The sequence below is a fragment of the Hoplias malabaricus genome, chromosome 3 (genome assembly GCF_029633855.1).
Source record: "Hoplias malabaricus isolate fHopMal1 chromosome 3, fHopMal1.hap1, whole genome shotgun sequence".
Classification (NCBI taxonomy): Eukaryota; Metazoa; Chordata; class Actinopteri; order Characiformes; family Erythrinidae; genus Hoplias; species Hoplias malabaricus.
The window spans coordinates 56,702,776-56,846,954 of NC_089802.1; the positions used below are offsets into that span (position 1 = coordinate 56,702,776).

The following is a 144,179-nucleotide window of genomic DNA, read 5'->3' on the forward strand; positions in this document are numbered from 1 at the left end:
CCAGATTTTAATGGTCAGGAGCACCTCCAAAATGGTGGTCATGTGAGTTGTTCCCAAAATATAGTGGTTAGTGTCTACCAAAAGTGGTTTAAGGAATAAGGAATAAACGGTGAACCTGCAAGAGGACCATTGGTGCTGAAGGCTAATTGATGAGCATGAGTAGCAAAGACTAGCATGTCTGGTCTAATTCCACAGAAGAAATGTGGGAGCACTAACTGCTGGGAAATTTGTGATGTTAGAACAAAAAATGCCTCACAGCTTGCTGCATTTGTGAACCTGTCACTGTTTTCTCTAGCAGTCTTTCCTTGAACGACTCATGTACTCATGAAGTCATGTAGGCTTGCCCATTTTTTACTGCTTCCAAGACATCACATTCAAAAAATGACAATTCACTTGCTGCCTAATATATTCCCCACCCTGGTAGGTGCTTCTGTAATAATACAAGGTTTTCACACTTAATCACTTTTAATATTGTGGCTGATCAGTGAAACCTGGTTCCAATCCCTACCTCTATAAAAATGTATTTTTTAAAACTTGCTGAAAGATTTTAAATGTTTCTTGATTTCTAAAATCTGTGGAATTCATGGTAATACATCAAATGCATTTTCTTCATGGTTCACTACCTCAATCAGCACTTCTCTCAAAAATGCAAACACAGTCAGCTATGAATGGAGCCAAATGGGAATCTCATTTACATAATAATAATTTGCCTAAACCAGCTTTCATTCATTCATTTACTCTGTCCTTGGTTAGTGGTGTAATCAAAAGATGGAGAAATGCACACAGTGCAATATAGCTAGGAGAAAATCAAAGAGGATTTAAAATCACCTGCTGTTGTTTTTGTTACTGCTTTTTGTACAATTCAACATCCTGCAATGTGTTGAGAGGTCATTCAACCCACTCTGTCTGTTTGTTTTTTACAACCAAAAGTATATGTTTAGGGAGAGGAAGACAACGAGAGAGGGAACGAGAGAGAGAGAGAGAGAGAGAGAGAGAGAGAGAGAGAGAGAGAGAGAGAAAACATTACATTAGACAAAATTATATAAGATTGAACATTTACAGAAAGCAAGAAAAATACTGAAGACATTAGCAAAACTTTATTTTTAGCCCAGTTCTGCTATGTTTTTAACTTATTACATTTCCAAGACTTTGTTCTCTATTCACTTCTATAGTATAAATTTTGTTGGGTGTGCATCAATAAATATGTATTTATTTAATAGTAATAAGTTAAGTAAAAATGTTGGACTATTAAGAGGATGTTTTTTACTGTCCTTACAACTTACATGTTTATTTTTCTATAGAACAAATGCTTTGTTTTCTATCTTAACCCTTATTTATTTATTTATTTATTTTTATTTTTATTTTTTTTGCATAAGACTGACACAGCAACTAGCATCTGAAGCCAGATAATGCTTCTTCTTCTTACTGCTGCTAGGGTAACCTCCTTGAATGACTCAAAATGTTTAAAGGAGTACACATAGTTCCCAGTTCTATTTCATTAGAGTACACACTCCCATGTTGGCATTATGTTGAATGATGGGTGAGGGAAATACCAGTTATGTTTTTATGAACTCTCAGCCTTGGATGACTGAGTTTTAAAAAGGTCTGAAGTATAAATCAAATTTATGTGAGGTCATCAAAGTGCTGTCCAGGGTGCTGCATAACTTTATTCTCTATGATTAAGGGGCATCAAGAAGAACCGCATACAGATCTCAAATTTAAACTATGTAAATTGGACAATAGTCTTTAACGTGTAATATCTTATCTGCGTCCAGCTGAGAGAATGTGTGTGAGGTTAATATTAGTGTGGGCTGGATAGGGCACAGCTGCTGGGAAACTGGACACACTCCAGTGTGAGTCTAAGAGTGTGTGTGTGTGTGTGTGTGTGTGTGTGTGTGTGAGGGGGAGTTCATCAAAATGCACAGTGCATACCGGTCAACATTGTGAGTCTGCGCAGACAACCACAAGGCACAAACAGGACAGAATATAGAGAGATCTCATCATGACTTACTAGTACTGTTCATTTCCTTTATTTTCTCTTCTTGCATCTGTTCATTTACCTGCAGGTTTCTGAGTGTGTACTGCTCCTTAAGAGTCCACCGATTAAAGCTTACAGCTGAAGAGAAAAGAATATTAGAGGGCGGCGAGTGACACAGGAAAAGAGTGAGAGGTACATATTGAAGGAGAGAGAAAGAGAGGAGAACTGATACGAGAGAAATATAACAAAACAGGGACCTATGTAAATACAGAGAGATTAAGAACTATTTACGAAATACGAAATTGAGAGTTAGGTCGAGAGACAGAAATCAAAGACAAGCATAGAGAGGAGCGAAGGGAAAGGCAAGCACACACACACACACACACACAAACACACACAGAGAGAGAGAGAGAGAGACTGCGTGTCCTACTGGAGTCTGAAGTGATTCACTGTTTCTCGTGTGTCGGTTCGGTGCGGAGTGGACTGCGGTTCGGCTTTGCCATTATTTTCGTCCGGGCATTTTTTTTTCACAGCTTCTGTTCTCTAACCGCCATGGTAAGAATCCCGATCACTTTCATTTTATTCATACTGAAACGCGAGTGTGTGTGTGTGTGTGTGGACAGAGAGCGTGTGTTCTGGCTGCAGTTGTGTGCAGTCCTATAGCGGACGTGCCTGTGATCAGAACTCATTGTGAGCGAGCGCTGTCTCTGACTCAATGGCGGGAAGAGGAATGTGCGAGCAGCAGTAGAACCTCGCGCTCCAGGGACTGCTCCGGGTTCGCCGCGCTCTGCGTGGCAAAGCTTATGGTTCAAATGGCCATGTGTGAGTTTACCCTGGTTTGCATGGACAGGGTATGACTGCAGCTTAAATAAAACGATACACGGGGTAAAATAGCTATGCACACCAGCAAACACGTCTTTAACCGTGCGAAACACTGAGAGCCAGTGCATAAAACTTGGTGTTTGCAATGTCTTGTTCTTTTGGTATTAGCACAGCACTGTAGACCTGGCTTTGGAAAAATCTGGCATCTCAAAGTTGACCTTTCAATCCGTGATTATCTTTTTATATCATCTATGGAAAACACCGTATTGAATTGCTACATTCCTTATTGCATTTTGTATTGAGAACCACGGGGAAAAATCTAAAGGCATTTGCTTGCAGTAAGAACCCTGGCGTTTCTTTATTCAGTAAAATGAATTGTGGTTGCGGAGGGTTGAGCCCCATCACTAAAACCCCACCCACCCCCACACACTGCGAACACACAAGTGCAACAAAACCCTGAGGCAAAAATCCCAGCTTCCCCCCTGAAGCGAGATATGTGTGCAGTCCTGGTGAAACTACCCATCCTCACAAGCAGCACTATAGCCCCATTAGACTGTCCTTCAAAGTGTAATTCCATGATTCCATTTGCCCATACTAGCCCACTATTTCCACACTTTACCTTCAGAGCCACACAGGCAAATATATGAAAAAATTATTTTTGCTTTCATGTGTCTATCCACTGATCATATGTTGGACCATTCTTCGTTTCACCCCATTTTATCTGATGAAAAAGGTACTGAAGGTTAAAAAAACAAACAAACAAAACTTTATTCTCTCAGCACATTTCATTTCTGTGAAATTTTGTAAATATTACACAAGTCCAAATAAGGACAGAACAATCTGTGTACATTTTTATTTATAACCAACATCATGATTGTGAATTAAAGTGAAATTATTTCCAACTAATTCATGTCTAGGCCTGTTTTATAACTAAACTACCTAGAAGATCTGGCTTTAATGTTTTTGAATTGAATTGAATTGAAGTTGTATAATCTCGGATGAAACTTATGACAGTGTTTTGATAGTGTATGATATAATTAAAATAGCAGGCTTTGTGATTTAAAAATAAGTTTTTAAAAATGCAATTTTGATATGGTGAGTGTGTGAGTGCATGTGTGAGTGTGTGTCAACCTGCGAAGATATGGTGCCCCCTCCAGGGTGTGTTCCCGCCTTGTGCCCAGTGATTTCTAAACTAGAAAAGCGGTTTCAGACAATGAATGAATGAAATTAATTTTGATATGAAGAATATTCATTTTTCTGCTGTAGCCCATATGTTCTGAAGCTCATAAAGATAAGAAAAGGATTTTCAAGTTTAACTTTGTTAACCCATCTACAGATTGAAAATTAATAATAATAACAGAGTGTTCCATTTGAATGTTCCTAATGACCTAGTTAAACATGTTTTCTGTTTTTGCTAACTCTACAGTACCACTTAAACCCTGTGACACTTTAAGACTGTGAGTAAAGAGACCTTGTTAAACTGTTGAATTTGAATAGTTAAATTAAATTGTTAAATACTAAAAAGTTCTAGATGGAACACAAATTGTGGAATCACTCCTAGGTCTTTGCTAGTACTGAGCAGAACGTACTCCTATTTTGCAGAACAGCCTTCACTAAAACTGCTTTGAATTGGATTTAAATGTACAAATGAATAAAATAATTCCGTTTATTTCTTTTGGCAAGAAAATTGTTGATGTAACACATTTGTGTGCAGCCTGACATTTTGGAATCGCAGCCTATAAATTATCCTTTTCAGTGTGGTTGACAAGGTTGTCAGTAGAATGTTTGTCATTTTAGATCTAATGCATTGCCCCTGGGAGAGTATTCTACCCTTGCTTTGTGACTTGTATTTAAGGTGGAAAATTTGGTTGAATAAACTGCTTAGTTTTAGATGGCAGTGATTTGTGACTGGGAATGAAAGAAAGCGAGAGTTGGGGGAAAATGTTACTTTTGACCTTGTGATCTGTCATGGTGTCTGTGAATAAGAGATGAGACACCGTCCCCTATTCACCTCCCATGGATGTGATGAGAAATGCTTAGGAGACTATTATAGAGTTTACATCACATGGGTGCATAATATTATTGTGGATTTATGCCTAATTCTGCCTTCTGGAGATTGTAACATGGGTAGCAATAACTGGAACATAAATTATTAGTTAGACATCACTCTGACTAAAGAATATATAAAAATACATCTGAATAGACAGAGAGGAAAAATGCTGTTATTTCTAATATTAGTCTGAGACTCATGTCTGACACATACGTTAATGACTCTATTAGCAGACAATGATTGAGTTTAACAATATATCAATGCTGATCCTTGACCTAATTATAAAGGACATTCTACAGATTTTATTATATACAAATACTATTTGGCCTAATGAATTGTGTTAAGGTTTTAACTATTTCTTTAAATAGGTAAACAGTTAATAGATAGCATGGTGGCGCAGCAGGTAGTGTCGTAGTCACACAGCTCCAGGGACCTGTGGGTTCAATCCTGCTCCGGGTGACTGTCTGTGAGGAGTTTGGTGTGTTCTCCCTGTGTCTGTGTGGATTTCCTCCGGGTGCTCTGGTTTCCTCCCACAGTCCAAAAACACACATTGGTAGGTGGATTGGCGACTCAAAAAAGTGTCCATAGTTGTGTGTGTGTGTGTGTGTGTGTGTGTTTCCCTGTAAAGGACTGGCGCCACCTCCAGGTTGTGATCCTGCCTTGCGCCTAATGATTCTGGGTAGGCTCCGGACCCACCTGAACTGGATAAGCGGTTACAGACAATGAATGAATTAATAATTATAGAGATTTTTAAAGTGATTTATTTATTTATTAATCCATCTTCTGTAATCATCATCCTGATCAAGGTTGTGATGGGTATGAAACCTACCTGGTATCATCGGGTACAAGGCATGAACACACCCTGGACACACACACACTCACACACATACTATGTCAGCGTCACTGCAGCTCTGAGAATGATCCACTACCTAAATATAAGTACAATAACTTTAGATTGGTCTGGGAAAATTCTTGCACAGACAACAAATGCCAATATACAGAGCAAACACAGAGACTATGAGTGCGCGTGTGTGTGTGTGAACTTTAAACCATTCTGATGGCTATATCTGTGTCCTTTGCTGTAAAAGAAATTGTTGACAGAATAATACAACCAACAATCAATAAATCAATCAAGTGTGGGACAATTAATCAATTCTTAGATTTATCATGATTCTCTCAAAAGATTCTTAATTGATTCACCAAATAAATAAATAAATAAATAATCCCAAAAAAACCCCACCATAATAATTTATTAGGTTCTGTGTTTCCTGTACTTGTGCACATTGAGGGGCAGTGTCTAGCACTTTAAAATGTCTCCAGCAGGGGACATTCACAAGAGACATGTCATTATGAGTATCAAAGGTCATTTAAAGAGAAGAATCTGCCAAAGATTCTGTTATTTGCCAGAACACCTTTCAAAACTAGAGAAATGTGAAATGTTTAAAAGCATCTATAGCATATATTCTAATATAAAAATCCTAATACTGGCTGTAGAAATAATAGGGAATAATGATGTGTCAAGCATCACATTCACTGAGAATTATTGTATAATCCAATTGTGAAATCATGCTCAGATACTCCCACCCCTATACAATCATAATGACAAAGTTTTCCTTTCCTTTTATCTCAGCTTTTTTCAGCCAAGACATGTTTGTTAGTTTTGCACTGAAGCTAGGAAACTATGGAGTAAAAAATAAATTAATGGAAACTTTACCACACGAAATCTTTATCAGTAACATTTGCTTGGTTCTGTTTGGAGCTATTTGGAATGTATTATTTATTTATTTATTTTAGTGGTCCTTTTTATTCATCCCACTATAATACGTTGGACTGATGAGGTTTTATCAGATATATTTAATACAGTACATTATTAATTGTCATTGCTACGTGAAGAATGTTATTTAATGATTGTGTCCTGAAATTAATCACATGGCTATGAATGCATGTGTCATATACACACACATATACACAAATACTCTGGTTCTGTTTCTGAACACTGTGAGGTTTAGTACTATTCAGCAGTTTTTGTCATAAAGCATACACTTTCTGTGAAGATTTTGCAGGTGTCCCTTCAGTGCAGTAAGGCAATATGGCTGCTTCCCATTGCTGACAGCCAGGGCAAATGATTTGTGCATGTGTCAAGTACCCACAGTGGAGCACAATGGCCCACTTTAATAACAACTCTCTATTTTATTCATTTGAGTGACTTGTGTTACAGTCAATGAAGTCACCCCATGCATTTCCTTATGATTTATACTGGAGAGAGAGAGAGAGAGAGAGAGAGAGAGAGAGAGAGAGAGAGAGAGAGAGAGAGAGAGAAAGGGCGAGAGAGAGAGAGAGAGAGAGAGAGAGAGAGAGAAAAAGAATATCCAAAGTTTCTATAAATGCTTTGCTGATCAAGTTTAAAAATACAAATGAAAAAAAGACTAAGCTTCAGTGATATTTAAGTAGCATTATTGATGCAAATAAACACTAGAAGAGCCATAAAAAAACAAGTAGGCAATCAAACATGGGATGTCAGGGTATAAAAAAAACATTGAATTAATAATTGACAATAATTAAACAGCTCAGGTATTTGAACCTACAGTCTACTGTTTAAGGACTCAATTCACATTTCCTACAGACTGACTAACAACAACAGAGTAACCTGCCTCAATATTATTTATGATAAGATAAGAGATAGTTCATAGTCACCTAAACCTAAAGAAATACTCTGACCTTTCCTCAGCTCACTCAGAATTTATTTATTTTTCTCCCTTAATTTTGAATAGACTTGTTGATGTTCTGCAGGACACAGTAAGACTTTTGTACTTAACTAATTAAACAAAATCTCATAATTCAGATGATGCCTACTGTCATCACCATATTTTTTTATTTCAGTTCTGGTGTATGTACATTCATTATTATGCAGCCTTATGAGAAAATAGATTTATTATTTCTTTTGTTTCAACTTACAATAAAAGTTCATCTTTACTTGTGAATTTGAAACCTATATTTATAAATATACATCGAAATTCTAATTGCAAACTAAAATAAATGTTTAACAGTGACCTTCAAGAACACATGCACGCTTGCAACACTGTTAATTAACTGTTGAGTAAAGTTACTCAAAAAAGACATGAAATCCAATTTCCAGTTCTGCATTGTGTAATCACTGATAGTTAATCTGTTATGGAGTTTCTCAGCTCCAGTTATGTGCACTGCACAGTGTCAGTTCTGACTGTTCCAGCTCATGAGTGCATGGGGAAATGATGCTAGATATAGGAAGTACAACATCCTCGGAAACATTATGGATTTAACATCTGCTTTAGACCATACAGTTTTTACAGTCATGTTTATGTTTCCCAGGTGCAGTGTTGCATTTTTAATATTTTATGTATTTGGTAGACTCTAGATTCTGATTTTCCTTAATTATTCAAAATATTGTATATTGATACTTTGACCGCATTAACATACATTTTTAAAAAAATATTTGCACTATATGACCAAAGGTTTGTAGACAGCTCAGGCCACTGTGAAGATTTGCTAAAAGTCCCTATTGGGAGCATTAATTAATTCAGGTCCTGATGATTTTTCTTTAGTTCTACATTACAAAATCCACTTTAGCTCATGCCAGAAGTAGTGAATGGTGCTTCATCATTCCAGAAAATGTAGTTCCACTGCTCCAGGCCAGCGCTGAGGGCTTTATGCTTCCCTAGCCCAAACCTTTGGGCATTGGCCATGATTATCAGATGTTTAAAAATTAGGTTTAAACATGTCTGTGCAGTTTAAAGTGAAAAGAGGAAATGATACATTTGAAGAAGAAATCTAGTGTGTTGGATTGGAGAGTGGAGACTTGGCAACTGTCCCCTGCTTCCACTCTCTGCTTCACTGAGCATGTGAATGACAGAATATGCTAATATTAATCTCCCTCTGTCTCTCTCCTATAAATAAGCATTGTCAGCATAAAAATAGCTGCAAAGAATTCATTGCTATAGAGCGGGATTGGCTGGCCATGTCTGGCATTAACAAACTCTAAAGTGATTTAGGAGGAATATGAAGAAGTGAGGGCAGAAATCCATGTTATGACTTCTCTTGTGACAGATCTTCTTCATCCACGTGGATGAAGACATACATCCGCTGTGTATGCCCTTGCTCTGTTTGACTAAACCACAGTATCCCAGATTTAATCATGATATAAATGCTTGTCAAGGCATAGCTTTTCTGCAGCTAATTACTATATATTTTTGTGTACAGTTAAGTTAACAAGACAGCTGTAGTGACCTGCATCATACTGATTGATAGGAAAGAGAGTAGGCCATTCTGCAGATCTAGACAGAGCAGGTCTTGTTGAGTTCTCTGGGACTCCCAGGCTCAATAACTGTAGTATCCCTGGGGATCAAGCTTGTAATCTTTCATTGATAGGGCCAAAATTCAGACAGTAGTGCCACTCTAGAGCACTATGTATTTATATAAAGTTTAAAGCACTGAAAATATATTAAAGTATGTTCTATTCATATTTTGACTAAACATAACAGTTCATTTAATTTTAACAGAGACTGGTTTAGCATAATATAACATATAAGTATTTTAAAGGGCACAGGAGTAATTCAGATGTCTGTTAGGTATCTATAGGCTGTGTTGTCTCTGGGGCCTTTTATAGCTGTTACTGGGCAGTGAAAAAGTGGCCTGTTGGCAGGTTGGATGGCCATGCCTCATTACCTCTGCAAAGTCATTTGGAGTGTGGCACTACCCTCAGGAGTGTTAAGATGGCCTGCTTGATTTAGCCTTGTTTACTGTGGTGTAGTCGTTTATTTTACACTATGTTTTAGATGGAGGGTCCTTGTGGATTACCAAACTATTTTGGAGTGTGTGAAGCAGTTTCAGGCAATTAAAACAGGGAAATATCACACTCAACTCGTATGTCATGCTAATGTGACCAAATCTTTTAAGTCAGAGAATTAAACACAATTACAATGGGAAATTCTGGCATTGTTTGGAGTGTAAATGTTGAATGTACCAATGTTTAGTTTCTGGAGTGTGTGTGTGGCATGCTGTCTCAGTGTTGCTGTGACAGCTGGAGAGCCACACACACTGGCGCCCACATACACATGTACATGTTTAAACTTAAACACACCATATACTAAACAGCTGCATGTGTATGACATGTGTTATGTGAGTGGAATATTACTCTCTCTCTCTCTCTCTCTCTCTCTCTCTCTCTCTCTCTCTCTCTCTCTCACACACACACACACACACACACACAGTGCTCCCATTTCACAGGAGCACCATTTGTATTCGTAATGTTTTGACAGTTAATGAATTGTTATTGATCCTCTACGTACTTAAGTGTCTGCTGCTATAAAAACTAGGAACTTTTAGGAATTAGGAATGAGGAATGCCTTATTTCAAACCTATGTCTCAGTGTAAAACTTATTTATCAGTGTGTATGAGTGAGGGAGAGGAGATAAGTGCCAAAAACTGTGGAATATTTCTCTCTCTCTCTCTCTCTCTCTCTCTCTCTCTCTCTCTTTCTCTCTCTCTCACACACACACACACACACACACACATACCCACGCATACACATTGTGTCCTCCAGGGTGTTTTGATGTGTTCTAAAGGCCTACCAGGGGTTTTGTCAGGAAGTTAGTTACATTACACCCAACAATTACACCAGTGTGTCCTCTGTAGTGGCAGCACTATGGAGAGAGATTAGTATGGCTTCAAAATAGGTTCTAAACTTCTGAGAACTAAACAACAGAATCCATAACCAATAAATGACATTTTGTCTTTAATATTGAGAATTATAAAAACAGGTTTGTATCTAATCGTCTATTTTGAGTTGATATTCTTGAAGAATGTGTTTTCGCTTTCATTCCACCTTTCCTCATGCGCTTCTCTCAGTCTCGTTGTTGCCTCCAGGAGCTTCTCGTTTTTTACGTTTGACAGGGGCAGGATCTAGACAGTCATTGGCTGCTGAAGTTAAGCCCTGCCCACCTATTCTGCACACTCTAGATCAACCAGTCAGTAGTCTGACTCTAAGTTTCTATTATGAACTGTGCATTACTAAAAGACATAATCATTAAAAAACAGTTGATATGGCTTACCTGTGTTTGCCATTCGGTCATTTTCCAATCAGGGTAAGACTGGCGCGCTCTCACTGTCATAGCGGGGTGTACATAATGGCCTGGCTGGGCGGTGCTTAACTTCAGCAGCCAATGACTGTCTAGATCCCGCCCTGTCTGTCTCCACCTCCCCACCCCCTTCGTCAAAAGTCAAAAGCGAGAAGCTTCTGTATTTGGATCGGGTGAAATGCGAAAGGAAAGTCTCAAAATCCAAAAACCGCGAAAGGAAATGAACAAATGCACGTCACGAAAAACACAAGTGATCTTGATCCTCAAAGGTTCAACAATTTACAAATACATTTTAAATTCTAGACTTTGACTTTACAAATATATGCAATGTAAATTTAAACAAAGGGATTTATTTTCGCATAAAATTGTGATATATCTATGAAAACCAAAAACGTGTATTTATGAATGTAACTGTATTTGTACAAACTGCAGACCATGAGACACAGATTGGGATGTATTCATTTTTGAATAATGAAACATATTTTGTTACTTGTGTATAATTTGTGGATTAATATTTACACATTTGTAAAGTATTTTGAGACTAATCTCTCTCCATATAGCAGCTCTTTTTAAATGCTCCATTCATCCATCCATCCATCCATACATTTGTCAATTAGTGAGCAACACACCAATGGATTGATCTGAGTAAGCCAATAATAATTCTACTCTTCAGATTATATTATATTATATGTGGTATATCTCTGTTGATCCATTCACAGAAAAAAATATAATTAGCCTTTTTTTTAAACAGAAGACTGCTTATCACCACATCACCTTTGTTTATGAAACAATATATCTTCACCCTCCTTACTTGTGTGTGTGTGTTTTTGTAAAATAAAGCTGAATCCATTCTTATAATTACCTCTTATCCTTGAGCAGCCACCATGCAGCCATCTGAGCTGTGTCAATGCAGCTGTGCTCCACCAAGCAGCACTGAGTCGTTTTCAAATCCTATCCTATCTCAGTCATGCCTGCATGGTGTGAATTAGTCAAAGATATTTCAGTACTGATAGGGGGATTCTTGTCATTGTGTTGTGTAGGCGTGTGTTTTGTGGCACCATTGCCAGAATAACCAAACATTCGGTGTTTAGCTTGATTGCCATGAGATCATTCCTGCACTCCCACCACCACCTGACATCTCTGCTGCTTGATCATTTTATGATAGAAATGGAGCCCACACACCCATACCCATGATGACAACATGCATATGCAAGAGATCCGGGAGTTAATATTGGTGAGGGTTTTAAAATGGGATCTATGAACATCCCTTCAAGGCCTTTATCAACTGATTATTAAGTGGATAGATCAGCTTGTGAACCAGGTGCATTAAGAAGATAAGTGCAGAAGCTTTAAAGGGTCAGGAGAAAAACAATATTAATGTGTTGAATGTTGAACAGAGATTAATTATATAAATGCAGTATTTCTGTAAACATGGGAATAATGGTCATAGCACAGGGGTCTTTCATATAGCGAGAATATACTGTGTGTGACATGAAAGAGAAGTAGGAGACAAGAGAAAGGGGAAACACATTAAATAATAGTTTCCAGGGGACGAGTGTCTAATATTGAGGTGCTTAGCGATCCAAGATTAGGTCGTATTTGGTAAATAAGACATGGACTCAGAGCTTTGTTTTCAGAGAAGCTGGTTAATGACTTATGGTCTGTACTCTGTATTTAAAAATGTATTTGATATTTGATATAAGGTGTAGACACACCTTATAAATACTGTATTCAAATCCTATATGGTGCACATATGGGGACACAGATGTTCAGCTGAAAGGAAATGGGATGCTCTAATGCAGCGATTCTCAAACCTTTTTAATATTGGGCCCCCTTTGTGGATGGTAAGTGCCACTGCAAACTTTGGAGTTTGCATGGCTATAGTGCCTCATTACATGAAATCCTCAAACATAAAATGCACTGTGGCCTGCCTTCAGTATGTTCCATGAAACCCTATTTTATATAGGTCTTGTCAAATTTTCAGATTGTGCCTTTTTTTTCTTTGCACTAGGATCTTCTTCAACACTACTTTCAACTAATGGTTGAAAACCAGGTTCTTGTCAAACCAGAACCTTGTCCATTTTGCTGGATATCTCCACAAAAATTGCAGACTTGCCTAAGCTTCTAGCAATGTGGTGTTTTTCTAAGGATAGACAATCTGTCAAGTTACCGCGGACGACTGTGAATTGTGATAGGCTGGCAGATATATATTTATTTATGTAATATGTACATTTTTTATGTTAATATGTAAGTTTTTTTTAAATTGTTATTATTTTTTAAATCATGGATCATATTAACAAACACATTTGAGAATTGCTGCTCTAATGGTCACAATGCTCAATACCAAAGCAACCCAATGTGTTGATTCATGCAATTTGGTAGATTGAATCTTGTTTAAATAATATGAATCAGCTTTTCCCACATCAAAATAATTGAGTCCAAATATTGATCCACCCTCACTGAAGACTACTTGGAAGCTCACTTGAGAACTAGTCCAAACGGAAGTACAACCCTCTACATCCTTTTCTCAACAATTTTAAAGGTAGACCATGATAGCTTTTCCTCTGGATAAAGTAGACCTTAAGCCCAAAAATGTGTGGGCATCCCTGCTCAGTACAAAGCATTAACTAAAGTGACCCCAGTATTAGACTGAAGAGCAGTGGACTGTTCCCTGGAGTGATGGAGCTATCATCTAATATCAGGACCTGATCTCAGTATATTTCTATTGTCTAAATACAATCAAATCCTTTCAGAAATGTTCCAACATTTGGTGTAAATATTTCCCAGAAGAGTATAAGCTGTTGATTTTTGTCTTTTTGTTCATGTCATAAATTACGCTATGTTTTGAATGGCGAATTTTGGTAATGGTAGTACATTAACTTATTTTGTTGTGTTTCAGATTCCAAGATGACTTGAAGTATCAAAGATACATTCTTGTAAGCCTGTTAACCACCCAGCTGGTCATCAGTGTGGTAGAGAAGAGGAAGACACAAGGCCGATTTTGTTAAGATAAAATGGCTGACGTAATGAAAATATGGCAACACCTGCTCTTAGCACTGAGTCTAATTCCTCTGGTAAGTACCAAGTATATTCAGTGCATCACAAAAATACATGGAGTCAGGATGCTGTGAAAGAAGGATCCCACCAATGAACTTGGACTGACGAACATGCCCTGTTTACATTGAAAATGCAGTTTCTAACAGGATTGCAAAAGCATTTCAGTGTTGATCCTGATGATGTTTAAATTTTTCAGCATTTCAGTACATTGTATACTCTCAGAAATAAGGTACGGTGGAGGTACATTACAGGTCACTAAAATTACAAACAGTGTAAATGTACAACAGTGGTTCATTAATTCATTGTCTGTAACCATGAATGGTGGGTCCAGAGCCTACCCAGAATCATTGGGTGCAAGGCAGGAACACACCCTGGAGGGGGCACCAGTCCGGCACAGGGCAAGTCACACATTCACTCACACCTATGGACAGTTTTGAGTCGCCAGTCCACCTAACAACGTGTGTTAAATAGAAGAACATAATATAAATACTGGAGATGAAATTGGGCATATGCAATCAACACAAGTAAAAATTGAATTAGGTACAGTTATGTCCCCTAATTATAGGTACTGACAATGTACACTTAACAGCAAAAGGTATCATTATAGTGACCATTTTTCTAACAGTGTATGTGAAAACGTATATAAATATATATGTTTTATATATATTCATTCATTATCTGTAACCACTTATCCAGTTCAGGGTAGTGGTGGGTCCAGAGCCTACCTGGAATCATTGGGCACAAGGCAGGAATACACCGTGGAGGGGGCACCAGTCCTTCACAGGGCAACACACACAAGTCACCAATCCACCTGCCAACGTGTGTTTTTGGACTGTGGGAGGAAACCGGAGCAAACCCACATGGACACAGGGAGAACACACCAAACTCCTCGCAGACAGTCACCCGGAGCAGGAATCGATCCCACAACCTCCATGCCCCTGGAGCTGTGTGACTGCGACACTACCTGCTGCGCCACCGTGCCACCCTTGATATGTATATATATCAAGCAATTTAAAGCAGGTTACTAGAGAAACTAATTTGTCCTAAAAGGCAGCAAACCTTTTAAAATATTCACATTATCAGAGTCTTATTGACCCAGTATGAGCATTGTTCACTCTGCTGTTTTTCTGTTGTGACATTGGAAATTGTATTCAACAAAAAGGGGTGGCCTGTTCCAGTAAAGACAGAATCAAGAAACTCACATAATTAATTTTAGCTCAGCTTTTGTTCAGTTTATACTTAATTAACCAGAATGTGGTTTTGGTCCAGCTATTATGTGAAGCACTTCAGAGCCCATGTTGTTTGCCTCATTTTAGTATGCTTATTCCAGTCTAGCTAGAGACAGGGCACCAGTCCATCACAGGGCATCACACACTCACAACTTGGACTCTTTTTAGCACACCTAATCCACCTACCAGCATGTGTTTTTGGACTGTGGAATGAAACCTGAGCACCTGGAGGAAATCCACACAGGCACAGGGAGAACACACCAAACCCTCACAGTCAGTGACAAGGATTGATTCATAACTTTATATATAGCCAACTGCATTTTATTGTATGATGTGTCATTTAAATCCTAGATAACCTCAACTTACTATACACACAAACCGGCTCTGTCTCCTCTTGCCCTGTGTTGGGCACCACAAGCAGCAGAGAAGCACAGGTCTGTGGACTTATTTACGTCACTCACAGCCTGGCACCAAACAAGGATCTGGCATCAGACGAGCCAAATGTAAACTGAGCAGGAGCCAACACAGTTCTGCTCCACTGAGTGCTCCAGGCCATCAGGGACACGCCATTCTCTCCCATAGCTACAAGCTAGCCATCTCTCTCTGATCTCTCTGCATCATTTTAATGCTCAGTTGTCATGGGATTTGAAGACAGTTAGAGATTCTAGTGGGGCTTTTACTTTATGTATGTGCTTCTTCTGAGACATTATTTGTGCTTCTTCTGAGTGGGCCTCTTTTTCGGTATGTAGATAATCCAGAGGCCTACTTTAGCCATAGTGAAATGTGATTCTAAAAGGAGTTTGTCCAACCTATAAACCTACATTTTCAATGCCTTTTGGAAATGTAGCTTCATGATTTCTCTTTGGAACTTCAGTCATTCTCAGACTTAAATCATTTACTATTAAATATTTTAACCAACATATACATATTAAAAGCATTGGAGATTTATGATGGTGCAGTTGTGAATGTAAAGCTATGTGTCATTTCTCATGATTTGTGGTTGAGTATGAAGATCAATGAAATCTATGTTTTGTGAATGCTTGAAATTTTTAAAGCACATGGGAGTTTTCTATAAATAACTAGCTGTAGTTTTAAAAATCCAGTAGAGAGATGTCATATTATAGCAAGATTGACATCTGTTATTAGGCCTTTACTTTTCTGACTGTAAAGGCATGCCTGGATCCAGAAATTAGTATATTTTTAAAAAGAATGCCTAAATAATCACCTAATTTCTTCTCCTACCAGGCCTGTGCACTGACATATACTGTTTGTCATTTAGCATACAGTAAATATGCAAGAAGATGAATGAAAGGAGAGATGCAAGGAGAGACAAAAGTGATATCATAGCTTGATGCATTATATCAGGAAACCTGAGTTAGAGTCTTCTTGTTGTGAGCCACAAAACATTATGCCGTTCTCATGAGAATTCTCTGGCCCATGGTGTACAAGTTGCATAGCCAAGTTTTTAGGGGACCAGTTTGGCACACCAGTAAGAGAGGCACTATTTTCCCCATTGCATGTCAGAGGAGCATTACAATCATTTTGATTGCTGTAAGTCTGAAGCAACATATTTTGATGCTCTCAGTTTAAAACAGTCATTGGAGCATTTATTCAGTTTAGAGAGCAGTATTTTTCAATGTATATGTATGCTCATGCTGAAAAACGATTTGCCTCCACTGCTAAACGCTATATTACAACACCAGAAATGGCTTATATAGTTTTTTTTTTTCAATTCAAGGGCTCACTTGCATAGTCTGAGGTCAAAAGGGCAGGGATTTAATCTGCCTCTGGGGTCTATCTGTCTGTGCATATGCCTGAATATGATGCTTCATCTGAGTTATGCCAGCTATGTATTGTACATTACTTTTATTTTTTTAAACTTAGTTTTATGCCTTACAGTGATGCTATGTACTAGGGGTGTGGGACTGGGGAGGAATAAAAATATCATTATGGATTAGCTGATTTCAATAGGTCAGTTGTTGCGAAACACACTGTGTTTATGATGGATATCAGTTTTGTGATGCTGTCAGGTTGAGGACAGCCACAGACAATGATCTTATAAATATGCATGAGACAGTCATGTTTATTAAACACAACTCATGTTACTAGTGCCATACATACGCACTGAGAGCAAACAGCTATCATAATACAGCAAGCTGTTTTAACAAAAAACTGTGTGACTGGATTTACATTACAGATAGCTGCAATTAATTTATGAGTAGACATAATTGTAAATTAAGATATCTCTAATTATATTTTGACTAGGTGAAATATAAATTTGAGATATCATTTAATTACATTTTTGACTAGTGTAAATAACATCAATTACCACTGAGTTAAATGGAAGCTCCAGTTCAAGATATCTGAAATACATTTTTAACTATCTTAAACTTAAATTTCAGATATCTGCAATTAATTTAAGACTAGTCAGAAAGTAAATTAGAGATATCTTGCCTTTGTTCTGATTAGTCATAATTCCAGATAAAGATATCTTAAATTTCCTTCTCATTAAAGATATTTTAAATATAATAAAAAAAAAAATGACATCTGAAACTAAATTGTGGATATCTTGAATGAAAATAATGACTAATCAAAACTTGTATATTACCAAAACCCAAAATTGTATATTTGAAAAGTCAAAATTAATTTTAAGATATCTTCAAATAAATTATATATATATCTCCAACTCATTTCTGATATCTTAAATGATACTTCTGAAGCCTACTTGGAATTCACTGGGCGCAAGGCAGGATCAAACCCTGGAAGGGGCGCCACTCATTTGCAGGGTGACACACACTCACACATTTAAACCTATGGACACTTTTGAGTTGACAATCTACCTACCAACGTGTGTTTTTGGACTGTGGGAGGAAACCGGGGAAAAAGCAACCTGCAAGTAATATTTGTAAGTGACTTTACAGGAAATTAAACCCAAAGTCAGTTAAAATTAACACACCTGGCAACTGTGGCAGCACATGGGGTGACTAATGCAGGCAATGACTAGAATTCAGATATCTGAAAATGTTGTTTTGACTAGTCGAATTTGAATTTGAGATATTTTTAATACTAATTCAGGATTTATGACTCATCAGATGGCAAATTTGCTGGCATCATTAGAGATAACTTAAAAGACGTATTGACTAGTGAAAATATAATTGTAGATATATTAAATTAATGTTCCTACAAATCACACTTTAAATACAGATATCTAAAATTGTCGTTCTGATTAATCAAAATGTAATTGTAACTAGTCAAACCTCATTTATTTAAAATAGTCAGACAAAAGCTATTTAATTTTAAAATGGCTTGCCATATATTAGCACAAACAAAAAACCAGGGAGAAATCTTCAGCCACAGTCAGTTTCCAGTATTATCAATTTTCATTATCATTTCAAGGTAAATACAGGGAATTGTGTAAAGGACAAATCATATAAACCGTAATCAAAAGAAAATCATAATTAAGATAAACTGCAGTTAAGCATCTGATCATTCATTCGTTCGTTCATGCTAAATTTGTTTCAACCAGGAGCATCATAAAGTATTATCATATTAGCTGTTTATTTGTTTCTAAACCAATTAAAACCTTTTATTTAATTAAAAAAAATCCACAAATTTGATATGTCACTGATAAACCAAAATTTATTTGAGATTTGAAAAATGGACACTGGACAGAAGCATACAGAAAGAAATATAAACTGATGTGGGAAGACGCAAACCCTCACAAACACATACAAGACCAGACAAAAGAACACTAAATCCAAATGACTATATATACACTGGACCATAGACAAGGAACACCTGGGAACATAACAAGAGGGCTGGACCACAAAGGAAGCATAGGTGGGAACATTAATGACAAGGGGGGACAAAGACAGGATTAAGGCGGAGACAGTTGAGGAGACAAAAACAACAGAGCCATGTGTTAAAGGAGCACATGACAGACACTCAGAAAAGACACAAAGCCAGAACAGGAAAGTCACAAAACAAAACAAAAGCTTGACAAATAGTAGCAGCCATCTTGCGGTCTTTATTTAACCATATATTTGTTCAATTTGTTTGATAAAAGTATGTCAAACAGTGCAGGAACTTTCTAAAGATGCACAAACTCCACCCCAAAAAAATTGGAATGCTGTGCAAAATGTAAAAAAAAAAATGCAATAATAGGCAAATAATTAAAATTAATTTTAAAATAGTACAAAGACAACATTTTAATGTGAAACTATTATAGTATTTCAGATTCTCAACAGCTTGAGAAAAAAAGCTTTTGTTTCATAATTCAGCAGTTGTTTTTCAGTGAGTGACAGGTCTGGAATAGTTTAGCTCTGCACTCTCTGCATGTTTTTGTATTCCATGAGGAATGTGAACTGGCCTAGCCTTTCTGAAATAAACAAGGCCTTATCAGAAAAAGACGTTGTCTGGATGGGAGCTGGAAAATTTGTATTGGTCCATTCATCATGGCATGTTCACACAATGTAAAGATCTGGAGTCTCTGTAGAAGCTAGAGTTTTCAAATTATGCTTGTAACTGGTGTTCTTTCTAATAAGAACAACATGAAAAAGAAGTGAATAAGAGTCACCAAAGGCAGCTGACTGTGGTAGGTTCTCAGGTGTTCTGGTTTATGGGAATGTATAACGTGGACATTTATGAGGGCACAGTACTGCAATAGATATGTCTTAGAGCATTTATATTAGACTTTTATGGTGAGCTTTTGGTGTCAGGTTTCTGTGTAGGCTATCACTTATTGATATTCCTGCAAAAGATGCTTTCCATCAGTTTACTGGAATATGGGAACTACTGCTACTGGATTTCAAGGACCATAAAAGGACCATAGAGTATTCTTTTATCTATATTTATCTACAACAGTGTAATTGTGGGGTAAACTTTCATTTTAGCTCACATATTTATCCTGAGGTAAAAAGCCTTGGGCATGCTTATCTCCTTGAATTTTAGTAAATGTCTCAGTAAAGTCAAACATTATGTTTAGATTTGGCAACCCACTTCTCTTCTTTATTCTTCCTCCTTTTTGTACCATGCTTTCTCTCCTAATTAATTTTAGGACAACCACTGCTTTGTCTCCTGGGAAAAATGTACCAAATTATACATTTACTCTTAAGAGTGCAGCTTTCAGTATAATTTTGGTTATTTTGCTGTGTGGGTTTTAGGACTGAAGACTTCTTGCATCTTGTTGAGTGAGTGTGAGAGAGAGACAGAAAGAAAGAAGGTTATAGCGCTTGCCTGCCTCTTGTAATGATGTGTAGACATTAATCTGAGATAAGCTGTGATTCAGGGGAAATATACCCCACTGCAACGCCCTCTCATTCTCTGTCTCTACAAAACTACCTGCTGCTTAGCAACATGAATGCTAATTACTAGAATTTGTTTGTGACTCTGAGTGAGTGTGTGTGTGTGTGTGTGTGTGCCTGCGTGTGTGTGTGTGTGTTTGTGTGTGTGTGCACGTGCATTTGTGCATATTTGTGTCTGTTTGCTATCTCTGTCTCTAAATACCATAGTTTTTTTTTTTATATACCATTTTCTCCAGACCTCCAGACATTTGCTATATCAAACTCTTTCTCTCTCTCTCTCTCTCTCTCTCTCTCTCTCTCTCTCTCTCTCTGTTTGTATTGTTTAAAATTGTTAAAATGTATTTACAATATCTAATTTGAACAGTTAATGAAATATGTAATGAAATATTTATTCAGATTGTCTAAATATTCAAAATGAAAGCAATCAATGGAATTTGTGGTTTTATGATGTAATGAATAGTCACCTACATGGTTGTAATTGAATTAATATGAGCTCAGAGGTTTATTATGTATACTTGTAAGTATTGCTGTGTTTTTTTGTGTAATGTATAATTGTAATTCTTTCTATGTCCATGTCAGTCATTCTATGGTAACTGTTGCATAGTAGAATTTTATTAAATTTTATTAAATAAAAACAACTGAAAATTAAATAGAAAAGTAGAAAATGGCAAGCAAGAAGAATTTATTTATCACTACATTTGTTATTAGTTATATCAAAGAAAAAGTGCTGCAAAAGCATGTGCATCTATTAGTTCTGTTCTTGGGGATAATATTGTGTCCAAACGTATGTGTAAGTTTTGGTTTATAAAACTTAAAGATGGTGATTTTGATGTTAGCCATTGTGGACATAGCATGTTTTTATGGTTATTGATGATAATTGCCATTTTAACGTTATTATATGAGGATAAAAAGCTGCAGAATGTTAGAATTTTAATTTTAATTTTGTGCTTAAAACATATTTGTACACCTAATACATCTGTACTCAATAAGTGTGTCCACATTAACTTCATTATATGTTATAAATGTTGCTTCTCCTAGTAAATTACCATTTTGGAGATATGAGGTTTTAGTTGGCATATGATGATATTCATACAGAGTGATCCCAACTGACAATACTATGGTATGACTATGTCACTCCACCATAGAGGGTGTCCAAAACCAAATGGAAAGGACCACAAAAGGATTAGACAGTTCAGAGAGCTTGTAAGTGCTGCCTCTTATGTAACTAACAAATACGTATTCAGCATCTCAGCAGGTTCTTGATGCCATTGTCAAGGCAACTGCAGTGCTGTGGCCATTTCTAGCTTTGTGTGTGCATCAGATTAATGAAAGGAGGTGAAGGTTCATTCAGAGCTGGTGTAGACCCTAGTGTCAGAGGCACTGGCAACAAATACTACACAGCCTGGGTGCCACACAAAAGCTTATTTGACATGAATATCAAGAAATTTCTTCTTCTTTTTTTGCCAGCATAGTTTTTATTAGTTTCAACATTTAATAAACAAAATAAACTTACTAAAAAAAGCCTCCAAATCTTCCATCACTTTGGTTAAGTCTGTACACTCAAATACAATGAATGCGAAAACATTTCTTTTAAAATATAATTTAAATAGAAAGGGTTGATTAGGGTTGTGTACTTCTCTGATAATGACCATAACATTCTGTGTATCTTTCAGGTATTGTGCATGAACCCAGACTGTGTCATTCAAATAGAGAAAGAGAAATGCATGGAGAGGATGGAACTGGATGGCCGTGGCCCAGAATACGGTAAAATATGTGTGTGCTGTTGTGTGTGGGGGCGGGGTGTTGGGGTATGGAGAGGAGAATGACTGCTAAAGTCTGATCACTTTTGCTGTGTATTATATTTTGCTCTCCAGTGGGGTACAAAGATACAATTAAAGTGTATTTTTTTTTATATAGGACTAATTTACACTTAGAAAAATTGTGAAAATATTGTTCATCCATAGTGGTCCAAATCTTTGCATAAATTGTTACAATTTGTATTATATACTAATATCTACATTCTCCGTCTCTGAGGATGCAAGCCACTAAATAGCTGCAGTTCTTCAGAATTTGACTTTTAGAAGTTTCTTCCAGAAACGAGGCTTTAAAATAAATACCTTACCTTTACCCCTGCCCCTTGATTTCGAGTGTGATCTTGACTCTTGGAACTGAGTTATAAGGCGTAGTCTTTAAAATCATCCCCTATCAAATGGGACGACCCATCAAGGGCGCAATACATCATCAGAACACAAAAAGCAGTCCTTCAGTTGCACACTGCAGCCAGTCTGCAGATATATCAGAGCTGGGACTTAACCTATTTAAATTAAAGGCATCATATACTTTCAAAAGCATTCTACAAGAATATATTATAACCCACTCCTAATGCTGCATTTGAGTGATGCCATAAACTGGGAAATGGGTGTGTTAATTATAAATCACTTTTGTGGGACATTTTTGTATTTATTTGGTGTCTTCAGTTCCACATTAAATTTTGCAGTAGACACAGTCGCTAGAATGTAATTGCTTTTCCATTTAAGGTGAAACCGGAAATTCTGAGACATCGGCAAAATATTAGCTGTGTTTAATGCTTGGTATAATGAAAAGGGACATAATACATTGAAACTACTTTAAATTAAGATAATACAATGGTTATCATAGTTTTTAAAGGAGAAAATACTGACATATGTGGCTTTCTTTGGTCACTAGCGCTATCACCTTGCCGCTGGTTCAAATGGTATTCGTATCGCTTTGTTTGTCCATGTGTGTGTCCATGTGTGTTTCAAGTGATATATAGCCCCCTTTGCCCTATCCCTCTTTCCAAACAAGAATTGAAACACCTATACCCCTAGGCAGAACAGAGGGGTAGGGCTGAGGGATGAAATGGGATTCACCCTTAGTGTGAGACTTGGAAATAATGACCTAGTCAAGACTACTGCTGATAATAAACCACTGATGATCGGAAAAATATCCCCTCAAAGAGATTGGTTTGTATAATAATAGTTGGATGGCATTGCTCTCAGAGTGAACATGACTACTGTATGATTGCATAAGAGTTTTCCCAACCGAAGTGAATTACACAATTTGGTCAGTCATTATCTCAGAAAATAATGCAAGATAGCTGCATTCAGAGTGCAATCAGTTGAAATAAAAGGCATCTCTGGGAGATTCTGGAAATTCAAAGAAGTACAATTGGGCTTTGTGGCTCTTAGAACATCTGTGTCTTATCTACACGAATAATTAACACAGATTTCCAGAGAGAAGGCAGGATTTGTGAAATCCTAATCAAAGATAATATCATTTGGGACTCACTAAATGTTCCAATGGTTTCTGGGAAGAGCATGTCACTCAAATGTCCTCATGTCCACCATGGGACTCAGCTGTCATATGGACAGCACATTTTCTGCCTTGCTTTGTTGTCTCTATTTATAAAATGGTTTTCTTGGCTTTGTTGTGTCTATTTATAAAACGGGTCCTTTACCATCTGGGCCTTTTCCCTCAGCATAAAGGTAGTGAAGCTGTTACTACATGAACATTTGGTCAGAAACATAGATTGTTTCCCAGATGGCATAAAGCAGCAAACCTTACACAGAATGCCTGGCAGTGATATGGCAAGGTGGTGTGCAACCTTTTACTTAGCTTTGCAGAGGTGAAATTTCAGTTGTATGATGAAACAAGGAATATAAATATATAGAAGATTATTAGAGGTTAAACATTTATTATAATTTAAATAAAAAATGCCCTTATAGATGCATGTCTCAAAAATATTTATGTAGTGAAAAATGTTATTTTTGTTCATTCAAAATATGAACTGTCATGTGTTTTATGTTAGACATGAAGTGACATATTTAAAACCTTTTTTTGTTTTACTTTTGATCAGTATGTCTTATGGTTCATTAAAATGAGAAATCCAGTAGACCACAGCTTTGAGGGGATTGTCAAGGGAAGTCAATTCAAGAACTTAGGACAGTTTAACATGCAATGGCCTGAGGCTGGTGTCAGTGCATCAGGAGCCACCTGTCCAAGAAAGGGGCTACAACTGTGTGTGCAGTCCAAATATCAAGCCTCAGAGATGTCAGAAGCTCTTACCTGGGACAAGGAGAACAGAAAGGTTGCTCAGTGGTCAAAAGTCCTGTTTTCATCTGGAAATAATATTTGCATTTCATTTGGAGAGTGGAGAGGCACAGAATCCAAAGTGTCTGAAGTCCAGAGTGACAGCCGTCTACCAGATTTTAGAGCACTTCATGCTTCCATCTACTGACAAGCTTTATAGATATGCTGAGTTGCTTTTCCAGCAGAATACATCACCTGCCTACAGTGCCCAAACAAATATCAAGTTGCTTTCTGACCACGATATTACTGTGCTTGATTGGGCAGCCAAATCTTCAGGAATGAACGCCATAGAGAAGCAAAGGATTGTTATTAAGCAGAAGATGAGAATCAAACGACTCAGCAATGCAGGCAACCTGAAGGCCACTGCCAAGCAACCTGGGTTTCAGTATCACCTCAGCAGTGCCACAAGCCGATTGCCTTCATGCCACACCACACTGATGCAGTAAATTGTGGTAAAGATGCTCCAACCTAGTACTAAGTGTGTAAATGAACATACTTGTTAAAAGGTTATTTCTGTGTTTTCTTTGTTTTTATTTTTATGAAATATTCTAATAATTTAAAATACTGCATTTGTAATTTTCATAAGCTATAAGACATACTGATTAAACATAGCACAAAAAATGCTTTAAATATGTTGCATCAAATGAAATAAATATAAAATATATGACAGTTAACCATTTTGAATTAAATTTTGAGCAAATAATATTTGTTTAGAAAATGGAATCTGATATTCTGGATCAACCGCACATGAGTCTAAGGTCATCAAGCTCAATATGAAGCGTGGGCTAGAGTAGTGTAAAGTTGCCCAGCACAGACAAAATATGTTTTCTGGAGTGATGGGATTTGCATTGTGTATCATTACACTCTTTGTCCCTATGGAAGAAATGAAAATGTTGGTTAAGTGACAAACAGTGTAAGAGTGTCTGACAGTTCCCTGACACTGTTAAATGTGTTTCCGTATATGAAAAGCAGTTATGACAGCTCTAGATTGACATGTTTCATTGTCAGTTAAGTTCTAGTGCACTGGATGTTGAATGGGCAGTTCTGCAAACCATTAATAGCTTTGTCTAAATAGCACATTAATCTGATATTAAAACAGCATTTCTAAGAGCCAGCTTGCTGCTGGATGCAGTACATGTCAAGAATGCTTCTAGGGAAACTGTAGGAAGCTGGTGGTTTAAAATAGATGTTCATGCGATGAATAGTCGGTGAGCTGCGAGGGGAACAGAAAGCAGTGGATGTGTGGTGAAGTATGAGTGGGTAATATATAGAAGATAAAATCACTGATAATATATGATGCTTTTCAGACATGGACCACCATGGGGTGAATGCCTGGTTGACGTTGTTTTATGTTGGATTGTTTCTTGAAGCGTGTGTGAGTGTAGATACTTATGATGATTTATGAGTTTATATTAAGCAGTAAACTGTTCTGGATAAAATGCTTGTGTGTGTGTGTGTGTGTGTTTTGTGTTGATTTTAATCATTTTAAATATTACAGCAAAGATCTAACCTGTCTACAAACTGTTGACGGTTTAGATATTTGCTTTGATATTATAAAAATTTAAAATAACTACTACTCTGAGAACATAAATAAACGTAGTACCTTAAAAAAAGATGTGATGAGCTCACTGAGCTTGAACTCTAACAGTGAATAATGCATTTTTTATCTGACATGTACTCTGTGTAGGCTTTTTTTACTATGTGCTAATGAGCATTTACAAAAAGAAATTTTTCATATAGGATTAAGTAGACTCAGTAAATGAAAAGTGGGCTGTGACCTACTCCCACATGAAGTGATATTTAATCCTTGTTTGACTGTGTGTCTCAGCTGAGAGTGAGTGCTGAGGAATTTTTAAATATCTCATCAATTACACTGAGATCTTTTTTTTGCAGGAGCTTTCTGCAGGTAAAATAAAAGGCTGCTAATATTGTCATGTGCTCTGTCAGAAGCCTAAATATGTTTTAAACACAGATCATGAACCCATTATAAAGACTTTTTTCAAAAGACTACCAGATGGAGGACTATTTCTGTAGCTTGTCACTTACCCACATTTCTTCTATAAAGTAAAGAAAGTCTGTCAAGCCGTGCCACTAAATATAACTCAAACTGGGTTATTCAACTCTCAGGTGTCATAAATACCCATTTTAACTGGTTTAGAAAGGTGTGTGTGCAGCTATGAACTGCTATAGGTTCAGACAATGTTTTATAAATGACACAATAGAACAAATAGAGGTCTAAATTATCAGAACATCTTTCTTTTGAATTCCTTCAGTTCAATGTGTCAGAAGTCACATTTAGATGTATTTAGGAGTGATGTTATGTTTTATTTTTATCTGTTTTAACAGTGTGTCCTTGGATGTGGGATAATCTAACTTGTTGGCAGCCAGCAAAAATAGGTGATGAGGTGTGGATGCCCTGCCCAGAAATGTTTGAGTTCATGAGTGAGGAATTTGATGGTGAGTGATAGCTGCCAATCTTTTTTTTTTTTTCAGATTTAAAAAAATTTGACTCACTATTTATCCCACTACAATCCTGAAATTCACACAGTAATCCATGGTTGTACCAGCTGAACTTAAGTTTAACTATATTTAGTTATAACATTTTACTGGTGGTTTAAAACTTTGGCCCTTCAAATAATAAAAGTATTAAAGAAGGAAATCTACGAATAAAAAAATTACACTGGTATTTCAATGAAAAATACTGCCTTTAGGGACACATTTCAGCAAAAATTAAAAAAAAATTGTCCTACCAGCTTCTGGTGTGTTTGCCTTGGTTGAAACTGTGCCAGATGAGATAACTGGCTGTGTATTTTTCAGACTTTGCAAAGGTGAGTCGAAACTGCACTGAGGAGGGCTGGTCCGAGATATTCCCCCATTATGTGGACGTTTGTCCATTTGACGACAGCCGGAACAGTTCGGTAAGTATTACAGTATTAAGTGTCCTTCATAGTATCCATGGCATACATACATATATATACTTACATATTACATTTATATACTTACATATATATTACTTACATACATATATATACTTGTATCCAACGTGCATCCAACAATATATGCAGCATTATGTTTGCAGCATGTTATCTTTTGTATAGTGATAGAAAGCACAAGAATACACTGAAAGCTCAAGCTCCAAATTCTGATGTGTACATGGTTCAGTGTGACGTGAAATTCATGGACGTGTACATGGCTCAGCTTTCTAAAAATTGTAAATTCCTCTATTAAAAACTTTCTTTAACTGACAAAAGCACAAAAACATGACTTTAAATGTTTTCACTGACCCAGATTGCTTATTTGATTTAAGTTACATCATTTTGAAACATTCCACATATCATGATAGGTTGTAAAACTGGTGTCTCAAACAGGCTATGCCTTTGCAAGCAAAGATAGGTTGTAGTTCAACAATTTATCAGAAACAGCATGTGGGAGTTGTCAAACTGTTTAAATAAAATATTTTGCAGGGCAGTATTGCCAAGGATTTGAGTGTTTCACCAACTATAGCACATAACATGATTAAAAATTTCAGGAAATCCTGTCCATATGGTGCAAGGCTGTAAACTACTTCTGAATATGCAACAAACTCTAGTCCCTCATATGACAAATCATGAGGAACTGTCATACTGTTGTGATTAAAAATAGTTACATGGGCTTGGGAGCGTGTTGGGAAACATGTCAATTAACATGGTGTGCTGCTATTTGAGGACATGATATTACACCATGTGAAAGCCACATATCAATTGTATGCAGAAATGCTTTCAAGCTTTCTGGGCCCAAGCTCATCACAAATGCATCAAAAGGCATAGGAAGCACATGCTTTGTTTAGATAAATTAGTTTTTGAGTCAAAAGTCAATTGCCAGAGATGAATAGGATCATGCAATCATTACGTATTAGAGAGACATATTCCTGGGAAACCCATGGTTATTTCAGCATAATGTTTCTGGGCATCAATAGTGTGGCTTATAGACAAGGATTGTGTGCTTGACTTGTACTTTGTACTTTTGTCAGGTGAATAAATGTTCAAGAGAATTACCTGTTTTATTGCATTTTACAAAATTTCCCTGCATTTCCTGAAATTGTATTTTTAGAACTAATTATATATTTGCAATATAATCTGAAAAAGTTCTTTGATATATCACAATGATGTTGAAATATAAAAAAAAAACTTTGTGACATATTCATTCCATCCATTTCTAAGCGAATACATTACAATATGTACAGATTTTTAAACTGATGCCATAAATTTGTATGGCTTTCATTTTTTAAAAACATAAGAAATTAGAAAAATTATTTATTTATTTTTTTTTTTTACAATTTTAAGAAAATTATTGTCTATTTTTATGCACCTAAGGTCAAAGTCATGTGTTTGTATCCTCTGCTCTTCAGGGCATATATTTTGATTCGGTGAAGGCTCTGTACACAGTGGGCTACAGCACCTCTCTGGTGTCTCTGACCACTGCCATGGTCATTCTCTGCTGGTTCAGGTGAGAAATCAGTACAGTGTCCTTAGAGTTTCTTGATGCTAGAAACCTCTGTAAGCTTACTCTGCATACGCTTGTTAAAAAACCAAACAACCCCCTAAAATGTATAAAATTAACAAAATTGAATTGATCTCAGTGTTTAGATCTGTTCAGCATTTCCTCAATTTATCCCCCTCTTTTTATCTCTCCACAGGAAGCTCCACTGCACCAGGAACTTCATCCATATGAATCTGTTTGTGTCTTTTATCCTGAGGGCTATCTCTGTCTTCATCAAAGATGGAGTTCTGTATGCAGAGGAGGACAGCAGCCACTGCTTTAAACACATTGTGAGTCTCTCTCTCTCTCTCGTTATTTGTGGTATGAGCAGTAGAAATTATTATTTGGGTTGCCCCTCATGAAAAATGGTCTATTCTGCCATTGACTCGTTTGGTGGATAGGATGACCGAAGTTCAAAAAACAAGACATATTGGTAATTTAACAATTTATTCACTTAACACACAGGAGCCTCAGTAGCATGTGGAATAACCATACGCAGCCACAACAGCCTGGCATCTCCTCCTCATGCTGGTCACCAGCCTGGTCACTCACTGCTGTGAGATGGCATCCCATTCTTCAGCCAGCATTTGTTGCAAGTCAGCCAACATGGTTGTGTTGGTCACGTGGGCATGAACAGCACGCCCAGGCTGATCCAACAAGTGTTCAATGGGGTTGAGGTCAGGGCTGCTGGAGGGTTGTTTCATCCTCTCCACTCCCAAATTCTGGAGGTAGTCTCTGACAAGCATTGTCGTCTTGGAGGATAGAGTTCGGTCTCAGATTGTGGAGATATGGGATTGCCACTGGTTGCAGAATTTATCTCTCTGCATTTAGATTGCCTCCAATGATGACAAGCCTTGTTTTTCCAGTGAGGGAGATGCCACCCCACACCATCACACAAAATAAGCTGTTTAGCATTGACAGAGAAGATGTGGCAAATTTTTCATGGGCACAACCCACATACTCAGCTCTACTGCTCATCCCACCAATGTATGTTCCTTACAAATTAATTAACAGGCTTTCCAACCGTATACCATTTTTTGCCAAGAAACATTGTTACAACATAGAAATAATCACCAAACACAAATTTCCTTACTTTTTGTGCTATGTTTATAGCTCATTAATAAAAATGTGTGTTAAAATGAAATCCAAATGTTAAACATCAAATCCAACATGGGCAAATATTTAAAAAAAACACAAGAAAATAAATCAATTTAAACATTTAAAATGATGTCTTTCTACTATTTTCATTTAAATATAGGGCTTAGATGATTTCCACATCATTGCATTTTTAGTTTAGACAGTATCACTTAGTTGTTGAGATTTTTTGCCCTGAAGATGTGTTCTGCAAAAATTCAGATAATACATACTTGAAAACTATAATTTCAGGATTGTAACTTACTTATTTAGGTTAAAATCCTCTCTGTAAACGCTTATCCAGTTCAGGATAGCTCTGATTTTGAAATGCTCTAAGATACCACTGCTCTTCCTCTTTTACAATTCAGATTCTAACTTTCTATATATAAAAGTTGAGAAACTCTGTGTGTTCTAGTATTTGTTTTGTTGCTGCAGGTGGAGTGTAAGGCAGTGATGGTATTTTTTCACTACTGTGTTCTGTCCAACTACTTCTGGCTATTCATTGAGGGCCTGTATCTTTTCACCCTGTTGGTGGAGACATTTTTCCCTGAGAGGAGATATTTCTACTGGTACACCATCATCGGCTGGGGTGAGACACACTCGCAGCAGGCTCATGATACAATACGATAAATCTTTGTCATAAATGACATCATGTGATTCTGAGCATTTATTGATTCCTGTTAGTACTGAACAACTGTATGTAACACAAAAATCACAAATTTAGACAGTTTCAGAAAGTGATTGGATGTGAGCTGCTGCCATTTTATCAGTATCTTATTGTCACCCATATCAAATAAAGCTACACTTCTTTTATTAACTGAAGTATGTAATATTCAAAATGTGTAAAAGCACTGTTCATTCCCTGGCCTATACACTCTCTGTTTGTAAACACAGTTGTAAAAATGTTTTTTGTAATGTCACACTGCCCCAGTGTATTTACATATATCCACCAAATCAGCCTAGCCCAGTTTAGCTCTACCCAATCATACTGAGTGTATCAGTTCCTAATTTGTTTTTGTATTAAGCACAATACAGGCCAGCCAATAAGAACAGTGCTCTTTTACATATATCATTCTTAAAGACACAGTAACAAAAACAGCTAAATGCAGCATAAATTAATATTTTTATTAGTTCAAAAATTTTTCATATTTTGTTATTTGAGATAAAAACAGTATTAATGACTGGTGGATTTTATCTAGTTAAAATTATTTGCAAACCACAGAAAAAATAAACATAATAAATATTACTAATTTTTCATTCAGGAACCCCTACAGTGTGTGTGACAGCATGGGCTGTTCTTCGAGTCAATTTTGATAACATTGGGTAAGGTCATACAAAGGTTGATATGGTAGAATTTGTAAAAAATAAATTTTGTTGCAGTCAGAACAAAACCATTTTTTAATTGGTAACTTTACAGAAGACAAAATGTGTAAATGACAATGTTCAGCAATGAAAATATTACTATTACCTAGTAACAGCAGCTCTTTATTTTGCCATTGTGCAAATGTAGTGTTTGTGTTAATAAACTGTTACAGATGTTGGGACATTAATGACAATGCTGCCATCTGGTGGGTGATAAAGGGACCTGTCCTAGCTTCTATTATGGTATGTTGAGACAGTTTATTTTTTCAATTTAGTTTCATAACAGAATTAAAATTTATTATATATTCCATTTCTCTATTTTTCTGATTTCAGATCAACTTTGTTCTCTTCATTGGCATCATTATAATCCTTGTCCAGAAGCTGCAGTCTCCAGATATCGGAGGAAACGAGTCCAGCATTTACCTGTATGATATGGATTTTCATACTTGCTTGTACATGTACTTAGAACATTTACAGTCAGTAGTGTAGATTGTGAAGAATGTCTCATTAATTCAACCTAAAAAAAAACCCCTTTAAATCATTTTGGATATGCAGGCTTTTTGTGTTTCTTTAACACAAATCTTTTGAATGAGCCAATACAAAGCCAAACTTTTAGTTTATAAATCAAAATCAACATTTTACATCCATTCAAACCTGAAAAACATTATATCAGCTTTGCCCTATTTAATGTTTTACGGTATAATACTGTGTGATATTTTTTAATTGACAGGCGCCTGGCTCGCTCCACGCTTCTGCTCATCCCTCTGTTTGGAATCCACTACACTGTGTTTGCCTTCACCCCAGAGGACGTCAGTAAGAGAGAGAGGCTCGTGTTTGAACTGGGTCTGGGCTCTTTCCAGGTATTTAACCTCCACCTGCTATGTTTGGGTAGACCTAAGCCAAATTGCTTGCTTAGTGATTCAGAAACATTTGTGTAATGAACCCTAAATCTATTTTCTAAAGCTTGTATCATATTCCAATAGCTTTGCAAATAATTTATAAGATTGTTGATGGCTAATAACGGTGATGTGGTAAGATATCTGTATTTCTTAGGAATGCAAAAACAATTGTTTTCTAAGTAGTGTTTTGTCTTGTCAGGGCTTTGTGGTTGCTGTTCTTTACTGCTTTCTAAATGGAGAGGTAAGTACATCCCCAGTTCCAATTCACAAAAACATTTATGTTGTTGCATTTTAAACATTTTACAGTAAAGCTTATTTGATACTTTCAAAATATATACAGTACACATTTACACACACATCTTAACTACATTTATTTAAGTAACATTTTTACAATTTGTTCACTTGAAATTTTAAAAAGCTGATACCTTATAATCTCTCACAAGTACATCTGTAGGAATTTGGTGTGTTCTCCCCTCGTCCGCACGGGTTTCCTCACACAGTCCAAAATAACACACGTTTGTAGGTGGATTGGCAAATCAAAAGTGTCCATAGGTGTGTGTGGGAGTGAATTTATGAGTGTGTGTCACCCTTCGAAGGCCTGCTGTCCCTTCCAGGGTGTGTTTCCACGTTGCGCCCAGTGATTCTGGGTAAGCTCTGGAACCACCGTGACCCTGAACTAGATAAGCAATTAAAGACAATGAATGAATGAATAAATGAAAAGTACATCTGTGAGGCAAAAATGTGCTTCTACATTGTTAAATTCATCAACATTCCTCCCATTGCATTATATGGCGGTCTTAAATAAGCATCGTCCTATGTTTGTCCTAAAGGTAGGAACACAGATGATTGTTTCCCAAGACCATGAGCAGCACTACTTGAACTTAAAAAAGGGAAAAGCTAAATGAATCTTGCAATCCTAAATTAAATAAGTTATATAATCTTAACATGGTGGTGCAGCAGGTAGTGTCGCAGTCACACAGCTCCAGGGACCTGGAGGTTGTGGGTTCAAGTCCCGCTCCAGGTGACTGTCTGTGAGGAGTTTGGTGTGTTTTCCCCGTGTCCGCGTGCGTTTACTCCAAGTGCTCCGGTTTTCTCCCATGGTCCAAAAACACATGTTGGTAGGTGGATTGGTGACTCAAAAGTGTCCTTAGGTGTGAGTGTGTGTTGCCCTGTGAAGGACCGGCACCCCCTTCAGGGTGTGTTCCTGCCTTGTGCCCAGTGATAAAGTCTAAGCCACTCAGTGCTGTAATAGACAGTTATAGTCTAATCCCCACAGTGTAGACCAGCTTCAGACAGGCTTTATGTTGCAATTGTGTTCGAATTTTACAATCCCCCATATAATCTGTATGCTTTCCTTCACTCAAATGAATAAAGTGTTACTTAAAATCAACACAAGCCTTCCAGAAACTGCAACCTTTAAGTTCAGTGAGGCCAAGCACACCAGCAAACAATAAAGGAAGCTAACAAATGATACTTATGGGAACCTGATAATATTCCGTGTTAATACAATAAAAATAATACCTGAAATGCATTTTGTTGATATTTTTGTGTTAGAAGGAGCATTTTAAAACTTTTGATGTAGTGTTTGTGTACCCCATCAGGCCATAATTCTGCAGCTCTATTCTGATTCTTAATATGACCTTATGAAGCTATATGAGTAGACCTTTCACTAGACAGCAATTCAGCAATAAAAAGAAATAAGTCCATTGCTTCTTTAATTTCCATGATTAGACCTAATGAGTAACATTGTTGAGTTTCTCCCTGAAGGTTCAATCTGAGATTAAGAGAAAATGGCGAAGCTGGACGGTGAACCGCTACTTCGCAGTGGACCTGAAACACAGACACCCATCCTTGGCCAGTAGCGGCATCAACGGAGGCACACAGCTGTCCATTCTGAGCAAGAGCAGCTCCCAGATCCGCATGTCAAGTCTGCAGGCTGAGACTCCAGCCACATGAGCGCCTGGCATACTCATACTGGTTCTCTCTCTCTCTCTCTCTCTCTCTCTCTCTCACACACACACACACACACACACACAGACACACACACACAGGAGTATCCTCTTCAGACCTACTACTATGATAGTCCAACTCCACATCAAAGTCATTTTCATCCTTGTACAACTCGGATTGTGTATGGCCCAATCTGCCCTGGACGCCTTTCATCAGTCCATTCTGCACCTCAAGTGCTTTTAACCACAGCAATGTTGACCACATGTTCCTGGAGCTTGCACATCCCTCTGTCTTTCAGCACAGGAAATCGAATGAACACGGCTTGAGTATCACATCATATTGAATCTGTACAGCCAATAAAATCTAATAGTCATGTTCAGCAATTCTACATTTTAAAGGTGAACAGTCCACTCCATTCATTATGAATGCTTTTGTCCACCAAAGTGAGGGCTATGAACAGGGATAAAATCACTGACGTTTCCTTGTATATACCATCACCATTCAGTACTAAGAGGCAGGAGTATTCCAAGTGAAATGGATCTAGGCCCTCATCTGACTCCGTATAAATATATGGGGTTAAATAGAGAGACTAAAGGCCAATATGTTGTCCCTGTCTTTCTCCATACACCAGAAGTTGGAATGGTCTTTCATTTATGAATTCCATGCTATTCTGATAAGTAGTACATGAAAGTTAGACTTGATCTCTGTTTTCCCCACCCACATCATGTTGCTCAGTATCAGTGATAGATATCAGACAGGAATAAGCGTAAAAATGCAAAAACCTTATGCCTGGGAGATTTCACAAAACACGTACCTTTTGTTGGTACTGATGCAGTTTAGGCACTGTGTTTTAAATTATTTTTAAAGCAGACAGTGGACACTGCCAAGAGCTTCATCTTTTAGGGAAAAGCACCTTGAAAACTTTTAGTCTTTAAAGTGAAGTTTGACCTTTTTATTGAACTGTGAATGTGTATGATTTGATGAATACATCAGAAAGTATGGGACCTCTGATGTTCTCTGAACAAACTAAGTGAAACTATGACCTCATATCCTGAGGGATGAAGAAAAAAACAAGCTACCATTTGCAAATGACGACCATATTTGAATACCTTAAGATAGTTGCTTTTTTTTTGGGAGTGGATGACTTGTGGTGTTTTTCTAAGTGACTGAGTGTCTAGTTTTTTAAACAGCCGTTAGTACAGATAATGTCACTAAATCAATTAACAAGCAAAATGAGTCATGGCTCTGTATTATGAGTTTAACTTAGTATTATTGTCTGCATGAATTGTTCTCAGTTTGTCAATTACTTCAATTCGATTAACTTTTCAGTGCTTTGGAGTAATTTTTGTAGATCTCATTTTATGGTTTACAAATCATATTTTAATCTCAATTGCTTTGAGTAGAATCATGATACATTTAGAATCCTTTTGAAAATTGTCTATATTTATACATGTAATTCTGAGTGCCATATTAAAAAAACTTAATTTGATAGCCATTTGTTGTAAAATTTGGTTTGCCTGATAATTTTATAATCATATCACAGTAATATATTCATGAAATATTTACATAAACTATTTATTGATAAAATACATAACAAACAGCTTACTTTTACTATTTCAAAGATGGATATTTGATTATTTCACCCTACACTACTGGCATTGCCATACTGCTGTGCAAATATATGATGTATATATTTCAGATATCATCTAATGTGGGTCCTTAAAAGTTTATGGTATATTTAAAGTGCCTTTTTGCACAAGATGAAGATAACAAAAACTGTAAAGTAAACTGCAAATGCATGAAAGCCCCTCGCTCTGTGGAAGTGCTTTGATTGGCCGTCACTATATCCATATTTTTGAGCCAAGAGGCCTTCACAGAATTCACACAATTTTTTTTAAGCCTTCAATTAGACCCTCAGCCTCTTTAGAGATTTCCTTTGCAAATGTATAAAATGTGCATGCACTTGCTTGTACATGGCTTTGATATGAATATTTCCAAATAAGAATGCTACATTTTTGGAATGTGATGTTGAATATTAAACATTAATTTAGCATGAGTAGTTTTTAATTTTCTAGATTTAAAAGCACTCACTCATATTCATTCCTTTATTTTCCATGGCTGCATAACCTTTAATATTTCTGCTTAAAGGATTACAGATTTTTTTAAACATCCCTGGTTATTGCCTTGTTTTACAAAGAGAACTTGCAAAATGAAAGTAAAAAATTAGGTTTGATAATTAAAGGGTACTATTAATTCAATATGAAATAATGAAGATTGTGTTTTTGATATGGTTACTATTTATTTTTATGTAAATTAACGTACTGTATACAAGTCTTGTTTTAGTATATTGCTTATTGTTCCCTCTGAATAACTTACATTTTAGTATCCTCCTGTCGCAGTACAAAATTCAAAATAATAGTCATAAAATATATACATTTTTTGTTCTACATTGATTATATTGAAAATTATCCATAAAGATCCAATCTATAGGGATTTATTGTGTTGTGCTTTAAGGCCTGATTTTATTAATTGAGATATTCATTGCACTAGTGAAAGCTTGTGTTGTACAGGATTGGAACACCTCTAGACTCTGTTGAGACAACTCGTTTATTTATTTACATGTAGCTATATTTTACGAGCCATTATAATTTACTGATGTACAAATTTTGACAGCTATTTTGTAATTCAGCACTTTGACTACATTTTCACCTTTGCTAACAATGGGATATCTGTTGTCATGGAAATCTCACTAGCTGTGGCTCTGACATTCTGTTTGATGCAAAACTGTGTCATGAGTAACTGTATCTTCTTAATGTCAATATAACAATATTGTTCAACTGATACATAGAAAGAACTTGATGTTCTAGGGAATTAGTTATAGCGTAAATGTATAAAAAAGTGTTGTGGCCCATTTAATAGTTATGAATTGTGCTGATGTTGCATCTATTAAGTGCAATACTAAGTTTTACACTACTGCAGCATTATCTCTTATTTGTTTAACGTGGGTACTTATTTGAATATTTTCTGATCTTCTTGGTGGTAGTGTTGTTAAATATGTACAGACTGCAGTAGTGATGCCTATAATCTTCTTAAAGCTGATGCATGTGTATTCTGTAGTTTGGTGGTTTCCACTGCAAACTGAACATATAGCTAGCTACCCATGATAATGTTATGAAATGTGTGTCTGCTGAAAACACAGCTGTCACAATACAATCCAACACGGAAAGAACGATCAGACATTCTATGAAGTCACTCAGACATCAGTGCACTTTTTCATAATAAAGGTTCTTAAATGCTGCTTCTAAGCATTGATTTATAACCTTAGAAAAATTACACTGAAAGTTGCATTATAAAGTTGAAATGCCCTTCACACCTGCCAAATTCAAATACCTATAAGAAAAGTTTTGAAAGTTATTTGTTGAAATCTAGTGAAATGTTCCTTAAAGGGAACGTCTTTTAACTCAAGTTGTTTAGTTTTGTAGCACTTTTGGTAAAGCTATGTTAGCCTTCTCACAAATTTGGAGACATTACCACCTTAAGTGATCCAAAACAGCAAAAATTAGTCACTATTACTCACCTATGAGGCAGGAATAGAGCTTTTCAATGTCTGGAGTTCTCTCCATTGTCTAAAAAATCCCCAGATGCCTCTGCCATGAGCAGAGAGAGAGAGAGAGAGGAACGAGTCTTTATTTATTTACATTGTTTAATCATTTACAAACACTGGGGCTTCATAAACACATTAAACTGAGTTCCAGCATACAAACAGACTGCAGAGCTAGGAAAGAAGGAATTTTATATCCGAATTTTATAAGAAGTGTTTTTGATTACAACTGTGAACGTCCCCATAAGGGTATTAATTTGTTCTCATAATGTTTAGCTCTAAAAACCTACTTTTGTGTGACTGATATATTTAATGTTCCCAAATATCACTGTCTTTTATGTCCCCAAAATTACTAAAAGGAACCTTCAGTTCTTCTAATATTTCTGCATAAATCAATTAATGAGATGTCAACATTTTTGCAGGGTTTGAGGTGCTTTGTAGAGAAAGTTTACTCAGTTATCTTTACAGGTGTTGAAAGGAATTGTAGTTTTACAGCTAATTATGAGCACTAAACTCTTTGGATATTTTGTTCCTATCACCACTCCTGTGAATAATTTTGACCCAGTGAGGACAAAAGTGGAGCATCATGTCATATCAGTCAGAATTACCTTTTTTTTTATTGTCACCATTTTATTTTTCTGAAAATCTGAAAAATTTGGAATTTCCCTTTAATTTAGAGCTCACTTAAATAGTTAACCCTAAAGTAAGCAGTAGCCTGTGGTGTTTGTCTTCAGGGTGTCTCTGCACCCAGACTTCTTTAACACTTAGTAAGGGTGCATTAATGATTCAAGGTTTACTTAGCTCAGCTCAAATTCATCAATAACTGATCCATCATATGTATTGTATGGGATCATTTTAGACGAATTATCAAATGTCATATTACCTCAGTGAAGGGAGATGGGAATCACATTAAACCATTTTCTGTAGTTGTCAGTGGAAACCTGAAAAAGAGATGAAAATGATCAGAATAGTACAACATTGTACAGTGGCAAAATGATAACAGGTCATTTTTGTCTGTTTTAAGTGAACACGAGGACAGCATTGGTAAAAAAAATTTAAAAAAAAGTGTAAAATGTGCAAATGTTCCACTCTTGAACTTGGGATGAAAGAGCCTGAATAAGCTAGGACATTAATTTTGAAGCTGGACAATTTTTATTTTTGAATGCAAATATTTCTGAATGTGTCAACATGAGGAAAGCCCACTGCTAATCTTTTTCATGCTGCTCTTTGGACAACATTACTTTTTTCTCTTTTATCTTCACTGCTGTTATAAAGTGTCTTTTTGTTTAGCTGTATGGACATTTTTGTATATTACAAAGTATTACCTTTGAACTGCATTAAATGTCTCTGAAATCAATATAAGTACCATAGATGTTTTGTTTGAAAACAAAAGACCATTGAAAAATAACCAAATCACACATAATTGGATGAAAAGACCCTAGGAGATTAAAATGATTTGATTTACAATTCATTATTAAGTCACTTTGTTGCTAATATATATAACAGTTTATAATACCAACATAAGTACAGAAGAGAGCATGTGTGTCAACACACCACACTGTTAGATGAAGATCAAGACTAGAACACCAATGCATCACTGCATTTGGCACTTATCCCTCTTTATAATAATCTGCAGGAATACATCTGTATTGATAAGTACACAATACGGCCATGTATTTTACACATTAATAAAGATAACACAAGAAGGAACAGGAAACCCTTGGTTATGCATTACATTAAGGCAGGTTGGTGATAAAAGTACTAAGCTCAGCATTACAACATAAGTCATTTGAAAATATTTTGACAACCTGTGAAGTTCCCAGTACTTTATATACAAAGCAAACAGGACAAATATGGCTGAATTTGCAAAAGTCAGAGACCACACTTCCTTTATTTAATTTCTAATTAAAATGTCCATTATAAGTAGCATTAAGACCGTATTAACTACACTGGTTGTAAAGTGTAATGTTTACTATTATTATTAATATTTATGTATTTATTTTGACACTGGCATTTATTAAAAAGCTACAAAGATATTTATCCAAACCTCAGACTTAGAAGCTGCTTGGTTTTTCAGCTTCTCACATCCCATTAGTTCCAACCCTATTCTAAGATCTTGAGGTCTGGACACTGGGGTTGCCCATCAATTGTTCTAATAAAAACATCCATTTCTTTGTTTGATTTGACATTTTCCTTTTCTCAGAAACAGTGACACACCTGCGACCTGTCTGTCTTCTTACTGTGGAAGAATGGACAGAAATGTGTGGATTTGTTTTCAGGGTGCTTTATTATCTCCTGCCTCTCAAATGTGAAAGCAAGTTCTGTGATTTTTGACATGATCTTTTTGACTGAGAATTAAATAAAGGAAGGGTGATTTCTGAAATTTGCACACTAATTTATATGATAATTTTATAGTTTTTTATTCATGGCATAAAACCACATTTTTGTTATTTCACATCACTTGTTCATTATAAGCTGTTTACAAAAATATATAACACCTTAAGTTAAAACAAAGGCATAAAAAAAAAAACTAAAAGTGTTAGGCTAATATTACATGAAAACATGGAATTCATATATGCAAACACTAACTCCTAATGTGTGTCGATTAGAGCACAAAAATTGCTGACTTATATTGTTGATCACTAATTCCATAAACCACACACCCACTGGCATTAAAAACCCTAACTGATAGATCAATGCTAAGTCAATCACAGATGAACACAAAGTAAAAATATAGACATGGCCACAATACCAATCTATACTTACAATTAAAACACAGTCTTATTTACAAATGCATTTTCAACAATATTTTGAAAGCAAAAAGCTATATTCTATTAAACAAATGTCTTTACAGTCTAGTGCTCCAGATACGTACACTGAAAAGCATTCTTGAGTAAGACATTTTCAAAGCAGAAATATTCATTCCAAAGTGACAAACATTTTCTTTTTTTTTTTCAACTTTTATTTAAACAGATCGATAAATGTGTCTCTTTACTGAATATTAGAAATTATAGAAATAAATAAATAGAAATGTATCATATATTTTAAAAATGATGTCATCTTAGTTAAGTAAAGTAAAGTTATGTTTAAATGAATAAAAACTGTTGGAAAATACCGTTACCCAAGAAAACAAACTTTGGCGCCCCTGTGGTGCATCTCTATTTTGCAAGTGTGCACACAAGGCCAGTGCACTGTGCAATATGCTGCAATTACTTACAGATCACAAAAAAGTCATTTTACAGAGAATTAACTGTTCAAAGTGTTTCAGTCAAAACAATACACAAAAACATGTATCTCCCTTTTTCATGTTTTTATTTTTCTACACCATTTAAACAGAGCAGCAGTTTTCCTGTGAAAATGCCATAACTAATAGACACATAGAAATGCTTAACATATTGGATTAAAAGAAACTACTCAGAACGAAAGATAACAACAACCATCCCCTTTTCTGTGAATTAATGTTTTGGAGATACATGTTTTTGGATAGCAACTAAATTCCAAAGGAATCAATGGCATTTAAAATTATTTCATGGATTTGTACTTGTATTTTACAAATAGAGCTCAGTAAGGCATTTATGTAAAACAGGCATGAGGTTGAAACCAAAAGCAAGTTTATAAATAGTAATAATAATAATAATAATAATAAAATCTTACGAGTGTATAAGCCGTAATTTCACAAACAGAGCATTACAATGATAAATAGTGAATTGCTGAATTTAACAAAGCAGTGAGGATATGTAAAGAAATCAGAAAAGCAGAACAAATCAATGAACGGTGTAAAATAGCTCACCAAAACTGGACTTTGGCATATTTCTTTGCAGTTGTATGCATTAACTATCATGTAATGCTTGGAAAAAATGAAAAAAAGATATTCTGGACTCAGTAAAGAATTCTCAATAAGGGAATCCACTCAAAACACAGAAAATAAGAAAAGCGACTAAGTAACCTGTTTTGCCAAAAATAAAGTACACAAATGTCTAGAGAGAGGTGCAGTATCACGAAAGCAGAAAACACGTAAACATCTTATGAGCATCAGCTCCTGTGAAACTGCTGTTCTAATTTAAGGTTTCCTTTAGAAGTTACATTACAACTTCACAAGCCAGGTTTTCAGACAGACATTAAAACAAGTACTGAACTATAAAGGGTTTTGTACAGTCTAGAACAAGTTTTAAAACCTGTCTATTAAAATTGCCCTGAACATGAAACAAAAATCTATTTGTTGTAATGGGCATGAATACACACTCAATGGGAGATGTTTCACTAAGTACAACACAATGAAACTGTGAAGCTTGTGCACTTTCGAGCCCTCTCAAATAAAACTAGTCTCTGCTTCTGCATGAATATTGGATTAAATGTTTGTGAGAGTAGGAGATATTAAAACACTGGCTGATAATGAAACTGTAGAATGAATAGCATTAATGTGGCACACTAATTTCACTTTTGGATTCAAAACTATTATTGGGATCAGTAAGCCTCTGAGAGGAAGAGGGCTTAATGGTTGTTTTGAAGTGTGTAGTTTTAAAATAATGAAACACTGTTCTGCAGTTCGTTGGAAGGCTGCTCCTTTGGGCTGGACTTTTCTAGAACAGAAATCTGAGTGACAGTGCTGCTCTCTGTGAACAGGGTTCGTCTTCTTTTACTGTAGCTCAGATAGCCCTGCATTTGCCACTTCCAAAACCTCTTCTTTAGCTCTGCCTGCACCTGAAAACCACGCACACACAATCTTGTAACATTGCCATTTTACAACTGTAGGTACAAACTGCAAATTAGCAGTATTTTTTTATATATTATATTATATATATATATATATATATTATATATATATTATATATATTACCTCTCCATTGAGGAAACAGTATAAAAGAGCCACAACAAAGCCCTAAATAAGGAGGAAAAACAATTAAAACACTGAATTGATCACTATGTCATGCATCATTATTTCACTCTGTATGAGACACTGTAACACAAAAAAGCGTTTAATGAAAATATAAAGCTTATATCACCCACTCAATTACAATATTGTAAGCTGCAAATTTTCCTATCAATAAAACGATATTCAAATAACGTTCCTTCAACAAAATAAAATTACTCATCCATTTATCTACACACATTAGCCATTTTATTAAGTGTTCAAGTGTAGTATTTTGTGTGGTCACTAGAGGGCAGTGAGATCTAACCTGAAAAGAGCCCAGTCCAAGCTCAATGGAAAGTCGAGCATATTCCCCTGTGTTCTCCGGCAAGAAGGCAAACACCATGTAATGCATTCCAAACAGTGGGATCAGGAAGAGAGTGGACTTAGCCAACCTCCTACACACACACACACACACACACACACACAGTGGTTACAATCAACATATTGGTCATAAATATAAAACATCTTATACATTACAATGTGTTTAGTTGTGAAATAAATACATAAAATAAATGAATTAATAAATAAACAACCAAATAAGTGTCTGTGTTTCTGCTTAGACTGAAGAGTTTAGGCTCTTACGTGAAGTGACTGGTGTCATTGCCACTGACTCCAGGAGACTTCAGTTTCTGCACCAGTATTCTGATTACATTAATGAAGATGATGAAATTAACCTAAAGAGACCAGAGAATAAATGAAATGAAACAAGAAATGTATCTTTCCAAAACATTTACAATGCATAGTGAATGTTAAGTTTGGAGACACTTTTCCTAGGGGATAACAGGAGAAAAAGTGTCAGCTTTGTCATTCTTATGATCAGAAGATTGACCAGTCACAACAATGTGTATATTTTGGTCAAGAGAAATTTAAGCCTCAAAGTACATTTTGTACAGTTTCTGGACATAAAATCAGTGATGGAAATGGTCGCCTAATTATACTGGAAATGTAGAATGGACGGGCAATGGTTTACTTGATAATGTAACTTTATTCGGCTTGACAACTCACAACAGGATAGCGAGGCAGCAGGTAAAACACAGCAACAGCAAGTTCCCGCTTTTCGTGCATGCCGTAAAACAATACAGTGTCGTGAAGTGTGGTACACAACAGCAGTTCACAGTACACTTACTCAAACTAATATATGACATCTCCCCCTTTTTTTTTTTTTTTTTAATGCAACCTATCAGTAGCAAATTCCCATTAATTAACAAAAACTCATTTCCACCAGGTTATTGTTTAAACGTGGACTATGTAACATGTTTTGCTACCATATGAAAGATATATATATATATATATATCGCTGTAATCAGCAAAATAAAGTTCTCTTGCAACAAACACAATATCACTTTCAACTTTTGTTGACACAAAACTCAAAACGCATCACAGAACAGGCATCAATGCTTCACTATTATTCACAAAAAAAAATAAGTTATTTGATTCCTCTTTCACATCCTTGCTCCCTTCCCCACTGTCCAAAGGCCATACAGTGAATGACAGAGACTAAAGGTCTAGTCTTATGACCGGTTTGCACACACGTCCAGATCTGGTACAAACTTGCCTTGGTGAGTCTGTATGTGTGTGTGTTACAACCTGACCAGTGTCAGAGGGGGTAGCCTCAAGGGTGGGGAAATGTGCAGACATGGATGGTTCGACTGCTGTACACTCAGCTGATGGGGAGATTGAGGTCGTGGCAAGCTGTGGGGAATGCTCTCGGCGAAGGTGGCGGCGATTCCTCCGGAACGATGTTCCTTGCGGTGTGTGGACAAGGTAAGACCTCGGGGTAACACATTCCTTGGAAACAACTGCAGGCGTCACCCAAGTCTTTTCTTGATCCAACTTTGCGACAACCGCGTCACCTGGTCGCAGTGGAGAAAGTGGTCTGGCCCCATGGCGGCGATTGTAGTAAAAGGCCTGTTTGGTCTTTTCAGCAGCATCCCTTTGCATGACAGTCTTTCTGTTGGGCCATTTAGGTTGAAGATTTTTTTCTAGAGTAGGGAGAGTTGTTCTAATCTTTCTCCCCATGAGGAGCTCAGCCGGGCTGACTCCTGTTGTGGCGCAGGGTGTTGACCGATAACACATGAGAGCTAGGAGGGGGTCCTCCTGTTTAAGGATTCTCTTAGCAGTCTGCACTGCTCTCTCTGCGTGACCATTTCCTTGGGGGTGGTGAGGACTTGAGGTTAAGTGTTTAATGTCCATTTGTTGTGCTAGGTCTTTGAATTCAGCACTGGAAAACTGAGGTCCATTGTCACTCACCATCTGATCAGGGATCCCGAATCTAGCAAAGATTGCTTTCAGTCTGTGAATAACCTGAGTGCTTGTCGTGGAAGGCAAGTGCAGTATCTCCAGAAAACGGGAGTAGTAGTCCGATACTATGAGATAGTTATTCTTGTTGTATTCACAGAGGTCAAGTGCAATACGTTTCCAAGGGTGACCTGGCAGAGGTGTTGAGATGAGTGGCTCCTTTTGCTGTGTCCGTCTTAGCTCCTGACAGGTTTGGCATTGCATTACCGTCTCTTTGAGCTCTGTGGAGAGCCCTGGCCACCAAACCGATGAGTTTGCCCGGTCTCTACACTTTGTAAGTCCTTGGTGTCCATCATGTATTTTCTCGAGGATCTCTGCTCTTAGTGACTTTGGAATGACAATCCTGCATCCACGTATTACTAGGCCATTTGTCTCTGACAGTTCATTTTTCACATTTGCATATGCTCTGGCATCCAGTGAGACTTTATCTCTGTATTCTGGCCATCCATTTCTTATATACTTTATAACAGTTTGTAGTTCACGATCTGTTGCGGTGACTGCTTTAATGCTATCCATTCGACTCTGAGAGGCTGGAATGCCTAGCATTACAGTATCTACGTAGCACTCCACCTCACTGTGTGTATCAGCCTTTTCTTTGGTGTAAGACTGTGGGCCACGAGACAAGGCGTCAGCTACTACGAGGGTTTTACCTGGCACATAGACAGCTTCTGGTTTGTATCTCATGAGCCGCATTAGGAGACGCTGGCACCTCAGGGGAACATTGTCTAAGCTCCGGCTGTTAACGAGTGGTACTAGCGGTCTGTGATCAGTCTCCAGTCTGAACTGATCTAACCCACATAGGTATTTGTCAAACTTCTCACAAGCCCATACACTCGCTAGGCACTCTTTCTCTATCTGGGCGTATCTTGTCTCGGCCTCTGTGAGACGTCTGGAGCTGTAGGCAACCGGTTTCCACTCTTCTCCGTGGAGTTGAAGTAACACAGCTCCTAGACCGTAGCTGCTGGCATCAGCAGACACAGTGGTTGGCTTTGAAATATCATAAAAGGTGAGGACTGGTGCTGTTGTTAGCCTTCTTTTAATATTTTCGAAAGCTGACTGTTGGGGTTGACCCCAGATCCATGCATTTTTCATTTTGAGCAGTTCGTACAAGGGCTGACCAATGGTGGCAAGGTCCGGAATGTATTTGCCAAGATAATTGACCATGCCTAGCAGTCTTTTTAGCTCTTGGACATTTTGTGGTGAGGGCAGCTGGTGAATGGCCTCAACTTTCTCTGGGTCTGGCCTCACCCCGGAGAGGTCAATCAGATGACCCAAGAACCGTAGTTGACTCTGCCTCAAGGAGCACTTTTCTTTGTTGAGCTTGAGGCCTGCAGACTCAATGCGGTATAGCACTTTGCTCAGTCGAGCATCGTGTTCCTCCATGGTGGCCCCGTAGACTAAGATGTCATCCATGAACACTTCTACGCCCTCCAAGCCCTCCAGGGTCTCCAGCATCTTTCGCTGAAAGATTTCTGGTGCACTTGTTATGCCAAATGGCAACCTTTTAAAACAGTACCTGCCGAAAGGTGTTATAAAAGTTGTCAGTAAGCAGCTGTCGGGGTGGAGAGGAATCTGCCAAAATCCGCTGGCAGCATCAAGGGACGAGAACACCTTTGCACCACTTAATTTAGAGGTTATCTCATCAGAGGTAGGCAGGACGTAGCACTCTCTCTTAACTGACTTGTTTAGCCTTGTGAGGTCGACACAAATTCTTGCCTGGCCTGTGTGTCTTTTTAAGACTGGAACCATGGGGGCACACCATTCAGTAGGTTGTGTCACTCTTTCAATTACACCATTTTTTTCCATTCTCAGCAGTTCGTCTTTTACCTTTTGCAACATAGGAAAGGGCACCCGACGTGCAGTGTGTACAGCGTAAGGCTCTGCATCCTCTCTGAGCTGTATTTTAACTGGCTCTGTTTTCAGTGTGCCATGTTCCCCATAGGGCTGCTGGCATTTGGTTGTGTGTGGTGTAATCTCATCCACTTGCCTCACGAGATTCATTTCTACTGACAAGGAGCAACTGAGTAGATTATTAATGCTGTGTCCACTGACTACATACATTTTGGACAGATAGTCTTTGCCTTTGTAGCTTACTGTTGCATTAAAGCACCCTAGACACAACAGCTGTCCACCTGGGCTGTTTAAAGGGAGGTCTGATGGTTGTAATTGTTTTTCAGGGTTGATTTTGTGGAATGTGTCTTCGTTTATGACATTTACATCTGCTCCGGTGTCGATTTTAAATTCCACTGGTGTAGAATCAACATTAATTACCACAGTCCATGCTTCACTGTCCTCTTTTGCCTTGCACACTGAGCCTAAAAAATATGACATCTGCTCACCTTTGTCAGGCTCTGTGACTTCATTCACAGACCTGCGGTTACGGCACACCTTGGCCCAATGTCCCATTTTGTGACAGTTATGACATACAGCTTTTGAAGCTGGGCACCTTTCGTCCCTCTTGTGTTGTGTTTTGCCACATTTGCCGCATTTCTTTTCATTCTCTCCCCATTTTCTATTTATTTGTGACTGGGCTTGTTGTTGTTGAGGTCTCCGGTTTGTGTTTTTATGTTTGGTTCGTAATTCCTGCACGGATGCAGCCGGATCCCCTTGCAAACTCACTTGCGCCGCTACCTCCTCCGATTGCCTCACAGTCTGAATCGTGAGCTTCAGTGTGAGGTCCGACATTAACTGTAGTTTGTGTGAGAGTTCCTTATCCAATATCCCGACCACGATCCGGTCGCGGATATGCTCCGGAATATGGAAGCCCCAAAGTCGCAGTGTTCAGACAGCTCATATAAAGCTCGTATAAAGCTTTCTGCTTTCTCTCCCGGCCGCTGGAGTCGCCGGTGAAAGCAGGCTCTCTCATGTATGACGTTCCTCCGCGGGAAAAAATAGTCATCAAACTTCGCTAATACTACTTCAAAATCATTGCGGTCTTCGCCCTCCACGAACGAGAATGATCTAAATATGTTTTCGGCTTCATTTCCCATGGCGTAAATGAGGCAGCTCACCTGCACCTCGCCGTCATCTTTGTTAAGCTTAGTAGCGGTCCGGTAGCGCTGAAAACGCTGTTTCCAGTCCGGCCATTCCGTCGGCCTGTCGAAAGGAAAGTTCGTGGGAGGATTAAACTTTGCCATGGCCCAGAGTCCGCTTATTCTTCCCTGTAGAATGGCGACTGTTCGGTCCGGGTCACTTCTGACACCATGTAGAATGGACGGGCAATGGTTTACTTGATAATGTAACTTTATTCGGGTTGACAACTCACAACAGGATAGCGAGGCAGCAGGTAAAACACAGCAACAGCAAGTTCCCGCTTTTCGTGCATGCCGTAAAACAATACAGTGTCGTGAAGTGTGGTACACAACAGCAGTTCACAGTACACTTACTCAAACTAATATATGACAGGAAATACACAAAGAAAAAAGTATCTTCATGCCAAATGTGCTCATCCAATTTCACTGTAACTTGGCCTGCCTTTAGCCAAATTACATAACTGATATTTGTTTGGATAAAGCTGACTTTCAGGCTAAAGCCCAGACTATATACAAGGATTTCTGTGTTCGTTCTCAACATCACAACATTTTTGATCCTACCCTCTGTGCCTTTTCTACGAGTCTTTTCTTTTGTTTTTTGTTTTTATGCAGTTTTGTGTATTCTATTTGTGTGTGTGTGCGTGTGTGTGTGTGTGTGAGAGAGAGAGTTAGTTTGGGTCTTAGTCTCTGTTCAGCTCATTGACTACTAATATCAGTTTGTGATATTAATCCAAGTCTGTTATAAAAAAAACATTTCAGGAGGATGAGCACATGGACTTAGACACCTAAGGAGTCAAAGCATATGACAGTCATGACTGCATACTGGGCTATTATACTGCATAATATAAGGAGTAGTGTATCGGAACAGTATGCTGCATACCCTACAGCGTGCTTTGAACATGGTCATATATCATATATGAAATCCAAAATTCAGTTCTGTTTTTAAATGTACAAGTAAAATGGGTGATGTTGCCATTGGATGTAATAGTAAACAAACATGATATTATTCATTCATTCATTCATTCATTATCTGTAACCGCGTATTCAGTTCAGGGTCGCGGTGGGTCCGGAGCCTAACGTGATATTAACGTAAACTTATTTAAAACATGAAGAAAAACTAGGTGTCTCCAAATATTTGATGGATATTTGTATACAAAATATCTATGGCACTTACCAGAAGGGATGCTGTAATTGGTCCTCTAATAATCCACCAAATTGAGGCTATATCTGTATCATCCCAGCACCTTCAAAATTAATTAGGCAAAGTTATGATTTTGATTCCTTCAACAAATAGAACTACTCATAGAACTGAGTCAGCATTCATTAGAAATATCTGCAGAGTATGCACTTTAACACTGCTGACATCAATCTGAATATCATATCTGGCCTTGCACAGCCCCTGAGCACATTTGGGAGAAAAACTTTCCTTTACACATATACACAAATGTGCAGATGGGAGTTTTAGTTACACAAATATGTTCTGAGGGCAGAAAGAAAAATGATTGGTTCAGAGAGATAACCAATCAAATTGTAGTGGGGATGGAACAAAATAACAAAACATAAAAATAACATTCTCCAGCACTGGAAGCTGAGACAATTGGAGCAAACTCTCACAAAAGGTAAGGATTTTTCAGTTTTATTGTTTTATTTGGTTATTTGAGCTTATCTTATTTAGCAAACTTTAACTAATGGTGCTTTTCCACTGCATAGAACCTACACGACTCTACTCGACTTGGCATGGCTCTTTTGCTTTTTCACTGGCCAAATCTGGTACCTGATCCCTGCAACCGGGTAGGTTTTCAGTACCAGCGCCCTTGGGGTTTCAACTGTGCCGAGTAGGTACTAAATGGTGATGTGTAAAACCTGCAGAGCGCTGATTGGCCAGAGCCATGTCAATTACCACAAAATGCAGAGCTCATTCAAATCCAGCACAAACTCGCTGCTTGTAAAATCTCTAAAGTTACAGCAGTTTCACATTTATTTAGTGGGACCCCTGCCATTGGAAAAGCGACATGCTTTAAGCGAGCCGAGCCGTGTACAGTCGAGTCGACTAGACCCGGACCCATGCGGTGGAAAAATGACATAAGTGAGTGCAAGTTAGCTCATAGTTAACAGTAGTTTCACTGATGTCAGCCAGCCGGTTGAATTATGTCCCTTTGGTAAAACAGACAAATATAACTTTACTAACATGATTTGGTGGATAACCAAAAAGTGAAGTTTGCATTCGAGAGCTTAGTTAGCTTTAGCAAAATTAGCTAATTCACATAATGTCATAAATATCACATAATGTTGACTGGTAGCTATGGTGGCAACATGTTTACATGCAACCCCATACTAGGCATCCTTATATATTTGTGATTTAATTTTTTAAGCTTAACTGAGTATTGTGCACCATAGCAAAATCAGTTAGCTAACTTAGCTCATTAGCCCATATCATACTACACAGTGTGGGTGTTGTTGAGGGGTGCTGCTTTTGGGACAAGGGTGCTGCTTATTTGAAGGATGCATAGAGAAAAACTGTGTTCTTGGGGCAGGAGTACTGTGTTTTTTGGGGGTAAATTATTCTTACTTAAACAATGTTTTAATGACTATTTTACTGCTTAATGCTGTGCTTAAGGCAGAAATGTACTGTGTAGTGTAGCAGTGCTGCTCAAATGGGAGGGGGAATGTACTGTATTGCTGCTCTGAGGGCAGGGGGGAATGTAGTTATGTTTCATGTTGTAGAATTGAGCAACTATGGTGTGATTTGTGGACAGCAATGAGAAGCCCATATGATTCTCTGCATAGCCTGGAGGAAGATGAGTGTTGGTATATCTCTGACACGCTGCACATATTCCTTGAGCATTAGGTGATTCATCACTCCACAGTGACCATCAGATCTTTGCTGAGGGCTGCAGTCATCCCGTCCCTGCACTAAGTTTTCCTTTAATTGTTATTCACCTGGAAGTTTGCATTTTTCTTATTTTTCTATTGAACAATTGTTTTTGCCTGAACATGGAAACTACTTTTATACATGCTCTGAAGGCAAAATATGCTTCTGTAGTTAAACTATCTTCAATGCTTCCATCATGACCAGTGTTTAACTGTGAATTTAACTGTGCGGGATCATGATGCCACAGTTGGATAACATACTGTCACGAATCACGGGGCGGACTGACGGAGGCGGACACACTTGCTAAAACACAGTGAGTTTAATTTAACAAAAGATATAACAAAACAAAGACAGGCAACAGTGGAAACAACAAGACTAGGACTTTAAACAAAACGACATGACTTGGAATGGGAAGAAACAACACGACATGACTAGGAACAGGAAATACACAAAACGACAAAACTAGGAAACAATAACGACCTGACTTGAAGTGGGAGAGAAACACGACATGACTTAGGAACAAAAAAAGGTGAAATGTCTGACCAACAGGAGAGACACAAGGGAACTTAAATACAAGACACAGACAAGATACACCTGGACAGATAACGAGGGGGCAGGGTAACAAATGAGACACAGACGAGGAGGCGGAACAAAGGTGGGACTAGGGCAACAACAAACAGAGCCATGTGCTGAGAGCGAGCACATGGCCGGGAAAACAGATATGACAGGACGAGGGCGTGACACATACCCTGTGTTAACAGTTTGTGTTACAGCGTTGATTAAAATTAAATACTATTCTCATATTTGCCTTCTCCTGGGCCAGAATAGAAATCTGTAGCTGCCCTTTCTCTTACTGAAGGAATGTTCTTAGTCACCTCCAATTGAGAATATTCATCAGCCAGATGTAATAATTTTTTTGTTCTGTAATTTCCAGTATATGTGCTTACAGTCGTTTCTACATCAGAGGTGAAACGTGGCTGGCAGATTTTTGAATATTTGCTCATGAGATCCTATAGCTGCAAACCATTCCTTATTTTCAGCAGTACAGACAGCAGCTTCAGGATGTATGGAGAAAGACAGTACTGTTTTGAAACAAAACACAAAAACTCAGAGTATATCTACATTCTCTGAAAGAATCACAATAATCACAATGCCTTAACAATGTTAAAAGTTTATGCAAAAAGACATTTTTTTTACACCATTAAAACATTTAATTAGAAATGTAGCTACATTTCTCCTGCTCTCAGAGCAGTACTGCACTACACTAGCTATATTCCCCCTGCCCTCAGAGCAGTAGCTACATTCCTTCTGCCCTCAGAGCAGTACCAAACTACACTAGCTACCTGCCCTCAAAGCAGTAACTACATTTCTTCTACCCTTAGAGCAGTGCCACACTACACTAGCTACATTTCCCTGCCCTTAAAGCAGTAATACACTATACAGTAGCTACATTCCCCACTGCCCTCAGAGCAGCAATGCAGTACATTTCCCCTCCCATTAGAGCAGCACTGCTACACTACACAGTACATTTCTGCCTTAAGCACAGCATTAAGCAGTAAAATAGTCATTAAAACATTGTTTAAGTAAGCCTAATTTACCCCCAAAAACACAGTACTCCTGCCCCAAGAACACAGTTTTTCTCTACACATCCTGCAAATAAACAGCACCCTTGCCCCAAAAGCAGCACCCCTCATCAAGACCCACACTGTGTAGTATGATATGGGCTAATGAGCTAAGTTAGCTAACTGATTTTGCTATGGTGCACAATACTCAGTTAAGCTTAAAAAATTAAATCACAAATATATAAGGATGCCTAGTATGGGGTTGCATGTAAACATGTAGCCAACATAGCTACCAGTCAACATTATGTGATATTTCACTGTCATTACAATTAGCTAATTTTGCTAAAGCTATCCTAGCTAAGGTTCTCCACCAAATCATGCTAGTAAAGTTATATTTGTCTATGAAATGTTACTAAAGGGACAAAATTCAACCTGCTGGCTGACATCAGTGAAATTACTGTTAACTATGTAGTAAATCAGCTACATTTAGATAACCAAACAAAAAAAATAAAAATGAAAAATTCTTACCTTTTGTGCTCCAGTTTTCTCTGCTGCACATTCACAATCTTGCACTGCGGGAGAGTGTTTTTTTTATTTTCAAAATTAGATTCTGCCTATTTTGCCCCACCTGCACTACAATTTGATTAGTTATTTCTCTGAACTAATCATTATTCTTTTTGCCCTCAGAACAAGTTTGTGTAACTAAAACTCCCGTCTAACACAAATGTCCTCTCATTTTAAGCAATGAAGTACTTAGACACCCAACAGGACTTACCCCCTGTTGTCATAGAATTTCCTGGCCAGAACCCAAATAGTCAATATTGTTGTTGGCAGCCCTACGAGAGACAATAAACAGCTGAGCAACAGAGAAAAAACACATGCTCATTGCTTTTATTATGCTCTGGAAGTGTTTTTTTATACAGGCACAACCCATGACCTCCCACAAATCAAAGGGTTTTTAGATTAAACAAGAAAAGTTAGAGGATGGTGCAAAATTCAGTCTGTCATATGTTTTTATAATCAACATTAGATTTAAAATTTAGACAGAGGAAAAAGTACTTAACTCCCATGATTACAGAAAAAATATTGGATGAGCAGGTATACATATGAACAAGGTTTATGTCATATACTCAAGTATATTTCTGTATGTGTATGATAATGGGTGCATATTTGGCTGACTAATATTAATGTGTCAAATATTTTATAGCTGTATTTAACCAATCAACAAAGCATGTTCTTGATATAATTTTTGTCACATTCTCAACGGTTTCCTAAGACTACCTGGACTTCATGTTCATAAATTTTGAAATAATGGCAAAATATTAAAATATTCTTACCCCAGCCAATGAGAATGTACCACCAAAAATATTTTTTCTGTGAAACAAATGTGAGAGCCAACAGAGTCTGAAGGTACATTCCCTCCACCAGCAGCCAGAAGTAGTTAGCTAAGATGCAAAACTGGAAAAAGGCCACTGCTGCCTTACACGAAGTCTAGAGAAATGTGTGGGGGAGGGTGGGGGGGGGGGATTGTGAGAGTTAAAGAGGGAAAGAGCAGGAGAAAAATTAACCGAAGCTGTCAAACTTTGATTTGTGATAGTTCTTAACAACTGTCTGTCAGCAACATTAATGAGTCAAGTACTAAAACTGATCTAAGTCAAAGATTACATAACAAGAAGTGATAATTGAACATTTGCCTTCTGTCATCTTGTACATAGCTGAGTATTTTGTCCTTCACTCAAAGAAATCTTCAGTGGCACTGCAACAATGGTCAGGAGGGTCACATCAACATACAAATTTTTAAATAAAATTTGGGGATGGGATGCTTGATAATGTTTGACCTGATGTTGCAAGAAAAAGAAAGCCATTATACAATTTGCCAAGCAATTTAAAACATCAGTGCAGAACAATTATAGAAGTCATTAATACATTTCAATCATGGCAAAAACCCATTGTGTGTCTGAAGGTGCCAGTTTGATGTCTAACTGATGGCTCCATCTTACTTGTCTTATTTTTTAATTATATTTGAGCATTACAGTTATTGTTCAGCTGAATGAAAGAATATTTAATAGGCTTCATTCTGTGTAACCCCGTTTAATTTATTTATCCACATAAATAAGAGTGCCGTAGCACACCAGGGAAAGTTGGTTCTATTGGTTGGTTGGAAAGTTGGTTCTATTGGTTTATAACTAAAGTTGGTTCTGACACATTCCTCTCAAGACCGCAATGAAACAATAGTTTAAGTGAGAGATTAACTAATGTTTTATCATTTTGTTAGTATGTTAGTCATGATTTGTTGGTTTAACTGATGCAGCAATCTTTAATAGCTTCATTTTCTGAAAATAATTAAAGTCCTCCAATACCCTGATCAGAACGAAGCTGCTGCAGAAGTTCATTCATTGTCTGTAACCGCTTATCCAGTTCAGAGTCATGGTGGGTCCAGAGCCTACCCAGAATCACTTGGTGCAAGGTGGCATCACACCCTGGAGGGGGTGCCAGTCCTTCACAATGCAACACATTCACTCACACACTTGCGGGCAATTTTGAGTCACCAATCCACCAACCAACATGTGTTTTTGGACTGTTGGAGGAAACTGGAGCACCCGTAGTAAACCCAAGCAAAGACGGGAGAACACACCAAACTCCTCACAGACAGTCACCTGGAGTGGGACTTGAACCCACAACCTCAAGGACCCTGGAACTGTGTGACTGCGACACTACCTGCTGCGCCACAGTGCTGCCCTGTTACAAAAGTTGAAAAGTAGAAAACTCACTTATTTGCTAATAGGATCTATGTTACATGCTAAGTTACATATTAACTCCAAATAGGTGTAAATAAACTTTCTTACAAAAAAAAACGTGAATGTGATTTTTTTTATAGGTTAATAAAATGTTAACGATAAAGTTAAACCTTTATTTAGTTAGAGAGTCTCTAAAATGGCCACCCTCATTATTGCCTAGGCCTTAAACATTACTACACCCTTGAGAAATGTACCAAAGGAGAGATGAATTTACTTCAGTGATCCCACCAATTTTTAGATATACTTAATGCTGGTGATTCAGTTTGTGTATTTAATAAAGGCAGTTGATACATTTACATTCACTGGCTTAGTGAAAGTAAATTCTCAAACTTTCAAATTAAATAAATATCATAAATATCTTTGTGATTCCAGTCACTGAGACTTACGGTAGATATGAAGCAGTGGTCTAGGGACTCATCAGTAAAGAGGACACCATCTTTAATGAAGACTGCACTGGCTCTCAGTATGAAGGAAGAGAAAAGGTTGATGTGGATATAGTTCCTGGTGCAGTGGAACTTCCTGTTTACAAATTGTAAAAAAAAATCATAGTAATATATATATATATATATATTCTTACAGACAATATATTTGCTGTGTTTTGTGTAATTTTTCAGCTGTATTTTAGGACTACTGCTGAATTTAATATCTGCCTATGATTACAACTGTGGATCAGATGGTTGAAATGAAGCTTTACTTATGTTCTTTTCAGTACCTGAGGGCTGTGAAGACAAAGATAGCTGAAATGAGGGAGATGAATGAGGTAGCGTAGCCTGCAGTGTACACCTGTCTGAAGGTGGTATAATATGTGGTCTGTAGGAGAGAGTGACAAAATAAAGAGTAAGGAAAAACTTTGCGGAAAATGCAACAGATTATCACTAAGAAGTAACCTCTAAGGGTTCAACCAAGTCTTTACAACAAATTTCTCTCCCAAATTCAACTGTAAGCTTTGGTGTACTCTTACATGAGTGCCCAATTCCTGTATTTTTGTATTTAATTCGGGTTGTCAGTGTTGCAATGCTCATTTTCATTTCAACACAGGCTCTAAACAGCACATATCCAGCCAAAATTCTTCATTTACTGCATGTTTAAGATTCATTGGTTAAATGTTACTGTGTTTTTCATTTATTACTCAAGTTGGACCTCTTTGTGGCATTGTAAAACAATTAAGGAGCTAATACGAATACAATCTAATGCACTAGAATGTTTACATAAAGCTAAACAGAGTGGTTTATACTCTTAAAAAATGAAGTAAGGAACGAATATTTATGCTCTTGGTCATTTATGCAAATCTTGACCATGAGTAGCTAAGTCGTGAGTGTGAATGTATTTTTCTTACAGCAGAGTGAACCCTCTCCTACAACATCTTGAGAAGATATTCACATTAACATTTGCAAATTATTCTCACTGTATATTAATCAGTAGTTAATATTATATGACTGAAATAAGTCACATTGTCTAAAAGTTTAAACAAAACCATTCAAATATTGTTGGAATATCATCTGAATTTCTTGAAGACTTTTTTTAGTGAAAATGCACAGATTCAGGTTCTGCATTCTACACTATTTCTTTCATGTGATTTATTTTACATAGCATATTTTATATAACCTCACACAATGATTCTGTAGGTACATCTTTTTCCGTATAGCTGATCTCCTTAAAGAGTAAAAGGTGAAAGTCATATTAAAAACAGCTTAAGCAGGGAAAATTAAATCTACCATACATGAGAGACTCTTTTGTGTTCTTGTCTGACAAGTCAGCCACGTTAATTAGTTTGCTCACATTAGGGACATGCTCCACTCTTAGCCTTGGTCTGCATTGCCATTATGCATGCATATATGCGTGTGTGTGTGTGTTTGTTTGTGTGTGTGTGTGTGTGTGTGCTAATACATTATCACTCTCTTAATGCAAGGCTGTGTCTCTACAGCTCTCATTAGCATTTGATTGAATATTCAGGCATTTTGCCATAATGTCATTGAGACTGCAAAGTAGGGAGAAAGAGAAAAGAGCAGGGTGTGTATATATATATATAGAGAGAGATACACCCTGCTCTTTATACACGACTGGACTGTAAGACAGCAAGCAACAAATAACTGAAAAGAAATGCATATCTGCATTTCTTTTCAGTTATTTGTTGCTTGCTGTCTTACAGTCCAGTCGTGTATTCACTCTCTTTGTCACACTTGCATTGCTCTGAGGTGAATAAACAATCTGAAAGCAAGCGAGTGGGCGATATGGGCTCAGCGATAGTTTCACTTTTCCCCATAACTAACATTTCATGCAAGGTTTCACTAGCACTGTGAGCAATTAATAAGTGTTAATGATAGAAATAAAATCATAAGAAATGGGTTTTCACCTCTAACTCATTCTCTCCTTCAAATATACAAGCATCCTCATAGGCTGGGTAAGGGTCACTCCATCCATACTTAGTACAGTTCCGGAAAATATGGCCTGAAAAAAGAAAATAAATCCAAACCATTAAAATACGTGAGCATTTGCATGACCTGTCTAGTTGTACTAGACACTAACTAGACTTTACCCTCTATTTCTTTGTGTTCTTTTTTAATGAAGATATGCTGAACAGCTTTTACAGTGTGAATCGGGGTGTGAATGCTTGGGTACAGAGTATATCCAGTGTTAAAATCAGAATAATCTGCTACAAAACTCATTGAATCCCATTGCTCACAATAGTGACCGCAAAAAAATATTTTTATTTTTGTAGCTCTTTACAGTAAATGACCAGAACTGTTTATGTCCTGTTTGCACCACAAGAAGAGGATGGCTGCATCAAAGCTCTCAAAGTAATGGTTAATAAACTATGTTAACATAAAGAGGGGGCAATTGTTTTTGAAACATTAAATCTTTAAAGTGTTTAGTGTGGATAAATGCATTTTCATTTACACAACCTTGTTTAGTGTTGTCATGGGATGAGTAAACATGTTGGTGGCAACAATAGTAATCAGTGGGATAACACAATGCATCTAAGTATTCACTTACACACATATATACAGTAATACCTTGACTTACAAGTTTAATTCATTCTGTGACAGAGCTCGTAACTTAGTTTGCTCTTATATCACAATAGTTTCCCCATTAAAATGAATTGAAATACTATTAATCTGTTCCAACCTAACAAAAACCACAACACGTTTTTGTTGTGTTTTTAAATAAGAAAATTTTAATTTATAAATAATAATGTATAAAAATTATAATACATAATAAAAGTAATAAATGAATGTAAATAAATAAACTGGTTCTATTAAGTGTATTTACCTTGAAGATCAGACGAAGATGGTGGTGGAGGTGGAGGAGATTAGAGGAGGAAGATGGGGGTGTTTTTATTTTGTGCTCTATCGCTTAACTTAATTTACTCGCTACACACTTAATGCTACAATACTACAAAAAACAGCGATACAGCAGAGATTCACGGCAAGATAACCTAGTGAACTGAACATTTTATGAAAGCAAATCTGTCTCTTCAGACTTTGAAATATTACCACCAATTTCTAGCACTGAAATTTTTTGCACTGAAATTATGCATCTGAATTTTTTTTCCACTGAAATTATGCATCTGAATATAATTGCTCTTGAATAGAACTCGTGAATTTTCAAGAACACGTTTTCACTGTTATTATTCAAGTATAATAAATTCAGATAAAAAATTCAAGCTCAAAAAAATTCAAACCATTTAGTTCGAAGTTGCTCAAATTCTGTAGACAAAATTCAGATACCAAAATATGAGTTACAAAAAAATTCAGATACACATCCTTGACACCAAGGATGAACAATCGATTCATTAGGATTTTCTCTTTCACCTTAAATGGTGCAGTAGTTGCATTTTCCACACCGTGGAAAAACTACACGTTTAGCTTCCTTCCACGGATATTATCTCTTTCTTTTCAAAGTGTCTCACAAATCTGAAAGGCTCACTGAAGACACAATATAACAGACTATTGATATCCTGAAGATGAAGAAATTTTACTGTGGAATTTTTTGTAATGGGCCTGTGAACATAGCATGTAATGACAGAATGTGGAAACATGAACTCTGGGGATACAGTCATGTGAAAATTAGAACACCCTGTGAAAGCCTTTGTCTTTTTAAATATATTTAAACATATGCACATTTGACTTTTATTTGAACAGCACTAATAAATGGAGCTTGTACAAATAAAACTGAAGAAATTACTTATAGACATAGTGTCATGCCCTCGTCATTTCTGTTTTTCCGGCCATGTGCTGAGAGCGAGCACATGGCTATGTTTGTTGTTGTTTCCTGTCTCTGCCTTTGTTCCGCCTCCTTGTTCGTCACCCTCGTTATCTGTTTCAGGTGTGTCTTGTCTGTTCATGTATTTAAGTCCCCTTCCCTCACTTCCTGTTGTCGTTCATTTGTATTTTATTCCCTAGTCATGTCGTGTTTTTTTGCTATGTTCCGAGTCTTGTTGGTTTTCACTTTTCTAGTCGTTTCGTTTCCCAGTCATGTCGTGTTGTTTCCTTCCTTCTCCGTGTCAAGTAGTTTCGTTTAAATTCCTTCTCTTGTTGTTTCATCATTTCGTGTTTGCCCTTAAATCAGTTTGTGTTTGTTTTGTTTCTTTGTTTTGATATATATATTAAAAATCACTGTGTTTTAGCAAGTGCGTCTGCCTCCGTCAGTCCGTCCCGTGATCCGTGACACATAGGTTGTACAAAATTTTCATGGGTGCAACCCACATACTCTGCTCTACTGCTCATCCCACAAATGCATGTTCCTTACAAATGTGGCACGATTGAAAAGGGAAATTAACAGTCTTTTCAACGGTATAAGATTTATTGCCAAGAAGCATTGTTACAACAAATAAATAATCTACAAACACAAATTTCTATATAAATATTTTTAATAGTATTAGAAATAACCAGACATTGTTAATATACACACCGACATTCAATGTTTAAAAAAACACAACTCTATGAATTAAACTCTGCACTGTGGGATATTATATTTGTATTACACCTTCTGTAATATCAATTTCAGATTCTTGACAATCTGACAATTAAAAAATAAAAATGCCATAGGACATTTACTCCAAAGTTCATGTTTCCACATTCTGTCATATCACATGCTCTGTTCACAGGGACAGTACAAAAAATTTCCACAGTAAAATTTCTTCATTTTCAGAATATCAATAGTCTGTTATATTGTGTCTTTAGTGAGCCTTTCAGATTTTTGAGACACTTTGAAAATAAAGAGATCTTCCTGCTGAAGGAAGATAAACTTGTAGTTTTTCCACGGTACGGAAGTTGTGTTTGGCGACAGAATGCAACTACTGCACCAATTAAGGTGAAAGAGAAAATTCAAATGAATCGGTTGTTCATCCTTTGTATCCCAGATGTGTATCTGATTTTTTTGTAACTCGTATTTTGGCATCTGAATTTCGTCTACAGAATTTGAGCAAATATATTTAAATATTCAAAATATATTGTTTGAATTTTTTTGAGATTGAATTTTTTTATCTGAATTTGTTAACCTTGAATAATAACAGTGAAAACGTGTTCTTGAAAATTCATGAGTTCTATTCAAGAACAATTATATTCAGATGCATAATTTCAGTGCAAAAAAAAAAATATCAGTGCTACAAATTCAAAGGTGGTAATATTTCAAAGTCTGATGGGACAGATTTGCTTCCGTAACATTTCTCATAAGCTAGCTCACTTGTAACTCAGCTCAGATCTCAGCTTGCATCTTAAAGCAAAAAATTGACCAAGCAACAGCTTGTATCTTGTAAATTGATTAACTTGTAAGTCAAGGTTTCACTGTAGTTCTTCTTCTAACAAACATTCTACACTGTTTTTCCTTTTAGCTTTGAGACAAATTCTAGATATGTTGGATCCAAGTCACCATTTAGACAAGGCATGCAAAATTGCAGTTATCTCTCAAAATGATTAAGATACTGTCCTCAGTGATTGTGATAGCGATGGATCAGTCTTGAAGCAATAAGGGGAGACAGGTAATTTGCCAGCCAGGCAGTTAAATGCATATTCTGAACTTATGTACATGGTTTCCTCCTGCGGTCCTAAAACAAATGTTAGGAGGTGGATTGGTGACTCAGAGGTGTTAGTAGGTGTGAGTGTGTGACTGAATGTGTGAGTGTGTCTCTCCAGGGTGTGTTCCTTGCGCCCAGTGATTCCGGGTAGGCTCTGGACCCACCGTGACCTTGAACTGGATAAGCGGTTATAGACAATGAACCTTTTTTTGTCATATATACTCTGTGGTCAAATAACACTGGTCCCCTTTCATATGTCAATGAGCCATAGGAGTAAAGTTAATTATTGCTGCTGTACACATTTGTGGCAAAATTGGGCCAAGCCCATATTGGGAATGCAATAAAATATTACTTGTATTATCAATAAATATTATACAGAACATTGCAGAGAGTCTTGTTTCCCACCCTTACAAAAATTATTTCTAAAGAGAAACATTTTTCCCAGCAAGAAAAGTGCCTGAGAAATTCTTCAGGCTCATATTTTAGACTCATCACGGTCCAGATTTAAATCCTACAGAGATTATTTGCAATAAATTATTAACTGTTAAAAACTGTCTCTCATGCCCTGGCCCTGTCCTGTCTGTATTCCCCACCATGTGCTCATGTAGCACATGGCTCTGTTTGTTGTTGCTCCTGTCTCTGCCCTAGTCCCGCCTTAGTCCTGCCTCTGCCCAATTGTTCCAGGTGTTCCTCATTTGTCTTGTCCTTATATACCCCTGTGGTTTGAGTGCTCCTTTGTCTGGTGTTGTGTGTGTAGATGTGTGTTTTTGTGTCTACATGTATCTACCCCAGTTCACAGTTGTTTCCTGTCTGTCCTTGTTTAATTCGGTTTAGTTTAGTCTTGTCTTCATTCTGTCTGTATTACCCGTGTTTATTTTGATTCTGTCTTTGTTAATAAAATTCCTTGCGTGTGCGTCCTCCCTGCAGCCATGTCACTGTCAGAGATGGGTGTAATAGTATTCACTCTACTTTCTGTAAAAAACTGCCAGTGAGGCTTCACCATTTAAAGAAACCAAACAATGTATATTAAATTATTTATTTCGTTGATTCAGGATAATTTTAGGTCTATATGTTATGTAAAGGGCGACATGGCAGTGCAGCAGGTAGTGTCGCAGTCACACAGCTCCAGGGACCAGGAGGTTGTGGGTTCAAGTCCCTCTCCGGGTGACTGTCTGTGAGGAGTTTGGTGTGTTCTTCCCATGTCTGTGTGATAATAGATAGAACTATAGCCGCAAACTGTGGTTCAATCTGATTTTTCATTTTGAGGTCAACCTGGGAGTTTTATTTAAATATTATTTAAATATCTTTGTTGTAGAGAGAATTTAAATATAACGCACATTGATTTGGCTTAAAAATATGTATTTATTTGTAATTTCTCCACTTTTCTGCATAAAATCTATGAGAACACTTAATGTCTAGTTTTGATCAGGAGCCTACCCACCGCAACCCTGAACTGGATAAGCGGTTACAGAAAATGAATGATTGAATTTCAGTGATCAAAACTAAAATCACTGTGTGCAAGAAACACACCCTGGAGGGGGCACCAGTTCTTCACAGAGTGACGCACACTCACATTTTTTGAATTGCCAATCCACCTACCAACGTGTGTTTTTGGACTGTGGGAGGAAACTGAAGCACTCGGAGGAAACCAACGCAGACAAGGGGAGAACACACCAAACTCCTCACAGACAGTTTTCACCTGGAGTGGGACTCAAACCCACAACCTCCAGGTCCCTGGAGCTGTGTGACTGCAACACTACGTGCTGTGCCACCGTGCCACACCATCACTGAAACTGGTTTCCATTGCAACAGTAAATGAGAAACATGGTGCATTCCATTATTACAGCGATTCTTACCATCCAAGATGACAAAGAAAGTTTTTACATCACTCGTGAGAATGCACAAATGCATTAAAATCAAATTTTTCAAATCAAATTTATTTGTATAGCGCTTTTTACAACTGACGTTGTCACAAAGCAGCTTCACAGTTTCAAAACAGAACATTTAAATAAAAGCCCAATGCAAGCAAGCCGAAGGCGACAGTGGCAAGGAAAAACTCCCTCGAGGCTGGAGGAAGAAACCTTGGGAGGAACCAAGACTCACAAAGGGGACCCATCCTCCTCTGATCAAAAGAGGAGTCTAAAAGAGGAGTCTAAATCTCCAGCTTTAAGAAGACAATACATACTCAGCTACAAGGTGAACCAGGACACTTTCACTGTAAAGACAACCTACTGTCAATATGGTTGCTTTCTTTCTGGGGCACTCTACTCTGAGTAAGATTACTGCTTTTATTGATATGATTTCACTTACTGCTGTTGTTGTTGTTCTTGCTATGTAGATATAAGTATGGGTGCATTATGTGGCTGGCACAGAGAGCTGTAAGCACAGCTTCTGGCTTTATTGTCTGGATTAAAGGCCTCAAATTACAATCTCAGAATAATAAGAGCCTTTTTGCTTCATCAGGCAGGGCAGTAGAGAATTGTACTCAGTGGATATGAGAAATTAGGGATAAAAATTACAATACAGGTTGAATAAAGAGAAGAATATTTAATGGCAGAGAAATTAAAGAGTGGAACTATATGTTGTTTTATCCAGTGATGACAAAGAGAAAGAGAGGGTATAAAAATGGACAGAAAAAAGTGACAGTGGCAATACAGAGAAGCAGAGGGGAAAACATTCCTGTTTCCTTGGTTTGAGCTCAGATGAAATGTGCTCTGAGAGCTATAAATATGCAAAAGTGATAGAGGGTCACAGCTTAAAAAAAAACACTGATTCAAAAAAAATTTGCAAATTAAAACAGTAAGCACTTTACTAAATACAGTATACCCCATCTTGTTTTATGTCATGTTGTTTTATTAAATGATATGAGATGCCCAATATGTATTCTTCTGATTTCCAGCTCATATTGTTTATTTGTTTTATTGTAATAAATAAAACCACCAATAAAGTATATTCTGGTCCAAACAAACCAATTACAAGGCTTCAGGTGCTGTGACTTCACTTCTAATGTAGAGTATAATGGAGTTTGGAAGATAAAGTGTGCACTGAAAACATTAATCATGGTGTTATAACAGCTTGTTATAACACTAACATTAATAATGTTAAATACAACAATACATTCAAAGGTATACATCCAACATGGAATAAAGGAATTTAATGACTTAGGTTCTGTATTCCTGTACTTAAATTTTGGAGTGAAGCATAGACTGAGGTCAAGACCTCCAAAGCTAGTTTATGTCTGGATTAATAGATTAAATGTAATTATTTTTAATAAATAAATGTAGTTATTTGTTGATTATCAGAACATGAGTCTGATACACATTTTTGATAACAGTATTCTGAGGGTCCACAGTACACTGTAAAAATTTAAATGTCAGGACAAATTTTAAGCTCTCTAATCAAATTGTAATTCTAATCTTGCTCTCTGGGTTTATGTCTCTCTTTAATAGCAGGAGATGGAAACACACTTACTCTGACCATTATTGAGACACAGCTGCTCTCAATCTGATTAAAAATAAACTAAAAGCTGTGGGTGGACAGTATATTGCAACTGTTAAATTTCCTAGTGTCTTATCCAACAGTGCTCACAGGATGAAACACAGCCACGCTGTCCACCTGCAACCCACACAAACAGACTAATAACCTCATATTAACCCTGCCCTATCTATTCCATCCATCTGTCAAACTTCTCATGATGGCTTTGAGCTGTATTAAGGCATTAGTCAATGTATAACCAAATTACTGGTCAGTGGCTGGCTGTCAAAGCACACATGGAGGGTATGTAGAAATCATTTACATGCCAGGATATTAATAAAAGTTCATATAAAAGCATGAGCTTTTCTGGTTTATGCCACTGCATTTGAAAACCTGTGCCCAATCTGATTTAGCCAATCACATTCATCCCTGTCTGCTGTTTCTTCTGCCTCAAAGGCAGCACTGCCTCCAGAACCATTTGGATATTTATGATATTTGTGAAAGTGATATTTATTGTAAAGTTTCTCATTAATCACTCTTTGAAAAATATCAGGGTGTTTGCACAAGTTAAACAATGCATTAAACATAATGCAAAACAAACACTATAAAAAGACCATGAAACAAACTCAAATTCAGACGCACACCAGACTACACACTAAAGATGAGACTATAATAGCTGGGAAAGATAGCTGCTAACCCACAGGTGCAAGGATTTAAGAGTAGAGGACTAAGGAACTAACACAGCATGAAGAAACAATGCAAATGTACTGCTCCTGAAATGTACACTGTGGGTATTTGCCTTCTAAGGAATTTGTTTGTTTACTTGATTCTGCAATTGTGTTTTGAGTAAAAAATATATATATATTGTAATGTACATTGTTGGGAAAAATCACAATACATATTCTATCAATAAATTTAGTAGATTGTGTTCTGTATACTTGATAATGTAATAATATTTTATGTCCAATTGCTTATTAGCATAAATACATATAATACTGGAACAGTTGTGTTATATAAAAAGGCAGGTCAACACATCTCCAGGCTGACTCAATTTGTTAAACTCCATTCACCAGCAGGTCTAATGAATATGAATAAGAAAGCAACTATTCCAGTAAGTGTGAAGAGCGTAAAAAGGTAACAACGATATCCAGAATCAAAATGCTAATGTGTGTAATTCTGTGGAATGTATGGATTTTCCCCCAATAGTCTCATTTCTTAGCTATTGTACCATCTATCCTTTTTCAGACATGCAGCAGTGTAAGGCATGTGAAGTGGGTGGTTTAATGTTATCTTGCCAATGGCATTTTTTTTTCTCAGCTGCTGTTGCTAGAATTAGCATAGCGTGGCATGTATTGCTCAGGTCTCTCTCCCTGAAGCAAATGTAGGGGGAAGTGAGAAGCTGGATGAATGCTAGTGCTTGCCTTGTGTGGTAGAGGTCTAAGGCGATGGCCTTGGGGAGCAAAGAAGGAATCGCTAGCTATGAATCACCCGTGCTAACAAGTATTGCTAAAGCGCAAACTTCCCCCTATACTTAGTGCCCTGCCTTGCTTCTTGACCCCTTTGATTTTTCATTATTTTATTATTTCCTTGGCACAGTGGTTGGCAGAACTGTTCTCTGTTCACTGTAGAACACAATGCAACAACAATCAACTCATATATTCAGGGGTAATTCAATCAATAGCAAGTCATTTCTCATGTTATGCACATGATATTCCTGATTGCAGGATCCCCCATGCACCGGCTGGAGTACACTTCTGACCTATATATGCCCTCATATGCTAATAGGTTAAAATGAACATTTTTGAAAACTAACTCTTGTCAGTCATAAAATGATGGCTCTCAGTATGTGAGTGTAAAAGCTACCAAATAAAAGAAAGGGTTTTGTAACATACACTGGCTGAGGACCTTTTTAAAAATGTGTGCAATTACTTGTTATTGTAAAACATACAACAAAATTTGTCTTCCACATTTAACCCATCTGTGGCAGTGAAAAAACACACACCCGAGCACTATGGGCTGTGAACACACACCTAGAGCGGCGGGCAGCCATCCCAAGCGCCCGGGGAGCATTTGGGGTTTCAGTGCCTTGCTCAAGGGCACTTCAGCCATGGATATGGCAACCTTCCGGTACTAAGCCCAGTCCGGTACTACCCATTAGTCCAAGGCCCTTAGAAGCATATGAAATGATCAGAAATACACATTCTCTACAGAGAACCAATTTTAATGAACAACTGCTGTAAATTTGTGTTTCCAGATTTTTGCATGCCCTCAGGTTACTAGCTCAGTTAAAGACCATATGTGCAAATGAAGTAAAGGATGGCTATAATTATTTTACAATCCACACAAACTCATCCTTAGTGACCAGCAGCAGTGTGTCTGGCTTCAGTGTGTATATCTCTTAGAGTGTTTATAGAACACTCTTTAGCTTGTGTGTTCTGGGTCTGGCACATTTATAGCCCTGAATTGGTTTGTCCATGCACAGCTCTTGTGATGTCCCACTGTAAAAATTGGGAGTTTACATGAAGTAAACTCAACAGCCTTATCTTATCTTTTGGCAACTGTTGAAATTGGTGGTACTGTTTGACAAACACACTGGGAGAACTCAGAGAAGTTAAAATAACATGAGTGTCTCAGTAGACATAAATACAAGTGTTAATGATTTGCTCAGTTCTAAAAGTGACAAGTCCACAGTTTAATGACAACATACATGCATTAAAGCAGAACTCATTGTCTGTAACCACTTATCCAGTTCAGGGTCACAGTGGGTCTGGAGCCTACCCAGGCTGGACAGGAACACACCCTGGAGGGGGCATCAGTCCTTTGCAGGGAGACACACACTCACACATTCACCCACACACTCTTTTGAGCCACCACTTTTGAGAGGGGGAGGAAACTAGAGCAACCAGAGGAAACCCACACGGACACGGGGAGTACACTAAAGAAGAATCCAAAACCTGAAAAACCTTTCATTACTGATAATATTAGGATCAACTAAATGTATGTGGCTACTTTATGGCAACTTACCTAAGGCCCAGCAATCAAATAATGGATTCTGTAAAGAGTTTAATTTCAAACTTGTATTTAGGCACACTGGATTTATAACTATACCAAATTACAGCACATTACGAAAATATTGCTTTGCTGAATACATCAGAAAAATTTGATTGAATGTTTTATGAGTGCACCTGCAATGCATTTGGGTGAGATGGTTTTGAATAATAGAAAATGTGGTATATAATAATAATTCATTCATTACCTGTAACCGCTTATCCAGTTCAGGGTCGCGTTGTGTCCAGAGCCTACCTGGAATCATTGGGCGCAAGGTGGGAATACACCCTGGAGGGGGCGCCAGTCCTTCACAGGGCAACACACACACACTCACTCACACCTATGGACACTTTTGAGTCGCCAATCCACTATGTGTTTTTGGACTGTGGGAGGAAACCGGAGCACCCGGAGGAAACCTACACAGACACGGGGAGAACACACCAACTCCTCACAGACAGTCACCCGGAGTGGGAATCGAACTCACAACCTCCAGGTCCCTGGAGCTGTGTGACTGTGACACTACCTGCTGCCCCACCGTGCTGCTAATAATAATAATAATAATAATCATCATCATCATAATCATCATCATCTTAAAAAAAAAAACAGTACCGTGATCTCTTGCAAAGAGTTGGGACACGTCAGAACAAGAGACGTTGACCGCTTGTCCAACTTCAGCTCTGCTCCAGCAACTAATGTTATCCCACTCTGTCTGGCATCCTGATGGGATAAGGGAAGATATATATATATATATATATATATATATATATATATATATATATATATATATATAGAGAGAGAGAGAGAGAGAGAGAGAGAGAGAGAGAGATTTAACCAGTTGTTTAGTTTTGGTATTTGGTATACTTTTTAACATGAAGTACAACGGGTATACAGTACAGCCATATGCAACAAAATGCTGATGATCTGTAAACTGTGTAAACTGTTTAACATCTGCTTTTAACAGCTTTGCATAAAACAGAAATTATAAAACCTGCCAAAACTTACAGTTCACATTTTATATTTAATTTTCTCCAATGTTCTGATGTTAAATTCAGCAAATTAGCACTAATTGTGCATTAAAATGCACAGATGTGTGTATGGACACTAATGTTTACTTTCATTTATACTTAGAAAATCAACAAGACATGGCAATTCACCAGAGACACCCAGTTTTTTGTGTATGACTGTATATCATCTGTTAAATATAATTGATAAATTGGCCTTCATGATGCTGATTTTGCAGAAGTCACTTAAGGCATAAAGTAACAACTATAATATATAATTATAATATATAACAACATAATCAAAGCATGGTATTTGTGTCTATATTATGAAGACTAAAGGTACAATGAGAGACTCACAGGACAGTAAAGGGAAGCATTGAATATATGTCAGAACTGTGTCTGAAGAGCAAAATAGAAAAAGTAATGTCAGGAAGACTGAAAGAGCTGAGACATAGAAGAAAAGATGGGCACAGAGATAAAGAGAGGAAAGAGGCCATGGGCACATAGAGAATATATTAAAAGGGCTGCATAAAACCAAGCATGTACACAGTTCTTCAGTGTGTGTCTATGTGTGAGAGAAATAAAGGGAGGGGTTTAGAGAAAGAAAGAGGGAGTGAGAGAGAGAGAGAGAGAAAGAGAGAGAGAGAGAGAGATTTACAGGGAATAGTAAATGAATAAAATGTGAGTCACAAAAATAAGAGTTATATAGTGAAAGGCAGTAAATACACAAAACGTGTTTAACTGGATTCCAGTGACCTCTAGATGACATCCAATTGTGAAGAGTGAAATGTATCATTTAAAACTGCATTTTTCTAAAATAGTTAAGCATTTTGGTATATCGTTTTCAGTTGGAAAAAATGTTTTTGGCAGTTTTCTTATTGAGAGCATGGCAATAGGTACTTAGATAATATACATATACATAATATACGTATTATATAATTGGTACTAAATGGGCCAAAACCAAGTATGAAGAGTCATATGACAGCAGCCCTGCCTCAGTCTTTGTGCTGCTTCCTGTGTCTATATACAGGGGTTGGACAATGAAACTGAAACACCTGGTTTTAGACCACAATAATTTATTAGTATGGTGTAGGGCCTACTTTTGCGGCCAATACAGCGTCAATTCGTCTTGGGAATGACAAGTCCTGCACAGTGGTCAGAGGGATTTTAAGCCATACTTCTTGCAGGATAGTGGCCAGGTCACTACGTGATCCTGGTGGAGGAAAACGTTTCCTGACCCGCTCCTCCAAAACACCCCAAAGTGGCTCAATAATATTTAGATCTGGTGACTGTGCAGGCCATGGGAGATGTTCAACTTCACTTTCATGTTCATCAAACCAATCTTTCACCAGTCTTGCTGTGTGTATTGGTGCATTGTCATCCTGATACACGGCACTGCATTCAGGATACAATGTTTGAACCACTGGATGCACATGCTCTTACTGGTGCAATGTGCAATTAATGAAGATTGGCCACCAGGCTGATCCAATTTAGGCATGAAACCTCCCACACTAAAATGACAGGTGTTTCAGTTTCATTGTCTAACCCCTGTATATATTAGGTGTGAAACTAGCCCTTTCTTCCATTATGTCTTAGAACAGAATATATTTTTCAGCTATGAACATCATGTTTAACCTATTAAAGACTATAAATGCTCCTGCCAATATTGTAAGGAGATGCTCATACAGAAAACTCCATTTTACCCATTCAGATATTTCTGGATCTCAAAACCCAAATTTCAACTTATATGCCCTTTAAAGTGTATGTGTGATTCCTCCAAAATGTTCAAAGATTCACACAGTCTTCAGAGATATTAAAAATAATACTCACACAAGAGTTATATAACTCTGAGTTATTTATCTGTTAAAAGAAAGCTTACAGGCTAATAATGTGTCCATGGATTTGTACACTCCAAAGCTGTTCCCAAGTGAATTCATGTTGAGTCAGCTTGAGGCATTAGAAGAGGATACCTGTCAGGTTTAACATAATATCAGGCCACAAAAATGACAAAAACCTAAGTTACAGAACCTAAAGCAGCACATGCACAAAATGCAATTTTTAAGGAAATGTTGAAAATCAACTTGAAAAATATAGTAAATGTAGTATAGCATATATCCAAAAAGGTATACATCCCCTCTGTCAGATACTTCAACAATGTGTTTTGTTTGTTTGTTTGTTTGTTTTTCTCACAGGGAATACGGTAAATATCAAGAGTATATGTACGTTAGAAGTAAAAGATCTCATAAATTTTTTACACTTTATGCCAAGTCATCTGTCAGTTAATATGTTCCTATATTCCAGCCTCTGGCACAGAAAGTGTCAAACATATTTGATGCAGACTGTATTGTTTTTCATTAGCAAAAGTGTCTTGCCTGGTTGTAATAAGAAAAGAGTACAAATCAGCAGTGATTAAAAAAAGCACCTAAAAACTATAATACTTTAAGATAGCCCTAGTTTGATCATTCTCAGCAAAACAACATTTTGTATTTGACTTCAAATAAGTGATTTCTTCTTAGGATCTAAGGATCTGAGGATCTAAGACTGTTCTCTGCATGGCCACAGCCTGCAACATCACCAGAGTCAAAGGACTTCTACTTCATAATTCAGGATCCCTGCATGCTAATAGCATCTCCTCTATGAGCCTCTACTGCCAGCCAGAATATTTAAAGGTGTTGGCTTGTTGGGCTAGCATTCCTTATTTGGTCAGTTGTAGAGCTACTGAGGTGACTTATTTAAATTGCTGCAGTGTCTGAATTTCATTGAAACTTTTCTTCTCTTTCAACTTTTTCATCTTTTCAAGCTTCAATTCGTTGGCATTTCCTTAGATCTCTTCACATGATATGTTCTATATAAATCCTTCTAAAAAAAAAGGACTCTTGTGTAGTTTTCTTTTAAAATGAACAAAAAAAAAATCCACATTTATTTATTCACTAAAAATGCTTCTTTAAAAAAATGAACCCCCACCCTCATACCTTTACACTAATAACACAAGCATATGTTTTGCCTGAACAACTTGATGGTATTTTTTAAAATAATAATAAACAGAATTGGATTCCTGCTACACACTCCAATAAAATTTGGACAGATGCATTTTTACAACTGAGTTACATCACTTTTCCTTCTAATTAAAATGGTTATTCATTTGGGAACTGAGGATAAAAATTGTTGCAGTAGTCCAAGTTGAATTTTTGCTCAGTCTTGCTTGATACATTTATGTTTATTTATGGCATTTTGGCAGACGCTTTTCCATAGCAACTTACAAGGTTACTGGTATTAAAGCAGGTCAATGCAGTGTTAGGAGTCTTGCCCAAGGACTATTGGTGTATTACAGACTGATTGCCCAGACCGGGAATTGAACCCAGGTCTCTCACATGGGAATCAATGGTGTTACCACTGTTACACACAATACAAATTATCATCTTACACAAACTGGTATGGGGCGGCACGGTGGCGCAGCAGGTAGTGTCGCAGTCACACAGCTCCAGGGGCCTGGAGGTTGTGGGTTCGATTCCCGCTCCGGGTGACTGTCTGTGAGGAGTTGGTGTGTTCTCCCCGTGTCCGCGTGGGTTTCCTCCGGGTGCTCCGGTTTCCTCCCACAGTCCAAAAACACACGTTGGTAGGTAGATTGGCGACTCGAAAGTGTCTGTGAATGTGTGTGTCTGTGTTGCCCTGTGAAGGACTGGCGTCCCCTCCAGGGTGTGTTCCCGCCTTGCGCCCGATGATTCCAGGTAGGCTCTGGACCCCCCGCGACCCTAAATTGGATAAGCGGTTACAGATAATGGATGGATGGACAAACTGGTATGACATACACATCACATTTTAACTTCTGTTCACACTCATAAACACGCACGGAACAGAGTACTTGCCTCATCTTGTACCCAACCCAGATAAATTATTATCAAACATCTTAGTGGATTTAGGCTGACAGCAGGCACAAAACCAACCAAATCTAAATAAAGCCTTTTGTTTTATGTCACTGTAGGCTCTAGTTCATTACATGATGCAGGTGTCACTATGTGACCCAGTTCCATGAATCACCAAGGCTCAAAATTCATGAAATGTAGGGCAGCATGCAAAACAATAGAACAATTACTGCAGTACTTAAAATAGTAAGAATATATATATATATATATATATATATATATATATATATATTTATATATATAAATTATTGCTAAGTGACCATTACACCAGGTCTTCAAAGGTCCTTCAGTGTCTTGTTCAGTGTTCACTATCAAACAACCACACAAAAGAACTCCTCTAACATTTTTCCTACAGCTTGTGAAACAGGGGACCAGGGGTGGCAAGGATGTCACTGGTTGAGGGCTTCTTGTTTCTTCAGCACCCACTGGTTGAGGGCATCTTGTTTCTTCAGCACCAACAGACAGAAGAACATGGTCGCAACTTTGGAGTGACTGCTTCTTTCACAGAGATCTACAAGACTGAATGTGGCATCAGATCTGCTGTTCATATCTTTCAGGGCTTGGAGGAGAATCTTGGCTCGACTCGTCATTCTCTTCTCCCTCTCCTGGCTGTCGAATGCAGGCTGTGTCTGTCTTTGTGTCAGTAGGGGTTCCCTCTCCACTCCAGATGGATGTACCAGCATGGATTCTTCAGAGAGTGCCTCAGGATAAAACACCACCAACCTGCTCTCGTCCATGGCAGTGTCTCGTCCATGGCAGGATCTGCCAAACTCTTCGATGTTTTCTGTTAAATGCGGGCCTTGTTTTCATCCTGGACACATTTGCTATACCATTTAAAACTTTACAGTATGCTGTTTTCTTTATTTCTCCCAATCCAACGGGCCTCAAATATTATGAGACTTGTGTGCTGGTTTAAGATTAAAGTTAAACTCTATGTGCTGGTTTTCCATAAAGGGTTTACACTTAGTCCTCCTTTCAATTGAAATATCATAATTCAAAATGTGGTCTAGTATTTTGAGATCATCCCTCCCTTTTTACAATTTAAAAAGTTCTGAAAAGAAGTCTCCTGCAGCAAGCTCAACTCTTCGATGGTTTCTGTTAAATGCGGGCCTTGTTTTCATCCTGGACACATTTGCTATACCATTTAAAACTTTACAGTATGCTGTTTTCTTTATTTCTCCCAATCCAACGGGCCTCAAATATTTTCTAGCTTGTCAACATAGGTGTTTGCAGCTTGTCTTTTAATTCTTCTGAGATCCCAAGGTTTAAGCTTCCAAAACTTACGTTCTACCAAGTGTTTTCTATAGAAACGGCCTAACTTATGCAATGATTACATTAAATTAACTTAAATGCTTCCAGTGTAACTTTGGTTACAAATTTAATTATGGTTACGATATTAGGAACATTAATTTGGACATTCATGGTACAGCTGGATATTCACATGGATATTCATAGGCCACAAAGCAGCAGGGTGATGTAAAGTGGAACATACACACCTTGTTTGCAAAACTATGCAATGACAGTGCTTATCAGTTATTTCCACATGACTTTATAGACTTTATAATGCCCTTCCATTTACTCCAAAATACATGACAGACTAGACTATAGAGAATCCACCTTAACAACTGAGCTCAAGCTGCCAATAATGTCTAACAACAGGCATTGTTCTCTCAGAACAAATCAAACCAAGAAAAATAGACATGTCTAAAATGCAAACAAAAATAAAATGAAAGAAGGGCTGGACACCAATCAAGAATGTTGGGAAACCCGGCAGACTGGAGCATGAGTCTCCATATCTCAATCACTACCCAGGCAAGGCTTATTCTCAGGATCTATCTGAGCTTGCTGAGCCCCACAGGGGTAAGGAAGACTTTGATGGCCTGATGTTGCTTCATTAGCACCGCTGCTATCAAAGCACTAGTGAAAAGAGCCTCAAATTTATTTTTCATGGCAGGGCCATCCAGTTGTCTCTGTCTCTACGGTCAAGGCAAGGATATGCAGAGAGTTATTACATATGCTTTTTTTTTTTTATTTAAAACTGAATTGTGCTTGTTATTCTGAAGGTTTGTGCAAAGTTTTCTTTTCTTACCGTGCTATTTCTGCTCAGAGCAATCAGTGAATCTGACTCCAGTCTGTATACAATATGCAGGGGTGTATACAATATGCAAGGTGCAAGACATAGAAATTAATGCTATTCTTTATAATATCCACAGTCTTTGAAAGTTTTTAAACATCTGATCTGTGTCCTGCAGCCCAAAGGTCTCTGAGGGCATTTCATTTTCTATGGTGAAGAACAGAAACCATTTCCAATGAAACAAAGCTTTGAACTAAATATACTTTATAAAATATGAATAAAATAAGAATTTTCTTGAGTATTAACTTAAAATGTGGTATATTTTCTCATGAAACTACCTCTCTGTGCAATATCATTATCTACTGTAAAAAGTTTATATGTTCCAATACTCAGTCGTAGATCAGCAGATTCTAAGCCTTCAACAGATCCCATAGGGCAAACTACAGAAAGAATGGAGAAGTCTCTCTCTCTTTTGATGCTTCTAAATTGTGGAATTCATTACATCTTACAATACAGATGTCAAGTTCAGTATATATTTTTAACAAACCTTTAAAAATGCATCTCCTTAACTAAATTCTTATTTCTATTTATATAAAATATTATACTGTTTATAATTTTTATTTGCATAGACATTTATATGCTTTGTCATGTTTAATTTTTTATCTTTTTCCTGACTTAGTTTTTTTTTTTTCAGCACATCTACTTATTAGAGCATTTCTTTTTTCACTCGGTTATTAATTAAAATTGTTTTGTCTTTGATTTTCATTTTATTTTAATTTATCATTATTATTATTATTTTATTTTTATTAGTTTCTTGCTATTGTATGTCTTGATTTATTTTTTTAGCTTTGTTATTTGACAGTAATGCTGTCAGGACATAACAGAAAGCTGACAGTCGCGGAACACAGTTAACAGTCTGTTTAATGTCGTTATCCAAAAGGATAATCACAAGGCAGGCAAAGTTCAAAAACAGGAGCAAACAGTACCTCGGAGGATGGACAAAAACCGTAGTCAAAAACAGGCAGAGTTCGAAAACCAGAGAATGCAGACAATACCAATAGGGACAAGACAGGAGACGTAAATCGGGAACACAGGCAGGAAGTAGGCAACAGGAGACCGTCAGACAAAGTACAAGGGAACGCGTTGTATGCATGGGAGAACCAAAACAATACTCGGCAGGGAACAGTTCTCAGAGTGAGGTATATATAGGGAGACAGACAGGTGTGAGTAATTAGAACTCTGGTGAGGGAGACCGGTAGGTAGTCATGTGACTGGCAGGTGCATTCTGGGAATTTGAGTCCTGAGATGTAGGCGTGACAGTACCCCCCCCCGAAGACACCGGAGGAGGCCTGGAACGAGGACGACCACGACGACGACCACCCAGCGGAACAGAGTCACCAGAACTATGGACTTCTGCACATGCGGAGGACTGAGATTGACGTGTGTCTCTGGATCGAGACCTGGGAAGGGACGGAGCGGGATTAGATACCGATCCTCTCGGGCGACCTCTGGGACGGGGAGCCGGCTTCTCAGGATGACGAGAGTGAAACGCCAACACGAGACCCGGATCATAGATGTCCTTTGCTGGTACCCATGAACGCTCCTCAGGACCGTACCCCTCCCAATCAATAAGATATTGGAGAGTTCCTCCACGTCTACGAGAATCTAGTACCTCTCGCACAGCATATGTGGAAGAGTCCCCAACGTCCAATGCCGGGGGCGGAATGTCGTCAGGCTGCAACTCATTCAAAGGGCCAGAGATCACAGGCTTGAGGAGGGACACATGAAAGGAGTTAGCAATACGGTATTGTGCAGGTAATTCTAACTTGTAAGTAACCTCATTAATTTTATCAGAAATACGAAAAGGACCAATATACTTAGGAAGGAGCTTCCTGCACCTCCCCTCAAACCTGATATCCTTTGTAGCCAACCATACTCTTTCTCCAATCTGGAATAACGGGGAATTTGATCTGTTTCTATCAGCTTGTTCCTTATACCGGGAAAGGACTTCCGTGATGTGAAGATTAGTTTTCTCCCACACCTCCTCACTGCGTTTCATCCACTCGTCGACTGATGGAATTCCAGATGTAGCTGCAGTCCAGGGTGCCAACGGAGGTTGATAACCTAATATACACTGAAATGGGGTGAGACCAGTAGTCGAGTTAACCAAGGAGTTTTGGGCTATCTCTGCCCATACCAAGTACTGGGACCAGTCTTGTGGATTCTCATGACAATAAATTCGTAAAAACTTTCCCAGCTCCTGATTAACCCGTTCACACTGGCCATTACTCTGGGGATGATATCCAGAGGTGAGACTAACATTTACCCCTAAATGTTCAAAGAAAGCTTTCCATACATGTGACGTAAACTGAGGACCTCTATCAGATAAAATGTCTTCAGGGATTCCATAATGACGGAATATATATGTATATAAAGCTTTAGCAGTATCCAGGGCCGTGGGTAATGAAGGAAATGGGATGAACTTAACTCCTCTAGAGAACCGATCAATGACTGTGAGAACTGTAGTAAATCCCTCCGACAGAGGTAGGTCAGTGACAAAATCCAGCGCCAAATGCGACCAGGGACGTTCTGGAACGGGTAGAGGCATTAATTTACCTGCCGGAAGGGTTTTAGGTGTTTTTGCCTGAGCACAAACTGAACAAGATGCTACAAATTCATGTACATCCCCTCTTACTGACCCCCACCAATAACGTGCTAGAATGAGCTGTGTAGTGCGTCTCTCTCCGGGATGACCAGATGACAGTGACGAATGGGCCCATGTAATCAGCCTATTACGGAATTCTGGCGGTACATAAGTTTTGCCTTCCGGACAAGATTCAGATACTCCTTTTGACCGATTTTCCTGTGCAATCAGTTCATCTAACTCCCATCTGATAGCTGCCACCGAAACGGAGGAAGGTAGTATAAACTTATTTGATTCTTCACCTTTCTCTTCTGATTCATTCTGATTAAAACGAGAGAGCGCATCTGCTTTAAGGTTACGATTACCTGGCTGAAACGTGATGGTAAACCGGAACCGGGAGAAAAACAGCGACCACCTAGCTTGTCGAGAGTTCATACGTTTTGCAGAACGAATATATTCCAGATTCTTGTGGTCAGTTAAGACTGTGAAAGGATGTAGAGAACCTTCTAGCCAGTGTCTCCATTCCTCTAAAGCCAACTTTACCGCTAAAAGTTCTCTATCCCCGATACCATAATTTCGTTCAGCAGGTGATAATTTATGCGAAAAAAAGGCAATGGGGTGTAACTTAGGAAGTTCCCCACTACGTTGAGATAGTACCGCCCCTACACCCGTCTCTGATGCGTCTACCTCCACCACAAAGGGGAGTTCAGGGTTAGGATGTTTTAATATGGGAGCGGTAGTGAAGGCTGTCTTGAGACGTTCAAAAGCACCTTGGGCCTGAGCAGACCAACACAAACGATGAGGACTACCCTTTAGTAAAGCAGTAAGTGGGGCTGCAATAGAACTAAAATTTCTAATAAACCGTCTGTAAAAATTCGCAAACCCTAAAAAGCGTTGAAGCTCCTTCACGTTAGTTGGGACTGGCCAGTTTACGACCGCCTCTACCTTCTGGTCGTCCATGACTATACCCGACACACTGATAACATATCCCAAGAATGAAATGGTTTGTTGATGGAATTCACATTTTTCTCCTTTGACAAAAAGGTTATTCTCCTTTAACCGCTGAAGCACTTGACTGACCTGTTTTACATGAGTTTTAACATCTGGAGAGTAAATCAAAATGTCATCAATGTATGCAATTACAAATTTTCCCAACATGTCCCTAAAAATGTCATTGATAAACTCCTGGAACACAGATGGAGCGTTTGCCAACCCATAGCTCATTACCAAATACTCATAATGTCCCTTGGTAGTACTAAAAGCAGTTTTCCACTCGTCACCCTCCTTAATTCGCACTAGATTGTATGCACTACGAAGGTCCAACTTGGAGAAGATGGTAGCACCTCTAAGTTGCTCTAATGCAACTGGAATAAGGGGTAGAGGATATACAAATTTCTTGGTGATATCGTTCAGAGCACGATAGTCTATACATGGTCTTAATCCACCGTCCTTCTTTTTGACAAAGAAGAAACCCGAAGATATTGGAGACTTTGATGGACGTATAAACCCCTGTGTTAAAGCTTCTTTGACGTACTCTTCCATGACTCTTTCTTCTTCTAAATTCAAAGGATAAATACGTGATTTAGGTAAGGTAGCACCCTCAACAAGTTCTATCGCACAGTCATATGGCCTATGCGGGGGTAGTTTAGTAGCTTTTGTTTTACTGAAAACTTCTAAGTATTGGGAATAAACAGGAGGAATTTCTACTGACATGGTTGAATCTGGACTCTCCACTGAAGTGGAATGGATAGAAATGTTTTTAAGGGCTAAACAGTTTGTGTGGCATAAGGATGACCAGGATGTGATTTCGCGTTGGCTCCATGAGATAGCTGGGTTATGAATTTCTAACCATGGTAGTCCTAAGATAATCTGAAAATCCGCCTTGGGTAATACCAAGAACGAAAGCCACTCGTGATGCAGGAAACTTGTCTGGAACCAAACAGGAACTGTCTCTTGTGAGATGAAATCTCCTCCAACGGGAAGGCCATCAAAAGCTCGGACTTGGATCTGTTTGCACAACTGTTTTGTCTTAATTCCCAGCCGGGTAACGAGGGATTGTTGAATGAAGTTTCCTTCAGCTCCAGAATCTATTAGCGCTGAAACGACAAAAGAAGTTCCTTGGCAGTACACTTTGACAGGTATGAGAAAGGATTTTGATATTAACCCTTTTGTGGGTACACTCACCAAGTTAGCACGAAAATTCCTCTCCAGGTTTTGAGTCCGGACTCGTGGAGGTAAGCGTGTACAATCACGACGAATATGATCGGATCCTCCACAGTATAAGCATAGTCCACCGTGGAGACGACGAAGGCGCTCTTCATGAGAAAGTCGCATAGTATCACATTGCATAGGATCCGAAGGAGGATTAGGACAGGGAGCTTGACCTTGTACCGGGCGAAAAAGAAAACCAGGAGCGGATTGACGCTTGACAACTTCTTGTCTCTTACACGGTGGCCGAGGACGTTTTTGTAGGAGTTGGTCCAGGCGGATGGATAAAGAAATTAACTGATCTAAAGTCAATCCGTCATCTCGACAAGCCAGTTCCGTGAGTATTTCTGGATTTAGACCATTACGAAAAACATTAATGAGCGCAGGTTCATTCCAGCCACTACCAGCAGCAATAGTCCGAAACTCTAACGCATAATCGGCAGCTGTTCGGGCTCCTTGCTTAAGAGTGAGAAGGATCTCACCACAAGAACGTCCCTCATTAGCATGGTCAAACACTTCCCGGAAAGTATTGACAAATTCGGGATACGAGTAACTGACTATACTGTTCCAAATAGCGGTGGCCCACTCAAGCGCTTTACCAGACAGACGGGAGACCAAAAAGGCGATTTTTGCCTGGTCATTACTGGGAGGAGAATTCTCAAAAAATATAGAACATTGCAATAAAAACCCGCTACATTTGGCCGGATCGCCTTCAAACATCTCCGGTTTACTGACAGGATAACGAGAGTTCAAACTGACAGACGCTACAGGAGGACTGGGATTAGGGCTAGGAGCAGGAATACGCGCTACAAGGGCGTTAACACTCTCCAACACTTGTTTCAGCTGGAGCTGTTGACTCTGTTGTTGTTGAGCGAGAGAATTAACAGATTGAGTCACGCTAGCCAACATTTGCTGGTGTTGACCTAGCATCTGGCCCTGACTAGTGATAGCCGTTCTGACGGCATCTGTGTCCGCTGTCTGCATGTTGGCCGAGTATTCTGTCAGGACATAACAGAAAGCTGACAGTCGCGGAACACAGTTAACAGTCTGTTTAATGTCGTTATCCAAAAGGGTAATCACAAGGCAGGCAAAGTTCAAAAACAGGAGCAAACAGTACCTTGGAGGATGGACAAAAACAGGCAGAGTTCGAAAACCAGAGAATGCAGACAATACCAATAGGGACAAGACAGGAGACGTAAATCGGGAACACAGGCAGGAAGTAGGCAACAGGAGACCGTCAGACAAAGTACAAGGGAACGCGTTGTATGCATGGGAGAACCAAAACAATACTCGGCAGGGAACAGTTCTCAGAGTGAGGTATATATAGGGAGACAGACAGGTGTGAGTAATTAGAACTCTGGTGAGGGAGACCGGTAGGTAGTCATGTGACTGGCAGGTGCATTCTGGGAATTTGAGTCCTGAGATGTAGGCGTGACAAATGCACTTGTTCTGTATTTACCTATCTATTTATCTAAAATTAACTGACATTAAATTCCACTTTTTTAGCATGATCTCAGGTTAATATCTGGTCAGGTTTGTGGATTATTGTTGTCTTCCATTATTAGGTTTAATCTCTTTCTTTTGCCTAAAGAAACTTATTGTCAGATTTTTCTGTCATAACAATACTGTGTCATTTGGTTTGTGTATTCTGTCTTTTGTAATAATAGCTTTCCTCAAAGCAGTGCTCAAGCCTTTCCTAAATATCTGATTTCCTTTAGATTTCAGTTCCTCATTCAATTAAGGCTTCTGAATTATGAGACTTGTGTGCTGGTTTAAGATTAAAGTTAAACTCTATGTGCTGGTTTTCCATAAAGGGTTTACACTTAGTCCTCCTTTCAATTGAAATATCATAATTCAAAATGTGGTCTAGTATTTTGAGATCATCCCTCCCTTTTTACAATTTAAAAAGCTCTGAAAAGAAACGTGTCCATTTTCAACAGGCTTTCTGTTGCAGAACCCCTTAATCAGGAGAAGATCAATTTAATGTGTTTTGTTTTCTGTTTTTATTAATTGTTTTCTTTAAAAATAGTTTTTAAATCCCACATTTGAAAATATTTCTATACTCTGAATTTAATAAATATGTAATGATAAAGTTAAGATAACTAGTGACTGAAATGTATATTTTTCTTTTGGCATATTTACTGAATTTTGTAGCATCAGCAGATGAGATTATAGTTTCAGAAATGAGGCAAGGCTTGGATGGTGGTGTATTTAAATATTTAAACACAACTTCCTCTTTAGCTTCCCTAGCTCTCTGCTGTCCTTGTGATGTATGAGGTGGTGGGAGGAAGATGGAGGAGAGGACCTACAGACATGACTTTCCTGAGTTTAACACTCTTCTGTTAGATACCCAGCATAAATCCTGTAAAATTTTCAGTAACTTACTGGCAGCTCATTTATCAGCAAAATACTGTTTATATCAGGACTTTATGTACCCTCAGAAAGGCACAAATTTACTTCTCTCTACAAATGCAATAGCTGCAACTCTAAACACAACAACTTACTGATCCATTGACTCTAACTCTTCTATAGACACTATCAGACACATAATCATCTACTTCAAGTTCACTATCTTACTGTTCTGCTTTTTCTAAGTATTCACATATTAAATTATATATATTTTGAAATCTTGCATATTGCTTGCGAACATTCATTTTACTGATGTAGAGACCTCAGGGAATTCTGGAATAGGTCATTTCTATAGTAACTTACTGTAAAGTGTTAAGAACTGAAGTGAGAACTGAATAATTATGATAAAATTCATATATTAATTTGTTGTCATCACTGATAGTAGTTCTAAGTGATATTATCAGATGCAAATGGGTAAATTCATCATGTAAGGTCTCCATTTATTCCTAAATATATATATATATATATATATATATATATGTAAGGTCTCCATTTATTCCTATATATATATATATATATATATATATATATATATATATATATATATATATACAGTGATACCTTAACATGCAAGTTTATTTTGTTCTGTGACTGAGCTCATAACTGAATTTGCTCATATATCAGATAAAATTAATCCATTAATTCGTTCCAGCCCCCCAAAAACCACACCATTTTTTGTTACGTTTTTAAATATGAAAAATATACTTATAAATAACCAAGAATTTATAAAAAATAATTTTATAATACATTATAAAAGAGAATGTAAAGAAATAAACATGTTCTTTTAAGTGTATTTACCTTGAAGATCAGACGAAGATAGTGGCAGAGGTGTAGGAGATTGTTTTTTTTCTTTTCTTTTCATGCTCTATAGCTTAACGTAACTTAGTTGCTACACATTTGCTACGTAACCACGTGACCTGAATACTCGCTGGGCTACCTAGTGGCAGGTGGGGTAAGATTGCTCACTCGTATCTCAGATCTTGGTTCACATCATAAAGCATAAATATTGACAGAGCCATGGGTCGAGTCTCATAAATTTTCTAAGTTGATTCACTCGTAAATCAAGGTTTCACTTCATCATCATATGGATACATTTTGCCATTTAAGAGTGTGTCACTTATCAGTATGAGGGAATGAGGTGGAAAGGCTAAAAGCTACATTCTGAGAAAAGTGATGTGTAAATGCCAGAGGGCTAGACAGGAAAGCTAGCAGTTTTTGTCCCCATGGGTTTCCTTTTGAAGGGAATCTGTTCATGAATTCCAGGGTGCTCCTCTGTCATGGCACTCTTGACATTCTATAAATAGGTACCTGAGGTAATCAATAATTTCTCTTTGCTTTTGCTCTTTTTCTGCACTTAGGCAAAGAAAAGACAGAATTCATTTTGGAAGTTGAGCTGATGACCTCAGATACATTACTTTCACTCACAGATACTTTCTTTGTAACATATACTAGCATTAGCCTACTCTTCTTCTCTCCACAGATCTTCAAATCATGGTACTCTACAGCATGTATCATACATTTTACTGCAGTGCTATTTCTACATTCTACACTGATATTAATGTGCTTTCCTAAAATGTATTGATTATTTATGGCTACGGGGTGTAAATAGTCTAAATTAAAATAAATAAATAAATAAATAAAACTGGTAATGTAAGGCGAAAATCCTTTGTCAGCTGCTCTGTCTGCTATGCCGTGGCTGAGTTTGTGCTAGTATGTTATCAAAAAGTGCATTGCAGAAACCTATGAGCAGATTGTCATGTCTTTAAAAATCTGTTGTGAAACTGCACCTCGTTTGGTTAAAATACAGGCTCAAATGATCAATGAAAATGTGATAATGCATGACTAAAATTACTGGAGTACTGGAACCTGTGAAACAGGATCAATTCCTAAAAAGTTTGAATAATTTCATGGTCAGATTTATTTGATTGTTGTACAGCTGCATGTCAAAATAAATAGTAAAAATCAAAGAATAAACAATATGTCAGGATCACAGGGTGGACTGACTGAGGCGGACGCACTAGCTAAAACATAGAAAACTTTTAATTAAACAAAACAGCACACTACAGAACAGACTACAACAGAAAGGAAACACGATGACTGAAAAACAAATGAAAACAACGGAAACAAAACAAGGACGTGAAAAACAATGAACTAGAAACAGCAGCGACAAACAGACTTGAGAACACTACCGACTAGACACTATACAAAGAACAAACGACCAACAAACAGGAAGTGCAGGAAGGGGACTTAAACACAAAACAGACGAGACGCACCTGAGACAGATAACAAGGGGGCAGGGTAACAAATGACACAGACGAGGAGGCGGAACAAAGGCAGGACTAAAACAACAACAAACATAGCCATGTGCTAAAAGAGCACATGGCTGGGGAAAACAGACATGACGAGACGAGGGCGTGACACAATATTCTTGTTCTGGGAAGAAATCCTGGTATCTCCATTTACAGTTTCTCATCTTTTGACAAAACATTAGCAGGTCAGTACCCTGTCAAAATCTCATGACAAATGGACAAATTGAATTGGTACAAAATGACTACAATTAGAATTATTATTATGATGAGATTATTAACTGTGAGGAGTTTGGTGTGTTCTCCCTGTGTCCGCATAGGTTTCCTCTGGGTGCTCTGGTTTCATCCCACGGTCCAAAAACAAACCTTGGTAGGTGGATTGGTGACTCAAAAATGCCCATAGGTGTCAGTGAATGTTTGTGTGTGTATTGCCCTGTGAAGGACTGGTGCCCACTCCAGGGTGTGTTCCTACCTTGCACGCAGTGATTCCAGGTGGGCCCATCACAACCCTGAACTGGATAAGTGGTTACTGACAATGAATGAATGAGATTTTTAAAATCTTCATTATTATTATTTTTTTTTAATAAATATTTAAGTCTAATTATATACATTTTTCCACCTTTGGCAAGGGTTAGATTTTCCTACAACAATGACAACACTACTACTGAGGCAGATTACTGTACGTTTTTCTCCAGTATTTCCTCCTTCTCTCAATGTCATGCCCGAGTTGCTGTGTAATAAATCACAGGAAGATGGTGCTGCCTTTCTCTCCTCTAGAAGCTCAATGTTAATTAAAGTCTATATGGACCAGGATCAGAGCAGTGTGGGGTTCCATTAAGAATCCAAGGGCAGCACTTACACCTGTGCTAAGGCCATACCCCAGTTTCTCTCTGCAGTGCTCTGTATGCTCCAATAGTTCACAAGGATCAAAATATCATACACTGTTTTAAAAACAATTACGATCACAAGAGAATCTTGAAACACTTAATAGCGTGCATTAATATGACAGATGCATATTAATAATATACGATATGTTTTAGTAATGTATTACAAAGTAATTTCTCACTTAAGTGTCAGTTTTCATTTAATTATATGTAAAGGAAATTTAATTCAATATCAATATTCTGTTTAAATATGTTGCTGTGTTAGAGGAGAACTGTATTCCTCTAACCAGTGAAATGTTCAGATGGTTAACAGAAAGAAACCAAGTGTAGCTGAACAGGCCAAAGATGTAAAGGACATTCAGACTGCAACTATTGTAAAGTTTAATGCTGATATTCTAGCAGATTATGAGGGTGTATCTGTGCCTATGGCATGTGTGACTTGCACAATTTTCAAGTCAAAATCAATACATACATTGTTTCCATATTTAAGAACAGCGGAACAGAAACCTTATGCTTATTTCAGTACTAAACAGCCAAGTTACATTATGTATGTATTACAAAAGCATGTAAGCGTGTAAAAACTTGTATAACACACAGATGAAAGAATCAGCAATCTCTGAGGGTGAAATGCTATGGAGCAACTCTTTTTGTAAACAATGTAATCAAATTTCAAATATTGTGACTGAGAAAAATATCATTTAAAATATTAAACTTGTTATATAGGACCCCAACTACACAGAGGGCCCCTGAGGTCAGAAACCTTTACAAATATACAATATTTATTTAAATGAAACCTTATGTGTGAGTATTGATCATATCTTATCCAGGCTGTTTTAATGCTTCTACTGCAGGGTAATCTGAGCAAAGCCACTCAGCTGACAAGAATTCAATTACTCCTGTAAACAAACCCAGTGCTCAGTGAGTTAGGATGTGAATATTTAATTCATTCATTATTATCTGTAACCGCTTATCCAGTTCAGGGTTGCAGTGGGTCCAGAGCCTACCTGGAATCATTGGGTGCAAGGTGGGAATTGACCCTGTAGGGAGTCCTTCACAGGGCATGAATATTTAAAATGCACAAATATTAAACAAGTCTGGATATTTCCGAGGCTCTGCTCTCTGGCCAGTAGAATTGGTCAGTTTTCCAGTTGTTCACTATTTAAATCTGTCTGAGATAGGAATGGAGAAAAATCTGTTCCTGAGCGTTCTCCCCGTGTCCGTGTGGGTTTCCTCCGGGTGCTGCGGTTTCCTCCCACAGTCCAAAAACACACGTTGCTAGGTGGATTGGTGACTCAAAAGTGTCCGTAGGTGTGAGTGTGTGAGTGAACGTGTGTGTGTCTGTGTTGCCCTGTGAAGGACTGGCGTCCCCTCCAGGGTGTGTTCCCGCCTTGCACCCAATGATTCCAGGTAGGCTCTGGACCCACCGCGACCCTGAATTGGATAAGCGGTTACAGATAATGAATGAATGAAAGTTCAGCAAAGAAAACCAGACCACATATTACACATTCACAATACATGTATAATTTATCAAGTATTGCAGTCCTCATATTATGAAAATGTTTAAATACTATATATAAATGCATACTGTCACTGTCCAAAAAAAGATGTATAATTTGAACACAGCAGCTTAACTGAATTTGTATGAATATTTCTTGATGAATGAAACAATTGAAATGCTACGAAATTACTTGGAATAAAATCCTTTTACATCATTTGACTTGCACTGCCAGCTAAGGTTGTCTCCTTCTCCAGTAAAGTTACTGTTTTGGAGATACGTTATTAACTACAACTGAGTTTTAGGGCCACGGCATTGAAAAAAAAAAATATATTCAGAATTCTGAGAATAATCTTGAAATAATTCTGAGAAAAAGTCAGTATAATCCCAAGAATAAAGTCAGAATATTTAGAGTTATTATTTGGGTTATTATTTATTTATTATAATATGTAGACAGACAGACTCACAGTCTGTGAGCCATATAGTGAGTTGTGAAAGAAGCAAAGAAATGAAGTGAACAGAATTATTTGTTAAATGCCTCCACACGACATGACGACTAAACCCGTCAGTGCAGCCCCTGACTGTGATTCATACGACTTTAGTTTATTGTACGAGTCCGAGCCGTAACTCGATGGAGCCTTGTGGGCATGCTGGAGTTCTGGATTGATCGTTTTTGTGATCGTTAACTGTACCCTGTGAAACATGCCCTTTTCTGAATAAACCGGTTCTTGCACTGATTCAAGGTTCAAATACTAATCACAATCTGTTCCTGATGTGCCAGAGGACTGAGTATTTATTCCTGAAATCTATACCATAGTATGACTTCAGCAACACACCTCAATTACACTATGGTTGTGTCTGCCCCATTATATGTGCAGCAAATTATTTTGAGATTTTTCTTAGAATTATTCTGAGATTATTCTCTGAATTCTGACTTTATTCTCAGAATCTTTTTTTTTCAATGCCATGTCCCTAAAACTTCATCGTAATTACCAGCGTAGTAGTACATTCTCTTTAAAAACCACACATAGATTCAGAAACACAAGACCAGAGCTAAAGAGCCAACTGAGCAACCTTTTTATTAACTTGTTGAAATTACTTTTATTGCTGGCAGGAACAAAAGCATGTTGTTATTTTATATGATTTATTGCTCACTTGTGGGCAATTCAAACAAGTGCAGAACTTCCTGTACTCAGCATCATCTATGTATGCATTTGATTATTTCATGAATAATTATTATAATAATAACATAATTTAATGCAAAAATTGATTCAATCATTGTCTTTAACTGCTTATCCAGTTCTGGACACTGTGGACTTGCTTGGCATGATCTATGAAATGGAAATAATCCTACTGCAGAAATGTATATAAAGTTATATATTCAATTTGAAACAAGCTATTCTTTTTTTCAGTGAGTGACTTCACAAGCCTTTGGAGTCTGGAAAGAAGGAAGATTGCCACAGCTGTTCTGCTTCACATGCTCTGCCTCTCTGGCAAGAAAAGAAGCCCAAGAAAAATAAAATACCTCCACCCAGGAGGCAGGGTTTGGGGGCAATTTCCAAGCTTCACGGGAAGAGGTGGGGATGAGGACACATACCTCCTCTCATATGGTCTGACACGTTACCTGTCTGTGGCATCCTAATGTTAAACACCTATGAAGGATGCACTGATGGGTGTATGAACAGAGCTGAGTGAAGGAACAAGACACACAAAGCAACAGGTGATAAACTTAGGATTCTGAAAAGAGTGAGAGGTTCAAATGGTTGTGTTTTTCATTGCTTTGTTTGAGTTTAGTTAATAAAAGTGTTATCTGCTGTGAACCTGGCTCCTGTCTCTGGCATCCTCCTCTCAGAGCTGGCAACAGTTGCCACAATCACACTCTGAAATAGACGAAGTCATTAAAGTTTGATTACTGAAGTAATGCAATGAAAGAATTGGGTTATATCGATCCTCTCAGGTGGTCCTCAGCTCCCTCATCATCAGGCATGATTGAACAGCTCCAGTTTGAAAAAACTGCCTTTAATCTTCTAAACCTTTACACTTGATTACATCCTATAATTGCGTTTGGCTGACTTGCCCTACAATGGGAAGGGCAATATTTAAAAATTCCTCAAGGAAGTGTAAGACCTAAATACCAGGGGGTCATAGCAGGTCTAAAAGCACTGTTTATTAATTTGCCATGACATTTAAAATACTCTTAAACATTAATGCCAAAAAGATAAACTTAACATTCTCATCTATTAACTTAACATTCCATGACGAATGCTGTAACACTGCAAAAGTACTGATTTTTTAATGATGTATTCATTTTTAATGACTGTATTTAACTGTACAGATATTTTTTTAAGTTTTAGCTGAAAACACTGTAAAATATGAAAACCTAGGAATCTACCCAATCAGCTCTATGCTGGCACAAACATAAATTTAAACCCTGAAACCTGGTTGCATTGCTACAGAACAACTTTTCTCTCAATGCACGTGCCAATGAAAAGACAAGGTGTTAGTCTTCCTGTAATAACACAAAATACTATCTCAAGGTCTGCACTGTATTAAACCAAAGTTCATATTAATAAAGTAATGACTCAGTCATAACTTTTACATAATGAGTACCCACATATTTATTTTATTTTTTTATTTTGTCATGGGGGCGGTACAGTGGAGCAGCAGGTAGCGTTGCAGTCACACAGCTCCAGGGACCTGGAGGTTGTGGGTTTGAATCCCACTCTGGATGACTGTGAGGAATTTGGTGTGTTCAACCCGTGTCCATGTGGGTTTCCTCCGGGTGCTCCGGTTTCCTCCCACAGTCCAAAAACATACATTGGTAGGTGGATTGGGAACTCAGAAGTGTCCCATAAGTGTGAGTGAATGTGTGAGTGTGTGTCGCCCTGTGAAGGACTGGCACCCCCTCCAGGGTGTGTTCCTACCTTGAGCCCAGTGATTCTGAGTAGGCTCCGGACCCACCGCGGTCCTAAACTGCATAAGTAGTTACAGAGAATGAATGAATTTTGTCATGGTCATGCCAAAATTGTGCCTTTGTTAGACTTTGTGCGAGAGAGAGAGAGAGAGAGAGAGAGAGAGGGGGATAGATGATGAACAGGGTTTATAAGAAGTAAAAAGAGCATCAAAAGCATATAGAGTGCAAAAGTAAATTTGAAAAAGGTGTAACAATAACTCACCAGGGATCATAGTGCGGTTAATGTTCTCTTGTTGCTGCATTAGGTTGCACTGCTCCTGTGCCTTCATATGCTGAGCCACCATGCCACATTCTGGATGAATTGCTTCTCCCTGCCAAAAATGATTTAGGATTAATGGCTAAATACATTGTATGCAATGTTTAATACACAGTTTCTCTCACAGATCTGGGATTAATATACGCTCATCATTATAAGTAATATACCACATGGAACCATCAGAGTTTGTTAACAGCTCAACCAATTCCACACAAAACCTTTAAAAAGACTTCACACTGCCATATTGCAACCATCCTCCAACCACTGTATATTAATATTTATAGGCTTTATTACAATTTTTTGCCTAATGTGCAGTTATAACAGAATCAGTACCACTCATTCCACATGAAGTGCTGCTGTATTGATATATAGTTTATCAGCATGACCTGAAGTGTTATATTATTTTTATAATATAACAGTTCTAACAACATTTATGTCTTAACCATATAAGTGACAACAGATTATGATCTGTTGGTTTATATGAATACTTCTCATTTTTTTGGCTTCACCCACACAAACAATTCTATAACTGGACTGGCCTGGACTGTTGCCAAACAAAACATAAACTTTTTATGTTACCTCGGGCAAGCTTTTGCAAGTGAAGAACAAATGGAATGGTCTGTAAAAGCACTCTGCTGACCATTCTACTCAAAATATGCTCCAATATCTAAAGGCAGTCTAGTAATTTAAACACTGCCAAACCTACAGTAGTAGCTGATGTTGTAGAGCTCCTCTTTAAAACTCTACCAGGCTGGTATTGCTTATGATTATCATTCCCGTGAAGCAGAGTGATAAATATATATTTGCAGTTTTTTATATATCACCACTAGTGGAATATCTTATTCAGTCAATATTTCTATGCAAAATATTATTGTCCCCTTACCCTCAGCCATGAAAAAATTTTCTACACTGTCCCCATTTTGTAGATGAGCATATTTGGTTGGCCCACACATCTTTTGCATCCAAATGCCACAAGATCTATTATGAATATTTTAATTAATACAAAGCTGCAACTTCTTATTTACCAAAACAAACTTACATTTAGATTGGAGTTATTTGAAGTGACATGCATTTTGTGGCTCATTACGTTTTGCTACACACCCCCAATTTGGGAACCACTGGTGCAGAGTGAGCGCAGGAGTTGTTGTGTGTTTTGTGTATGAGAATAGTGGTTATTTGTTATAAAGTAACCATTTCTCTGCCTTGATAATGGCTGTTGGTGGTTCACCCATTTAAACCATTAAGTGTACAATGTTGTCCTCACTTCTTTGATGCAAAAAAATCAAATAAAATCCCCAGTGGGTCACCCTTTCACCCCACACAAGGATATTCCACCAACAGATCATTTTTTGCAAAGAAATCTATGAAAACTCTTTGACAAACACTGAAAGAGAATGAGAAAGACGGAACACATTGAGAGAGAGGGAGGAAGACAGATAGAATGAATAAAAAGCGTGGGTAGCTGGTCTCTTTATTTGTTTGACAAGACTCAAGTGCAATGTTGCATTGACAGTGCACCTAGCTTGTGGTTCACATTTTTGCTGCATAAAGACATACTGACCCTTCACGCTCCCTCTGAGAGGAGTAATGGAGATAGGCAGAGGTGGGTGAATGGTAAAGAAACTAGTTGAGCCTGGGGTTAAAATGGAACATACAGTTTTATTAAAACAAAACATAGTTAAGAAAATTCTCTTCCTGGATCAGTTATATGTTCCTGCAGACCACAGAATCAATAACAAATGTCTGTTGACCATATTTTCACCATGTGTTGTTGTGATTAAACTCTTTACTTTCCCCAGACCTGTCAGCAGGTCTGAACTTTCATTTCTCACTGTAATAATTTATTATAAATGCAATCATTCTGCATTGGTTTACATAAAAGGCTTTCAAATATTAAGGGAAAAAAACAGTCACAAAAGCAAAATGGCAGGTGTCACCTGAAGAAAATCTGAGTAGAAAGACTTGGCACATTTTTATATACTTTGCCATGTGTTAATACTCATTTTTCTTTTCTTTTGTTTTTCTTTTAAGACAGTGTCCCTGGGAGATTTAGAACTGCTCTAGAACTGATTTTGTATTTTCATTTTGGATGCATATGGATTGCCCTGCATTTACTCTCCCAGTGCACAGTGCTTAGTTGTGGTCAAATTTAAGATTTTACTTTAAGAATAAATAATTAAGAATTTAAAGAATTAAATAAATCAACATGTTATGTGAGATCTTCCTTTTGATTTTTTTTTTTTAATGTTAATGTCTTGAATGAGCATATGTGAGCCCCATGTCTCATTGCCTCCTCTTTGCAGTATTCATTTGGCTTCCACTTAATTTAGAAGACTTTGAAGAGTGGATGAGTAATTAAAATAATTAACACATCTGGACCAAACCAAAACATGAAACTTAACGACTTGTTCTCAAAATATTTCTTGGTTGTTTAAGCATTGTCTTGTTTAAAAAATATTCTTTTTGTGTAATATACTTTTTTTTAATACCTTCTGGTCTGTGTCCATTTTTTTGTTTTGATACAGAGAGTAAATTCCATTGGTCCCACTATAGAATGACTGCAGATTAAATGATGAAGCTTAGTCTCTGGCTTTTGCCAATGATCTGTAAACTTTAATTGAAGAAAATCAGCAAATACGTCCTTCAGTTACATACTTCAAAAGCATTGATAATTATGTGAATCGAATTTACCCTAAATGGACAAACATTTGTAGACAACCGTTGGTTCTTCTAAAATCAAGGACATCAACAGTTTGCACCTTTTTATGCAATTAAAGTGTGATGTAAATAGAAACACCTTATTCTCTACAGAACCAACATTGCACTACATTGGAACATTGAGGGGATTTTATTGTAATCAGTCTTATACATATCAGTGAAGTCAGATATGGGTGTTAGATAATTAGTTCTGAATCACAAACATAATAACAACTCATCCCAGAAGCATTGGATGTACTCAGTCACTCCCGAGAACACCTATAGTATACACTTAGACTTGGGCATAGTGACCTTATGTGTATTTTTTGTAGTTTATATTTTAAAAGCAGTTTGGGAAAACCATCCATCCATTATCTGTAAGCGCTTATCCAGTTCAGGGTCACGGTGAGTCCAGAGCCTACCTGGAATCATTGGGCGGAAGGCGGGAATACACCCTGGAGGCGGCGCTAGTCCTTCACAGGGCAACACAGACACATTCACTCACACCTACTGTCACTTTTGAGTCACCAATCCACCTACCAATGTGTGTTTTTGGACTGTGGGAGGAAACCGGAGCACCCGGAGGAAACCCACGCGGACACGGGGAGAACACACCAACTCCTCACAGACAGTCACCCGGAGCGGGAATTGAATCCACAACCTCCAGGTCCCCTGGAGCTGTGTGACTGAGACACTACCTGCTGCGCCAACCGTGCCGACCTTTGGGAAAACCTATGTCAACAATTGGTGCACATTAGAAGAGATGTCAACAAATATTTGTACAAATAATGTATTTCATCATTTAAGTGCATTCATTCATTTAGTGTTTAAAAAACTAAAGGTATTAAGATGTTATGATTATGCTACAGGAATAGGAGACTGGGAGAATATGCAGCTTGATTAACATAACAAGGGCATACAGTGTTATAGAGAGATAAATAACAGGACAAGAGCCTGTCACACACTGGGAAAAACTAGGTGTGTGTGTAGAGATCTTTAGGTGTTTTTAATGTGCCTATGTGTGTGTAAATGATCAATTGTTTTTGTGCAGGGCACACTGAATGTGTGTGTGTGTGTGTGTGAGAATGAGAGTGTTAATTCCTTACCCCACTCTTGACCAGATGGTCACTCTGTAGGTGGCACTGACCTCTGGCCCCTGCTGACAGTGCAGAGGCAGGGGATGACTCTCGCACTCAAATGCTCAAAGTCCCCCTAACTTCTAAAAATTGTTCTATGTGTGTGATTGTGTGTGTGTAGGGGGGTCTTCAGGTGTGTCAGGGAAAAATAAAAAACAAGGCAAGAGAAAGGGTGCACAAAGACATAAAAAATGAAGGATGGTGGGTGCGAGAATATTGGCAAGCTCGACTGCTGGGGTTTGTTCACATGTTAACATAAAAAAAGAGGCCAGCACAAAATCCTGCTATTTTCTGCTACAAGACCTGAAATAATCAGCCTACCACCTTGTTCCAGGCTTACGGTGCTTTTAAGAAAACCTTATAGATTTCTCTGGTTAATTGTGTTTAGATAAATCATTTCACAAACAGCACCAGCACCAATGCCACAAGGATTTTGTTTTTATTATCTGCTAAATTTCAGGGTCTTTGCAGAGGACACTGCAGTCACTGCACTTGCAAGGTGACAGGTCTATCTTATGCCAGAAATATGCTTCTGTAAAGACCACTTTGAACTAGACAAGCATGGTTTCATATATTGCTGCACTGAAAAATGTACAACACCTAACACAATTTAAGATATTTTGGAGAGATCAATTAAACACAGCAGCCCTTTTATTTGATAAGTTGTAATTTCTTTAAAATTGAAAATAAACAGAAATAGTGCACTAAAATGAGTAGATTTTTTTAAAAATTGTATTCATTTTGCATGAGGCTGTATCTTTTTTTTTTGGAGCAAATATCGATGCCTTTCAAGCTTCAAGTACAGCTCAGTTTGACCTGCCATAATTTAAGATGCAGGAAAGACAAGAATCAAGACTATTCTCTGTGCCAGGTGGTGAGAAGGCTTTCACTGTCTACGAAGCAATCACTCGCTGTCTTTAAACACTGATATTTTTCACACTTATAGGTCTTTTACGTATTGTGTGTTTTCCATTTGGTATCAGAATTGACTCTGGGGTCTGACAGCATCTTAGATGTTTTATTTAGTTGTTGTTGATATATTTTTTGTACTAGCTAAGGGTACCTTCTTTGAGTGGACAACATAGCACTTCTTTTTCAATAAAAGCATTAAATTATATAAATGCAAGGGTACGACAGGGCATGGCCTGCAATACATTTGAACAACATTATCCCACTTACACTTAGCACAGGTCATAAGTAAACATTAATATACTGAAAGTTGATGTCAGGATAGTAAACAATATGCAATGCATCTTTACTAAGCAACACATAGAGGTACACATTTAGAGTCGCAACACAAAATACATTCAATAAGTAATGATATTCTGTTGTTCTGTGGCCTGCAGCATGCAAAAAACAGGCTTAACCATCTTTTGCAGGATATAAGCGCATCTGTGTTCTCCAACCTGAATTGTTTTCACCCAAAAAATCAATGACCCAATCCTTTAGTCACTGATGTTAAACATGTTGCAGAGTGAGACAAAGGAGAAAGCTAATAGGCAGATAAGGATCCTACTGTCAGTCAGATAACGCCTAGTGGCCCTGCAGCAAGACGTAGAAAAACATTAAGTCATTATCATAGGAAATGAACCGCCACTCAGGAAAGGCAATGCAGGTCATTAGAAAGCTCACCAAGCAACAACCACGTTTAATGATAATAATGATTTGTTTATTTTCTTTTAAATAATGGTCAACCAAAATCACTCCAACAGGGTTTTGAACAGGCAAATCTGTACAGCTAGTTTGTGTCACCTTTATGATTTGGAAGCAACAATTGGTCATGAGAGCGTGTGCTTATAAGGTGGACTTCATCATGGACTTGATGATGTGTTAATTCAATAACAAAAAATCAGTTTAGCCAGTTAAATGTTTAGTCTTTACAGGAAATGCTAATTTAAGCAATAAATGACAGACACAATCTATTTTTTCTATAAACCCTTGAAGATGTTTCAGCTGCTTGTCTAGGTAGTGTCCATCACAGCACTGAGTGACCAATTTAACAATGGCTTTCCCTACTCTGAATTTCTGAACGTTTCCTCACACACTCTAAAAACACATGCTGGTATGTGAATCTCTAAATCTCAAATGTGCCCATAGGTGTGAATGACAGACTCTTTGTGCAATGCCCTGTAATGGACTTTTGCCCTGTCCAGGATGTGATCCCGTCTCGCCACAACACCACACCCACCACAACCCTGAACTGGATAAGCAGTTACAGACAATGAATGAATGAAGGAATACAATTACAATTCTATATACTACATAAATTAAAGAAAATTGCACTGACACTGATGCGTTGACACAAGAACAAATATCTGACATAAAATATAGAACACAGAAGGAACCAAATTCATTATTTCAGTGAATCCATTTTTATGACTTCTGCTTTCTCATTAGGACTACATTATAACAATGAACACAGTCAATTGTTCATTTTATAATGTTGAAAATCATCTTTGATCAGCCTGAGGTTTTCCAGCAGCGTGAATTGTTTGTGACATTTAAAGCCCTTTGTGGAATATCACTGTCATACAATTTTTTATAGTTATAACTGGGGATGCAATGACAAAGGAATCATATTTATTTTTCTGATCACTGCTATAAAAAATATATCTGTATTAGACTGAGATTAACATCTGGATGACACAAAAAACTTATTTTGTTTAGATTAGCTTTTTGTAGTTAAAGCTCCCCCATAGATAAAGGCAGTAGATCTAGGGGTCTATGGACACAAGGAATTATAGTAAACTGAGACGCTGGTGTTGTCACGTAATCGCTCAGGTTTGTCGACGATGGAGCAGTGGGATGCCAGTGTTTCAGGATGCTCCCGCGTCTGTGTGTCCTTCTGGTTCTCTCCTTTTAGTTAAAGCTGTCATAGTCTCCCGGAGTCATTAGCCCCACTCTGGAAATGTTCACATTATCTGCTTTACATACACCCAAACAGATTAAAACTAATTCCATCCCTTTACCTTTTTCTGAGTAAACGACCGCCCACCTGTCCGGCTGGACACTGATGGATGACTGTCGAGCTCTTGCTCCACACTTCAGACCAGCTGCCCACGCTCCAGCCATCACCACTTGCCTTGAAGCTGCTCACCCTACATTAAAATTTTCATGGACTCCTAACTATTATTTCCAGTAGACTGACCAGAGGAGGAAAGACCATCCCTTGTGAGGTTGCGCCCAAGGTTTCTTCCTCAGCTGAAGGAGTTTTTCCATGCAACTGTCGCCCTTGGCTTGCTCAGCTGGGGGATTTTTACATTCTTTACATTTTTACATTTCATGTCAAAACTTTGTGTCAATTCTGTGAAGCTGCTTTGTGACTGTTGTAAAAAGCGTTGTACAAATAAATTTGATTTGATTTGGCAAATGATTATTTTATTATATATTAGTAGAGTAGAGCAGAGTAAGTGTATAGCGTTAGTCAAAAGTTAAAGGACACCCTTTTATTTCTTTGATAAGCTACATGACCACATTCTCATTGGAAAAACATGCCCGTGATCCAATATGGTTGCTTTCAAGATGGCGGCCATGTTCCAGACATAGCCTAAAATCTCAATTTTTTCAGTGTTTTTACTGTTATTGCACAGTAATATTCAGACTGTCTCTAAACTGAAAATTAATATATATATATATATATATATATATATATATATATTATTATTATTATTATTATTATGAGTGGTTTGGACTTGTGACTGTCAATCACTAACAATCTCTATGGAGAGTGTGGTATTAATCCGACTGACACACAAAAGGACCAGTCACAAGTCTACTATTTTGGCATGACGTGTAGAAGGAGGCAGTCTTTGATTCATGTCAGACCAGTATTAGAGCCAGTACAAAATGAGCTGAAGTGCATTTACAAGGACGTAGAAATAGCTAATCAGAATGTGACTGACAGAATCTTGACAGTAAGGCCAGGCTAATACACTGAGGGTATCAGACCCTTCGTCTTCTTGTGGGTGGAGCGTCTATGGCTGAGACTACTAACAGCAAAACATTAGGCAAGATCATCCTTTCTGATACTATGAAAGCTATAATTTATTTTTGAAAGAATATAACCCACTCTCACATTACCCTGAAATGCAATATATATTGATATTGAGTGATACAGAAAATTTATGATATCACAACATGTGAATAGATTTTGAAAAATACATTTTAAAGTACTATCATCATAGTATTTAGTCAGAACCAGCAAAATGGTGAAAAACTATTCAAAATTCAGCATTGGAAAATGTTTAGTTAAGTAGGTAAAACTGTTATCTTGATAAATGTAAATGAATAAGATATATTAATAGCATAGATTAATAAGCTGACATGCAACAACCTACATGTTACTATGCAGTTTATGCAGTTACTATAAACTTGTATTAGCTTTATGTTTATTGGCTTAAACCTTGCAGTGGTTTGTGATCTTGGAATATTGATAATAGAAATAATATATTAATTCATTCATTGTCTATCACTGCTTATCCATTCCAGGGTCGTGGTGGGTCTGGAGACAACCCGGAATCATTGGGCACAAGGCAGGAACACACCCTGGAGGGGGCGCCAGTCCTTCACAGAGCAAAATAGCATGTTGTGATTTGGAAACTAAACTTGAACCACTGCTAAGAAAGTGTCAGATCCGGGCACCAATGTAGAACCACTTGTGTCTGAGCTCTTATTTATCTTCCAAATTAACACCAGCAATTTATTAAATGTATATTAAGCTATGCTTTTGCATTTCTGATGCAATACAGATTTAATCATCCTTTTAGTAGTTACAAATGTCACATTATGACTGCTTTTACAGATGTATAAGCCTTAAAGAAAGGCCATACACAAATGAACTGGATAGTTTTTGATGGTGTTCCCACAGTTAACCTGCCTATTTGCAGATCTGATCAACACCAATGTCAATACAGCAAAGATTTTAAAAAAAAACCCTCCAACTTGTCCACAGCCTGTCAACATTTCCTTCTTACAATTACAGCCCTGGAGTCAGTTTACTATTTTTTTTTTTTTTATATTAGGTAAAGACTATGACAAGTTTACCCTCAGACACAGGCAAAATCAACACTGCTAGCAATGCTTCCTTTACAGACACAGAGCATAATGATCTGTAAGAGTCATAAATGAGCAGTCAGATAACAGAGTTTACAAAAACAGCACATGTTCCATTTTTTAACAAAACTTTATTTGTTTTGACTGATATCTCAAGAACAACAACTATATGTTACGTTAAGAGTTTAGGTATCAATTTATAAATTAAACACCAAAGATATTGCAGTGTACACTGGGCAAAACAGGGAAATGTTAAGTAGTGCAAATATATGTAATAGTGACGTGTATTGCGACTTGTCAATTTTGGGTGCTGGTCAACAGAGAAAATCACTGCAAATCCTCACAATGCACAGGAACTGTTAATTTGCTGAACTGAACATATAATGGTGAATAAATATATAAAACAGAATGTGGCTTGAATGGTAGACTGTCTATTTGAAATTAATTTCCAGAATCAACAAATCAACAGCAACTAGACAGAAACTAGCATAAGATTAAGTTTGCTCATTGTACTCCGTCAGAAAAACTGTCAGTTGTAACCTCCATGGGTACATATTCTCTACCTTTAAATATAATTGTACCTAATTCTATTGTAACAGAAGAGACTAAAGTTGTGTTGATTTCATTTCAGCTTCTAACGTGTAGAAGCTCCTTATACACAAACTATTTAAAGATTGTTTAAATTTTAAACAACATGACCATGTTTACAAGAACAGGTAATAAATTATATGAACACACAGGTTAAAATTTATGGCGGTTCTACTCACCGTTTTCCAGGTTTTGATGTGAAGCCATATAACCAACAGCGTCGTTCTCAAAGTTAAATGTCTAAAGAGTAGCATGTTTGCAAAAGGAATGTTTCAACCTCGAATAATCACACTTTTCGACCGGTAAACAAACAACGTACATCAAAACATTGTATTCTGACATTCAGATTTTTACATTAAGACCCTGCTCGTCCACAACTCGAAAAACAAGGGTTCCGCCGATTTTAAAAAGCGATGAATCGCCTCTTCGCGGACCCTCCTGACTCAGTACAGATCCCCTCGTCTCTCAGCTTTAGGCGGGAACGCGCCGCTGAAGCAAAACGCTCGCTCAGAGCTCCTCGCCCCTCCTTTTTACGCACAGGAGCCAAAATGTCTAGCGTTGAAGAGTACTATAGTGAAGGTGGGGAAAGAGCTCCTGTGTGTTGTTTACAGTGCGCGCACTCTCTTATAGCTGCGCCCCTGGAAAGGCACAGAATGAGAGTGAACCATAGGGGACACCTAAGATACAGAGGAGGACACCAAAAGAGGCAAATTGGAGGAAAATATCAGCCCTTGGCTGGGTACGATTGCCCGTGGAAGCCGGGTCACAACAGTAGCTGTGCTTTTTCAGAAAAATAATATTTTTTTTACAGTCGACTTGAATACTAAGTCCCGCTTCAGTCTTTGATTAATCCGCTATGGCTCATCTGTTTATAAAAAATGATAGATGTACAAATCCACAAAAGTCTAAAAAATGGCTCCATTCAGTACACCTAGGTCAATTAATATACAATTAGTTCCTGCCTCTATCTCCACTTACCATTCCGCTGCTCAACTGCAAATGACCTAAAATACTTTACATAAAAAACTTTAGACTTGTACTTTTATAGACATTGTACAACAAAATAAACAATATGGATGACTCAGTTGTAAATTGAAATAATTTACATAAAAATAAGTCAGCAACAATATATTTATGAAAAAGACAAGCCTAATCATGGACAAATATTTGAACTAGTTTGCTGTCATTAAACAGAGCAGAGAGAGAGAGCTACATCCCAAGCTACTGAATCTGCCTTCACTCTTACACTGTACCATCACTCAAGATGTAAAAATATGACCAGAACATGACCATTTGGACATGAGCATGGCTAAGCATGAGTGAACTTTTGATCACTGCATTTGTTTGCCTAACTCTTTCCCTCAGGGGATGTTGCCTCTCAGGGAGCACTGACTGTTTGATGTTTTTGTCCATCTAGTGAAAATATTATCCTAGCTGGACACCAGACCCCTACTGCTAACAGCTGCCTCTCAGAGAGAGAGAGAGAGAGAGAGAGAGAGAGAGGATGTAACCCTCAGTGAAGACATATCATTTATATTCTCCATTTATCACCCCATTGATGACGTACTCCGAATGTATTTGGAATGTCTGGAAGAGTCGCTAGAATACACAAAGTACTTAAGAGTGTTTCCTATGAAAGAGAAAAGAAAATTTCAAATTCTTTGAAGGGTTCTCTTCAAAAGTCTACAGACAGAAGTATGCAAGTACATTTTCTCTCAAGACTGTACTCCATGCTATAAAATAAAGGTGCCAAAAGGGTTCTTTGGAGTGATGCAGTAAACAATTAAAGTAGAATCCAAGGAACTCATCGCGGTTGCTGTGCACATGCAAATAGGCTTTTAAATTCTGTGTGATATAAAGAGATACATAGATCAAACTTTTTATTTAGTGATGGGTAAGCAGTTGTAAAAGTATGTGGCATATTCCACAGGGAATTCTTATCAGTATGTGAATGGTTTTACTGAACTAGGTCTTAAGAACAAATCTCAAAATTCCTGGCATGGAAAATGAACACATGAGAACATCAATGCTTTTACTCTCCAAGTATATTGGGATACAGTTTTCAGTTTCTATTCACAGACTTACCAGGAGTGTATTTGTTTGATATTATGATCAGTCTCAGTTTAAACAAATGAGCTTTGAATCCAAATCAAAAGATTCTTAATGGTGTACATAATTTGTCCATGGCATAGTCCATGGTCTAAGTTTAGTCTAAGATTAGCCCAAGCTAGAACTTGAACTGGAGTTCTCCACAAATAATTAGCTTTCTTTAGAAAAATAGATATAAATATAAATGAAAAATGAAAGATTAAAAATAAAATAATATTTTTTTTTCATTATAAATAAGCATAAATACATTTTTATGACAGCCATCCACCAACAGCAAAAAATGAATGTACAAATTTACATGGATGGCAGAATGGATGGCATAGGAGTAGATTACAGTCTTTCAATGCTAATATTTACAATATAAATTGCTGCCTTACATACAGCAACAGTGGACAGTGATTCAGGAAGCTTTATTGTAGTTTAACTACTAAAATATTTTGAACAGTGTCTGTTTTACATAAACTATGCTTTTCAGAGTTGTAAACTTGGATTGAACTTTGTTAAAGCTTAACATAATCTGCTTTTGGCAGGTTGTACACTTTCAGAAACATCCCAAGAGGGAGGGTTTGGTAGGTATGATGGTGGTAAAGGATTTTGCTTGTGCGCGCTGCATGCATTTGCCCACTGCCACACAAAAACACTGTGACATTTAAACATGATCAGAAGTGAGTGTTCCCCATGCGAGTGCAGCATGCTGGTAGTGAAGTGTGTTTATCTAACTTCTAGGCTGATTTTTTCTTCATGACAGAATAGATGTGTACCTGCTTTCAGGGACAAATCCAGTCCCAGTAGCTGCATGTGTCAATCAAAAATCAACAGGAAGTCTAAAGAACTTTAGATAAATGTGCAGAACTGTATTCAAGGAGAATGTCATTATGTTTATAAAACACAAGTTCAATGATGAATAAAACAAAGTATGAAGATAATTACAACAAAACTATGTTTACTAATCTGTTACAAAACACTATGACATCTATGTCTGTGTGCTTAACATTATAGTTGATTTAATTTATTTCATTTTATTTTTACTTTTATTTTGAAGCTACTTTGCTAAATGGTTCTTGACATGGAAAAATAGTACCAGGAAATAATAAGAAACTGTATAGTACCTTGTTATGTGGAGACAGGATGGCGACATGAAGGTGGCTTTATTTACACAGATGGAACACGGAGCTAGACAAACAGAGAAATTGCTGAACATGGAGACACAGAACCACAAATTCATTATCAATTACAATCAATACAGGGTTAAATACATCTGTTTGCTCTGTCACATGTCCGCTGATAACTGGGTGTGGCTAGAGGAACAGGAGCAGAACTGAACAAAAGACAACAAAAAGCACATCTGAATAAAAACAGGCATACAGCACAATAAAGAGAACATGACAAATCGTGTGGAGGGGTTATTTAAAGCTTTCATTATATTATTTAGAAAAACTGTTGTTTAATGTGAATGTTCTTTCAGGAAAAGTTACTGTACTGTAATTGCTATGCACTTGCCTTGTGCCACAAATTAGACTTTCATTGCTAATCAAGGAGTAAAGCACTTGTCCCCCATCTTACATAATTTTCTTAATTACACATTTTATTTGATTGAAAAAAAAATCCTAAATGGTTCTAGAAAAATGAAATAAATTTTAAAGAGAGCAGGAGGCAACACAGTGGTGCAGCAGGTAGTGCCGCTGTCACACAGCTCCAGGAACTTGGAGTTGTGGGTTCAAGCCCTGCTTTGGGTGACTGTTTGTGAGGAGTGACAGTGAAATTTGTTGTAGAAAATAGTCACACACGTGTCTGTTTTCCAAAACACACAGGTGGATTGGCAACTCAAATGTGTCCATAGCTATGAGTGTGTGTTACCCTGCAAAGGACTAGCGCTCCCTTCAGTGTGTGTTCCCACCTTGCGCCCAGTGATTTTGGGTAGGCTCCAGACCCACCGCAACCCTGAATGAAGTGGTTAAAGACAATGCATGAATGAATGAATAAACAAAGAGAACAGGTCATGACTATCATGCTGCAGGTCATGTTTGCCATCCAGCTCCAGGATCGCAGGGTCCTAGGTTCAATCCATACTTTTGGTTACTGTTTGTGAGGAGTTGGGTGTGTTCTCTCTATGTCTAGGCGGGTTTCCTCTGGTAGGTGAATTAGCTGTGAGAAATTGCCCCATGTTGTGAGTGACTGGATGGAGTGTGTAATGCCCTGGAACACTAAAATGTACACAAATGTAAATACAAACAGATTGCAATGATTTGCAAATCTCATAGACTTATATTTTATACAAAGTAGAACATAGAACACAGATGCTGAAAATGAGAAATTTAACCATATCATATATATTTTTTTATGATATGGATAAATGTCTCATTTATGTAGGTCTATGAGATTTGAAAATCATTAAATTCTGTTTGTATATATATATATATATATATATATATATATATATATACGGACAACAAATACAAGTGGCATTAATAATATAAATAAATAAATAAATAAAAACAGCTGGAGGAGCAATTTGCAAGTCGCCTTACTAGTATAAAAATAGCATTTTGGAGAGGCAGAGTCACTCAGAATAAAAAATGGGAGAAACTGTCTAAAAATTTTGGAACAGCGTAGTAAACTTTTAGTAAATGCAAAATTGTGAAGACTTTGAATATCTTGGCATTTACCGTACATAATATCATCCAAAATTTTCAGAGAATCTTAAGAAAAATCCTGTGCTCAAGGGACTAGGCCAACCGTCAATGTTATCCATGTGCTGAGTTTGCCTCCTGAGAAAATACTTGACACATGATGAAACAAAAAATCCGGCAAAGACCCAGGACTGTTGAGCAGCTAATCTACATCAGACAAGAATGGGACAACACTCCTCACCCAAAACTGCAGTAATTGGTCTTCTCACTTCCCAGATATTTTACAGACCATTTTAAAAATAGATGGGATGCTACACAGTGTTAGACATGGGCCTATCCCAACTTTTTCAAGATGCGTTGCAGCCAACAAGTTCCAAACAAGTTAATCTTTTTTATTAAATGGTAAAATTTCTCACTTTTTACATCTAATCTGTATTATGTGTTCTACTGTGAGCAAAATATTGGTCTGTGAGATTTGCGAATCATTGCATTGTGTTTTTATTTACATTTTACACAGTGTACCAACATTTTTTTGGAACCGGGGTGGTATATCTTTGTAGTATATTTCTGAAGTAAACTGAAAAGGACTGGTGTTGAGCCTCCTCATTCCTAAATACTGAGAAGCTCAGCCTGGACTGGTTCAAGTGATGTATATGATCCATAATCTAAAACTGAAATGTGTTTTTGAGCAGGTTATGCATGAAGCCAAAGTTGCCATGGTGATGTACCCCAGTAATTGTGATCCACTGTTAGAAGACAGAAGATCCAGGTTAAGATTGAACTAAGCCTGAAGATAGCTGGCTAAGCAAGAAATCCTAAAACAAGCCCTTGGGTGACTTAAATGCTCATTATAAATGGTAAAGCATTAGCTGTCTTTACCTGAGACATCATTCAAGTGAAATCTTTGAATCAGTTACACCCCCCTGAGCTGATGTCATTTTCCAGACCCTAATCTGCTTATGAAATGGAAGCTATGTATGTATCTTTAAACTTATATAGCGCCTTTCTAGACACCCAAGGACGCTTTACAATCCACACACACACACTGGTGAGAAGCGGCAGCCAAACGCGCACAGCGTACTCTCGACCAGGAACGACCGTCCACCTGGAGGACTGCATCGGGCACTAGGGTTTAACCCAGGATAGAGTGCAAATCCATATCTGGGCTCACACACATTCACTCACACACCAGGATGGTTATTAGAGAAGCCAATTCACCTACCGTATATGTTTTTGGACTGTGGGAGGAAACCGGAGCCCCCGGAGGAAACCCACGCAGACACGGGGAGAATATGGAAACTCCAGCAATGTGCATTCAAGCATTCTGACAGAGAAATGAGAGCCTCTGTGAAACTTTGCCTCTATACATTTTTTCATAGCACATTTTAAATCTAGTCCTCTAACTTCAATTTGAAGAATGGCATGTTATTTCAGTCAGACAAACTTATCTGTGTATATTACAGGGACATTTTTGAAAAAGACTAGTCTCTAACCATTACACATTGTCTTGGACCTCACACAAGCCTTTACACTAATAGACTGAATGATATGAATAAAAGAGCTCAGATTTATTTAAATTAAGTCAAGACCATGATAAATGAAAAATGGGTTTATTCTTAAATAATTGTGTCCTTGCATAGAGTAAGGGAGTTAGTGTGTATATAATGGGCTCTAATTTATACAGATAGAGGATATGGGCCTCAGAGGTCAGACTTTTTCTGGAAGATGTCCCTGTTTTATTTCCTCTTTCATGCATTATTATGTCAGATTTGCATGCACTAAGCCAGAAGAAGGATGACAGGTGTTGCGATAAAAAAAGAAAAGAAAAAAAAATACAAACAAACCATGCCTAAGAATATCTTTCAGTACTCATTTATATATACCTTAATAAAAAATGTAATCAATTTAACAAAGCATATGCATTTGTTCTTTTATTAGTTATTTGTCGAAAAGTCAAGCTAAATCTAAGATTGAATTTAAGGAATTAAAGGCGTGGTTAATTCAGTCCGGTATGCTATGCTGGCTCAGTCTGATATGCTACGCTCTCTCTCTCTCTCTGCTCGCATCTGGAGCATTTTTAGACAGCGGAAAGAACCCCAAATGTTGAAAAGCATGAGGCGAATTGATGACATTTCTCATGACTGCTCATTTTAGTCTGGTTAAATGGAACTCTGGTTCGTTTTCACCCTTGGTGCAGTTCACTTGGGCAGGTGTGAAAGAAATAATCGCGGACCAAAACAACCGCACCTAGACCCTTGAGAGGAGATGGTCTGGGTCCGGTCCCAAACGAACTCTGGTGTGGTTCGTTTCTGGTGAGAACAACAATAAGGTGTACGCTGCAGGTCGGTGACATTAGCAGCCAGGGTGTGTTTTTTATATTGGAAGCATTAGGCAGGTAAACAGAAAACTGGCTAAAGTTTAGCAGCTAATCGGACTTATGGATCAGAAACGCAATAGTCCAGAACACAAGACCTTCTTCCTGTGTTTACATTCTTGCTTCCGCCTCAGTCAGGTCTGACCAATCAGCGGTGAGAACATTCTCACGTGGTTTGCGGTGACGCGTTTTGGTGCGCTTGGATTTTTCTGTGTGTGAAAACAAACTAAAACGCTTCAAGATTACGAGCTTCTTAACTGAATCGGACCGTAACAAACAAATTACAAGTGTGAAAATGCACGTACTTTCGCTTTTTCGGATCTCTTAAGGTGGAAATAGCTCCAAATTCGGGAGATGGCTAACTGCATTACTGAAATGCTACAAAACTAAATAACTAATTAATAATTCCAACAGTGAATACAAACTTACAGACAAGTTAAATTCCACATACAAACAACAGTCGGTTTTTCCCTTCAAACTCACTGTTCCACATTAAGATACGCTTAGCGTCGGAATGTAAACAACCAGAGGGAACTGTGATTAGCCACAATAGTAAACGTTCCCTTTAATAGATAAAAACATTTTTTAATTAACAATCTGTACCAAGGTTTTGTCATTTTTAAATTTTCTTCTGATAAAAGCTCATGCAAGCTGAGAGTACATAACATACCCAAAGTTTCTGAGAATACATTCATGGTAAATATGGTTTAACTGAACGTTTCACATAGCTTCATGCATTTGAACTTTTTAAAAAATATATATTATTTAAGACCAGGTTTGTTAACTGTTGTGCCTAGTGCGATATGAATAAATGTAGCAGAATTCCTTTGAATTTGTGTTTGGTGACAGTTTAAGTTTTAAAGCCATGTACTGCACCATGTACATTGAAAATGTTTCCCCAGCTTTCAGGGATCCAGGGTTACATTAAATATGTCAGGTGTGTGTTTATTTTATCTATTTTGTGTATGTCTGCAGTATATTTAGTAAGAATTGTGTTCCATTAACGATAAAAGCTTTACAGTATCATATTCATATCACACATTCTCAATAACAAGACAAAGCCAAATGTATGCATGGATTAATAGGTTGAATACACTGTCTGACACATCTGATTTAGCCAGATATTCAGTCACCCAGTTATATTACAGCAATGAGCAAAGACATTTTGAAGGAGTACCAAAAAAAAAACTTCTTTTTGTCAGCCTTAGCCTTTGGCTAATCTTTAGTTTTTGAGTTTTGTGATTAGCCTTGTGCAGATATTATAAGGAGGGCCTAGTGGTCCCAAAAGGGATTATGACTTTGTCTCTCAAACATGAAACCCTTGGGTCCATAGAGACTAAACAAAGGATGATTAAAATTTGTTTATTTCTGGATTAAAGCCAGCACGTGTTTTAATGTCTTGCAGTGGAAAGTATTGCTGGCCAAAATGATAAGTAATTTTCATATTGGACATCTTGTGGTACATCTAAGCCAAAAAATGGTGTATTATAGTTCTGTGTTTATGAACATGTGCCAAAGTACTACAATACTGACCTAATTTGTTTTCTAGTCAAAAATTGCCTTTATGTTATTCATTCCTCATCATCAGAAAATAAACAGGATGCATGTATTCACCAGAAACATTCAATATATTTAAGCTCAAGTTTAATTATTTTGTGACTCTTTGAATCAAAAAAGCTGTACAATATAAATCAATATGTACAATATCAAATTACCCTGGAAATGTACAAAACCTGTAACATCTTCATAACAAGTATGATATGAAATTAGGGAGGCAGTTCCCTTAGCAACATCATTAGCACACAATTAAATTAGTATGCTTGTTCAAATGCCTAGAACAAAACCAGGGAATAAAATTACTCAAAACACTTGAACTGAATTCACAATGCAACTGCCATGCCTTCTTCATTATGCGTTGGAGAGCTGTCAAGGTCAGGGAGAATAAAACGAGTGGGTATGCAGTCTTAGCTCGGTCAAGAAGGATGTTTGGAAGGTCAAGGGGCAAAGATTACAAGCACAGGGTTCTAGCTAATGAGCAAGGCTCCCTGTGGACATGCGCAATGGATTAGAGTAAATATAGATGTGAGTGACACAGCCTGGGTCAGAGGGAACAGGCTGGTGTAATTGAGTCTATCTTTTGTTTGAAACAGAATTTCTGTTTTGCACTGTGTCAAATCTAATTGAAAGCAATACACAGGAGGTGGTAATAGAGCGCACTAAAATAAGGAATAGACTGATCAAGATGCCACTACTATGATTCACACTCTGGATTTACTTTGGGGTGTGTGTGTATGTATGTATGTGTGTGTGTGTGTGTGTGTGTGTGTGTGTTTGAGTGGGTGTATAACAGAAAGAAGTGCAGGTGTGAGTGTGCATTTGCACTTGTTTCAGTACATCTTTTGTGTTTTATTTCTTTTTTTTCCCCCTACATTGGGAAGACAACTCAGAATATCAAATGCTCCAAATCAAAACTCTGATACTAGCTGGAATCACCTTTGGAAGTCTTTAAACCACAAACAAAATCAAGCTACAGTTTGCTGTGTTTTATATGTAGGTGTTAGGAGGTATGTAAGGAGAAGCAGAGCTCTGCAGGAAGACTGCAATGATGTAATAAATGGTAATATGTGAAACTGAATAATGCGAGAGTGTGCAAAATATGAATATATGAAAATTGTATAATGATTTGTGTGTGCAAAATATGATATCCCTTGAAAACCGTTGCTTATGTAATGCATAAGACTAAAAATCAGTTTGCAATCAGGTACTAAAGTGAATGTTATTTTATATACACTGTGAAATAGATAAATACTGAAACTAAATCTTGAGACCATTGCAAAATCAGTTGAAGCTCTGCCCAGTAGAGAACTGTGCACTCACTGTTTGAACCCAAAGTCTACCTAAGAGGACATTATTGTCTCAAGAGCAGATTAATACTTTTTTCTTATTGGCCCAGTTTCTAAACAGATATATGAACTAAGCCATGCTTCATGTAAATGAAATGTGTATGAGGTACGCTGGTGTGTGTCCCACTTGCTAAGGTTGATTCATTAATTACTCCTAAATCACCTCTTTTTTCATCGTTGTGCGAAAGTTTCCTGATGCAGTGATGTATGTATGTCGTTCAGAAAACTCACATCTTTAGTCCTTTGATAAAAAATGTGTAAAAGTATCATTGTATTCTGAAATTTTGATGGCAGTGTTAAGATGTGAACCACATTGCAGGACCGGCATTTAACTTGCTCAATAACCCTCAAATTGTCCCACTCACTCACTAATTTCACATCAATGTTACTGATATTGTCAATGCCTTTCTATGTATCAAGATATGTCGAATTTGTCATAAAATTAAGCTCTAATCAATCATATTCATTAGGATACTTATGGAATCAGATTTGTGCCAAAAAGAATCGCACAAAAAATTCATCTCAAACGTAAAACTTATAATTTTCAAACAAAATATCCAGCTCTGACCTTTGTGCTCCATGGCTTTAGTGTGTGAGATCTGAGTTTTGTGTGCGAGCTGCACGAGTTCTGTGAGCTAGCTCTCTGAATTTTGTGTGTGAACTGCACGAAATCTGTGCGCGAGCTCTCTGAGTTTTGTGCGCCTGATCCCTGAGTTTTGCGAGCAGTTTTGGCACAAAGCTCTCGCTTGGGCGGGACTTCTCAGTGGTGCCTTCCCATTGGCTAATGAGTTTTTGAGTGACAACTCAGTGCCCTGAACGTTGTTCACGACTCTGAGTGCAGGAAGCGTGTGTATTCGGCTTTGGGATTACGCTTTTGCAGAATATAACGCATTTACGCGCTGAATAGCTCTGATATAATTTCCTCTTTCATAATATTTAAACAGATAGTTCTTTTGTCAAGTCAACATTTTGACTTCTTGTTTATAAACATTAGTATTAATAATCATTGTTATTATTAATAATTCATTATGGTTAATAATGATTAATGATTTATTAATTATTCACATTTCCTCTCAAAATCCAAAAATAACAATTTGCAGAAGTTTGATACAACTTTATTAAATTTGTAGTCATTAAAGGAGCAGGAACACTCTTGTCTGTGATGTTTCTCTTTTCTCTGAGACCTCCTGTAACAAAATGCACATAAGGCATTTGTTAAAAACAGATTAACTGTGATCTTCAAAATAAAATTTGATCATTTAAACCGTCTAACAGTGATTACGGGAAAGGGAAGACCCTCTATGTTAGTACACGATAGGTTTCGGAACAGAAAATCAAGCACTTATAAATAATATTTTACAAATAAACGCTCATTTATTCTGTTTCACCCTGAGTAAACAGACATCGGTGTGCATTTACCTCAGATCAGTATCTGGTAACGACAGACAAACAGGTTTGTTTTCACAGTAAAATCTTTAATGTTTTGTTTTAGACAGAACATTACCTCAATATCTACATTTATTGTCGGAGTTTGCAGGTATTTCATAATTTTTAAACAGTAAAGTACAAAGCGAATTCGTGTTTGTGTAAAATTACTAACTCTTTAATGTTGAAATATTTCCTGTCTCGACTACTGAGCTGCAACGAATGCCTTGGGCACTGAGTTGTCACTCAAAAACTCATTAGCCAATGGGAAGGCACCACTGAGAAGTCCCGCCCACACGAGAGCTTTGTGCCAAAACTGTTTGCAAGACTCAGGCATCAGGCGCACAGAACTCAGAGAGCAGCACTCAAAACTCGTGCCTAATGTAAATAAAACAAGAATGCAATTATGTGCAATTCATTTAAAAACTAATTTATTGCTAGTAACACATTCCCAAATATTTGGACGAGGCAACATAGGCAAGATTCTACAAAATATAAATTAGTCTAACCAGCAATAGGTCACTTTCGGGTGTAAAAAAAGGAGTTGTAAATTTGAAATTCTTTTTGGAAATTCTGGAGTCGTGTCCTCCAGACTAAAGAGGAGAGGGACAAACTGGCTTGTTATATTCTCTTTCAAAATTGCAGCAACTGGTCTTTTCAGTTCCCAAACATTTACAGAGTCGTGTTAGATCAAGAGGAGAGGCAACACAGTGGTAAACATGCACTTGTCCCAACTTTTTTTGGAACGTGTCGATGACCTCAATTTTAAATGGGAAAATATTTTTGAAAAAACAATAAACATTCACAGTTAAATTAGTTTAAATGTTGTCTATTTAATATTTTCAATTAAATATAGGGGTTAAATGATTTGCATTCATTGCATTTTGTTTTTATTTACAGCTTTTTCGACATGGGGTTTGTAGAATAGTCTTATTGACAGAAGTAAGCCAAATGTATTCTGAGTTTGGAGAGTGCAGGCTATTTCTCCATGTGTCAGTTACTTTATCTGTGCTAATCAGCAGATGCATGCAATATATTAGCAAGCATTAGTCTTCACAGTGCTATACAGCATACATTCAATTGGTTTATATGCAGGGCACTTTCCTCTTAATCAGACAGATCTAATCAAATATAGCAGGTGTCATTACTTTCATAGTTAATGCAACATGTCTTCTCACTTCCTCATTGTATATGATTACCAGTTGACTCAATTAATATATTGTGATTCGTAACAAAATGTCACAACTCCACATCAGAAACTTTACAAGAGAAGAAGAGATTTTCTAAATTTAATGCAATCTTAGCTATAATTTCATGTGATTAATGCGGACATTTGTACAGCATGGCCCAAATTACTTGTTGAGATTTATAAGTGAAAATGTGACTTAAATATTCATTATAAATGGTAAAGCATTGGCTGTCTTTACCTGAGAGAGAATTCAAGTGAAATCTTTGAATCCGGTACACAGACCAGACCCTGATCTGCTTATGAAGTGGCAGCTATGTGCATTCAAGCATTCTGACAGAGAAATGACAGAGCCTCTGTGAACCTTTGCCTCTTAGTGAAAATGTATACATACATCCTGAACAGAGAACATATACCTGCACATATTAATCTGTAGTTACTATACTTTCTCTGAGCTTGCATCCAGAAAACTTATTTGCCCTTTAACACAGAACTGATGCATGGATTTATCCTTGTATAATATGATTTCAGTTTGCATTTCTTAATGTAGTGGTGGAGTGTGTTATGTGAAGGGGTTTTCAAGTGCTCCAGGCCCATTTGCCTCTAATATAACATAATATGCCATGATCTTTAAGGGGTCACAGGTCAAGCACTTCATCTGTGTGGCCCTACACAGACTGGGATTTCTCCAGGTTACGTCAGTCTTTTTACAATATTAGGTACAGTAGGTGGTGAAATAAATTGAAGTCTTGCATTGAACATTTCAAATGGTTTCAAATATTTTTTGAACTTTGACAGTTTTGTCACAACATTTAATCTAAAGTGCTGAGTCAGAACCCATCTTTGCCTGCAGAGTTCTTTCACACCCAATCTTGGTCCCATGTTATCAATTCACCTGCTTATTATAGAAAGTTTTAAGATTGTAATAACTCTCTCCACCTAGTTTGCTTCTATTCCACAATGTTGTGGTCTATTCTACAGTGTTTCAGACATAATTTCTAAAATTAATTTGTTCTGTGAAAACGAGAGAATTAACATATCATAAACAATTTTATTGCATTTTACAAAATGTGTATATTCAAGATTTTTGTCTGTATCTAACCATACAACGTGGCCAGTGCTACAAATATATCACAAAATATGCACTGTTTAAAAGGTTTGACCTTTTGCATATGACTATATACACTCACATATACTCTTAAAGTTTACCAGGATCAGTACTGGAAATACAAGCATTGTCTTACTTGTGTTACTCATAGCATCACGAGACAACAACTTTCATTTTGTGTCATTCACAGAAGTTTCACAAGTAAAAGGTCTGTCCTATAACATCATTTGCACATATATGTGCTACCTGTGACTGAATGTGAGCACAGTGTGTGCATAGAAAGTGCTGAAAATGCAACACCAATTCAGTACTCAAAGATCTAATCAAGGTAATATGAAGCAGAGGCATTAAAATCCTCATTCTGAAGGAGTGACAGTTCCACCTCACCAACGCAAACCAGACTCAGTATACCCACTTAGTAACAGATCTGTAAGCTTCAGGATTTATTCTTAAATCTTTTTTTGGAGGCAGTTTCTAGTGGCTAATTTCTGGGAAAGCATTAACTGTTCATAATTATAATCAAGCATGATTGTCTGTCTTGTTCAAAAGCAGGGATTGTGATGGGCATTTTAAATGTTTGCTTTGAGTTTACTCCCAAAATACAGTACTGGAATGGGCTATTGGATTTTCTCCCCTATTTTCCATTTGGCACATATTTAAAAAAATTTAAGATAGTTGAAAATATATACAATAATAAATAGTGACCCCCCCCCCCCCCAGAAAGTAAAGAGTAAAATATTCTTAGCACAGTTGTAGAAACATATCATTCTGTAATGAAATTCTTAAGCAAATAATGATAATAATACTACTACTAATAATAAGAAGAAGATGAAAAAGACAAAGATGAAGTTAAATTTATATAGCACATTTCACAAATCCAAGAATGCTTTATATTGGGTGAAAAGAGGAAGAAGAAAAATACAGAAAATATGATTTAGAGAGTAAATATAATTTATAATATAATTTACAATTATGTAATTGTAACAATTATGTAATTGTGTGGACAGGATTTTCCTACTGTAGTGATAGATTTTGCAGTAGCCTGATGGGTTATAATCTTAAAATGCCCCAAAACGTAATTTACTTTGTTCATAAGCCTTTCATATTTAATTAGGGCCAGAACGATTTCTTTTAAAACATTCCACTTTCTGTAGTATCAGCAGGCAGCTCTGGAAAAATGACAGCTAGAACCCAAAGCATTTCATGATTTATTGATTATTGATTTAAAATACTGCATGCAAACTTTCACACCTAATGATTACCTTATCAGTGGTACATGGTATAAAGAACATAATATTTAATAATACCCACTTTCTATTTCACCTGTAGTAAAATAATTTTTAGAGTATGTTTTGTATTTCTGCATGTACACATGCTACATTTTTGCCCTCAAGTTATAAAGCTAAAAATAAATACCAATATTTGGAAAAGAGCTACGAATTCACGTCATTTCTTTGGTTTGTGTATTCAGTTGACATGTGTAAACACTGCCTCTATAAACAAGCTATCATAACAAATTAATTACAAAAGTGTACTGTCAAACACTACACACTTGAGACCCAGGGACGTAACTGAGCTTCTGCTGCCCGTTGCTCTACAGTCTCTAGTGATTAGAAACATAGCACATTATTATATTGCACCTTGTGAATGACTCTGCACAGTGCCTTATCTGTGTGAAAACAGACAGGGTCGTAATAATGTCAGCACATTGTACAGGCTGTGACTGCAGTTATTGCATCCCAGAGCTCTGTAATAGTACAATAACAAATTTACAACCATGTACCGGTAGCATTTTGTATTTTAACATCAGAGCTGTCCTCTTCATTTTACACTACCTGACAGAATCCTTTAGTGCCTGGATTTGTTACAGATTTATTGTCAAATTTAGAAGAATCTATGCGTTTAACATGTAAAGAAAGGAAGCCAGTAAATAGCCTCATCATATCTCTCTGTGATCACTAAAAGAGGTAACCAGCCTGTGCTTGAAAGAGCCAATATCCTGTATTTTTCTTATTCATGACAGGCATTTTTAATTTTATTTTATTTTATTTATCTACCTTACGAAATTCTTGACAGGGAAATGCAGGTTATTATCACATAACAAAATAGTTGAACAATATTTATTGAATGGTTTTGCTTCTTAGCGTCATATGTGGACTGTATGGATGTATGGACTGGGGAGTGAACAGTATGTTTAAAAATGTTAACTTATTTAAAGATGGCCAGTTTTTCAGGTTGCTTAACCTTTAAAAGTGCAGCATTGTAGCACAACAGGTAGTGTCGTTGTCAAACAACTCCAGGGTCCTAGGGTTGTTTGTTAAAACCCCGCATTGGCTCAGTGCCTGTGAGGAGTTTGACGGTTTCATCTAGGTCCATAGGTTTCCTCCTACAAATGCATGTTAGTAGGTGGTTAAAAAAAACATGCTGGTAGAGGGATTGGCTGTGCAAAATTGCCACAGGTAGTTGGTGTGTGTATGTGTGTGTGTGTGTGTATGTGTGTGAGTGTGTGATAAACAGCAATGGATTGGTGCTCCTTCCAGTGTGTGTTACCTTGCGCACTATGATTTCAGGCAGGCTGTAGACCCACTGCAACCCTGAACAGTATGAAACGATTTAAGTAGTTAATTATATAAGTATTAATAAATGAATAAATAGTCCTTTAAAACAAGCTTATTTCCAGAGGATTTCCAATGCCAAGGCTCAATTTGTCTAGTATCATAGACTGGAAATTAAGGTTACGTCGTTTAGTTTTATTCTACTGCGTAATGCAGTATAGTCTCAAATATTGCTTGAGAAAAATTATATCACGGCTTTTTGTGAGTTTTGCTTTCTGACCTATAGAAAAGTTTTGGACTGTTTCCAATGTGATGTTATGAGTTTTTGGTCTGTGTGGGTTTGTGTGTCCTACAGCAATTCAATTAGTGAAGGATAATAGGAGGCAGAGGCCCTTCTAATGTCAGAGTGTAGGGATCACCTCAGGAGGGGAGAGGCCACAGATTCCATTATATGGCCATTTCACACAGAGGACGCACACATACACACAAATTAATGGGCGTACTTCCAATGGAACAGGGCTTTAGAAGTACTGTAAAAGAATAGTCTTACTACTGTGTGTATATATTTATTTATATATAGTTTCATTGGCAAATGATTTTTCATACATTAGCCTACGTGGAATAATTAATAATCATAACTGCTCTGTGGCAGTCCTGTGGGGGTCCTAATCACTGAAGAGCAGGGTGAAGAGGTGGACTAGAATCTGTGATTACAGAACTACAAAGTGCTCCTGTATGGTCAGTGGAGCTGATAAAATTGACAAATACAAGTTAGGTGTTCATAATCCAGTGATCATTCAGTGTAGTATAGTCTAGGAAGAGAATCCTAGAATCTGCTACTTTGAATCAAAAACCATTTCCATTATGGCCTGACTATGCAAATGCAAATAACAACAGAACCAAGAAGTTTAATACATTTGTTATTCATATCTGACAGACTCATAAAATAAAGCTTACTAAATGTACCTTTTCTCAGATGTTCATCTATATTTCTCTCTCCAGTATGCCATCCTTAGGCATATTGGAGGAGGTTGAGACTGCATTATGTCCAAGAGCAGCACCTCATGCATCACAATCTCTGCAAGCACGCCAGAGGTCACTTCTTCTGCTGATCACAGGCTCCCGCACATGATGGGCAGCGAGATCAAACACAGCCCCATTAAAAGCACATGAAAAATAATTCCACTTCTCAAGGAAGATGAAAGAGGGAAAGCTCTGATAGAAGGAGGGCATGTATCAGTTTGTCTCTCACGTCTCAACAAATGCTGACACTTTGCAGTGAGAAGGCCAGATGTATGCTAATCGCACATGCTGCAGTGTTTGAGTTGTTAACACAGTGAGTGATAATATGAAGAGATATGATTTTCTCCACTGCATGAGGTTCACTTTCTGAAAATGTAGAATGAAAAGAACAGGCCAAGGACAAGAAACTTATAATATTGGTATTACTTTTTACTTTGGTCATGTATTTCATGTACAAACCGGATTCCAAAAAAGTTGGGACACTAAACAAATTGTGAATAAAAACTGAATGCAATGATGTGGAGATGGCAAATGTCAAGATTTTATTTGTAATAGAACATAGATGACAGATCAAAAGTTTAATCTGAGTAAATGTAACATTTTAAAGGGAAAATATGTTGATTCAAAATTTCACAGTGTCAACAAATCCCAAAAAAGTTGGGACAAGTAGCAATAAGTGGCTGGAAAAAGGAAATTGAGCATATAACGAACAGCTGGAAGACCAGTTAACACTAATTAGGTCAATTGACAACATGATTGGGTATAAAAAGAGCTTCTCAGAATGTCAGTGTGTCTCTGAAGCCAAGATGGTAAAAAGATCACCAATTCCACCATTGTTGCGCAGAAAGATAGTGCAGCAATACCAGAATGGTGTTACCCAGCGTAAAATAGCAAAGACTTTTAAGTTATCATCATCAGCCGTGCATAACATCATCAAAAGATTCAGAGAATCTGGAACAATTGCTGTGCGTAAGGGTCAAGGCCATAAAACTCTACTGGATGCTCGTGATCTCCGGGCACTTAAACGTCACTGCACTTCTAACAGGAATGCCACTGTCAAGGAAATAACAGAATGGGCTCAGGAATACTTCCAGAAAGCATTGTCAGTGAACACAATCCACCGTGCCATCCGCCGTTGCCGGCTGAAACTCTACAGTGCAAAGAGGAAGCCATTTCTAAGCAAGCTCCACAAGCTCAGACGTTTGCACTGGGCCAGGGGTCTTTTAAAATGAAGTGTGGCAAAATGGAAGATGTTCTGTGGTCAGATGAGTCAAGATTTGAAGTTCTTTATGGAACACTGTGACGCCATGTCATCCGGACCAGAGAGGACAAGGATAACCCAAGGTGTTATCAACGCTCCATTCAGAAGCCTGCATCACTGATGGTATGGGGTTGCATGAGTGCTTGTGGCATGGGCAGCTTGCATGTCTGGAAAGGCACCATTAATGCAGAGAACTATGTTCAGGTTCTAGAACAACATATGCTCCCATCTAGACGTCACCTCTTTCAGGGAAGACCCTGCATTTTTCAAGAAGATAATGCCAGACCACATTCTGCAGCAATCACAACATCATGGCTACGTAGGAGAAGGATCCGGGTACTGAAATGGCCAGCCTGCAGTCCAGATCTTTCACCTATAGAGAACATTTGGCGCATCATAAAGAGGAAGGTGCGACAAAGAAGGCCCAAAACGATTGAACAGTTAGAGGCCTGTATTAGACATGAATGGGAGAGCATTCCTATTTCTAAACTTGAGAAACTGGTCTCCTCTGTCCCCAGATGTCTGTTGAGTGTTGTAAGAAGAAGGGGGGACACACAGTGGTAAAAAATGGCCTTGTCCCAACTGTCCAAACTGTTTTTGGGATTTATTGATGCCATGAAATTTTGAAACAACATATTTTTCCCTTAAAATAATACATTCTCTCAGTTTAAACTTTTGATCTGTGATTTGTTTTCTATCCTGAATAAAATATTAGATGTTGGCACCTCCATATCATTGCATTCAGTTTTTATTCACAATTTGTTTAGTGTCCCAACGTTTTTGGAATCCGGTTTGTATCTGGTTAGAGCCAGCTGTTCAGTGCTTGAATTGGATTACTAAATCAGCGAGCTTGCATTTGAAAGATCAGACTTGTAGTGAATTCTGTGACTTACATGCATATTCATCAACCCTGGATACACCAGATTTAATGTACGTATATATTTTAGTCAATTCATGGAACTAGTTTGTAATTCACTCGTGTAGTCACTCACTCATGTTTAGCTGACTGACAATTCTCCACAAGAGATGCCATTAGTGGTCAAACTGTGAAACTGCTTAAATCAGAATTCAGTTTGTAATTAGAGCACTGGTTGCTAAAACACCTATTTGAGCAGCTAATGGTCTAAAGTCTTTCATAAAATCTCAGTAAGAAGGTTCTATGTTCATCTTTTACATTAATTCGTTAACCTTGGCTCTGTTATCTCATGTCTCCAGTCTGGTCTGAGATACATGGTTTAACCCGATCTTTGTTTTTAGGTTAAGCTTTGTGATTGGAGATGAGTGGTATAATTCTACTGTGCCTGCACTTTAAGTCGAAGTCGCACAAAATCAGCTTGATTCATCACTTATTTACTGACCTAAGAAAACATCAAAAAACTGACTGGGTTGTTTTATTTTATTTAAGTTTGTGGTTGGTAAGCTTAAGATTGACAAATTAATATGCACATGTACTGAAAAACCCACAATGTTAATACTATGTGCATTTTAAGTAGAGATTTGTCTTGGAAATACAAAATATGATGAACTGAGGTGAGTTTGAAAGGGTTAAATGAAATCTTGAACCTGAAAAATGATTGTTGGGACCAATATAATAATTTATGCCTGTAGTAAATATCACAGATGCATAATTAGTTTGCAGTAATATCAGCACAAAGGTGCTTTAAGAGCTTTGACATTATGAAGTTGGCATTTTCAGGTTTAAACAATTCCAGGAATTCTAGTCAGTATTTCAAGTTTGCTGTAACTTATGGGAGGTTTGATATTTGTTTTAACAAGTGTTAGAATGAAAAGAAAACAGTAGATAATATCAGGGAACTGAACTAGTGGCCTTTATGGAACCCATGAGGACTGCTTTATGATTCATTGTACAAGTGTGGACATTGACAGTGTGACTGTTTATTTGAATTGTGTGTTGCAGAAGTGAATTTTTATGATCCTTTTAGATGTATAAACATACAAACTGTTTCTAAATAAAACATGTCCAGAAAATAACTTCCAAGACTCCATGTACTAGCAGTACACTCACACTCTGGAAGTCCCTGCTAATGTGACATATTTTTCATCATTCCCTCTAGTTGTAACACACAATGTTTGATGTCAGACTTGCGTCCATCCTCCTTTGATCATCTTTGCAGGGTTCTGCCTGCTACTATTTCCTTGCATAGAATCTATGTGTAATTATTGATATGTTGGGGGCATAAAGGTCATTACAGTATCTCTTAATGGCTTAATGGAGTCTCCCTCTGCACACTAAGATAAGACACTGCTTTGACAACATTCAATATCCCTTCTACTTAGATAATGATAAGCATCTCCCTCATTTCCCTGTCTTCTGCTTTCATATTTCCCTGTCTCATTTTTTTCATATCCTTGTATTCTACTACTACATATTTCTGAAAAGCTTTTTCCCAAATGCTGGGAAGCAATATGCACCCTGCTTTTTTAGAGGCCTCATAGCTTTGCTTGTCTTGCTAACCTCTACATTCAGGACTGTGCTAAAGTGAAGAGCCACATTTTTTTAGTCAAATCAGACACTAGGTATACGTTTTCCAGAAATATTTCTGAGAAGTTGGAATTCAAAAAATTTTCACTATAAAATAAAATATATTTAAACCCTTTGTGATTTCTTTCAATGAGAGGAGCAAATCATGCTTCACTATGACTTCATATCTGAATAAAACCTACAGGTGTTTCATCCCCCTATTTAGAGAATACTATGTGACTAATTGTAGCTATCAAGAATATGTTTGGGATTAGGTGGTTCCAGAAGCTGCAACCTGTCCAAGCCTAAAAACTGGAGATTTGTAAATACTTCCCTTAATTTCTTATTGCAGGATTGCAGCAACTCTAAAATAAACGTGCAATATCTGACATTTTAAACATTAATAATAGTAGCAAATGACTAGTTTATGTGTAAAGATATGCTCTACTTGCCAGCGACTCAGCTAACAAAAAAAGGTCCCCAGAACCAACATTGCAAACGTCCCCTGAACGTCATTTTGTAGGGTTGACATTATTTTTTTATTACTGACTTATTTAACAAACACAATTTATGTAACCATTACATTCTCACTTATTGATAAGTACTAAGGAATATTATATTTTGTCTTTAATCTTAAAGAAAACAGCTATTTTGAAGAGTAAAAAAAATTAGGCATTATGCTTCAAAAGAAACAAGCTCTGTTTTATTCATTTCACAGCCCCAGCAGATACAACAAGAATGTATATATCTATCAGCAACCCTGCCAAAACTTTATCCTTCTATCTACAATTATTCAATTTCACCATCAGGAGACAAACTGCAAATTAATAGTGCACATGTGTTTTTAGATGTGTAAATAAAAACTCATAAAATTATGAAAAATTTAGTCCATATTGATTTCAAACAGTTAAAAAAAACCTTAAGGTAGCACTGATATCCAATAACATGAAAAAAAAAAAATTAACAATGACATTTACCTAATTATTTCTGAATTTACCACCAATACACGGCTTTAGAGTGGTGAAACCAAGCAACAAATAAAACTACAATTAAACTACTGTTTTTTTTTTTATTTTTAATTTAATCCAGTTTCTAAATTGTGCAGCTACCAAACCTGCAACACAACAGTTTTCTAAAAAATGAGACTAAATTCTTGAAGAAGAATGTGAAGACTTCAAACTGATAAAAATCTAACAGCAACACTTTCATACAGGTGACATACTATCTACGGTTCTTAGACCAACAAAGATGCTTTGCACTGCCTTAAATGTTTATCTTGGTTCCCATGAATGTTCAGTGCATAAAACAGTCCAAGTGCACCAAAATGCGACTGTGGTGAATTCAAAGGCTGTCCATTACCACTGCTCCCTCAATGACAATGGCCATGTTCACAAGTGTCTGTGGTGTTCTCCTCATGTCTCTGAAATTGTACTATAAGTAAAAAAAAAAAAGAAATAAATAAACACACACTTATTATAATAATTATACTCTAATTGAAACATGATACAGTCAACATGTGAAAAAATATTTCAGTGCAACATACATTGCAACATTTTTTGGTTCAACTTACAATAAATGCTAACTATACAACTATGAAAAAAATCTACCATGGGGTAGTTTAGACCACAATCCCAAAACTTACATTCACATTACATTTACAGCATTTAGCAGATGCTCTTTTCCAGAGTGACTTACAAATTGCTTAATGTTCAAACAGAATGTTTATCCTAGCTAGTACAAATTGGTTTGAGTCCAGTCTCCCCTTGAGCTCAGACACTGCCAGAACAAGGGGCAGTGCTGATACCTAGAAAGAACTAAACATAGTAAATGCATCTAATCAGTGCTATATCTAGAAAGAACACAACATAGTAAATGCAATACATAGCATTTAGAAGTTAAGTGCATTATAAGTGCAAAATTATCACCCAAAAAACAAGACAATCAGAAAAAATACAAGCCAAACCTTTTTTTAAATATCTACCATCTACTAAACTGTGCAAAATCAGGAACCACGTTTTTATTATTATCATTTTGGAAAATGTTTTGCTCCCACACCCATGTATATGCAATATAAAAAAACATTTCAACAGATTCGTTTTTTATTTACAACAGTAAATACATTTGTGAAATAAAAGTGTGTGTGTGTTTAGTTTTTGCAGGACTTACTATAAATTGCACTGAATTCTCTGCAGCAGTACAGCTGCGCAGCAGGTAGTGTCGCATTCACGCAGCTCCAGGGTCCTTGGGTTGTAGGTTCTAGCGCCGCTTTGGGTGACTGTGAGGAATTTGGTGTGTTCTCCACTTACTTTCCCAAAAACGCATGTTGGTATGTGGACTGGTGACTCAAAAGTGTCCAGTGTAAGTGAGTGTGTGTCGCCCTGCGAGGTACTGGCGCAACTCCGGGGCACGCTGCAACCCTGGATTGGCGGTTACAGACAATGAATGAATGTATCTCTGGAAAAAAGAAGAATAGGATTTTTGTGGATTTGCTTCTGCATTTTGACACAGGTTTCAAGGGTGGGTTCACCTTGAATCTATATTGTTCACTGATTTTCATCTGACAGGTGCTCTGAAACCTCCTCTGGGACCTGCCCATAAACAGCAGCAATTACATTTAATTTCAGCATTAAAACGTTCATACAAACATTATAATTAAGAGCTGAAAGATCTGTAGATATTGCAGATGCTCATAATTCTTGATGGGTGCTCTGAAATGTTGACCTTGCCACGCCCACCCCTACAATTGACAAGCTATCTTCCAATACAGGTAAACTGAATTTTAGCATTAAACAGCTGATACCAACATTATAATTGATTTTTGACTGTAGATTTTTAGTCTGTAGATGTTTATATTTCTTCCCTAAGTGTTTTCTCTCCCTCCAATTGACTAGAATTTTAAAAACCTCACATTAGTGAAGTGTGCAGAATATTTATGGCCATGTTTAATGTAGTTATTATACTGTCTAGAAGTTTTTGTAGATTACTAAGTAATTTACCACTGTGTGCAATGTTATACACTCGATCTTCAGTAGTTACTGAAAAGGAGAAATGAGCTGATGCATCTAAAAGTAACCTAAATAATGAACCTGAAGGTGACTAGTGTGCAGTTAAGATGTGAAATCCACAACATAGTTGACCCAGGACACACTAGAGGGATTTCCTGTCCTGGCTGGCCAGGGAAGACCTGAGAGAATCCCTCAGGAGGACCTGGTCGAGGTTGTCAGGGTCACAGATGTCTAGGATTCTTTACTCACTCTGTTGTCATTGTGACCTTGAATTGGGACCAAGTGGAGAAAATCATGATGATGATCTCATGGTTGCTGATGCTTCTCTGTTGATTGCTGATTGGTTGATTACTCAGGCGTTAGATGGTTGCTGATGTGTGTTTTGTCAGGGATTATTAGAGAGTTGAGATGTTGTTTGATTCCTGATTGGTTGATTTGCTGATCTACTGGTAGATTGCTGTTTGGTGAATTCATTATCTTGGTCTTTTCTACTAAATCCATTTCAGGGCTGCGGTGGCGACAGGCTGAGCAAGGAATCCCGGATATCTCTGTGCAATTTTCCCAACTTCCTTCTGGGGAATCCCCAGGCATTGCCAGGCCAGCCTAGCGGGATCATTTCTCTAGCATGTCCTGGGTCAATCCTGGGGCCCCCTCCCAATTACGCATGCCTGGTTCACTCCAGCAGGAGCGTCAAAAGGGGTTGTCTTTATCAGATGCCTAATGAACCTCAAACTTCTTTCCATGCGGTTCTGCTCAGAGCTTCTCCCGAAACATTGAGCTTTTCACCCGGTCACAGAGATTATCCCTTGCAGCCCGTTAGAGACGACCCATGCACCTAACCTACAGCCTGTCTCACAATCCCTCTTCCCGTTTGTCATAAACAAGATCTAGCGACATGTGTACTGCTTCACTTGGGGCAGGTTCTCAAGCCCTACCTGAAGGAAGCATGATTTAATGAGAGTGAAATAAACAGATTTCATCCAATGCTTGCTTACACCCGAAATATTTCAGCGTGGCCTTTCGTCATGTAATTGGTCCAGAGGCTTTTACTAATGTCAGTGGTTTGTATTACTGACAGGATGCTGGAGACATGGGCTGCACGATGGCGCAGTGTCGCAGTCACACGGCTCCAGGGACCTGGAGGTTGTGGATTTGATTCACGCTCCGGGTGACTGTCTGTGAGGAGTTGGTGTGTTCTCCCCGTGTCCGTGTGGGTTTCCTCCGGGTGCTCCTGTTTCCTCCCACAGTCCAAAAACACACGTTGGTAGGTGGATTGGCGATTCAAAAGTGAATGTGTGTGTGTCTGTGTTGCCCTGTGAAGGACTGGCACCCAATGATTCCAGGTAGGCTCTGGACCCACCGTGACCCTGAATTGGATAAGCGGTTACAGATAATGAATGAATGCTGGAGACACTTGTGCAGGTCAGTGTTGAAAACTGCAGTTAGGGTTACAAACTATTCCTGAGTCAAAGTTGGACCTCTTTAGTTACCAGTATGTAATAATCGTCTGACGTCTGCAATGCTTAAACTGTTCAGCATAGGAATTTAGCATAATGAGTTGATGGTTTAAAAAAGAAAGAAAAATTAATAAATAAAAAAGAGCCTTTATTATACTGAGTTTATATTTTGGTGTACAAATGAGATTTAAAGCATTTTTGTGTAACGTAAAATTCAAAATCTAAACTTTCTCTTGCTCTTTTGTCATTTTATGGTGACAGTTGTGTAGTATTGAAATTGTCATTTTATAAAAACAAAAGAAAAAACCCAAATAGGATGTATGAGTAAGCTAGTTTCACAATCACTAACATGGAAATCACCATTAGTTGTTGTGCTTTCAGTTAGTTTTCCGTGCTCCCTTGTGCGTTCTCTCTGGATGAATGGATGATATTGTATTACTGAACCAATGAACTCACTCGCCGGTCCCCAGCCCGGCAGCCGTACTGTTGGAGTTTGTCTCAGTAAACAAGACCGTCACCGCAACGTGGCTTCTGCACGCAGACAGGAAAACTGTCGTGTGCATATGAACCCATCAACTGTCTTGAGTGTATTCTGCCTTGAAGAATGTCTGTGAAATGCTGCCCAATGCGTGCTTTGACCATAATGAACACAAAGTTCCGATCGCCATCTTGTGTGGAGCTGAATCAGATGACAGGGAAAACTGCCAGATAGACCTGGTAGGCCCACATGTGTAGTGCGGGTCTGCAGGGATAGACTGGCAGGATATGTCCCGAATGACTGAGTGGTAAAGTGACTCCAACTTAACCACGACGGTTAGGTAAGCGTTGCAGTCCCCCAGCAAACTGGAGTCCATGCAATAGGAACCCTGTCCAAGATCGCAGGGTTAATTAAACAAAAACCTGACTAAAATGAAGAAATGATTATTCAAACCTCAAAATAATCGATAGATTACTTGTTTATTAAAATAGACAGTTCCAATCAACAGCATACCCAGTAAACAAGGAACGTCCCTGGACCTTCAAAATAGGTCTAAAAGTAGTCTGTCCGTCAAGGACATATTTTAAACGTCAATGGACGTCCAAAATCCATCTTAATAAGTTACTTAAGTGGTGACTAATTGATAACGTCAGTGGACGTCCAAAATGCGTTTTATACAAGTACTTTATTTCGGGACCAATTAATAACGTCAAAGGACGTCCAAAATACGTCTAATAGTTGTCTTTTCAATGGCTGTGTTTGGACGTCTTTTCAACTTTCATTTTCAACCTTAAGAGAACGTTGATCAGACGACAGTCATTACATTATTTCAACGTTGAATCAACGGCTAAATGTTTACTAGGTAAGTTGATAAATTAATTGCTCTTTTTAACTTATTTACGTTTATTTTTATAGGTTGAATGAGGTGACAACAGTCATTTTTAATGCTACGCAACTGTTGCCTTAAAATGAGCTCAGTTTCTGTTTTGTGTATGTATGTATGTATTTATTTATTTATTTATTTATATTTCTTCCCCAGTTGGTCAGCCAATGAAGAGAACAGTCCTTTGCAAACTTCTCTGCCAGCTCCGTCCCTCTATCCATTGCCTGTCCTTTTGCTGGGAGTGCTGCCCTTTCTCACCTTAGTGCTTCTGTTTGTGCTGTTTTATCAGAAAAGAGTGCTCAAGAGGTAGAAATTCTGAAATCTAAAATCCATCTAACATTTTTTAAGCATCTTTAGTACTTCAGTCTGTCATCAGTCTTCTTCTGACCTGGCTCCATTTTTCTGTCTCTTGCAGTGCTCTTTAAGAGTAAGTGTAGGACTGAGGCAGTGTGTGAGGGGATTGACGGCAGATACATCACAAAAAGGAATCCACTCAGAAGTGAGTGATATGTGGAGCGTTGTACATGAGGTTATTTATATTAAATTACATTCAATATTTAAAATCTCAGTTGTAGTAATTCCTGTTTTTGTGCAGTAAAATATAAAACATTGGTACCATTTGCATAAATATTAGGCCTAGAAGACATGTCTAAAGTAAATCTGTCACTCTCTCTCTCGTGCTTGTTCTCTTGCGCTTACTCGTGCTCTCTTGCGCAATCTCACCCTCCCCATCCAGGTCCCCCTACACCGCCTACCCCCCCCCCCAACCACACACACACACACACACACACACAATCTCTTGCGCTCGCTTTCTCTTTTGCGCTTGCTCTGTTGTGCTCTCTTGCACTTGTTCTCCCCCAGATCACTGTGTACAAAGTTATACACTCGATCTTCAGTAGTTACTGAAAAGGAGAAATGAGCTGATGTATCTAAATGTAACCTAAATAATTCACTGAATTTCTGAACTAATTTTCTGAGATACTGAATTTGGTATTTTCATTAGTTGTCAGTTATAATCATCAAATTTAAAGAAATAAACACTTGAAATATATCAGTCTGTGTGTAATGAATGAGTATAATATACAAGTTTCACATTCTTAATGGAATTACTGAAATAAATCAACTTTTTCAAGATATTCTAATTTTATGACCAGCAGTATTGTGTGTGTGTGTGTGAGGTCATTTTTGGAAGATCATTAACTGTCAGAACTGTAGTCACAATGGACTGTGTATTCATGCCCAATAGAAATTTTCATATAGCTACTCTATGTATACATTTTTATGAGAAAGTTAATTTGTGCTTTTTCACAAATAAAACTTTTTTTCTGTGTTCTTTAGGCAGTTTACAGAATAATGGATGCACTATGTCAAGTAATACAAGTCTAAGTGCTCTGAAGTGGAAGCTTTATACAGTGAACTGTAAATGGAAATCAATATCCCTGGCTCTGTATGTTCATGTTTTGTGGGATAAATCTTAAATGTAATTAATGGCTTCTGATTAAAATGTATTTATCTTTTTATTATATTTTTAATGTAACTAAATAAAATACTGCATTTTCATTTTTAAGGTCTAGTTGGGAAATTTGTTCATATATATATATATATATATATATATATATATATAATTATTTTCAAATAATTTGGGAAAGTATTGATTTTCATATTTGTATTTATTTATTTTCCCGTTAGCTTGAATATATTAGACTTCAGAAGAAATGTTAAATCATACTGCTCCAGAGACCTGGGGTTGTGGGTTCGGAACCTGCTCCAGGTGACTGTCTATGTGGAGTTTGGTGTGTCCTGTGTGGATCTTCTCTGGGTGCTACTGTTTCGTCTCACAGCACAAAACCACATATTAGTAGTGTTGGAGGACTGGCTCATCAAAGGTTTGAGTGAATGTGTGAGTGTATGTCACCTTGTGAAGGACTGGGCCCCCTCCAGGGTGTGTTCCTGCTTTGTGCCCAGTGATTCCAGGTAAGTTCTAGACCCACCACAACCCTGATCTGGATAAGGGTTACAAAAAGCAGACACCTTGGGCTGGGCTGGACTTGTTTTACAGCATGAGCTATGTCAGTCAGAAAGCATCTGGCATCTGACACTCTGAGTCAACACAGTCATTCAAGGCCATAAGATAACTACATATGTGGGCCATATTTAGGCCTGCCAGTCATTACTATCTGGGTAGTAGTTAAGTAGCTTAAATTGATTTCATGATCAATTACTTGTAGCGGTAAGATTCCTGATTGTGACTTTAAGGCTGTTCCTAATAACGAGCCATTGATCCCAAGTCATTTTGTGTTCAGCACTGTAATCCTATTTTGACGGACTGATTAGTGTGTGCACCATTCAGATAAGTTGTACAGTTGAGATGGGTCAGCTAGCAGTAGGCTTCATGGATAAGGGTCAAATGGAGACATTTGGTCTTGCAGAAAAGGCCACAATGGGGTCAGTTATAGGAGGAAAAGGAAACTTGTCTGATGGGTATTTATACATTCTCTTTGCTCTAAGTCAAGGCAAGAGGGAGTTGGTTGAGACTGCGTATGAGGAGAGGCTTTTCTTATGTGTGTTTGAGAGAGAGAGATGCCATAAGATATTCAAGAGATCATTAGGCTTAGGAAGCTTTCCATTTAGATTTATATCTTCTTGAATTTTCCAGGACATTTCACAAAAACAGATTTTTTCATATCACCCATTTGATTTACATAGACCCTCTTTTATCTAACCAGCTATTCTGATTTATTCACTGCTTTTTTTTTTTTTTTTTGGTGCCATAAAAGCCATCTCCTAGTGCAAACGCACGAGACATTTCGTTTATAGAAAATGGACAGGAATATCTGGGACAGTGAGGTAGGCAGGAGCCAGGAAGCAATCTTCATAACAGAAAGGTATAAACATTAGAATCTAGTGTAAATGTTTAAGCCGACTGTTGAATTTATCATATGACAAATACCTGAACTGTTTAACAGTTTAATTGCTACTTATCCTGACTGACCCTTTCTTCAAAAACACAGGTCCTATTTATTTATTTATTCATTTACTTATTTATTTATTTATAGGATTGAAGAAATTGTATTAATTTTAATATTACTCAATGGAAAATTGTTTGATTCATCAGCTTCTGTCTTTCTCAACACAAACACACACAACAGAGAGAAAAATATTTGATCATAGCAACAATATTTATTTTATACCATTGATTTCCCTGAGATGTAAATGTGCTAATCAATCTAATCAGGATTATGCACTAATCAAAACAATCAAATTAAAGATTTTCAAGTGTATGATCATGAATATGAACAAATATTTGAAACAATGTTCCTTATATACTCCCTTTTTCCTGGAGGTGTCTTATAATGATTCAGCAATAGTCTACTAGAAATAAAACTGTTGTTCTAATTCTTTCAAAGCAAATGTTTGGTAATACTGGTAGGTCACTACTCAAATGGCTAACATCTACATAAACAGACATAAACATCTAGAAATTCTTATTCCAGTGTGTCAGTTCACAATGGTTGTTTTAGTGAATTCCACCTTAGAAAGGGATTTGAAACTTCAGTTCACTTCAGTTTAAACTTGAAATTTTACATTGAAATTTGAATTTTTTATTATTATTTTTTAACCAATGTTTATGTAGGGAAATCTTGTAGAAATGTTTGGGGAAAAATGAAATCTAATAAAATGTGTTGATTGCAAGTGGAAATATTCTGTAAAGACATGAGCTGAGTTTTGAAGTAAGAGAGAAGTAGAATTGCGAATGGAAAAAGGTAGATTTCCAGAGATGGTGGCCTAGAGTGAAGTGTTGCCAAAAGTCTAATTGAATAATAAAGATTTATGTCAGTTATTCACAAACATGGATTCAAGGCACATTTATAAGTAGCAATGGTTATTAGCATTCAATTGAACTCAGGAATTCATCAAGCATATAAAGTGCATTTTGCGTATGTAACGTCACATGGCAGTAGTTTTCAATCCTGTACCTGGAAGACCACTACTCTGTCATACAATGTTTTCTCTGACGCATTCAGAAGGACTTGATAATTAGTTCAGTATTTCCATTAGTTGTTTTAGTGTACAGTGGTATTCCAGATCCAGAATTGATAAGCACACTTGAGTATAAATACACCAATTGACAAAAAGCATAAGCACAGAAATTAATAATAACTGGGGCATCAAGACTCTTCAAAGTGTCTCTCATACTGTTGTATACAAAAGCCTGGCTCCTGGAGAAATGACAAGTTTGCTGATTGTCTACGCGAAAATAAATTAATGCATCTTTAAAGTAAACAAATCTAATCTGTTTAAACAAAAATAAATACTAAGCCTAAAAACTAGCATTAACATTTGTACCAACCACATTTATTCGTTCGTTCACTAATTGTCTATAGTCACCTATCCAGTTCAGGGTCGCGGTGGTTCCGGAGCATACCTGGAGTCACTGGGCGCAAGGTGGGAACACACCGCCTTGCCCCCACTTATCAATGTGTGTTTTTTGACGGTGGAGGGCACCAAGAGGAAACCCACACAGACATGGGGAGAACACACTAAACCCCTCACAGACAGAGCGAAGCTCAAACCTCCTACCCCAGGACCCTGAAGCTCTGTGACAGTCACACTACCTGTTGTGCCACTGTGCTTCCAACCAAAAATCATTTAAAATTATATTCAGCAAACAAGCAGAAACAGCATTAAATGCACATAAGTGTGCTCTCTTTAGATGTGTATCTTCCATTTAGATAATAAACAGAACATCTCATCTGACCAGGAGCGTTCAAACTTGCATAAGGTTTTTATAAAGAAGGGATAAAATCAATAGTAAATTAAAAATTCTCTCAAGAATTTAATTCCAAATCCCTGCCTTTTCTAATCATCTCAAAGCAGACTCAGAGTTAGGACAATTCAGATGAACTTCAGGGAAGGATTTTTACATTCTATACTTGAATTTACCAACTCAGGTTGTATATTTTTGAGTGTGCTGATGTGTCAGTGATAGAGGGCCATGTTGGGACTCTGGTACAGATACATGTAGCCATCGCAGAAAAGACGCTTTGCTACGCCTTCCATCTCTCGAGGTGCCTGTGTGGCTAATTCAGCAAGAGGCATACTGAGATAACGCACCACTTCTGGACACTCTTTAACCTCTGGGATGTTGAAACCATCTCTCTCACCTGGAAATAAAGAGGTGAAACATACATAATAGCATAAGTCATTTGTTTTTCAACATGACTAAAAAGGTATTATGATTTTTTTGGGGGGAATTATTCAGTGAATCTGAAGTTTCTTATTACAACCCTGACTGGATTTGATCCTTTACTACAATTAAAATGTATTAAGTTACCATTTTGGAGAAAAATATTTTAGACAGTGATGTGGCAAAATTAAAATTAAAACTAAAAATTCTCTTCAGTGTTTAATTCCAGCTTCCTGGCTTCTCTAAACATCTCAGACCAGCCACAGAGGTTTCAGGCCAGTAGAAACAAAATGCTAAGATGGGTGTTTATGCCACAATATGGACATTATAAATAACAAGCCATCCTCTTTTTTAATCAATTTTAATTCAGATAAATGCGTCTTGTTTTCTATCCAGGAGACAAACGGTGCACTCTTCTCACCCACTCTATCAGCCATGCTGTCAAAGAAGATCCAGTCAGTAGCTTGTGGTCCATATTTAACGAAGGAAACATAATGGCTGGTCTCTATGCAAAGCACTGCGAACAGCTGCAGTTTTTCCCGTGGAAGAGTGCGAGGTGGGCCATCAAAACTTAGGAAGCCCTCTGGGAGGCACAGCGGAGTAGGTTTATGAGACTGCCGAGAGTGGTGCAAATGGACCTGAGGGTAATATTCAAATGCAATACAAATAAATCCTTCCAAATTCAGAAAGCCTAAAGTTCATAGATTTTTCTATGGTAATGTTATTATGTCCATAAAGACATGGCATGTTTCAGGAGCTAATAAATATCTAAACATTACAAGTGCTCATGTGCAGTTCAAAGCAACATGTGTAAATACAACTGAAAGCAACGTATGATATTTGTTATAATTAACCTGAGCTGAACAGGTGTCACAGAAATTTTTAAATCCAGTATTGCTGAAAGCTGAATCTCCAAAACACTCAGTGCACTCCACATGTGCTAGCTGTCCACAAAGCACACACTGCCGAGGACCTGAAACGCATATGAACATAGCAGAGCCACATATCATATAAAGGGTAGGCATTGTTGTAAGGAAGTTAATGAAATCATAGCAGGCTTACCATCCGACAGGAGAGCAGTTATATCCAGCTCCAGTGACGGAATGATTTTTTGGTACATTTTAAATTGCTTCCCAGAGCGAGGCATGGTAAGGATCAGGCATGAGGGCACCTGGTTTCAGACAGATAAAAATAGAAGGTGAAAGGTGGGTGGAAGGTCCTGGTTATAAAACTCACTGTGATCCGTAAAGTAATGGTGAGAAGTTGGCAACTCTGAGGTTCTGGCTTGCCATGCACTCCACTTTATTTCACAATAATTATTAAATCACCTGGTTACAGATATTTGACCTGGTTAAAATCATCCACAATTATTCAAGCTGAACACAATCATTTATTTTCAAATAATTTATAAGTCAAATTATGTCAGTTGAGTAGGGGCGAATACATATATATATATATATATATATATATATATATATAAAAAGAGGTTCTGGGTGGTGCAACCTTTAGAGGCAGCAGGAGTAAAGCTTGTTTATTTAATATTGAGCTGTTTCAATCATCAGTTGGGATCTATTAAGCATCAGCTGCTACAAGTAAGATTGCTACCCAGACCATTATATTTCTCATTTTTTGGGTTTTTTTCTCAAATTAATCATAAATTAATCCTAAATCTGATGGGAAAAAAACCTTCTTCAACACTGCAGTATATGGAATCATCTTATACACTGAAAAATCATTAGGAACACGTACCTTGTATCTACACTCATTGTCCATTTTATCAGCTCCACTGACCATACAGGAGCACTGTGTAGTTCTACAATTACAGACTATAGATAATTTGATTCTTTGCATAAATTCACATTCCCATTTCACGCTGCTCTTCAATGGTTAGGCTCACCACAGAGCAAGTATGATTTGGGTGATGGATCATCAGACATAGGCGACCACAGACTGTTGAGCAGCTCTTGTGCACAGCAAGAATGGGCAAATATTGCAATTGCACATCTTTAATTTTCTAATTATTAAAAATGTAATAAAAAGAAATGATGCGACCTAATGATATACGTGCCGATGTCCCAGATTTTTTTCAGTACATTGCGGGCATCAATTTTTAATGCATTTAATATATATTTGACAATTAGGAATATGTTTATCAGTGAAAACACTGAAAATCTTTTCTTTGTCTGTTAAAGGTGTGAGTCAATTAACCAATCACAGATTTCAGTTTTGTTTCATTTTTAGAAAGTGGCCAGACTTTTCAGGAAGTGCAGCTGGCACATGCTAAAACTTGAGACATCTGTGGGTATTACTCACTGACAGAGTGTACAGACATACAGCACCATCTACAGGACAACAAATCACAGCATTTCGATTGCTGGACATCTGGAGACTAGCAAAGGGTGCTTTGTTTCTATATTGCTGGGTATGAGAAAGCCTGTTTAACGACACCTCACAATAATCTACAGACAATGACAAAATGCAAAATTGAGCAATGATCATATAAATGATATGAGGCTCACCTCAGCCAATTTGAGGCCATTGTTGTAGAAAGAATGCTCCAGGAGCTGCTGTACCGTTGGTAAAACCAAAGAGTTGTTATAATCCACAAAGATTTGGTAAAAGTAACTACTTTCCACCTTTAGTCCTTCAAATGTTTGCCTTTAAAGAAAGCGCATAAACAATAATAATGTGGAGAAATACAGATTTTGTATTTTAAGCTCAGAGGGAATATAAGTAAAAATAACAGAAATAGAGACAGACGTGGTGCCCTACTTACAGCTTGAGTGGCGGCTCCAGTGACAGAATGTTTTGCATGATGAGAGTCAGAAACTCTTCTGGATCTGAATATAAAAGCAGACACATTGGTCATTCTGCTGTAACTTGTATTTTTGTTTTTGTTCTTAAGCCAACTTAAAAAAAAATAAAATAAATAAAACTGATTGATATCTGATTGATAATTTGTCACTGGATACATAACTATGTAAATAGTAAAAAATATTTTCTTTATATCTGAATATATTATTCAGTTATATAGATATTTTTGCATGCTGCATTCCTGTGGACATGGGGAGAAAATGGTTTGCACTGGTAAGAGAAAAGGTAACATTAAAATCTAAATATCATACAAAATTATGCTTTGTATGATGTGTACAGGTAAATAGTGGACAGTAATGAAGTACATGTATCCATGGTAAAAGCAAGGTACCTTTCTCATCTGTGGTGTAACTAGAAGAATGCCCTCTGTCCTGCAACTGCTTTCGAAGCTTCATCACATTGTGGCCACCCACAAAACCCTGACTGCAAACAAACAGACGCACACACACACACACAATCACGATATTTACTTGGATATGTATTCTTCTCAGTCTAGCTCTCATACTTGAAATGTTTCATTATAGTAAAACAAATGTCAACCATGTGTTTATGTGGTTGTATTATTAATAAATTAATTAATAAATGGTTTTCAAATGTGAAATGAACACATTTTACCTCCGCAGAGGACCTACAATGTCTCTCAGAAGTGTTTTCTGGATGGGCTCATCTTTTTGATGTGTGCCCTTATATAGCAAAGAGTCCAGTACTGAAGAACAGGAAAACAGACTACAACAAAAACAAAGGTTTCAAATAGTTATAATCAGTGTAGAGCTTCTTTGTCCCTGTTCAATTTTGCCCTGGCTTAGAAAGTCATTACTGTACAAAGCTACTGAAAGATTTTACTTTATAACTGGTGGCAGCTGGAAGAAGCGGCAAATGGCAGCAGCTAAATTAATAGATGCAGCTGCCAGTCTGCGAGTGCTAAGAGCCAGGGAGGCAGCTGTCAGTTAGTGGTGCCTTCCACTGACCAGTGAACTGCAATGGAATAAGTTAGCAGCAGCTGCATGTTAGCCAGTGATTACTGGTTAACGGACCATAAGTGGCAGTAGGAGGCAATAGACATTGGAAAAGTGCCAGTCAGTTAGATGTAACTATCAGTTAGAATCAGCTGCTTAACCCAAATTAAATTCTCTCTATTGGAATTAAATACACACATTTAAAGGCATGGTTAAATGGTTAAGGCAACAGTTCAGTATTAACTCAATATATGACCTATTGTTATAATACTCAATAGAGCTGCATGATACAAAATAGAATGCATGTAAAGGCAGACACAATGTGCAGGGCTTCAGCTTTTAGTTCTGATTTGATTCAATTTTTTTAGGTTTTACAGTATTTCTAAAAATATTTATTGTGGATGATTCTACCATAACACCATCGGTGTGTTAATTCAGTTTTTCAGCTGCCAAACACAAAACACAGCATTCTTCTCTATTAATATTGGCAAAAAAGGCCAGAATCACATATATATATATATATATATATATATATATATATATATATATATATATATATATATATATATATATATATTAATCTTTTTTTTCTTGGGTTTCTCAGCATTTCCAACCTGAAAAGGGCAGCATCCATGTAGCAGGAGTTACAGTGACCTTGGATGCCCTTATTCCTTCCAATCAAGATCTTCAGCACATCTTCGTATTTAATGGGTGGAACACTGTCCAATGCCGCTGAAATATCCAGTCCATTATGATCTGTAATACAGATAGTACATATAATGAAACTTATATGGTTACTGTGATAAATTTTGTTATAATGATAAACAGTATGATTTCTGGGCATATCATGGTTTTTATCAAATGTTGTTGATATCAATTTTGTATGATTGTATCAATTGTTGTTAAAAAAAAACAGACCCTTTTTAAAGAGCATGAATTTGCATGTTTGATAATATGGCAGTTTTTCAGATGTGGCACAACTGATTAATTGTGTCTGTCCAAGGATTGAGATATGTATCATGTATTCTGGGATCTGTTCTTACGGTAATGTCCATTTGATGCAGTGTCACCCAGAAAACGAGCATCAGGACGGCAAGAGGTGAGCTTAACAAACAGGCCTCGTTTTTGTGGACACGAGAAATAGCGTATATCTTTAAATGTTCCATCACTCACAGCACATGCTTCTTCCTTAAATGTTGAAAAATGAATATATCAAGTCAGAAAAAGAGTAGTGAGAGAGAAAGGGCTTTACATATTACACATACGCAATAAATTGTATACATGTTCACAACATTCCCAGAAGGGAATAGTTCCCTGCTGTTACCAGAAGGGGGCAGTGTTATTCAGTACCAGTTCCAGCCCAGCCATGAGGTCAGGCTTTCCAGGGAGATAGCCGATCCAGCGGATAGTTCCATAGGCTGGTCCCTGCGCCAGGTCCACCTCCACCATCGAACTCAAACTCATGTGTGCATTACCACCAGCATTAAACTTTGCCATGTCTGGACTTTCAATTGTGTCTATTTTTTCTGTTTTACCTGAAGAGAAAGCTACAAATCAGTGACACTCTACAACCAAGCACGCAAAGAGCTTTTATGACAATGAAAAAAATTACGGTAATATTGTAAAATAAACTGATATTGCTAATGAACATTTCATGCTTCTTCTAGGAAGTAATAGTTTTGTTGATTAAACTCATACCAGGGAGAAAACCCCATTTCTGGAAAAGTTTTTATTTATTTATTTATTTATTTTTACATTATTTGTAAGGTGTAATAATAACAAGAATCAGTAATTTATTAATTGCCTTAAATCTTTATTCAGTGGACAAATGTACCAAGATGATTTATACTTTCTAGGACAAAAATTACAGTCCTTTTGTTGTGTCACCAAATGATTTCACCGCGACCCCCAAAAGAACTACCACTCCTTGTAAAAGTGGATCAGGCACTGCAGCCCTGTTGGAGTTTTTAAACATTGTGCCAAATCACTGGCTCTATTCCACAGTCCACCATGCAGTCCAGTAATGACACTCAGATATAAAAACTGCTCTCTTGTTGTTCTGCAAAACTGTTTACTGACGAACACAATGAATGTGGGCTAACAACATATGCAGAGAACAGATTAGCTAGAGTCTTTAATAATAGAAGTACAAAATGCACCTACATGGTAAGTGGAGTGAATACATTTGAAATTTGAGGGTGTAGAAATGGGGTGGTTTTAATGTTTTGGCTGATTTGTGCACACACGCACACTTACCACTGTCTTCCTCTTTAAACACATTTTTCAATGAGACTGTTATCTCTCCTCCCTGTCTCCCATTATCATCACTATCCTGTAAAGGAACAGCACAATAGTTTTGGATTTAAAGACCAAACGACATATTTCTGATTTAAAGGAGATGCGGTGGAGGCCTTTTCTCTAGTAACTTACTGTTGAGATCAGAACTGTGCCTTTTTCTTTCACTAGTTCCACAACCATGCCACTGCGACAAGTATCACCAATAAAATAAATGACTCGATCTCCAACAGAGACCTCCTCTGTGGAGGACTCAGACCAAACTGCCTGATGTTGGGTGGAAAAGCCTAATGGTTTGTGATGTACAGGTTTAATTCTGTTGAAAGGGGCAAAAACTCCACAGTTCTTCGGACAATTAAAAATGGTGCCTCCATCGCTGGTGCCTTTTCCCTTATCTTCTCCCTGAGAAAATTACTACAATACATTAGTGATTTATTTCATTATGCAGCACTCCATGTTTCTACAAAATGTACAACAAAACTAACATCCCACCTGTAGTTCAATGCCAAATGTTACTCCTCCGATTGGTTCTTCTCTTGATGTAATGTGTCTGCCAATGTGTCTAATCACTCCTTTGAGCCATTCTCCATTGTGCTCCACTCTGACTTCTGAACCTTTAACTAAGTCCACAGTTTGGTTTAAATTGTCATACAGTGAAAACTCATCAAATCTTTCACTGTCTTTGTCAAGACCCAACAGTAACTCTGCCTGTTTTGTTGACAGTGGCCGCAGCATTTCAAGTGGTACATAATGTTCCACAAACACGCCTATAATTTTCATAGTAATGGTATCTTTATTCAGCCTTATTGCTTGTGAATATTTGTCTTCGGTTATGTAACAAATCCTGCCAGGCCTTATGAATCCATTCAGGGCAGGTGATGCAATAGCGATGAAATAATGGTATTTGGGGGCCATTGCTAGACGTTAGCACCTGTAAAATATAAATCAAAATGAATAATAATTATTTAAATGCAGCATGTTTATTGAGCAGTGTGTGAGTGAATGTGTGTGTGTCTGTGTTGCCCTGTGAAGGACTGGCGTCCCATCCAGGGTGTATTCCCGCCTTGCGCCCGATGATTCCAGGTAGGCTCTGGACCACCCGCGACCCTAAATTGGATAAGCGGTTACAGATAATGGATGGATGGATGTTTATTGAGCTTATTTACATCATTTTATTAATAAGCTGAGTCATATTTTTTTGCACATATAAACACCATGGGAAAATTCATTCATTTTCTGTAACCACTTATTCAGTTCTGGGTCGCGGTGGGTCTAGAGCCTACCTGGAATTATTGGGTGCAAGGTGGGAACACACCCTGGAGGGGGCACCAGTTCTTCACAGGGCGACACACACTCACACTATGGACACTTTCGAGTCACCAATCCACCTACCAACATAAGTTTATGGACTGTGGAAAGAAACTGGAGCACCCGGATGAAACACGGGATGACAGAGAACACACCCAGGAACCTGGAGCTGTGTGACAGTGACACTACCTGCTATGGCACTGTGCTGCGCACCATGGGAAAATTCATTTATTTCATTGATTCATTTTCTTTAACCTCGTCAACCTGGTTAGGGTTGTGGTTTGTCTAAATCCAACATAGAATAATTGGCTTCAAGACAGGAACACACCCTGGACAGAGCACCAGTCCATAGGGCATTACACAACCACCCAATCAACAATGGGCAGTCTCACACAACCAATCAACATACCACATGTGATTCTGGATTTTGGAATGAAATCAGAGCACCCAGAGTGAACCACAGGAGAATACATGAAACTCCTTACTGGCAGCCACCCAAGGCAGTGATAAAACCCAGAACAAAACAAAACAAAACAAAAACAACTGTTTCCAAAAAGAAAGTATTTACTAGACTTGCCATCTCAGAGCCACGACCTCAGCATAATAAAATGTGTTTGGGGTTACTTTATAAGAAACAAAATACAGCAAACCTCTAAGGTTAAGTTATTGAGTATTTTACAAACTGAAAGCAAAATTCTTCAAAGAACGACAGCAAAGGGTTAAAGCACATTGTAGATCTCTATTCAAAAATGAAAATGCTGATACTGTGTTTGATTGTTAAGATTGTGTTTGATTGTATCCTGTTTGTATCAGTTTCCGTAAGCTGTACTTTTTTCAGTTTTTCCGACGCTGAATATGAATTAACTTGTACTTTGATCGTCTTGAACCTGGAAATTAACGTCATCCTCTTCCTCCTAATTTTCTGCAAATCAGGGTCGCGGTGAATATCAATTATTTGCCTACTACTGTATAAAATTTATTGTCTAAAATAGTGACATAAGCGTTTAGCATTACAGCTGAGCCACAGTGAGGGTATTTCCTCTTTCAGCTCTTTACTCTGTTTTGGGAAGATCGACCAGGAAAGAAAGTGAAAGTATGAAAACGCACAAGAAAATAAATGACTATTAACTTCTTATTTAAAAGGCTACACTGTCAAAAACAATTTTGTAAGCCGTATATGTTACACACTGAAAAAAGAAATCAATAAACAAAGTACGTGGGTGCATACCTACACACACTGCCAGGCTGCTTTCGTTTCGTTGCTCAAGTCGTAGGGGTCTTCGAAATAGCTCAGAACTGCGTAATTAAAACAGCCGCAATGTCACGACATTACAGATCGTTTTACCAGAATAAAACAAACTAGAAGAATACCCCAGACCCTTCGAAAGTTAATAATGGCTATAAATCTATCCAGACCTTTCTTGGTATTCACTGTAAACGAGGCCAACAAGTTGTTGTATACCTGTGTGACTTCACGTTGAAATCCGAAAATGTTGATCTTTAACTAATGTCGCGTTCTCTCAGTGAAGGATTAGCGTTTGTAGATCTATTCTCCGGTGCGGGCTGCGTCATCAGTCCGGGCCTCGGGCGCTCCGTGACTACGAAGTGTGTTTAGGATCCGAACATGGCAGAACGCGAGGCGTTAAAAAGAGAGATCGAACAACTCCAGAGTAAGACTTTTACTGAAACTAAACTACTGATAGCTTTAATCTACTAGACTGTCTCGGTTCTCTTTTACTGTCTTGGCAAAACCGTGTTAACCGTCTTCCTCGGTTTCTTATGTGGGTAACGAAGCTTTTATCTGACGTAAACAGTTAACGGTTACCTAATGCTAACATTATCGTTAAAACGAAACATTTGGTCTTTTTAATTTAAAAACTGTATTTTTTGCTCTCCGGTAACGTAATTACAGGCACTGCCATTCGTGTCTTCCTACTTCTGTCGTGTTTAAAATGATATTTCTTTGAGTTTTCACTAACGAGTTTTTGTTTCTCACAGTAACACGTAACAATAGTTATTTTTTACATTCTGCTTATTTCTGAAGCCCTAATAAACCAAAACCCAGGTTTTCTTTCTAAGCAGGTTCATGTGGCTCTTTTGACACATAGCCTAATATGTAGCACCTATGCTCTGTGAAAAACTTTCCTTAAATGGAGACTGGAGTCTTAGTCTTCATCGCCCTCTCTCTCTCTCTCTCTCTTTCTCTTTCTCTTTCTCCTACCAGTTAATGATAACGTGTCTCAACCTCTCCATGCAGTTTAAACAGCCCGTATCACCCAATGTTCACACATATTAATGACCCCTTTTAAAAATAATGTCCATAACTGTAGGTACATTTGTTTTCATTCACATACTGCTTTACACAGTCCACATAAACAGGCAGTGCTTTTTTATAGGGAAGCAAAGCATTGTCATGGTTAACACTGATAATATTGTGATATAATATATTGTAATTTTGTTTTATTGCTACCAAGCAACATACTGCTGGTTTGAGTTAGCCGTTAGCCTGTTTTATTTGCAGCAAAGACGTTTTTTAGTCATTTGTCATTTTCAGGCAGGTAAGTGGTCTTGTTTTTGTTTGCAATATGCCTTTTCATCATATAACCTCCATATTTTGTTTTTACAGATCTTATTAAGGACCACAAGAGAGTTCATGGTGATGTCCCGTCAAGCTCAACTCTGTGGATTTCATCTAGACGTCGTGTGGGTAGAGGCCAAGGTCACAACCCACATTACACTCACTCATATTCAGATCAGTCCCAGCCTTTTGCACCTCATTCTACCAGCTACTGGAGGAAAACCTACTCTCTCAACAACAAAACAAACAAAGTTCACGGAGAAGGACCCGCACAGTTTTCAGATGCTTTTCTGAATAAGCCTCAGCATGTTAATTCTGCATTCCCTGTTGCTGGCTCAGTGGATAACAGAAACGTGAGTGGTGTCAGTAGAGTTTCTCCCAGGGGGACAGCAAAGGCAAAGACCTTTAAGGGCAGTACAGCTTGTTTACAGAATATAACTGGAAAAGGGTCTTTAGTGTCTGGTGACAATGCCCCTACCACCAGTGCAGGCAGAACTGTAATAAAACCTACAAGGACTAAGCCTGAAATAGAAATCAAGTCCAATGCAGGCGTTACTGGGTCTTCTTCATTAACTGATGGTTGTCAGAGTGATCTTGAAAAGAAGGAAAGTCTAAATGCCACACTGAAAACTACAGTAGATATGGTTTGCATCCCGGCTACCTCTTTTGTTCATTCATCCTGTGACAATCAGGCCTTTAGCAAAAATGTTACTTCAGCACACCTGCAAATGAAACCACATATCACCAGCAACATTGCATCTAATAGGACTGTGAATATATCAACAAAAGCTAAAGATATTCCAGGAGCCCAAATTGTACCTCCTCAGTCATGCTCTAGTCCTTCCTTGAAGCTCAAGATTAAATCAGAAACAAAAGCACAGCTGCAGACAACTTCCTCTCCCCATAAGAGGTCACAGTTCACCTGGGTGAAGAGTCAAAGAGCCAGGAACAGCCAGCCGGAACCAGATATCCACTCTACTGAATCTTCCTTAAACTCAGTTTCAGCTTCTACTGTTCCTAGTGTTAAAGCCAACATCAAGCAAGTCCATGGTTCTAACAAAAAGGTGCACCGTAGATCTGGTCTTTCCACACGCCCTCTGAGGTCTTCAAAGTACTCTTGGGTGTCCTCGTCCTGCTCTAATGCAACAGTTTCCAAAGTATCTCTGGCCAAACTGCCAAACAGGCAACTCTCTCCCAGAGCTCTCAACACAGCTGGAAAACCAACAAAAGAGGGACCAGACAAAACAAAAAAACTCACTTGCACACCTTCTACATTATCAAAGAGGACTAAAGTTAGTGGAGGTACTTCCACACCTGAAGACAGCCATGGAAATCGTTATCGCTGGAAGGCTGTTGCACAGAGTCCTTCCATTGTTTCAAGTGCATGCATCCCAAAAACTTCCAGAAAGGGATCTGTGTATCGATGGACTGCTCAGAAAGAAGGAAAGGACCCAAGCCAGGGATCATCTTCAACTCGAGTCCAGCAAAATCCCATCACTAAGCCTTCTCCTAGTAGTGAATTTAAGTTAAGAAGCAGAACCAAGATCATCAGGAGAAGCAGCAGCAGGTAAGAATGTTTTCCAGTAGTTTTGATATTAGACAAGGTTTGTCCCAGTCCTTTGTCTTTATCGGATATATGATTGTCATGAGAATGACTCCACAGTTCTGTATATATCAGTTCCACAAATGAAGCCTACAAGTTTTTCATTGCTTTGCCAAGTTTACTGGAAGCTTATTTAACACAGGGCATTTTTCTTTTGATGTTTGCTTTTGTTGCGTTTTCTATAATTTGATAGATGAAAAGTTACAAGATTTGTTACAATTATTTGTCTAGGTCAATTGCATTACACACATGGGCTAAATTCAGTTTAGGGTTCTAAATAGGGGTGGGTAACATGACCCTAAAATAAACTACCATAATGTTTCAGGGTATTTTTGTGATTACAATATTCTTGGTGATATGACAAACAGTGAAAAATATTTTAAGTAATTTAAAGAAAATAATATTGCAACAAAATCAATTTTTAAATTATATTTTTGTATATATTTTTTTGAAAAATCTGTAAAATTTTGGTTAATTTATAAACAACAGCAAGTTATCAAGTTTCTAATTTTGTATAAAATAATGTAACAAATAAATCTAACACTAATCTCTTTTGCAGAAAATATAGTGCATGCACATAAACAGACAACTTAAACATTTATACAAAAAATACGCTTAAAACATCACAGTAACTAAACAAATACAAAACAGATGCTATGCTAGAGTCAGTGTCGTTTGTTTGCTTTGATTAGAGCTGGCACTAGCAATTGACT

The 144,179-nt window shown here is 37.6% G+C and overlaps 4 protein-coding genes across 8 annotated transcripts in view; 2 read left to right on the forward strand and 2 right to left on the reverse strand.

The window, feature by feature from the left end:
• The first annotated feature begins 2,185 nt into the window (after nt 1-2,185).
• Nucleotides 2,186-36,840, forward strand: adcyap1r1b (adenylate cyclase activating polypeptide 1b (pituitary) receptor type I). Of its 2 annotated transcripts, XM_066663264.1 has the most exons (14): nt 2,186-2,533; nt 13,863-14,037; nt 22,226-22,316; nt 27,009-27,119; nt 27,480-27,580; nt 29,050-29,147; nt 29,338-29,470; nt 30,750-30,903; nt 31,577-31,637; nt 31,850-31,919; nt 32,010-32,101; nt 32,407-32,536; nt 32,775-32,816; nt 34,343-36,840. In XM_066663264.1, the coding sequence occupies exons 2-14, from the start codon at nt 13,978-13,980 to the stop codon at nt 34,529-34,531; spliced, it is 1,332 nt and encodes a 443-aa protein (XP_066519361.1). In that variant the 5' UTR covers nt 2,186-2,533; nt 13,863-13,977; the 3' UTR covers nt 34,532-36,840. The 2 variants fall into 2 exon arrangements, with proteins under 2 accessions (XP_066519361.1, XP_066519362.1); XM_066663265.1 differs by lacking the exon at nt 27,009-27,119.
• A 112-nt stretch (nt 36,841-36,952) lies between these two features.
• Nucleotides 36,953-100,291, reverse strand: ghrhrb (growth hormone releasing hormone receptor b). The gene is made up of 13 exons (XM_066665975.1): nt 99,965-100,291; nt 90,259-90,367; nt 68,748-68,855; nt 57,954-58,048; nt 56,313-56,410; nt 55,987-56,119; nt 54,140-54,293; nt 53,578-53,638; nt 49,543-49,612; nt 43,621-43,712; nt 43,304-43,433; nt 42,964-43,005; nt 36,953-42,827 (listed from the first exon to the last, which is right to left on the reverse strand). Exons 1-13 carry the CDS (start codon nt 100,037-100,039, stop codon nt 42,645-42,647), a joined length of 1,350 nt encoding a protein of 449 aa, XP_066522072.1. The 5' UTR covers nt 100,040-100,291; the 3' UTR covers nt 36,953-42,644.
• A 29,550-nt stretch (nt 100,292-129,841) lies between these two features.
• On the reverse strand, nt 129,842-140,756 carry cyldl (cylindromatosis (turban tumor syndrome), like). 4 transcript variants are annotated; one of them, XM_066666665.1, is made up of 16 exons: nt 140,702-140,750; nt 140,518-140,581; nt 138,470-138,908; nt 138,113-138,379; nt 137,939-138,014; nt 137,033-137,217; nt 136,726-136,870; nt 136,297-136,438; nt 135,342-135,452; nt 135,058-135,149; nt 134,629-134,692; nt 134,372-134,510; nt 132,915-133,023; nt 132,707-132,825; nt 132,274-132,490; nt 129,842-131,829 (listed from the first exon to the last, which is right to left on the reverse strand). In XM_066666665.1, exons 3-16 carry the CDS (start codon nt 138,890-138,892, stop codon nt 131,645-131,647), a joined length of 2,274 nt encoding a protein of 757 aa, XP_066522762.1. In that variant the 5' UTR covers nt 138,893-138,908; nt 140,518-140,581; nt 140,702-140,750; the 3' UTR covers nt 129,842-131,644. The 4 variants fall into 4 exon arrangements, with proteins under 4 accessions (XP_066522762.1, XP_066522760.1, XP_066522761.1 ...); XM_066666663.1 differs by having other exon boundaries at nt 140,514-140,581; nt 140,702-140,748; XM_066666664.1 differs by having other exon boundaries at nt 140,518-140,756.
• Nucleotides 140,757-140,819: 63 nt separating this feature from the next.
• zc3h3 (zinc finger CCCH-type containing 3) overlaps nt 140,820-144,179 on the forward strand; it is a 73,895-nt gene continuing 70,535 nt past the window's right edge. Inside the window, exons 1-2 of the mRNA XM_066664870.1 lie at nt 140,820-140,955; nt 141,912-143,430. Of these exons, the coding sequence (XP_066520967.1) occupies nt 140,910-140,955; nt 141,912-143,430 (1,565 nt within the window). The 5' untranslated portion in view covers nt 140,820-140,909. The remainder of the gene's footprint in view (nt 140,956-141,911; nt 143,431-144,179) is intronic.

Coding starts and splice junctions, on each gene's coding strand:
- adcyap1r1b (XM_066663264.1), top strand. CDS start 13,978: ATGGCTGACGTAATGAAAATATGGCAACACCTGCTCTTAGCACTGAGT. Junction 22,317..27,008: donor TGGCCGTGGCCCAGAATACG/GTAAAATATGTG, acceptor CTGTTTTAACAG/TGTGTCCTTGGATGTGGGAT. Junction 29,471..30,749: donor GCCACTGCTTTAAACACATT/GTGAGTCTCTCT, acceptor TTGTTGCTGCAG/GTGGAGTGTAAGGCAGTGAT.
- ghrhrb (XM_066665975.1), bottom strand. CDS start 100,039: ATGCTACTCTTTAGACATTTAACTTTGAGAACGACGCTGTTGGTTATA. Junction 49,613..53,577: donor AAATTCTATGACAACAGGGG/GTAAGTCCTGTT, acceptor TTAATTTTGAAG/GTGCTGGGATGATACAGATA. Junction 43,006..43,303: donor TTGGACTGGGCTCTTTTCAG/GTTAGATCTCAC, acceptor CTCCTTATTTAG/GGCTTTGTTGTGGCTCTTTT.
- cyldl (XM_066666664.1), bottom strand. CDS start 138,892: ATGGCCCCCAAATACCATTATTTCATCGCTATTGCATCACCTGCCCTG. Junction 135,150..135,341: donor ATTGTAGGTCCTCTGCGGAG/GTAAAATGTGTT, acceptor GTTTGTTTGCAG/TCAGGGTTTTGTGGGTGGCC. Junction 131,830..132,273: donor CAGCATGGCTGATAGAGTGG/GTGAGAAGAGTG, acceptor CTTTATTTCCAG/GTGAGAGAGATGGTTTCAAC.